Genomic DNA, 144179 nt, shown 5'->3' on the forward strand with positions numbered 1-144179 from the left:
ATCCCACAATATAGAGCAGCCTCAGTGAGGTACATGCCTTGTCCACTAGATGGCGCGATGATACAACAGTTTTTATCTACAAGCTCCTTTTCATGATATAGAGCAGCCCCAGTGCAGTACATGCCTTGTCCACTAGATGGCGCGATGATACAACAGTTTTTATCTACAAGCTCCATCCCACGATATAGAGCAGCTCCAGTGCAGTACATGCCTTGTCCACTAGATGGCGCGATGATAAAACAGTTTTTATCTACAAGCTCCATCCCACGATATAGAGCAGCCCCAGTGCAGTACATGCCTTGTCCACTAGATGACGCGATGATACAACAGTTTTTATCTACAAGCTCCATCCCACGATATAGAGCAGCCCCAGTGCAGTACATGCCTTGTCCACTAGATGGCGCGATGATACAACAGTTCTAATCTACAAACTCCATCCCACGATATAGAGCAGCCCCAGTGAGGTACATGCCTTGTCCACAAGATGGCGCGATGATACAACAGTTTTTATCTACAAGCTCCATCCCACAATATAGAGCAGCCTCAGTGAGGTACATGCCTTGTCCACTAGATGGCGCGATGATACAACAGTTTTTATCTACAAGCTCCATCCCATGATATAGAGCAGCCCCAGTGCAGTACATGCCTTGTCCACTAGATGGCGCGATGATACAACAGTTTTTATCTACAAGCTCCATCCCACGATATAGAGCAGCTCCAGTGCAGTACATGCCTTGTCCACTAGATGGCGCGATGATACAACAGTTTTTATCTACAAGCTCCATCCCACGATATAGAGCAGCCCCAGTGCAGTACATGCCTTGTCCACTAGATGACGCGATGATACAATAGTTTTTATCTACAAGCTCCATCCCACGATATAGAGCAGCCCCAGTGCAGTACATGCCTTGTCCACTAGATGGCGCGATGATACAACAGTTCTACCCTACAAACTCCATCCCACGATATAGAGCAGCCCCAGTGAGGTACATGCCTTGTCCACTAGATGGCGCGATGATACAACAGTTTTTATCTACAAGCTCCATCCCACGATATAGCGCAGCCCCAGTGAGGTACATGCCTTGTCCACTAGATGGCACGATGATACAACAGTTTTTATCTACAAGCTCCATTCCACGATATAGAGCAGCCCCAGTGAGGTACATGCCTTGTCCACTAGATGGCGCGATGATACAACAGTTTTTATCTACAAGCTCCATCCCATGATATAGAGCAGCCCCAGTGCAGTACATGCCTTGTCCACTAGATGGCGCGATGATACAACAGTTTTTATCTACAAGCTCCATCCCACGATATAGAGCAGCTCCAGTGCAGTACATGCCTTGTCCACTAGATGGCGCGATGATACAACAGTTTATATCTACAAGCTCAATCCCACGATATAGAGCAGCGCCAGTGCAGTACATGCCTTGTCCACTAGATGGCGCGATGATACAACAGTTCTACTCTACAAACTCCATCCCACGATATAGAGCAGCTCCAGTGCAGTACATGCCTTGTCCACTAGATGGCGCGATGATACAACAGTTTATATCTACAAGCTCAATCCCACGATATAGAGCAGCGCCAGTGCAGTACATGCCTTGTCCACTAGATGGCGCGATGATACAACAGTTCTACTCTACAAACTCCATCCCACGATATAGAGCAGCCCCAGTGCAGTACATGCCTTGTCCACTAGATGGCGCGATGATACAACAGTTTTTATCTACAAGCTCCATCCCACGATATAGAGCAGCCCCAGTGAGGTACATGCCTTGTCCACTAGATGGCGCGATGATACAACAGTTTTTATCTACAAGCTCCATCCCATGATATAGAGCAGCCCCAGTGCAGTACATGCCTTGTCCACTAGATGGCGCGATGATACAACAGTTTTTATCTACAAGCTCCATCCCACAATATAGAGCAGCCGTAGACATGCCTTGTCCACTAGTTGGCGCGACGATACAACAGTTTTTATCTACAAGCTCCATCCCACGATATAGAGCAGCTCCAGTGCAGTACATGTCTTGTCCACTAGATGGCGCGATGATACAAGTTTTTATCTACAAGCTCCATCCCACGATATAGAGCAGCCCCAGTGCAGTACATGCCTTCTCCACTAGATGGCGGGATGATACAACAGTTTTTATCTACAAGCTCCATCCCACGATATAGAGCAGCCCCAGTGCAGTACATGCCTTGTCCACTAGATGACGCGATGATACAACAGTTTTTATCTACAAGCTCCATCCCACGATATAGAGCAGCCCCAGTGCAGTACATGCCTTGTCCACTAGATGGCGCGATGATACAACAGTTCTAATCTACAAACCCCATCCCACGATATAGAGCAGCCCCAGTGCAGTACAAGCCTTATCCACTAGATGGCGCGATGATACAACAGTTTATATCTACAAGCTCCATCCCACGATATAGAGCAGCCCCAGCGCAGTACATGCCTTGTCCACTAGATGACGCGATGATACAACAGTTTTTATCTACAAGCTCCATCCCACGCTATAGGGCAGCCGTAGTACATGCCTTGTCCACTAGTTGGCGCGATGATACAACAGTTTTTATCTACAAGCTCCATCCCACGATATAGAGCAGGCCCAGTGCAGTACATGCCTTGTCCACTAGATGGCGGGATGATACAACAGTTTTTATCTACAAGCTCCATCCCACGATATAGAGCAGCCGTAGTACATGCCTTGTCCACTAGTTGGCGCGATGATACAACAGTTTTTATCTACAAGCTCCATCCCACGATATAGAGCAGCTCCAGTGCAGTACATGCCTTGTCCACTAGATGGCGCGATGATACAACAGTTTTTATCTACAAGCTCCATCCCACGATATAGAGCAGCTCCAGTGCAGTACATGCCTTGTCCGCTAGATGGCGCGATGATACAACAGTTTTTATCTACAAGCTCCATCCCACGATATAGAGCAGCCCCAGTGAGGTACATGCCTTGTCCACTAGATGGCGCGATGATACAACAGTTTTTATCTACAAGCTCCATCCCATGATATAGAGCAGCCCCAGTGCAGTACATGCCTTGTCCACTAGATGGCGCGATGATACAACAGTTTTTATCTACAAGCTCCATCCCACAATATAGAGAAGCCGTAGACATGCCTTGTCCACTAGTTGGCGCGACGATACAACAGTTTTTATCTACAAGCTCCATCCCACGATATAGAGCAGCTCCAGTGCAGTACATGTCTTGTCCACTAGATGGCGCGATGATACAAGTTTTTATCTACAAGCTCCATCCCACGATATAGAGCAGCCCCAGTGCAGTACATGCCTTCTCCACTAGATGGCGGGATGATACAACAGTTTTTATCTACAAGCTCCATCCCACGATATAGAGCAGCCCCAGTGCAGTACATGCCTTGTCCACTAGATGACGCGATGATACAACAGTTTTTATCTACAAGCTCCATCCCACGATATAGAGCAGCCCCAGTGCAGTACATGCCTTGTCCACTAGATGGCGCGATGATACAACAGTTCTAATCTACAAACCCCATCCCACGATATAGAGCAGCCCCAGTGCAGTACAAGCCTTATCCACTAGATGGCGCGATGATACAACAGTTTATATCTACAAGCTCCATCCCACGATATAGAGCAGCCCCAGCGCAGTACATGCCTTGTCCACTAGATGACGCGATGATACAACAGTTTTTATCTACAAGCTCCATCCCACGCTATAGGGCAGCCGTAGTACATGCCTTGTCCACTAGTTGGCGCGATGATACAACAGTTTTTATCTACAAGCTCCATCCCACGATATAGAGCAGGCCCAGTGCAGTACATGCCTTGTCCACTAGATGGCGGGATGATACAACAGTTTTTATCTACAAGCTCCATCCCACGATATAGAGCAGCCGTAGTACATGCCTTGTCCACTAGTTGGCGCGATGATACAACAGTTTTTATCTACAAGCTCCATCCCACGATATAGAGCAGCTCCAGTGCAGTACATGCCTTGTCCACTAGATGGCGCGATGATACAACAGTTTTTATCTACAAGCTCCATCCCACGATATAGAGCAGCTCCAGTGCAGTACATGCCTTGTCCGCTAGATGGCGCGATGATACAACAGTTTTTATCTACAAGCTCCATCCCAGGCTATAGAGCAGCCCCAGTGCAGTACATGCCTTGTCCACTAGATGGCGCGATGATACAACAGTTTTTATCTACAAGCTCCATCCTACGATATAGAGCAGCTCCAGTGCAGTACATGCCTTGTCCACTAGATGGCGCGATGATATATTGACTTGTGAAACTGGCAAATATCTGGATCATGATTCAGTGTGGAGCAAAGCGGTCCATTCTGCTGTTCTGTTTACAATTATAGATGTAGCAGAGCTGAATTTGTCCTTGAAATGTTTCTCTCCTGCTTATAAGGGTATGTTCACACGCAGTGTTTTCAGACTTAATTCGGGCCGTTTACGCCTCTAATTATGTCTGAAAAAACGGCACCATTACGTCTCCAAACATCTGCCCACTGCTTACGGTGTTCTGTTCCCACGAGGCGTAATTTTACGCGTCGTTTCAAAATACGGTGCGTAAAAAGATGCCGCGTAAAAAGAAGTGCATGTCATTTCTTGGGACGTTTTTGGAGCCCTTTTTCATTGATTCCATTGAAAAACAGCTCCAATAACGTCCGTAAAATACGCAGCGAAAAACGCGAGTTGCTACAAAAACGTCTGAAAATCAGGAGCTGTTTTCGCTTGAAATAACTTGATAGGTTTACTACATGCAGTCCTAGATCTCATAGTGACATCATTATGAGTTATTCTAAGCTCTGCTACATCCAATTCAACTCTGTTACATCTGCTATAAAATGCCATTTTGCCTGGTGTGAAGTTTCATGGTCGGACTCCACAGTGACTTGGGGTCACCTGCAAGTCGCGATAAAATTACAGCATTAACGCAACTCACATTCAGGCACAATATTTATACATAACAGTGGCGCCATTATACTGTGCCTTGCGGGCGAACCCGCAGTTGCCGCGGCGCCCTAGACTTGTGTTAATAATTAAATGCAATTTTTGCCTGATTTCTCTTATTTCTTGGCTGCGTTCACATCTGCGTCAGGGCTCCCTGGACGGAGCCCCAACTGACATAAACGGCAAACAGAGGTTTGCGTTTCCATCACAATTTATTTCAATGGTGACGAATCCGGTGCCAATGGTTTCCGTTTGTCTCCGTTGGGGAAGGGTCCGTCGTTTTGACAGAATCAATCAAAACGACGGAACCCTCGCACAACGGAGACAAACGGAAACCTTTAGCAAAGTTTCCGTCACCATTGAGAGCAATGGTGATGCGAACGGAAACTGAGATTTCCCTTTGCCTTTCCGTTCAGGGGTTAACCCGACGGAAAGCTCAGACAGAACCCCTCAACAGAAAGACAACGCTGATGTGAGCACAGCCTCAGGCTAGATTCACACGAGCGTTGCGAATCTCGGGCGTGAAAAACTGCAGTTTTTCACGTTCGAGGTGCATCCGTACTGTTCGCTGTGGGTCGCGTTATCACCCATCCCCCATAGACTAGAGTCTATGGAGGGAGACACGTGAAGCACAAAAATATAGGACATGTCCTATTTCCTCACGGACCCTTCACGCGGACGTATAACACGTTAGTGTGAATAAGGCCGCTGGCCTGATTCCCACGAACGTGTCCGTTTTGCGCACGTAAAAAACGCAGTGTTTTTCTTGCGTTGCAGTTCCGTGTGGCATCCGTGTCCGTGCATTTTCATGCCCCTTACCACTGTGTCGCACTCTGATTGGCTGTGATTCGTCGCTCATGACGCGCCGCACTTCTGAAACACGTGATTGCGTCTGGTGACGTGCTGACTTGTTTCCGCCCCCGGCGTCTCCGCTTCTGGAGGCCGGCCATTGCAACCATTAAATAAACAGTGATTCAATTATTTAATTTGTTGGGCATCTTCATCACCTGGACGTGGTTAGCGCTTATATAAATGTAGAGAGTATTCATTCAGCGCCACCCCCAGGCGAAGGCATTTAGAGCCGAAACGCGCGTTGGGGTGGACGCTCCGCGTTGCAGTTACTTTGGCCACGTTACGTCTCCTTGTATCTGCTCAACATTAGACTTATCTTTGTACTTTTGTATGCGCTGATTATTTATACTATTCGGCGCTTGTATACGATTCATCATGTGCAGATCTGAGCAGTAATGGCGTCTCATCATATCGTAATCCCGTCAGTCAGCGCGTCGTCCGTCTTCCTCTCGGTCGGTGGATTCTTTTGAATATTTTTGTAACTAAGATTTTATTGGTCATTTCAATAAAGATTTCTTCACTTTTCTATATCTTTGTTTTCTGCACAGAACAGGTTGATACCTGGAAACAATCATCAAGCTGAAGTTGACAGATCTGTCATTTTTTAGTACCTTGAGTGTGTCCTGCGGTGAATAAGCTCTGGGACTGTGGGGACCATTCAGGGAACGTTCACATGTACCGGTCGAGGAGCCGCAGTGTGAAAAAAAAATGCCATAAACAGAATAAAAACAGAGCTAAGATAAGATAAGGCACCAGCTGATAACCTGCTTGCTGATGGTTTCCAGCTAGCAACAGGATATCAAAATGTGTTTTTTATTGGAATCTTAAAGGATCTGAATATTTTGTATAATAGTAACAATGTTGGATTTTGGTTTGGGGCATATACGTGGAGCAGATGGCACAGGGCGCATGGTATGAGGCATTATGCACACGGTTGTATTACGGATGCGTGTTACGGGCTCATTCAGTAACTTTTCTTGACACCGATTTTACAGAGGCACAAGGAAGTTTTTTCTCACGGATTGTGTGTGAATATAATCGGATGTTGTATTACTGATGTCTTCTCTAATAAGGGGGCACACGGGGCACATGGGGCACTATACAGCAGAGCGCTCTTCGGTATGTACGAATCCTAAGTGTTTATGGTGAATTTATTCTTTCTGGTGGATAATTTGTTTTCTGTATTATGTAAATTTTTGATGGATAATATTTTTAAAAAAACTTGGAACACCAAAACATTTTTTAGGGGAATTTCATTAAAATTTTGTTTTATTACATTTTTTATTATTTTTCTATATTTTTGATTCAAAATAGAAAAAGGCTTCGGAACATTTTAAAATGTAAGAACGTCTTTTAACCCTTTAGCTGACTCTTCCCTGCGTCCGCCTCATCTCGGTATAGACCTTTATGTTTCGGGAATTCTCGGCTCGCACGTTTCTGTAACATTTCACGCATTTGTTTCCTCTTCTTTGCTACAATGAAATAAATCGTGCGGCCGAACTGAAGGTCAAATTATTATCAGGTAGAGAATGTAAAATTATCAACACGTAGCCACGAATTTCCTGCAAAAGTTGACACACTGTTAGGCCAGATTCACACGAGCGTGTGCGTTTTGCACGCGCAAAAAATGCTGCGTTTTGTGCGAGCAACATTTCAGTGCGTCATCAGCATATGGTGCGTGGCTGCGTGATTTTCGCTTAGCCGGCATCATTACGACACTCTGTTTTTATGGTACGACACAGTAAAGGAGGAGGGGATTTTAGGTTTCCCTTCACTTCTTTAACAGCTGTAGCGCGAATCACGCGCGTCACCCGGAAGTGCTTCCGTGTGCCGTGCGCGATTTGCACGCACCCATTGACTTCAATAGGTGTGTGCTGCGCGAAACACGGGCAAGAATAGGACATGTCGTGAGTTTTGAAAATCACTGACAGTCTGAACGGCCCCATAGACTAACATAGGTCCGTGCGACGCGCGTAATTTCCACGTGCGTAGAACGGACGTAATACACGTTCATGTAAATAAGGCCTTATGGGGGCATCTGTGGATGATACTGTTATAGGGATATCTGTGGTTCATACAGTTATGGAGACATCTGTGGATAAGGCCTTATTTACACTAACGCGTTTCACGTCCTTGATCGCTCAAGTATAGGACATCTCGTGAGTTTTACGCAGCGGACACACGCTGCGTGAAAATCACGGAATGTCTGAACGGCCCCATTGACTTACATAGGCCCAAGAGACGCGCGTGATTTTCATGCGCGTATCACGGATGTTAAATACGCTCGTGTAAATAAGGCCTTATACTGTTATGGGGACACCTGTGGTTGACACAATGTTATGGGGACATTGTTGCCTGACATAAGTGTGTCAGCCGTAGACGTCCTCCTAACAGTATAATCCACAGACATCCCTATAACAGGGTGTGATGAAGCTGCATTCACAATGCTACTTGTTGTCTTTTTGAAAGTCAGGCCTCATGCAGACGACCGTCATTTTTATCCGCAATTACGGATCCATTCATTCCTATGGCCCACAGACACCTTCCTGTATATTTTCGGCAAGGTGTCCAGGCCGTAGAAATGACCCGCAAAAAATAGGCAATGTCCTATCTTTTGAATTTACGGAACCTGGTCCTATACTTTATAATGGGAGCACAGCCCACAAATGCGGGCGACAGTCGGTGCCTGTAATCAGGGGGCCTCAGCAAGCCTATGGAAAGAAGGGGGGCTCCTTACAACGTATCGGAGCCTCTATAATGTGCTGAGTTTACAGCACCCCGCAGCGAGCTTTATAAAGTCACTAAACACACAGGGACCGTAGGGGGATCTGACGGGCTGCGATCAGTCGATCAGAGCTCATATTATTCTATTCATGGGGTTAACCAGTAAATTACTCGGCTTTTCTGTAAGCAGAATCACAGCTGAGAAAATATCATTTATGTGCCTTCTTTGCAGCACTTTTTACGCTTTACTTCTCCCACCTGTGCAGCTTGTGAAGGCTTTGTCGATCATCTGAATTTAGAGGGAGTCCCTTAAAGTGCACTCACGCGTTTCGGTTGAGTCGTGGCCTAAATGAGTTTTTTTGCACAAAAAAAGTTAAAAGCCAGTCTTTTTCCAAGGAAAACCATCAGAATTATGAATGCAGCTCCGGATGTGACTGTAGTACAAGACTGGTTTTAACTTTAAATCAGTACAAGGTAAGTAAACCATTGGTACTGGTAGATACTATATTGACCAAGCACTCTCAAAATTTGCGTCTCTGCTGTACTGCATTCTGAGAGAAGTATTTTTCCTACATCAGCTGGTGTAAAATATCACAAGTAGAGCATGCTCTGTAAAGACCTGAGACACTGCAACGTGGGAGCTCACAGGAACTCAGCAGAATTCTGAATGCAGCTTTGGATGTGACTGGAGCATAACACAATCAAGCTAAATTTTATTCATAGAATTCCAGTTGAGTTGTCAGTTCCAATGCACAGGACGGGAAGCTGCACCTTTCAAGTAGCCCGAGATGCACTCCAGGATATAGCGTTACCACGGAGCTATTAATGGAAGGATCACGGAATCTGAGGGAAGGAGGGAAACATTGCTGAAGGTGTAAATAACGAGAGCGAACAGCGAGTGCAATCCATTACTGAAATGTTTATTAAGATCGAACTGTTGAACAACGTATCGAAATACACTGTATACAGAGGTGGAGGATGGGAAGACACCCCCCCCCCCCCCCCCAATTATTTTTTCTTTAGTATTCTTATTTTTAAATTAAACCAGATCATACAAACAGAACAAAAAAAAAACAGAACATGGATTCAATAATAATACAGCAAAAAAAATAAAAAAATCATGCAAATGATCAAAAACAGGAAAAACAATATAATATTACAAGCTCCACAGTGTAATAACAAATCAAAAACAATAATAAAACCACAAAACCAAATCAATCGGCGATCGGTCGCTCGTGACGTCACTCGCGCTTAATCCCTTTTTCCCTCTTTAAAAACAGACGACTTCATGTGTTTAACACACGATTATAAAGATTCGCTAAACTCAGCAAGAGCTACGATAGTGCGCAACTTAATAAGTTGATAAAAAGTAGTTGTTTATACGGGCAGTTCACTATAGAACCAGAATCATCGCTTTTTTTCTTCATTATGAGATGCCTAAAGTGCAGCTTTCCAGGCATTAAAAAAAAAAAAAATTGCGTGTCGTTTCAGTGTTTCGTTACATCGGAAGTCGCGCTATGTAACTAAAAATGTAAATCATTTCGCATATATTTCTAGATATAGATACAATTAATACATACCAAAATATTTAACTCTTGAATTTCTCTGTACATGTATTATAGGTAGGTCATGGGGGGGGGGGGGGGGGGGTCCTAAAACTTTTAGAAAATAAAAACAAAAAAAAAAAAGTTAAAAAATAGCGGCTTTCTTCAGAAACTGCGCCACAGCTGTCCATAGGTTGTGTCTGGTATGGCAGCTCAGATTCATTGAAGTGAATGGGTCTATGCTGTAATACCACACAAAACCTGTGGACAGGTGTGGCGCTGTTTTTTAAAGAAAGCAGCCATGTTTTTTTTAATCCTGGACAATTCCTTTACATTTAGATGTTTCTGAGCTCTGGTAACAGCAGGACTACAAGTTCCAGTGACTAGCAGGATACTTGTGGTTCTAAAGCTGCCAGATGGCCACGTGTTGCATCCGCCACATGGCGACCACGTAGCAGATAGATGAATTCTGTGGAAGGACACTTATCAAAACTAAAGTTACGCAAGTGCCAGTGGCAACCAATCAGATCTCAGCCCTGGTTATGGGCATCTGCTCCACTTTTCATCTTGGTTAGTTTTGACAAGGACCCCTTGTATATTTTGGACCAGAAGACTGAATGAGACAAGTGTAGATGGCCGACTTATTTGGGGCTACTAAATGCACATTTTTGAAGCAAAAAAAAAAAGTTCAGACGGCCGTAACGCGGCCATGTTTTAGCTTCCGTATTATAGTTACCGGACCCGGATCCCCCACGGTTCAAATCAACCGAACTTAGATCACCATAGAATACTTTGGTGATCTAGGTTTGGTTAACTTGAAGCTCGGGGGTGGTCCAGGTCTTGTGGCTGTAAGAAAGACGCTGAATGCGGCATCTGAATGAGACCTTATAGTAATAACAGATTAGATAGATAGATAGATAGATATGAGATAGATAGATAGATAGATAGATATGAGATAGATAGATAGATAGATAGATAGATAGACAGAGATAGAGATACAGGCAGCTTCGGAGAAGAGCGGATACGTAACTGACCTACATAACAATATACGGGGCCGGGCAATGACGCATTAGGGAGGCACATAATGAATGTAAAATAAGAGCTACAGACACAGCAGGAAAGTATAGGGATAAGTATATATATATATATAGAGGGAGGTCTACAGGGTGCAGTGAAGAGGGCCTGGTCCGTTATAACACTACACATATTAAGGCTTATGTCGGACCGTTATGTACAAAGTCCAAATGAGATCCTTCCCCAGGACACGTAGCAGCAGCACCCGAGCTCTGGTGGGGCCCAAAGGTCCTCGGCCACGTAAGACACCAGTATTATAAATGGCACATGGTCAGCGGGGGGTGTGGTACAGATTTCGCATTGTGGTCCAGGAGCTTTAGGTTACGTCTCTGGACTCCCCTTTACTTAGGAGGCGTCTACATTGAGTGATTACATCACTCTATAGGGTCATATACTACATATAGCATCATAGACCATTGTGCCTCAATGTATTCTCTTATACGGCATCCAGAATCCAATAGGGGGGCCCAGTTGCGACGGAGACATCTGCTCTCTATAGCTCGGTCACTAATTGCAGTATACCGGACCACCCTCATGTCACTTCTTAAAGGGGGCAAAATACTTCTGTCGGCCTCTAGATGATGAATACGAATATAAAGCAAAGCACGTGATCACTATGATAGGAAAGGTATGAGAGTCATAATGTGCAATTCAAGGGTTAAAGATAGTCCTTGGGGGTTCTCCTAGTCAGCTTAACACGCCCAACAGGGAGCCATGTCAACGTTAGCGCCGTCCCCTAGATAAAAAAAAAAAAGCACCCCCCCCCCCCCCCCCGTTGGATAGGAGAAGGTGCAGCAGAAGGAGCATTTATATGGAAAACCAGGTGTATCGTGATATCCACATATCTGGCGCCAGGCTAGGACCACCATGATCTTTGCATCAGAGGACCCCTGAGAAGAGAAGTGTAGGGGGGGGGGGGGTAGATACATTTTAGATGTGTGCAGCTGGGAGGGACGGGATTCATAAGGTAGTAAAGCTTCCAATACATCCATGGATTGGGGTGTCTCGAGGGTCTAATCTCAAGAAAAGTCAATAAGGCGTGAGCAATTGAGAAGTCGACACCTCTACAGAAAACACAAATAAGAATGTTTTTGAATTGTGAGAAAAAAGTTTAAATTTCAATTGTTTTGTTAAAAAAACAAAACATGTGGCTTGTTGGAACTATAAGACCCAGCGTCTGAGGCTGGCAGGCCACGCTGGGGCACACAGGGGCATTACGGTTGTAATAAAAAAATCCAAGTTTGGTGGTCTGCTAGGACTGGTGCCAAGCAGAAGATCTATTCCTTGGATCTATTGCCGCCATATATTTACACAAGCGGGTGCTCACAAGAAGTCATGATTTCTGTGTATGGAGCCGGTTTTTTACTTCAAAAGATCTCTGGATTGGCATCGGTACCAGCTATAGTTCTAGTAGTTTCAGGTCCAAGGTTAAGTATGAAGTGCAAATAAACTTTTCCAACTTTATATTGCAGTATATAAGGGCACTAAAGAGAATGTTCTTTGGGATATGGGGTCATGAAATGGTCGCCATGCCTTCTACAAATCTTACAAAAGAAGGCGTCAAGAATATTATATTATTTCTGTGTGGTGCACAGTCCAAAAAAATACTGCAAATCAGGAGCTGACAACTATTACAACTATTACTACAACTCCCATGATCCCTGGTAAGCATTAAACATGATTGGTGATTTTTAAGAAGAATCAGTCATATAAGACCCTATCACGCTGTACTGCCATTGTATTGAGCTACATCTGACGCCTAGCACTATACTTTGTTTGATATTTGACAGATGAGAAACGGCGGGAGGAATGGGTGTAGCTTAGGATGAAAGGGGATGAAGTTTTAGAAGCTGATTATATAGGTCTTCTCCTGATGCTTACTTAATGTACAAAGAGACAAATGCTTTAGATAATTGGGTCACATCAGGTGCCGAAAGACGCGCCTCATCGCCGGTAGAAGCTAGTGCTCTTGTATCATAGGAGGACAGACTTCTATATGGAGAAGCTTCGCTCACATGTGGCTTGTGCAGTGTATAGGTTGTAAATGGCTGACTTTCTATATCAGGCGCCAAAAGATCATGGGATTAAAGTTCCTGATCGGCACCAGTATCACAAGTGGGAGCTGGTGATTCTGCATCACAGAATGACAGACTTCTATATAGAGTTTTTCTCGCGCTACGCATGCATAGTGTACACATGATGCAAATAGTTGGTCTTTTCCATAGTAGGTGCCAAAAGACCAAAGGTTAAACCTCCAGATCGGCGCCAACACCAATAGAAGTTGCTTATGTGCTCACATCACTGAGAACACGCTCCCATATGGAGAAATTTGGCTCACATAATACTGGCACAATGAAGATTAGGCCTTTCTATACCAGGCGCCAAAAGATTAAACCTCCAGATCAGCGCCAATAACGGCAACAGGAACTGATGCTCCTATAGACTTCTATATAATGAGATATTTGTGTAGGGACCGAGTGATGTAAGAGGTGCAACGTCTGCATATCTGGTACAAAAAGATCCAGAGAGTGAATCGCTAAATCGGCACCGGCGCAGTCAAGGGAAACTTGTCCCCCCCCTGCTATACAAGGAGAAGTCTATTTCCTGTGAAAATATTGTCACATGCTTGATAATTGCAATACTAGTTTATGTTCTAATAATGTATGCCGCCACAGAGTGCAATTATAACAGGACCGGCAAAAGGTGCCAGCGGGAACGGAAGCACTGGATAAAGCAAAAATAAACGGGGTGTAGAAGTAAGCTCCGTTGGTAAATACCCATTATGTAGATGCCAGCTAAACGCCATTCCCTAAAAGTAATTAAAATCAACAATACAATCACTATATTAATAAATAACACTAGAACTTCACCTTGTATCAACCATTAATACTTCATCACCAAACTGTAGGCACTAGCGAAAGACTTAAAGGACAACTCCAGTCATTCCAAAATGTTACACGGACGATCCCCTGCAAGAGACCAAACTTTATAGAGTGTGAAAATTATAGATTTGAATTGGGCGGAGTTTAGCTGGATATTATACCTACCAACTGATGGGAAAGAACATAAGGGGGTGGAGCCTGACACATTTCCTGGTTTGGGAAAATGTTTGTTACGGAGATAACCACAAGCTGCTACAATGTAGAAACCACACTGTAAGTGGGAACACAAAGCCTTTTTACGATGTTTTGGGGAGGAACACCTATCAATTTTTGAATGGAGTTTTGAATGGAGTTGCCATTGACCAGTCGCAATACTCTATGGTGGACCTGAGGTTGTGTTCATGATCACGGCAGGTTCCAAATTTGAGAGCTCCACCTTAGAGTATTATGGAGTTCCTGATTGTCCACAGGAAATTTCGGTGGCGTGCTGGCACTAGTAGAACTTTCCTGTGTACAGTAGTTAAGATCTAAAGCGGCCATACACAGTCCAATCATTCACGATCAGTGGGGTCCAAGGAAGCCAGATGTCTGGCCAACCCTCATATCCGTTGAATTATCTACAAATAACTTTTGATGGACAATTTAATTGTTTAACAAGGTGCTCAATGGATTTCCATGCACGAATATTCCAATCTATGGAAATGCTACAAAGATCTAAAGAGGTCCGGCCATTGACCAAATGCTAGAACCCACCTAGGCCGAATTTTCTTACCGATGCGTTTTGCCATGGGGACCCTATGTTACGGTCTATGCTGGGCGGTCTGAAGTGCCCCCGCTTGCAGAATACACTAAGGGGGAGCTGCAAGAAGAGGTGATCGTAGGGTCTACCAAGGTCTCCGATCCCAATGATACCGCGTGTATGGACAGAAGGGCTTTAGGGACAATTCCTATGAGCTCCATTAATAGGAACATTGGACGTCCCGATCACAGCTTTGTAGCAGCTTATTCTATGATTGTGTGTAACTGCAGGAAGGGTCAGTAGTCTTGATGATCATTGTCTGATCGTCATGAAAATCAGCAGCGAAAACTTCAAGTGTCATCGACCTTCATTAGGACCAACATGACAGTATAGGATTTGGTCAGATTCCTGATGGCTCCTGGGACAAAATTTCAAGTAATGTAAAGTTTTTGAATTTTTTTTAGTATTGCCGTAAATAAACGCCGGATCGGACTAGTGCCGGCATCAAATCACTAGTTTCAGCATAGTAAGATAATACATTATTACACTCTGCATATAGATTCTTATTGCATTGCCAGGGGTTTACTTGATTCTATACATCCCTTTAAGGCCAAGGTTCACCTTCCACACCATTTTCCAGCTAAACTACTCTGTGCAATCGCTTTGCTTTACCTTGAAAATCATGTCTTATACTCCATTCACATCCAGAGCTGCATTTACAATTTTGTTGACTGTCCTTTCCCAGCAGCCCCCTCTCCTGAGGGTATGCTCTGCACTGCGTGATTGACTCAGCAAGATGGAAAATCAGAGGTGTGTCTGTCTACACCGTGTTGACAGATTCCAAACGGCAACTAGCAGAATTGTTGGATGCTGCTCTGGAAGTGACTGGAGTATAACAAAAACTTTAACCAAAGATCAGTAAAGTATTTGCAAAGAATTTTTTTTTTCCCTTCATTATTTCTAATTGTAAACTGCAAACTAATGAAAGGTGAATTTATCCTTTAAGTACAGTAAAATTCCTTTAATCCAGCATTTCCCATTCTGTTTTTCTCAGAACCACCTGATTTGCAATCTCACGAAACCAGAAAATGGAAGACTGAGAGGAAATAACCAATGGCAATATTAGAAAAAAAGAATTATTTTCATGTTCATCTATTCTCATCCGATAATCCGGAATGTTTTGATATCCGGCACAGGGCAGGACCTGGATTAAGGGTATTGTACTGTACAGCTATTTTTTCATCTGCATGATAACAATGTTTACATTCTCAAAAAAGAGACGTTGTTAAGGCAAAGAATTATTTTCACATGCCAATAATCTACTCTATACATATTATAAAGCATGCAATCCAATACAAAGAGGATTCAGACTAATGATCAATTATCACAAAGTGCAAAGAATAAAAGGGAAAAATAAAAATCCGGTGCTTGGAGCTGAACGTCCCCCATGCAAGTGCCCAAAAAATCCAAGATTCTGTGCACAACAACTACATCAATTCTGGCTTACACAGACCACACTGACATTGTGCAGAATTTCTCTCTAGCTCCATACACCAGGGATTAGCGGACATTTTTTGGGGTTTTGACATTATTCCCGCCATTGCAGCCAATTAAAGGAAACCTCCAGTCATCACATTGCGTTATTCCGATCACGTCCCCTGTAGGAAATCAATTATTTTTATCATTTTCTTTATAGTTATATCCCATGATGCATCATTTCCTACTGCCGTCTTTACATATCTTCCATATTAGATGGTGATTAGCTGAATGGGGTTAGAAAATTAATAGAAGGGGGTGGAGTCTGACACCTATTTTCTGGCGTGAGAAAATAGTTGTCATGGAGATATCAGCCACTGGTTGCTACTATGTAGAGACCATACTGTAACAATCATAACTGGGAGCACAACGCCTGGGCAATGTGGTTGACTGGAGATTTCATTTACATCCAGACCCTCTGAGGCACTTCCTGGTAAACATCCAGGAGTCACTGGTTCCTGATAAGCGACAATCCCCACCAGAGTGGAGGGCGTGTTAATCTGGCCGTATTTGCGGTCTGTGCGCCCATTTTTTCAGCACCTGCTCCCGTATTTTCTTTAAAATTTCCCCTTTTGCTCAGATCCCATATGGTTATTAATATAAATATGGAATGCGGAGCGCCTATATGCCTGTAAATACGTACTAAGGCCGTGGTTCACGCCGGACATTTCTACGCCATTTTGCTTATGCTTAAATCTTAGATGCCACATTTTGTTTGTTTTTTCTTACCACTTATGTTTGGCCATAAAAAACAATTCTGGCGTTTTTTTTTTCTGTTGCTTTAAGGAACCTAAATTAACTCCAGCACCAAAATGTGCGAACGATAGTGAATCTTTTTTATTTGTCTTTCATACATTATTTGTCGCCTGAACCCGGTCTAAACTGTGCCGACCTCAACCCCAGAAGCCGAAATGTGAACACGTGCCGCCAGTGTGACGTGCCGCCAGTGTGACGTGTCGCCAGTGTGACGCCAGTGTTACGTGCCGCCAGTGTGACCTGCCGCCAGTGTGACGTGACGCCAGTGTGACCTGCCGCCAGTGTGACCTGCCGCCAATGTGACGTGACGCCAGTGTGACGTGCCGCCAGTGTGACGTGCCGCCAGTGTGACGTGCCGCCAGTGTGACGTGCCGCCAGTGTGACGCCAGTGTGACGTGCCGCCAGTGTGACGTGTCGCCAGTGTGACGTGCCGCCAGTGTGACGTCCCGCTAGTGTGACGCCAGTGTGACGTGCCGCCAGTGTGACGTGTCGCCAGTGTGACGTGCCGCCAGTGTGACGTCCCGCTAGTGTGCCGCCAGTGTGACGTGCCGCCAGTGTGACGTGCCGCCAGTGTGACGTGCCGCCAGTGTGACGTGACACCAGTGTATTGTGACATTGCATATATATATATATATATATATATACACGAGAGTGTGAATGAGTTCCTTAAATAACCTGTAATATGCAAACAACGCTTAAAAAAACAGACGCAATCAACTCACAAAACAAGAAATTTCAGCTTCAATCTTAAAAAAAATTAAATGGCGGTAAGAAAAAAAAAAACTAACAATAACCACTTTGGATATAAAGCAGATTTCTTCTCTGGTGCAATATAGCGATATAATATATTATAGTCCTTTATTTTTCCAACCTGCTCTCAGCAGGACATGTGATTGAAAATAGGGGTAGTATTGCTTTAAATCTAGAACACCTGACGTCAAGTGAAAAGGAATGGCATATTTTTTTTTTAAAAATGGAGGTCAAGTCAAACCGCATACGCATTCTTACAGCGTCCCGCAAACGGACGGAATTGTCAGGCAATTTTAAAACCAAACTATTTGTACATTCCAAAGCAAAATATATAGAATTAAGAGAGGGGAAAAAAAGAAACGCAATCTAGTAAAAAATATATGTATCCGCTTATTCACTTGGTGGCAAAGACAGGTGTCCGGACGCTGAGTACAGGCTGCAATTGTTTACAGAGTCTCTTAGGTAAAAGTGCATCTGCTGCCCGCACGCAATGGAGACGGAATATATATACATCCATCTTACAATTTCGATTTTCTGTGCCCGTGCCCCAGAACACTTCCAACTTGTTTATCCTGAGCCACCTGATTCATGAATATAATGCCAGAACTGCAGTGAAGACTGACACATGCAGAAGGAGAGAGGAAGCAATGTAGATCTTTAGATCATTCAGGGTCGGGGAAAAGCTGGGTGGCCACCTCTTTAGGGTCATGCAGCTAATTTCTTATATTAGTGGTTGTCACTGTAGCAGAACAAGATAACTAACAAAAAAGAAATGTATATAAAATGTAACATTTTGGGGGGAAAAGCCCTTTAGATTTTGTGTCGCAAAGCAAAATAGTTGCCTCTATCTCCTGCCGATATGACTGGCGCACGGCGAATCCGCCGCGTGTCGCTAACAGATGCACTTTAATGGCTGCGTTCGTATATCAGCATGATTTTAACAAGAGAAAATCTATAGAAAAAGACTTCATTATTGGTCTATATTCCCAAAGTGTCCTAAAAACCCCAAACCTAAGTACAGGTTTCTTAAGCCGATATAACATACGTTTTGCTTCAAGAGAAAACATGCAGAAAAAACGGAATTTTCGTTGGTAAATTCAAAGAATTTTTAACAAATTTTCTTTTTGTTTGTTTTCCCCTTGTGATTAGATTGGACATGACCTCGGCCTTCATTTTTTTTCTCCCCGTAAGACAAGGATCCTTACGCCTGACTTGCAGCGCGCATGAAGCTATGGGTCATGGGTTAAGCGCAGTCTAGACCTCCATCCGCTATTTTGTCGCGGGTCTGAACGGTCTGGAATGTGTTGGGATTTTTATTTTATTTTTTATAGGGCACCTGCTCAAACGGCTGATTCACTTTCTACTTCTGGAGGAACTGCTGCCTGCCCTTTGGGGGAGAGCTTCAACACCAGAGGCTTCTCGGGGTTCACTCCGTTAGTGATGGCGCCGCCTGGGGCTACCTGTTTGGGTTCCTCCTTGGTCTCTTCTGAGGCTTCGGGGTATATTACTAAGAATGCAGCGGTGAGAAATCCTAGGAAGGAGCCTATGGAAGCCACCAGAGGTATTACTCGAACGGAGCTCACAACGTCAACCACCGCACCAAGAGCGGAGGCCACCAGGATCTGCGAGATGTAAACCTGGCAAGATAAGATGGCGCAGTCTATGCCGAAGCCTCTCTTGGAGTTCCCGGGACTGTGATGAATATACTGCATGGAAAAGGAATAAAGACATTTTTAGCAAAAAATTAGGAAGCCATTCGATTAGAAACATCAGACAGAACGTAACGGTGTTGTCAAGTTTTGAAAATTGGATTTAGAGAATAGGAAATCCTACAGTTCTCTAATATACATGATATAAAATTCTGCTCACGTACATTTCTTGTACCCGTGTGGAAGCCCCTGTCTAAAAAAATAAAAATAAAACATTCTTCTGCCTGTTTCCTCTGCGTGTGAAAGGCAGCCGTGTTATACATCATTGAGAGAGGCAGCCATGTTATACATCATTGAGAGAGGCAGCCATTGTAAAGGATCTGCCAGGCACAGCTTCAGGGTTAACTCCCAGAACTAATCAGTCAGCACCTGAGAATACATCCCTGAGACTGACTCTGGCTTCCACCACTCAGGCTGGCAGGCTTAGGAGTGGGAGAGCCTATCGTAACCTGGCCAGACTCAGCTAGCTCCCGCCCTCGGTCTATTTAAGCCTGCACTTCCTGTCCCTCGGTGCTTGTGATTCTTTCCTTGTGGTTTCCTGGCCCAGCTACAGCTCCTGCTATTTTTGATCCTGCTCCATACAGACCCTGGCTTACCGACTACTCTTCTGCTTTTATGTAATGGCAGGGGGTAGGGAGACGGACAAGTGAGCCCTAATCTACCCGCCACTCTGTCCCTGCCTACTTGCAACGACCCGCCCTAGGCGACGGGGTACAACTAGGCGGCGGTCCCTGCGCTCAGTAAGTGCACGACAAACACGACAAACATACAAAGGAACACAAGCAAGGAAAAGGGGCCGTTGCCCACGGCAACACCGCGAGCAACCAGAGTGGTGAACGAGCCGAGTCAAGCCAGGAGTGTGCGAGGTACAAAACGAAAAGCAGAAGAGTAGTCGGTAAGCCAGGGTCTGTATGGAGCAGGATCAAAATAGCAGGAGCTGAAGCTGGGCCAGGAAACCACAAGGAAAGAATCACAAGCACCGAGGGACAGGAAGTGCAGGCTTAAATAGACCGAGGGCGGGAGCTAGCTGAGTCTGGCCAGGTTACGATAGGCTCTCCCACTCCTAAGCCTGCCAGCCTGAATGGTGGAAGCCAGAGTCAGTCTCAGGGATGTATTCTCAGGTGCTGACTGATTAGTTCTGGGAGTTAACCCCGAAGCTGTGCCTGGCAGATCCTTTACAGCCATGTTATACATCATTGAGAGAGGCAGCCATGTTATAAATCATTGAGAGAGGCAGCCATGTTATACATCATTGAGAGAGGCAGCCATGTTATACATCATTGAGAGACAGGCAGCCATGTTATACGTCATCAAGAGACAGACAGCCATGTTATACATCGTTGAGAGAGGCAGCCATGTTATACATCGTTGAGAGGCAGCCATGTTATACGTCATCAAGAGACAGACAGCTATATTATACATCACCTAGAGATAGGCAGCCATGTTATACGTCACCTAGAGACAGGCAGCCATATTATACATCACCTAGAGACAGGCAGCCATGTTATACGTCACCTAGAGACAGGCAGCCATATTATACATCACTTAGAGACAGGCAACAATGTTATACATCACCTAGAGACAGGCAGCCATGTTATACGTCACCTAGAGACAGGCAGCCATGTTATACGTCACCTAGAGACAGGCAGCCATGTTATACGTCACCTAGAGACAAGCAGCCATGTTATACATCACCTAGAGACAGGTAGCCATATTATACATCACCTAGAGACAGGCAGCCATATTATACATCACCTAGAGACAGGCAACCATGTTATACGTCACCTAGAGACAGGCAGCCATATTATACATCACCTAGAGACAGGCAGCCATGTTATACGTCACCTAGAGACAGGCAGCCATGTTATACGTCACCTAGAGACAGGCAGCCATATTATACATCACCTAGAGACAGGCATTCATGTTATAAATCACCTAGAGACACAAAGCCATGTTATACGGTATGTCACCTACAGACAGACAATTATGCTATAGCCCATGGTCTATATATCACCTAAACACAGGCAGCCAGGTTAAAAAAAATCACCTACTGTAGAGACAGTTTGCCATATACGTAACCTAAAAACAGGCAGCTATGTTATACATCACCTAGAGATAGGCCCCCAAACACATCACCTAGTAACCGGCAGCCATGTTATACGTCACCTAGAGACAGGCAGCCATATTATACATCACCTAGAGACAGGCAACCATGTTATACATCACCTAGAGACAAGCAGCCATGTTATACGTCACCTAGAGACAGGTAGCCATATTATACATCACTTAGAGACAGGCAACCATGTTATACATCACCTAGAGACAGGCAGCCATGTTATACGTCACCTAGAGACAGGCAGCCATATTATACATCACTTAGAGACAGGCAACCATGTTATACATCACCTAGAGACAGGCAGCCATGTTATACGTCACCTAGAGACAGGCAGCCATGTTATACGTCACCTAGAGACAGGCAGCCATATTATACATCACCTAGAGACAGGCAACCATGTTATACGTCACCTAGAGACAGGCAGCCATATTATACATCACCTAGAGACAGGCAGCCATGTTATACGTCACCTAGAGACAGGCAGCCATGTTATACGTCACCTAGAGACAGGCAGCCATATTATACATCACCTAGAGACAGGCATTCATGTTATAAATCACCTAGAGACACAAAGCCATGTTATACGGTATGTCACCTACAGACAGACAATTATGCTATAGCCCATGGTCTATATATCACCTAAACACAGGCAGCCAGGTTAAAAAAAAATCACCTACTGTAGAGACAGTTTGCCATATACGTAACCTAAAAACAGGCAGCTATGTTATACATCACCTAGAGATAGGCCCCCATACACATCACCTAGTAACCGGCAGCCATGTTATACGTCACCTAGAGACAGGTAGCCATATTATACATCACTTAGAGACAGGCAACCATGTTATACATCACCTAGAGACAGGCAGCCATGTTATACGTCACCTAGAGACAGGCAGCCATATTATACATCACTTAGAGACAGGCAACCATGTTATACATCACCTAGAGACAGGCAGCCATGTTATACGTCACCTAGAGACAGGCAGCCATATTATACATCACTTAGAGACAGGCAACCATATTATACATCACCTAGAGACAGGCAGCCATGTTATACATCACCTAGAGACAGGCAGCCATATTATACATCACCTAGAGACAGGCAGCCATATTATACATCACCTAGAGACAGGCAACCATGTTATACGTCACCTAGAGACAGGCAGCCATGTTATACGTCACCTAGAGACAGGCAGCCATGTTATACGTCACCTAGAGACAGGCAGCCATATTATACATCACCTAGAGACAGGCAACCATGTTATACGTCACCTAGAGACAGGCAGCCATATTATACATCACCTAGAGACAGGCAACCATGTTATACATCACCTAGAGACAGGCAGCCATGTTATACGTCACCTAGAGACAGGCAGCCATGTTATACGTCACCTAGAGACAGGCAGCCATATTATACATCACCTAGAGACAGGCAGCCATATTATACATCACCTAGAGACAGGCAACCATGTTATACATCACCTAGAGACAGGCAGCCATGTTATACATCACCTAGAGACAGGCAGCCATATTATACATCACCTAGAGACAGGCATTCATGTTATAAATCACCTAGAGACACAAAGCCATGTTATACGGTATGTCACCTACAGACAGACAATTATGCTATAGCCCATGGTCTATATATCACCTAAACACAGGCAGCCAGGTTAAAAAAAATCACCTACTGTAGAGACAGTTTGCCATATACGTAACCTAAAAACAGGCAGCTATGTTATACATCACCTAGAGATAGGCCCCCATACACATCACCTAGTAACCGGCAGCCATGTTATACCTCACTTAAAAACAGGCAGCAATGTTATATATCACGTAGAGACAGTCAACCATAGCATATGTCACCTAAAGATAGGGAGCCATGTTATACACCACCTAGACAGGCAGCCATGTTATACGTCACCTAAAGTTATGGCAGCCATGCTATACATCCCAAAGAGACAGGCAACCAAGGTATACAGTGTTAATAATCATTATTCCTTCATTAGTCACATTCAATTAGGACATGGATGTCATGTAACCCTCTTCCTTACTGAATGCTATGGGTCACATGATGTGTGTGTGTGGGGGGGGGGGGTGACATTATGTGTGTGAGGGGGTCACATGATGTGTGTGGAGCGGTCACATGATGTATGTGTGGAGCGGTCACATGATGTATGTGTGTGGAGTGGTCACATGATGTATGTGTGGAGCGGTCACATGATGTATGTGTGGAGCGGTCACATGATGTATGTGTGTGGGGTGGTCACATGATGTATGTGTGGAGCGGTCACATGATGTGTGTGTGCGGGGGTCACATGATGTGTGAGCGGAGGACAATGACACATGACTATTCAGTTAGACCATGGATGAATTACACAGAACTAATCTGTAGGCTAGAGCATTACCATTCTAATGTGCAGAGACGGGGGATGCTACCCTGCTATAAGAAAGGTATAAGAGCAGAATTGTAAATACATGTATATTAGAAAACGGGATGATTTCCTATTCTATACACAAAAAAAATTGGACAACTTCTTTAATGCGCAGTCCTCTCACCTCTTTCATCTCGTGATATTGTCCTAGCAGGGCGTACGGACAGTAGGAGATGCTCATAGAGACGATTCCCATGGTGCTAATCATAATCATTGAGACATAGACGTTGGGGAAGATGAACATCACTGTGGTGCCGATGGAGAAGCCCAGGGTCCCCAGGATGTAGATGATTTTGATGCTTAGGTCGTAATTGTCCAGATACTTCTGTAGCAAAGCTGCATGACACAATGGACACCTGATTATTTATACATTCACAGCAATCCCTAATCCAATCTGACCCATGGTCCCTCTACTCCATAGGTGGCCATGGACTCAACACGCTGAAGAACATTCCAGTCGCAACTCAATATTATAATATTCATTTTGCCACCGCAGTCAAAAAGTTCATCGGTAGCCGTGCTTTTTATTGGTCGTATCGAACCAATTATCGCCATGTTCAATCAGGACTACGTGGCTGCATGCACGTGTCCAAGGACTGCCAAAGACTGACAGGAATAGGTCTTAAATGTCAGACAGATGCGGGTCTCACCTCTGGGACCGGCACCTATCTCTAGAACAGGGCCCCCTAAACACCCGTTCAACTGCTCTGTGTTGCGGCTGACGCGTGAATTACGGAAACCGAATGGTAGTTACGGAATCGGCATAGCTCAGGTTCCGCAATTTATGGTCGGAAATCACACGCTTCAGCCACAACACAGAGGTAGAACAGGATTTAGGGGGCCCCGTTCTAGACATAGGTGCGGGACCCAGAGGTGGATCGTGAGGATATGTCATATATGTCTCTGATGGGAAAACCCCTTTAAAGTACTAAAGCCCCCACCACTGCCACCACTTTAGTGTGGTTTGCCGGCTGGTTAAGTGAAGTTGCTTAGCAACCACGCGTCTTCCTGTAAGGGTGACCACCGGATGAGCCCATACAGCGCACGCTACTGAAGTGGTCACAGAATGTTGTGGCTGCCAAACTATTTTTCAGACTTGTTTTCGGCACCTCCTACTCAGGTAATGGGAAGCAAAGTCAGATAAAAAGAAGGGGCAAGAAAAGGAAAGATTGCGAGACGGAAATGGGGGTGACAAATGTTATAAATCACCGGCATGTTGGGGATTATGAGAGCGGATGATTTCCAGCAGACTTTGCTGCTCCCTCATGATGTCATGTGTGGTCTGATACTCTCCGCTCCGGGAACACATGGATGACCACGTGCGGTCACTGGATCACAGGAGCCGCATCTCCTCAGAAACCCTATACATGTGCCAATGTGAGGAGGACGAGACCAGTAACATCTGCCGGAGCTTATCCCTCTCCCAGCGGGATACATGATTTAATTGCTGCTCTCTGCCTGACCGCTAACACCAGAGCCAGGCCGACCCCGCAGCCGATCACTTACCACTGCGCGCAGTCCTAACTAGCAGCAGCAGCAGGACTTGTATTACAGTGAACAGATCTATATAGATTAGCAGCAGTACCCAGTAAATATACATCCTGGCGCCATATACCGGTGTGTGGCAAAGCTGGGTGACAATCAATATGTATGCCATGAGGGTTATCCCACTTTCCTGTGTTCCTGAAAAGTTTACTATACAGCAATAGGTCAGCAAAGATATATCACTACATAACTAGACAGATTTGCCATTCAGCTGACTGTCAAGGTCGATGATAGTAGTAATGGCAGTCATAATGGAGGTCACCCAGCTTTTCCAGAAGCAGATATAACAAGATGACAGAAGAAAAATGTCTCAAGGACTTTTATAGATATCGGGGATTTTGTAATGGTAAATCGACAAAGCCTTTACCTGAGCAGACTGCAGCAGTCGCAGCGTATATGACCAGGCCCCAGCAGCCCATCTGCACCCCGGCATTGTACTGATGTAGTTCTGTGGAATTTGAGGGTGCCTAAAAAATAATAAAAATGAACAACGGTGAGTTTACAGAGCTCAGAGAATTTTTGTAAACGAAGACAGGGGGAACACAATGTACACAGTGACTCCACCAGCAGAATAGTGAGTGCAGCTCTGGAGTATAATACAGGATGTAACTCAGGATCAGTACAAGATAAGTAATGTAATGTATGTACACACTGACTCCACCAGCAGAATAGTGAGTGCAGCTCTGGAGTATAATACAGGATGTAACTCAGGATCAGTACAAGATAAGTAATGTAATGTATGTACACACTGACTCCACCAGCAGAATAGTGAGTGCAGCTCTGGAGTATAATACAGGATGTAACTCAGGATCAGTACAGGATAAGTAATGTAATGTATGTACACAGTGACTCCACCAGCAGAATAGCGAGTAGCAGCTCTGGAGTATAATACAGGATGTAACTCAGGATCAGTACAGGATAAGTAATGTAATGTATGTACACAGTGACTCCACCAACAGAATAGTGAGTGCAGCTCTGGAGTATAATACACTCAGGATCAGTACAGGATAAGTAATGTAATGTATGTACACAGTGACTCCACCAGCAGAATAGTGAGTACAGCTCTGGAGTATAATACAGGATGTAACTCAGGATCAGTACAGGATAAGTAATGTAATGTATGTACACAGTGACTCCACCAGCAGAATAGTGAGTGCAGCTCTGGAGTATAATACAGGATGTAACTCAGGATAAGTAATGTATGTACACAGATACTCCAGAGCTGCACTCACTATTCTGCTGGTGGAGTCACTGTGTACATACATTACTTATCCTGTACTGATCCTGAGTTACATCCTGTATTATACTCCAGAGCTGCACTCACTATTCTGCTGGTGGAGTCACTGTGTACATACATTACTTATCCTGTACTTATCCTGAGTTACATCCTGTATTATACTCCAGAGCTGCACTCACTATTCTGCTGGTGGAGTCAAATACAGGATGTAACTCAGGATCAGTAATGTAATGTATGTACACAGTGAATCCAACCCAAATTTCTCTTGACACTACATAATCTAGTGCAGCTTGTGGAAAGAGTTTCCTGGGGTCCAGTTTCTAGCAGTCGTAGTCACTTCCCTCACGCCACACAGGAGTGAATGGGAAAGAAAGGGAGATGTGCACGGAAATAGCATCAGTGCTGAAAATAACTCATCTATAACTCTGACTTTTTACAAATATGTTTACCTAAATTCTCTGCCATTACATTTTTGCTGATATTGTACAATATTGTATTATGATTTATACTCTATTCACATCCTTCGCAAAAGTAAACAGTCTGCTTGTTGGATTGGTCTACAATTGGCATGAGACCTAACATCTTGGCTCTAAGTGTGGAACTGCCTGGTGAGCAATGCTGTGCTCCCCTTCCCCTCCCCTCCCCCAGTAGTCAAAGTAGGTACCCCTAAATTTCCTAGTTGTTATAGCAGCCCACTAAACCACACTTCCCTAATAGTCACACCAACCCCCCTCCTTGCCCAGTAATCACAGCAGCAACCCCAATTCCCCAGTAGCCCTCCCTCCTTCTCCAGTAGTCACAGCAGAGCCCCTTCTTGCCCAGTTGTCACAACAGCCCCCTACTAGTCACAGTATCCCCATCCTTACGCCCACTTCTGTAGTAGTCACAACCACCCAGTCCACTTCCTCACTAGACACAGGATCCCCCCTCCTACTCCTGTAGTCACAGCAGCTCCCCTCCTTGCCCAGTTGTCACAGCAGCCCCCTACTAGTCACAGCAGCCCATATACTTCGCTAGTAGTCACAGCCACCTCCACTTGCTCCCTAGTTAGAGGATCCCCCCTCCTTGTCCAGTAGTCCCCCTCCTTGTCCAGCTGTCACAGTAGCTCCCCACGAGTCACAGGATCCCATCTAGTTCCCCAGTAGTCACAGTAGCCCTACCTACTTCCCTAGTAATCCCTTCCACCCCCCGCCATAAAAAGGGAAACATATACAGAGCAGTGAAATATCAGGCCTTATCATGATGTACCTTAGGATCACCTTCGAAGATGACCTGACCCATGAAGTCCGTGTAGAAGACTGCTTCGGCAATAATGGAAAACCAGGTCAGTAAGTGGCACAAACAAAGACGTAATAACTCTTTGGGCATCTTCAGCATGGAAAGCCAGAGCAGCCTGACCGTCGTCTCCGTCTCTCCTTCCTCGCTTTCAGTATCGCCGCTGGAGTTGGTGGCACCGCTCTGGTTTCGGTGCCTTTGCCCCTGGCGCTGCCTCTTCTGCATGTCATAGATGTCATTCATGCTGCGGGACGACTTGATCAGCAAGATGGCGTTGGCTCTCCTGTAACGATATCGGTGGGACCCGACTTTGCCATAATAGGAGAAGGTGTAAGAGGGCTGGCGATAGAACATGTGCCTGCGCCGGCGCATGGAGTTGGCGGTACAGGACTGCTTCATTCCTATCCTGGCGTGTCCGTTCATGTTCTCCTTCTGTAGTAGATCGCCGCCATTGGGAACTTTTGCTTCATTAATGTGATTATCAAGCAGCATCTCCTCTTCCCTCTCGTTCTCCCTGAGGAAGGCAGACAGGCGATTAAATTTGGACTTGAGAAGTTCCTGGCTGGTGCTGCGAGGCGTGTTTGGGTAGGAACAGTCTTGAAAAATAGAGGGCTCGATATAACGTAGAAACTCGGATTCGTAATCTAGCGTGGCGTCGGGCATGTGTAAGACAGAATCACTTTTGCTCCTTACGATATCCACTTCAAGAAAGTCAAGATTGAGATCGTTCTCGGACTGGACATCGTCCGGAAACGTCGTGTAGGAACCCTCTTCGTTGATGACATTCAACCGGGACATGGGTGCGAGGGTGCTGTTCAGCTTCACGCTTGACAGGGTATCGGCTTCGTCATCCAGGCGGTCTTGCTGAGGGCTGTACGATTCTTCTTCAATACTGAAGAGGTGAAGGCCGACAGACACGGTGAAAATGATGGCGGCGAAGAAGAAGAGGACTTGCTGCTGAGACTTAAACAGAGATCCGAGGAAAGTCTGAGTCCAGTCGAGACCACCGAGCATGTAACCGATAGCTCCGCCGAGGCCTGCGGAGAGAGATGGAAATTAGAAGAAAAAAAAACGAAAAACAAAAAATACTTAAAGGTAAATGGGTCAGATCACCGGAACAAAGTGGCAGTGGTGATAAAAAAGCATCATGCGACTTTGTCTCGTCACAGCCTGCGCGCTGTACCCCTTTATATTCAATGACCAATCATGCGGCCCCCGGGAAAAAAATCTATTCGGACATTGATGTTATATCCTAGCGATACACTGAGACAACCCCTTTAAGAGCACAGAAAGTACAAAGACAGATTTGGGGGCAGGTTTACAAATAATTAAAGGGGGTCTTCTTGACTTTAAAGGGGTTTTCCAGTCCTTCGTAGTTGATGGCCTATCCACAGGACGTGGCCAGCCAAACATTTCTCTTGCTGCGGCTACTACAGGGGAAACATTTTTATTTCTATTTTTTTCCCGTTTTTTTTTTTTCCATCTCTGCTCCATTAGGACACAACTATGATCAGTGACTCCAGCTTAGCTGCATTGTCTATTGGAGTCTGAGGTAGTCTGAAATCAGAGCAGCTTATTGCTGTATCCATCGCCAATGCTTTACAAGGAGACAAGGCGCAAGGCTGCAGAAGTGGAAAAAGTTCTATTTTGTTTTTACAAATGATGTGGTTCCCTGGATGATGAGTAGATGGTGTGATGGGTGGATAACGTATACGGCTGTATATATATATATATATATATATCTTCTAGGCAGAGCATTTGAGATGCAAATCGGGTCTTTTCACACAGCCGGATCGCCGCAGACCTTCCATATAAACAGAAGCGTCTGCCAATAGGAAATGAGCGAGAACACAACGCGAAGCAAAGGATTATCCAAATGTGATTTACGTGAGCGGATCCCGCAGATCCCGCAGAGGAAAGTTTTCGGCTTCTTAAGACTAAAGAACATTTTATTCTCTGACGGGAACATCACATAAAAATGATGAAGATGATGAGGATGAGCATAATAAATGCGGTTTCTTCTGAATGCCCTTCCCCCACTCACTCCCAAATAAGAGGGCGTAAAAAAACCTGGTAAAATAGGGTGTACATTAACCCCTTCCCGCCGCAGACATTTTTCAGATTACATTTTTTTCCTCCCCACCTTCCAAAAGCCATAACTTTTTTATTTTTCCGTCTATATAGTCCTATCAGGGCTTGATTTTTGAGGGACGAGTTGTAGTTGTCGTAGCTCCATTTATTTATATAATGTACTAGGAAACGGAAAAAAAAATATATTTGTTGAGTAGAAAATGAAAAAATCAGCGATTCCTCCATTGTTTTTTGCACTTTGTTTTTACGGAATTCACCGTGCAATTAAAACATGTTAACTTTATTCTGCGGGTCAATACGATTACGGCGATACCAAATATATATAGTTTTCTCTATATTTTACTATTTTTTAAAAAATTTAAAAAAAAATTTTGTTTAAAAATAATTATTGTTCTGTTTCACCACATTCTGACTTTATTTTTCCGCGGATTATGCGGTGTGAGGGCTCATTTTTCTACGTCCTGTAGTTTTTATTGGTATGATTTTTTTTGCTACATACAATTTTTTTTTACAAAATTTTAGAGCCAAGTTGACCAAAAAACTGAGATTTGGGCGTTTTAAATGTTTTATTTTTCACGGTGTTCAACTTGCGCGTTAAATAACGCTACATTGTAATAGTTCAGATTTTTACGGACGCAGCGATATCAATTTTGTTTACTCCTTTTATTTTTTACATTACTTTAGAGGAAAAAATGGGATAAAGTTTTTTTTTTTTTTTACTTTTAATATTTATTTATTTCTTTTACACAGTTTATTTCCCCCCCTAGGGGACTTGAACCAGCGATCGTTGGATCGCTGGTACAATACACTGCAATACTAACGTACTCTAGTGCATTGTCATTTCTACAGGCTTCTGTTAAGCCGTGCCGGAAGCAGGCAGAAAGAAGGCAGTCCTGGGGGACTTAATTAGGCCCCTGGGCTGCCATGACAACCATCGTCACCCCATGATCTCGCTGCGGGGGCGGCGATGAGATGTCGGAGGGGGCCGCCCCCCTCTTTTCAATGCCTCAGATGCTGCGGTCATGATTGACTGCAGCATTTGACGGGCTAAATAGCCAGGAACAGCGCGATCGCACAGCTGACACCCACTGAGTATACATACCCCACCCCCCCCCCGCACCAGGACCACCACAACTAGTATCTTTTAAAAAAAAACGGCCCAAATCGCCTCCCATTTATTTCAATGGGAGGCGGAGGCGGTTTTTTCCCACGAGCGGAAAAATAAGCTCGCGGTAAAAAGAAGCAACATGCCCTTTCTTCGGGCGATTCCGTCTCTGACCTCTTATTGACATCAATGGGTGGCAAAGAAAGCGTTTTAGGGGCCCTGCAGATGAGGGGCCCGACTCCACAGTTAAAGGAGCCTCAGAAGTGAGGAGAAACTAGTGATGGAGGACGAGCGCGTGAGAGGGAGTAAGTCGATACTGGAACGCAGAGTGTTCAAAGTCCAAGGATGAGAGGAAAAGGTACACGGGACAAAGGGAAGACCATACGAACATTTCCTGAACTCACTAGCAGAAGGGGGCCCCAATTTAGCCACTGTAGCAAACCCTCAGCTGTGTGAGCAGGACTAAGTCAGGAGAGACTTTGTGTGTGAATGTTTAAAAAAAAAAGAAAAATGAATATTTCCATTCCCTGACAGCAAGCAGAGATCTTGAAGATGGTGAGGAATTGAAACAGTGTACTAGAAAACGGCAGAACTTTAAAGAATCAACAGGACAGAGGAATCTGAAATGATGATTATGATCGGCAGCGCTCGTACCAGCTGAGAAGGCGTGAATGTTAAGCGCCATGTCCTGCTCTTCATTGTCCGCCACGTCTAGCAGGTAGGCGCGGATCGGCCCCTCGGTCGCGTCGGCACAGAAGTCTAAGACCACGACACCCAGCACTGTGAGAACGATCCCAATGGTCTGATTCTCCGGGACGTCTCCGATGGCAAGACCTAGGAAGAGTAATAAATGTTTATATAGATCACCGAGAATACCCACAATGCAACGCTCCACTGTAACATATCAGGAAATGACCAATCACATGCACAGGACAGAGGTTCATGGAGGACCCGGGGTTCAAATCCAACCATCTCTAGCATCTAACACCAGTATCTATAACTCTCGCCCACTGTGTGTCAGTCTTCACTGTTATTTTCGCATTCTATTCATGAATCAGACAGTTCAGGCTGACACTACATTGATTATTATTTTACATAAATAAATATTGTTCTTATGTCCGTGATCAGTGCGCGTGGGCTGCATTACACGTGGTTATTTGTTTGCTGGGAAGGAGTCATTTATTCCCATCGCGGGCTGGGCGCAGGTCTCAGAAAAGAACAGAGAACGTGAAAGGAGATAATATTTGTAATAATACTGGAAACAGGAAACTTTGTAAGATATGCAATAAAGGAAAACGGCTCACAACAGGAAACATCTCCCTGTGAACAGGTTCCTAGAGGTTTCTCATGCCAAGTGCTGGCAGCGTTTCCCCCCCGCGCTCCGTCATACGGCGCTCCTCATATATTCTGTGGATTGTTTATTGAATCACACAATACGCTGAGAGAGCAAACAAAAACACCTACAGTTTGTACAGATGTACTCCAATGTGACTGCCAAGTTCTGTGCAGACTCCAGTCACACCCAGAGCTGCAAGGAGAATTCTATTGCCTATCATTTGGAATCTCTAAACCTTTACGGATCGGCCAAGACCCCATAGCACACGACACACTGCTGTATTGCATTTTTGGCAATGTATATTTTTTACATTTTCTACACAGTGGATCCCACAATGCACCAGAGCAGAATCTGCTGTGCAGACCACTATATAAGGCCCCATGAACACGGCCATGCCCGTAATCATGGCCTGTGATTGCGGGCATGGCCGGCCCCCGACGGCGCGCTCAGCCACCCACATTTACGGGTTGTGCTCCCATACAAGGTATCTTATGCGGGACAGCTCTACGGCCCGGACACCTTCCCATAAATATATGGGATGACATCCGAGGTCAATAGAAGTAAATGGGTCCAATTACGGTCCACAATTACGGACAATATTTATGGTCGTGTGCATGGGGCCTTAGCTGTGGCCAATTTCCTACAGCCTGAGAGCCAACCCGAAAATAATACAATTGTTGTTGCAGCTCTGGATGTGAATGGAGTATAAGACCAGATCATTATAGGAAAAATGTTACTATGCATCCTATGTAAACTGTGAAATTATTTTCAAAAGCGGAACCTAAATCTACCTAACCGGAACGCGAGGGATGACTGCAGTTTACGCTAATATTCCTATCGCCCGTGACACCCTCACAGCAGTCCAGAAAGCTGAGATCTCAGGAGCTGTTTGATGGGGTTCTCATACAATAGTCTGCAGTCACTTCAGTGATCTCAATCATGTCACAGGTAGCACATAAAAAACAGCTCCACAGTGAACCCGACAAACAGCTCCCAAGAGCTCAGCTTCCAAATTTCTGAAACATTACACACAGATGCCAGGACTTTTCATCAGAGGGATCGATGCCTCGTCCGTTTCTACCTTGGAGATCTCTGATCTAATGCCGACGACCCTCGCATAGACTTCAATGAGACAGGTCAGCACTATGTTTACACCGGGGGGTGGGGGTCATCCCACCGTGGATGGGCTGCTTACCGATTACAGAGCCGTTGAGAAAAAGTGCAACTCCCAGCAGAACTCCGACACAAAGGCCGAGGATAAAGGGCCGCCGGCGGCCCCATCGAAGCGTGCAGCGGTCACTGGCCGAGCCAATGAGAGGAGTAAATATCAAACCAAGGATGGGGCTCAGGAACCACGTCAGACTGTAGTACTGTTCAGGAAGACCTGGGAATGACAATAACAAAAACAGGAATAAGAAAACATAAGAAAAACAAAAATAAACTATAGTTGAAACATTTTTTTTAGACGTAAACGCATCAAAAATATTATATTCACTATTGTAACTAAAACGAAAAAAGTTTCATACATTTTTATATGGTTTCCAAGCAGATTTTATATTCTTGTATATAGGTGGCAGTATTATAGTAGTTATATTCTTGTATATAGGGGGCAGTATTATAGTAGTTATATTCTTGTATATAGGAGCAGTATTATAGTAGTTATATTCTTGTATATAGGTGGCAGTATTATAGTAGTTATATTCTTGTATATAGGGGGCAGTATTATAGTAGTTATATTCTTGTATATAGGGGGCAGTATTATAGTAGTTATATTCTTGTATATAGGGGCAGTATTATAGTAGATATATTCTTGTATATAGGGGCAGTATTATAGTAGTTATATTCTTGTATATAGGTGGCAGTATTATAGTAGTTATATTCTTGTATATAGGGGGCAGTATTATAGTAGTTATATTCTTGTATATAGGGGGCAGTATTATAGTAGTTATATTCTTGTATATAGGAGCAGTATTATAGTAGTTATAGTCTTGTATATAGGGGGCAGTATTATAGTAGTTATATTCTTGTATATAGGGGCAGTATTATAGTAGTTATAGTCTTGTATATAGGGTGTAGTATTATAGTAGTTATATTCTTGTATATAGGGGCAGTATTATAGTAGTTATAGTCTTGTATATAGGGGGCAGTATTATAGTAGTTATATTCTTGTATATAGGGGCAGTATTATAGTAGTTATATTCTTGTATATAGGGGCAGTATTATAGTAGTTATATTCTTGTATATAGGGGCAGTATTATAGTAGTTATATTCTTGTATATAGGAGGCAGTATTATAGTAGGTATATTCTTGTATATAGGGGGCAGTATTATAGTAGTTATATTCTTGTATATAGGGGCAGTATTATAGTAGTTATATTCTTGTATATAGGGGGCAGTATTATAGTTATATTCTTGTATATAGGGGGCAGTATTATAGTAGTTATATTCTTGTATATAGGGGGTAGTATTATAGTAGTTATATTCTTGTATATAGGAGCAGTATTATAGTAGTTATATTCTTGTATATAGGAGGCAGTATTATAGTAGTTATATTCTTGTATATAGGGGGCAGTATTATAGTAGTTATATTCTTGTATATAGGGGGCAGTATTATAGTAGTTATATTCTTGTATATAGGGGGCAGTATTATAGTAGTTATATTCTTGTATATAGGGGGCAGTATTATAGTAGTTATATTCTTGTATATAGGGGGCAGTATTATAGTAGTTATATTCTTGTATATAGGGGGCAGTATTATAGTAGTTATATTCTTGTACATAGGGGCAGTATTATAAGAGTTATATTCTTGCATGTAGGGGCAGTATTATAGTAGTTATATTCTTGTATATAGGGGGCAGTATTATAGTAGTTATATTCTTGTATATAGAGGGCAGTATTATAGTAGTTATACTCTTGTATATAGGAGCAGTATTATAGTAGTTCTATTCCTCTATGTAGGGGCAGTATTATATTAGTTATATTCTTGTATATAGGGCGTAGTATTATAGTACTTATATTCTTGTATATAGAGGGTAGTATTATAGTAGTTATATTCTTGTATACAGGGGGAAGTATTATAGTAGTTATATTCCTGTAAGTTACGGGCAGTATTATACTAGTTATATTCTTGTATATTGGAGCAGTATTATATTCTTGTATATAGGGGGCAGTATTATAGTAATTATATTCTTGTATATAGGGGGCACTATTATAGCAGTTATATTCTTGTATATAGGGGGCAGTATTATAGTAGTTATATTCTTGTATATAGGAGCAGTATTATAGTAGTTATATTCTTGTATATAGGGGGCAGTATTATAGTAGTTATATTCTTGTATATAGGAGGCAGTATTATAGTGGATATATTTTTGTATATAGGAGCAGTATTATAGTAGTTATATTTTTGTATATAGGAGCAGTATTATAGTAGTTATATTCTTGTATATAGGGGGCAGTATTATAGAAGTTATATTCTTGTATATAGGGGGCAGTATTATAGTAGTTATATTCTTGTATATAGGAGCAGTATTATAGTAGTTATATTCTTGTATATAGGGGGCAGTATTATAGTAGTTCTATTCTTGTATATAGGGGGCAGTATTATAGTAGTTCTATTCTTGCATATAGGGGCAGTATTATAGTAGTTATATTCTTGTATATAGGGGGGACTATTATAGCAGTTATATTCTTGTATATAGGGGGCAGTATTATAGTAGTTATATTCTTGTATATAGGGGGCACTATTATAGCAGTTAAATTCTTGTATATAGGGGGCACTATTATAGCAGTTATATTCTTGTATATAGGGGCAGTATTATAGTAGTTATATTCTTGTATATAGGGGGCAGTATTATAGTAGTTATATTCTTGTATATAGGGGCAGTATTATAGTAGTTCTATTCTTGTATATAGGGTGTAGTATTATAGTAGTTATATTCTTGTATATAGGGGGCAGTATTATAGTGGTTATATTCTTGTATATAGGGAGCAGTATTATAGTAGTTATATTCTTGTATATAGGAGGCAGTATTATAGTAGTTATATTCTTGTATATAGGGGCAGTATTATAGTAGTTATATTCTTGTATATAGGGGCAGTATTATAGTAGTTCTATTCTTGTATATAGGGTGTAGTATTATAGTAGTTATATTCTTGTATATAGGGGGCAGTATTATAGTGGTTATATTCTTGTATATAGGGAGCAGTATTATAGTAGTTATATTCTTGTATATAGGAGGCAGTATTATAGTAGTTATATTCTTGTATATAGGGGCAGTATTATAGTAGTTATATTCTTGTATATAGGGCGCAGTATTATAGTAGTTATATTCTTGTATATAGGGGGCAGTATTATAGTAGTTATATTCTTGTATATAGGGGGCAGTATTATAGTAGTTATATTCTTGTATATAGAGGCAGTATTATAGTAGTTATATTCTTGTATATAGGGGCAGTATTATAGTAGTTATATTCTTGTATATAGGAGCAGTATTATAGTAGTTATATTCTTGTATATAGGGGGCAGTATTATAGTAGTTCTATTCTTGTATATAGGGTGTAGTATTATAGTAGTTATATTCTTGTATATAGGGGGCAGTATTATAGTAGTTATATTCTTGTATATAGGGAGCAGTATTATTGTAGTTATATTCTTGTATATAGGAGGCAGTATTTTAGTAGTTATATTCTTGTATATAGGGGCAGTATTATAGTAGTTATATTCTTGTATATAGGGCGCAGTATTATAGTAGTTATATTCTTGTATATAGGGGGCACTATTATAGTAGTTATATTCTTGTATATAAAGGGCAGTATTATAGTAGTTATATTCTTGTATATAGGCGGCAGTATTATAGTAGTTATATTCTTGTATATAGGGAGCAGTATTATAGTAGTTATATTCTTGTATATAGGGGGCAGTATTATAGTGATTCTATGCTGCAGATACTGCACCGGTGATGTTATTAACAGCTGTGACAAGAATAAAGAATTCTGTTCAAAATGTCCCCTCTAAAAATATTCCGAGAACAGTAAAAAAAAAAAAAAAATCTCTGTGTGCGGGATTATTATTTAATGGAATGCTGCCGTGTTGTCAGGCCAGGGAAGCCATTTCTCCCCTGTGTCACACATGGTGACATCCACACGTGGCAGGCGATCATATAGAAGGCAGTGACAGTGATCTCCCTGCGGGAGGCCATTCACTGGATAAGCCGGCCGTGTATTCACATGGACAATGCACTAAACCTGTCGTCAATGTGCAAAGCTCCACATCCTACGCTGGAATGAAGCCTCTGATTGTGTGCGGCTTCCAGGAAATTCTAGATAAACAGCGGCTGGATCATCTTTGATTTATTGAGCCTTAAAAAGGATGCGGATAAAAAGCCCTGTCCATTGTTAATGGTGTGAATGAGCACGGGCAGCGATAGATGAATGAGCCCGGAGAATGTACTGATCAGCTGCGGCGTGACACTCGCTCTTTATCCCAATACTTATTAGCGATGGCTGCTGGTGGTGTCACCCCATCGCTATGTAGGATGTCATCACATTGTGTAAATTCTGATGACCTCTCCTGGGAGGTATTTCAAGGTGAGGATCGTGTGGATTACGCGGCCCGGAAAACAGTAAAGTCTTAAAATAAATATTTGCTTTATCCGTCACCTGATTGTGGAACGCGTGTGGTATCTAAACACTTTCCAACGTATCATACGCCAACATTGTAAGGCCCCATGCACGCGACCGTAAAAAAAACTCTGTAATTGCCCACCGCAATACGGCCGTGTGCATGAGGCCTTATAGTCTATCATCTATGAGCCTAGCATAGAGGCAACTTATTGGTATGTTTTTTTTTCTGTTGCACAGATCCAAATTCCCTACTTACCTTCACATAGCCATAAAGTTAGATAATACAATTCTGGATGCCGGCAGCCTCCACTAGGGGGTGCTCAATGCATACTGATTTATACAGCTCCCATAGAAATATAAAAATAAGCTCCATAGCGCCTGCTAGTGGTGGCTGCAGGAAGCAAGAATTTTTATAATTTAAAGAAAACCGGTCACCGCTGCCGGACTTGTCTATTTTAGTAAATACTGAATTCCGCATCAAATAACAATTCTGGAGAATCTTTTCTTATAATTCTGCATTGTGCCGTTCCTCTGTTATTCCTCCTAGAATATTATGAATAAATGGACAACTGGGTGTTACCATTTCCCTTATGAAAGGGGCGTGTCCCTACATAGTCTCACTCTGTCAGCACAGATTGGATATTATCAGTCTGTGTAGGGACACACCCCCAACTGGTAAAACCTAGCTGTCAATTTATTCATACATTTCTAGGAGGAATAACAGAGGAACGGCACAACGTAGCGTTCTAAGACAAGATGTTCCAGAATTGTTATTTCATGGGGACTACAAATAATTCCTAAAACGTATGTCAGGAGAGATAACCGGCCCTCTTCAAGTGTATTGTTGTGTGATCAACCATCGGTGACTGTTTTAACCCCTACAAAAATATATTGAGAAATTAATCAGGACAGAATTCTGGATGTATTTAAATAAATTAAACGTATAGGATTTCCACAGAGAATTCCAGAAAAAAATAAGAAGAAAAGACCTGATAAAAAAAAATATCAAGGATTCCAATTATACAGGACTTGATGGCCCATCTCTTTTCCGTTTTACATCCTAGTCATGTCGAACTAGTGGAAATTTTGTGGCGTACAACTAGAATTTGACCATTTATAAACTTTTTTGCGGTGAACCAAGATCTGATAAACTGCTAGGTTTTTGTTTCCAAGCGTAGTCCATAAACAAGCTCCACCCACTTGTGGGTGTTACTTAAAGTACTTGTCCACCTTCCAGCAACCGCTGATCAATATAATGTTCAGAATATATTTAATAACAAGGGACAACTCTTATTTAGGATTCTAGATGTCTTTAACCTCATCAGACAACACATAAATAGCTTGTAGTCTGTAACCATGGAGACACATAGGTCCCTGCATGGGAAGTGTAGACATGAAACGGTAGATTTGTAATCAAGGCTTTTTGCAAAGTTGTTTTATTTTAGATGTATTGGAGCCATATTAAAAAAAATGGTTGAAAAGGTCGACTTAATGTGACTCTTGCTCCAAATTTAAATTGGTCTTTAATAAAAAAAATAATTTAAAAAAATGTATAAATGTCTGTTATTTATTATAAATGCAAAGTCAACAACATGGAAATGACTGAAACGCGTCTTTGTCTTCTAGTTCCTCTCGGCCGCAGTCTGACATTTGTAAGATTTTTAGCTCGGAGGCAAGAAGACAATGAACTCCGCGGACAATGTGGAGCTTGAAAAGCAGAAGTGAGACATTCAATATTTGCAATTCTTGGTAACGGCGCGGTGTCATAAGACGCGGTCACATGACGGGCTGAGGGTATGGGTCGCAGAACTTCTGCTCTGCAAGTTACATTTCATGAATATAGATCTTGATTTTAAAGGGAAGAATAACTGGACCGACCGCTTTACAGAAGGTTATCAAGACGATGACCTTAGATTGGGTTTAATAGTCACGGGCAAAATGCGTTTTTTTGCCGCGAACTACAATTTTCAACATTTTACAAGGAGAACTACAAAACATCACAAAAGTCGTATGACGACGTCTGGTATTCCCTCAAATGGGGCGAAGCTGCAATACCAGACACAGCCTTTAGACTGAAGTGGCGCTGTTTCTAGACAAGGCGGCCTTTTTTTTTTTTGCATAATCTCACATAAATAAGGGTTGTTAGATTAAAATGTAAATATAATCCCCCCAATCATCCTTTTATGTCAACTCTAGTCATCCGTTTCTTAGATATATCGGTTACCAGGAAAGCTGGGTGGCCGCTAATATGGCTATTATTACAGCTCCACCACACGTGGTCATCCAGCTTTCCCAGACCCCAGATTGGCATCTCTGAGTAACATCTCCCGCTCCAATATTGCTGAACAATTATGCAGATTTCACACTCAGGGGCTAACGCCATATTGGTTGTCACCCAGCTTTCCCAGAAGCGGATAGAAACACCCGTCCAGGACTGAAGGGTTTCTATTCACTGCGGATTTAGTGAGCAATGCTCCGTATAATAACCAGGGGGTGTTCTCCTTTAACCAGAACAAACAACATTGTATCAAGTATTAAAATTAGAATTCCTGTAGCAAGTTGTTTCCACTCTCGGAGACGTCTGGTTGAACGCTGTGTGTGAAGACTTTTTTTTTTTCACCTTGTAAGCCAAGTCTGGTCTCCGCTAATAGTCCAGCACCTTCCACGGAGACCGGAACCAGAGCGGAACAGGAACAAACAAAGTGAGCCGCGACGTTGCAGATCTTGTTGACAACATTCCCAAGGAAGCGCCATTATTCCCGGACTTATCAGACTCCACTGGAAACAAATCCAGTGACCCGGTCCCTGGCACCGCTGATCCTGTTTACCTGGTCTGTAGTCACACGGACCCCCTCCCCCACAGTCAATGACCATCGCTAGGAGTCTCGGCGGCTGCCACTGAGACTCGGCTGGACTGGCAATTCCCAGCCGGCTCCAAACAAACAGGACACCGCTCGTAGTAAATAATTCCTTTTTATTTTGTTTTTATTTTTTCCCTTCGGTGTAAAATCGCCTAACAATAGTGAGAGCAGCTGAAGTCGTGTTTCACAGGAAGTGCAGACTGTGTATGAGGGTTACGTGAGGTCACGAGGTGCTCGCGGCCAGGACGTTCTGCCACCAATCACACTATTCCTGCAAGATCAGATTAGGGGATAGTGATGAGAATAGCGGAGGAGTCAGTCTAAAGGCCATAACACAGGGGGCAATAATCCATAATCGTTCCTAAACATTCGCCCGTGTAAACATGTCAAAAGATCGAACGTTAAACGATCGTTCCCGATCAGTGCCCCGTGTAAACATGTCAAAAGCTTGAACGATGAACGATCGTTTCTAAACATTACCCCCGTGTGAACGTCAAACGATCGAATGATAAAAGATCGTTCCCGATCAGTGCCCCGTGTAAACATGTCGAACGATGAACGATTTATCACATTTCCGCTTATGAACAGGCGATGTGTGCAGAGAATAATGGAAACTGTATCCAATGGCGGAAAACGAATGATCGGCAAAACAATAATTGCAACATATAAACAGAAGAAACCTAGCAGCGATCGACTTGCCACACTGTCTATTGCTGCTCGTTATGGCAATTTATCTGACCCTTAGGCTGGCCATACACATTGAATAGCTGTCGGCAATACTATAGTTTGGCTAACAGTGATTCCTCCCAATGCTCCCGATCACGCGCACGCTCGGCACTGCCGAGCATGCATGCACCCTAATTAGGGAGTAAGCCACCGTCTGAGCGCTCTGGCGGCAGTTTATCTCCTCGTGTATATAAGGTACCCCCTGAGGAAGCTGAAATAGCGAAACGCGCGTTGGCGTTTTACTTCATTTGTGTGGATTACGGACTCACTCTCATTTCCATGGGTAAGACTTGATACACGGGCTCTTCCTGGTGTTTCCAGGTTGACATTATGTTACACCACAGGTCGTTCTCAGGGTATTTTCCCCTGTAGTAGGCACAGTACCGTGGGTAGAGTTCCCTCTCTAAGTGTTATTCAACATTTTGTCTTGTATTTTTAGACAAAGTACTGTGACATTGTATAGTTATAGACAGCAGATCCTTTTGATACACAGTGGTTTATAAACCAATTAAATTAGTGGTTTGTGTGTTGTCTTGTAGTCTACTATATACACGTCTTTTTGCCATGGTGTAACATCGATATCATACCTTTGGTTGTACGTAATTTTGGAGTAATCCACATACAAATTCCTTTTTAGAACCTCGCTCTGTTTTTAGTATTTTGTGTGTTTATATACTTGTATGCAATAAAATGTATACCTTTTATACGATATGTAGCATTGTGACTCTTAGTTCTCATTTTTTGCTATGATATATTGGAGTCCGCTATTTTGAGTTGACATTTCGGAGGTGCTTTAAACAATTTGTTGGTCGCACCTAACCAGTTATTTTTCCTGTGAGACATCTATTGATAAAGGTTTGGGCATGTTGAAATCCAACTGCCCAATTCTTCTCTCCACCGAAATCTGCCGTCGGGCTAGAGTAGGGAGGTCCCTCAAAAACATTAGATGGTTGGCTGGTCCCTCCGTAATTGGCGGGTTCGGCCAACACTCCAAAGTGTATGGGCACTTTTACTATATTAGGCAATAGATATACAGCAATTCAGCGATGCCCTTTTGTAGCCGAAATCACTCCCTTTATGGATGACAGGAAAATAAAACAGACTGGCGACCAACTGGAATCAGTTTAGGAAGTGCGGAGGCCGTATGCACTCCATGTTGTATGGTGCGCTGTACAGCGTCGTATTACAGGGATATTCTGCCTTAGAAGAAATGCTTCAGAAGAAAGTAGGGCCATAATACATCAGATGTGTATAGAATCTGAGAAAAAAACGCTATATGCTTCTATATGAAACCAGAGACAGATGGCGCTGCATTAGGGTCCTATAGCAGTCTACGGGTGAAGCATTACAGCTCCATGCTACTCAGTGATAGTGTACATGGCCGTTACACAGCCGCATCTAAAAAGGAGTTCTCCGCTTTGGACAATCCCTATTGTTAGAAGGGTCTCTTGACAATAACATGATCACAAAGTGCCCCGTCTGCTGTAACCCCAGTGATCAGATGTGATCTGTGGCGAAACCTGGCAGTAAGTGTTCAGTTTCCCTGCAGCGCCACCACAGGAGATATTAAGCATTACACATTATCCATTCATAATGCGTTGTCTGTGTAATACAGGACAGGTTCTCCAGAGGGAGAGACACTCTATATAAGGCTGGGTTCACACAACCTATTTTCAGACGTAAACGAGGCGTATTATGCCTCGTTTTACGTCTGAAAATACGGCTCCAATACGTCGCCAAACATCTGCCCATTCATTTGAATGGGTTTGCCGACGTACTGTGCCGACAACCTGTCATTTACGCGTCGCTGTCAAACGACGATGCGTAAAAAAGACGGCTCGTCAAAAGAAGTGCAGGACACTTCTTTGAAACGTAATTTGAGCCGTTTTTCATTGAATTCAATGAAGAACAGCTCAAGATTACGGGCGTCAATGACGCCTCGCAAAATGCAAGGAGGAGCATTTACGTCTGAAACGATGGAGCTGTTTTCTCCTGAAAACAGTCTGTAATTTCTGACGTAAAAGCCAGTTATCGTGTGCACATACCCTAACCGCTCTACACTCTGACCAAGAGATGAGGACCATGGAAAGAGGACCCCACTCGATTAACTCACAATTCCCTAATAGGGTGTATGGAAATGGGTTTTCTAAACTAGACGATCCATTTAAGTGTCCATATTACGGTCACAACACCCAGACCCCTCTGCATTTCTGCTGAACAGAAGAACTAGAGCTTTATGGTGATCTAAGTTTAGTTCCGTAGAACCGCGAGGGGTCCGGGTGTTGCGGCCATAACATGAACTAAAATGCAGCCTTAACACGGGAGTGCGAAAATTAGACTTCTGTTAACAGTCACTTTACTTAAAAGGGGTTTTCCAGCTTATGACAACCGATGACCTATCCACCGGACAAGTCATCAGTACATGATCTGCAGGGGTCCAACACCCGGGCCCCGCACACATCAGCTGCTCCGGTGCCTCCGTGCACCGGACGTACAAGCCGGAAGCAGTTAGCTCCAGCCATGGAACAGCGGCCGAGCTGCAGTACTGCATTCAAGTGAATAGGAGCAGAGCTGCAGTTCTGCAGCACGGCCGCTATGCTATGTACGGAGCCAACTGCTTCCGGGCTCCGTCCATAGCATTATGTGCCACAACATCCGGTGCTCGCAGGCCACCGGAGCGGCTTATCGGTGCAAGGGCCGGGTGTCGGACCCGCACGGATGACATACTGATGACCTATCCGGTGGATAGGTCATCAGTTGTCAGAAGTTGGAAAACTAAAAAGAACGTTGGTAACATACATTATGTTAACATGATTTAGTGGCCCCATCATCATAGACGGGTGGGGCCCTCAGTGTGTATACGAGTTTGTACACTCCTGATCTAGATTTACTTTCTCTGGCTGACAATAAATCCTTTCAGCACTTGTCGTTCTATGACGGGAGCGAGGCCAGGAACGGCCGCATTTCCCAATATAAGGCCTCATGCACACGGCCGTGCCCATAATCACGGCCCGCGATTGCGGGCACGACAGGCCGCATTTTTGTGCCGTGCTCCCATACAAAAGTATGACATGCTCCATAATTCACGGCACGGACACCCTTCCGTAGCGATACGGAAAGGTGTCCACGGCCAATAGAACCGGGTGGGTCCGTAATTGTCGTGTATGTAGGGGGCCTAAGATTGAGTCTGTGACCTTGAGAAAAAGTAACCTGGTTCCTGCTGGGAAATAACGGGTGGCCCCTGGTGTAGAAAACAAGGACAATGCGGAGCTTCACATCAGAATGGAGCTCAGCCTCTAAATGTCCAGTATCTCAGGAGGTGGCAACCAAAGTAATAAACAGAGTGTGAGGACTACAGCGCCCCGGAAGATGATGAGAACTGGGGTTATTTACTAGAGAAAAAAAAACGGCAGCGGGACGACCTAATAACTCTTTACTACAAGAGCTACTATGGAACCTCTACTGTAAGAGCAGTCACACTATGGAACCTCTACTGTAAGAGCAGTCACACTATGGAACCTCTACTGTAAGAGCAGTCGCGCTATGGAACCTCTACTGTAAGAGAAGTCACGCTATGGAACCTCTACTGTAAGAGAAGTCACGCTATGGAACCTCTACTGTAAGAGAAGTCACGCTATGGAACCTCCACTGTAAGAGCAGTCACGCTATGGAACCTCCACTGTAAGAGCAGTCACGCTATGGAACGCTACTGTAAGAGCAGTCACACTATGGAACCTCTACTGTAAGACCAGTCACACTATGGAACCTCTACTGTAAGAGAAGTCACGCTATGGAACCTCCACTGTAAGAGCAGTCACGCTATGGAACCTCTACTGTAAGAGAAGTCACGCTATGGAACCTCTACTGTAAGAGAAGTCACGCTATGGAACCTCTACTGTAAGAGAAGTCACGCTATGGAACCTCTACTGTAAGAGAAGTCACGCTATGGAACCTCTACTGTAAGAGAAGTCACGCTATGGAACCTCCACTGTAAGAGCAGTCAAACTATGGAACCTCCACTGTAAGAGCAGTCACGCTATGGAACCTCTACTGTAAGAGAAGTCACGCTATGGAACCTCTACTGTAAGAGAAGTCACGCTATGGAACCTCTACTGTAAGAGAAGTCACGCTATGGAACCTCTACTGTAAGAGAAGTCACGCTATGGAACCTCTACTGTAAGAGCAGTCACGCTATGGAACCTCTACTGTAAGAGCAGTCACGCTATGGAACGCTACTGTAAGAGCAGTCACACTATGGAACCTCTATTGTAAGAGCAGTCACACTATGGAACCTCTACTGTAAGAGAAGTCACGCTATGGAACCTCCACTGTAAGAGCAGTCAAACTATGGAACCTCTACTGTAAGAGCAGTCACGCTATGGAACCTCTACTGTAAGAGAAGTCACACTATGGAACCTCTACTGTAAGAGAAGTCACGCTATGGAACCTCTACTGTAAGAGAAGTCACGCTATGGAACCTCCACTGTAAGAGCAGTCAAACTATGGAACCTCTACTGTAAGAGCAGTCACGCTATGGAACCTCCACTGTAAGAGCAGTCACGCTATGGAACGCTACTGTAAGAGCAGTCACACTATGGAACCTCTACTGTAAGAGCAGTCACGCTATGGAACCTCCACTGTAAGAGCAGTCAAACTATGGAACCTCTACTGTAAGAGAAGTCACACTATGGAACCTCCACTGTAAGAGCAGTCACACTATGGAACCTCTACTGTAAGAGCAGTCACGCTATGGAACCTCTACTGTAAGAGCAGTCAAACTATGGAACCTCTACTGTAAGAGAAGTCACACTATGGAACCTCCACTGTAAGAGCAGTCACGCTATGGAACCTCTACTGTAAGAGAAGTCACGCTATGGAACCTCCACTGTAAGAGCAGTCACGCTATGGAACCTCTACTGTAAGAGAAGTCACGCTATGGAACCTCCACTGTAAGAGCAGTCACGCTATAGAACCTCTACTGTAAGAGCAGTCACGCTATGGAACCTCTACTGTAAGACCAGTCACACTATGGAACCTCTACTGTAAGAGAAGTCACACTATGGAACCTCTACTGTAAGAGAAGTCACGCTATGGAACCTCCACTGTAAGAGCAGTCACACTATGGAACCTCTACTGTAAGAGCAGTCACACTATGGAACCTCTACTGTAAGAGCAGTCACGCTATGGAACCTCTACTGTAAGAGCAGTCACGCTATGGAACGCTACTGTAAGAGCAGTCACACTATGGAACCTCTACTGTAAGAGCAGTCACACTATGGAACCTCTACTGTAAGAGCAGTCACACTATGGAACCTCTACTGTAAGAGCAGTCACACTATGGAACCTCTACTGTAAGACCAGTCACACTATGGAACCTCTACTGTAAGAGCATTCACACTATGGAACCTCTACTGTAAGAGCAGTCACACTATGGAACCTCTACTGTAAGAGCATTCACACTATGGAACCTCTACTGTAAGAGCAGTCACACTATGGAACCTCTACTGTAAGAGAAGTCACACTATGGAACCTCTACTGTAAGAGCAGTCACACTATGGAACCTCTACTGTAAGAGCAGTCACGCTATGGAACCTCTACTGTAAGAGCAGTCACACTATCGGAACTCTACTGTAAGAGCAGTCACACTATGGAGCCTTTTCTGTAAGAGCAGTCACACTATGGAACCTCCACTGTAAGAGCAGTCACACTATGGACCTCTACTGTAAGAGCAGTCACACTATGGAGCCTCTACTGTAAGAGCAGTCACACTATGGAACTCTACTGTAAGAGCAGTCACACTATGGAGCCTTCTCTGTAAGAGCAGTCACACTATGGAACCTCCACTGTAAGAGCAGTCACGCTATGGAACCTCTACTGTAAGAGAAGTCACACTATGGAACCTCTACTGTAAGAGAAGTCACACTATGGAACCTCCACTGTAAGAGCAGTCAAACTATGGAACCTCTACTGTAAGAGCAGTCACGCTATGGAACCTCTACTGTAAGAGCAGTCACACTATGGAACCTCTACTGTAAGACCAGTCACACTATGGAACCTCTACTGTAAGAGAAGTCACACTATGGAACCTCTACTGTAAGAGAAGTCACGCTATGGAACCTCCACTGTAAGAGCAGTCAAACTATCGAACCTCTACTGTAAGAGCAGTCACACTATGGAACTCTACTGTAAGAGCAGTCACACTATGGAACTCTACTGTAAGAGCAGTCACACTATGGAACTCTACTGTAAGAGCAGTCACACTATGGAGCCTTCTCTGTAAGAGCAGTTACACTATGGAACCTCTACTGTAAGAGCAGTCACACTATGGAACCCTCTACTGTAAGAGCAGTCACACTATGGAACCTCTACTGTAAGAGCAGTCACGCTATCGAACCTCTACTGTAAGAGTAGTCACACTATGGAACCTCCACTGTAAGAGCAGTCACACTATGGAACCTCCACTGTAAGAGCAGTCACACTATCGAACCTCTACTGTAAGAGCGGTCACACTATGGAACCTCTACTGTAAGAGCGGTCACACTATGGAACCTCTACTGTAAGAGCAGTCACGCTATGGAACCTCTACTGTAAGATCAGTCACGCTATGGAACCTCTACTGTAAGAGCAGTCACACTATCGAACCTCTACTGTAAGAGAAGTCACACTATGGAACCTCTACTGTAAGAGCAGTCACACTATGGAACTCTCTACTGTAAGAGCAGTCACACTATGGAACCTCTACTGTAACATCAGTCACAATATGGAACCCTCTACTGTAAGAGCAGTCACACTATGGAGCCTCTACTGTAAGAGCAGTCACACTATGGAGCCTCTACTGTAAGAGCAGTCACACTATGGAACCTCTACTGTAACATCAGTCACACTATGGAACCTCTACTGTAAGAGCAGTCACACTATCGAACCTCTACTGTAAGAGCAGTCACACTATGGAGCCTCTACTGTAAGAGCAGTCACACTATGGATCTCTCTACTGTAAGAACAGCCACACTATGGAGCCTTCTCTGTAAGAGCAGTCACACTATGGAACTCTCTACTGTAAGAGCAGACACACTATGGAACCTCTACTGTAAGAGCAGTCACACTATGGAGCCTCTACTGTAAGAGCAGTCACACTATGGAACCTCTACTGTAACATCAGTCACACTATGGAACCTCTACTGTAAGAGCAGTCACACTATGGAGCCTCTACTGTAAGAGCAGTCACACTATGGATCTCTCTACTGTAAGAACAGCCACACTATGGAATCTCCACTGTAAGAGCAGTCACACTATGGAACTCTCTAATGTGATTTTTCTGCTGTCGAACGCGGCATCTAAAGTGGTTAAAAGGCCAGAATAGGCGTTCTCTCCGTTCCCAGGCCTCGGAGTGAGGTGTCAGCTGCTAAGCCAGTGAGCCCGCTCCCTACTCCCTCCTGCTACATCATAGTGCGGGTTAAATCCGATGAAAGCGAATTTGAAACGTGGCAAAAAAAATCTGCTCATCGGTAATGGCGGCACATAGTCAGCCTGCGTATAATGAGTCATCATTGAAAGAATATTCTCCTCCGTAGATATCAGCCCCTGACATCGATGGATCGCCCCGTCTTGTATACTGCGGTTGCGGCTACTGGACGGGGTCAATACTCCCCGGCAAGGTCTTAAGGATATTGCTCTAGAAGCTTTCAGCCAATCAGGCGGCGACGTTCTGCTGGATAATGACGCAGGTTCCATAGAGGTGTCCGGAGGAGGGCGGCAATAAATAAAACGTGCGGATAGTGTATGCAGGTCACATCTTCAGAGGACGGCAGAACGTACAACCTTTCCTCAGATCTTCACACAGCTCCTACCTATGGACAGCGTCCAGAGAATTAACTCCGAGCTACACAGCGGGCAATTTCCAGCATAGCAACTACAATAACAAAATCGCTTGTGAGGTGGGGGCGGGGGGGACCCACGACTGCGCTCTGGTCTGGAACATTGTGTCATCTCCTGGGCTCAATCGAAAGGAGGCGATAGGGCAGTGGGCATTTCTGTACAATTCCTAACTTCTCCAACTTTCTAATATATCTTTTATTACAATTCCACACCATTTAAAAAAAAAAAAAAAAAAAAAATATGTATATGTATCTGCTTGCTGTCAGTGAATGGGAACATTTTTCTTTATATTCAAAGATGAAAACCTGTACAGGCCTCAAACTTCTCAGTTGAGCGTTTGCTACAATTGTATCCAGTCTAGACAACCCTCTGAGCTGTAGCCTCCAGGCTGATACATTTTACCTGCCCTGATACATAGTAACAAACCCTCAGGACATAAAAGAGGGGTTATCCATGCTGGGGGCTGTTTTTCATACGGATGACCTATCCACATGATAGGTCATCAGTATATGATCATGGGGGTCCGTCACCCGGACTCCACACCGATCAGCTGTCTCTGGGCACCAGATGTAATGCAGTGGTCGGTGCCAGAAGCAGAGGCTCGGGTCACATTATAGCGGCCGTGCTGCAGCTGCTCCTATTCAAGTGAACTGCAGTGATCCAGCACGGCTGCTATACAGTGACCCGAGCCTTCTGCTTCCAGCACCGACCACTGCATTACATCTGGTGGCCGGAGGCAGCTGATCTGGGTGTCAGACCCCCACCGATCATATACTGATGGCCTATCCTGTGGCAAGGTCATCAGTAAAACAACCCATTTAGGGCCTGTTCACATCAGCGTCGCTTTCTGTTGAGCTGTTCCGTCTGAGGTTTCCGTCGGGGGGAACCCCTCACCGGAAACCTTAGCTTCCGTTTAAATCACCATTGATCTCAATGGTGACGGAAAATTTGCTAATGTTTTACGTTGGTCACCTTTGTGAAAGGGTTCCGTTGTTTTGACGGAATCAATACCGCAGTCGACTGATATGGACAGAACCCCTCAACGGACAGCGACGCGGATGTGAACACAGCCATAAGCAGATCTCCAAGACCAGATACAATTTCCTCTCATCAGTCATCCGATCCCCTTGATACAGGTTTTTGCTCAGGTTTTTTTTAGCCAAACACAGGAGTGGATACAAAAGAGCGGCGATGCATCAGTCTTTGCTATGTACCTTTCCTTCCTTTTGTATCCACTTCTGGCTTAAAAAAACTGAGCAAACACTGCAGCAAAACGGTGTGTGAACCTGGCCTAAAGTAATGGTCAACTCTTACCATATACCCTATCAAATACAAATAGATGGCACAGGGGGGGCTGATATCTGTTATCAGACTCTCCCCAGCGTTGCCCTAAGAGGTTCAGCAGCACAATGCAGGTGTGAACAGCACCTAAGTCCACACGTTGCGTTAACACTGCAGAATTTCCGTGTTATACAGTAACAAGCAGACGGAGGAGAGTTCTACACATTTCATCCACATGCCGAGAACGTTTTTCTGCCTGGAAAAAGAGAAGTTAAAATCCGCAATCACTCACTAATGTAGCAGATGTTGCGGTGTATTACCCGTGAACCGGCAATTCCACACAATCCGACCTATGAGCACTGGTGTATTCCGATGTGGTGGTTGAGGCGTAGTTGAAACCACAAAAAAACCTACACGTCTCTACCACGAATTGCTGTGGTTGTCAATGCGCTTGCGGTTTTTACGGGCGACACATTTCTGAAAACCACAAGCGCATCGAATAACGGAGTCAACAAAAAAATAAAAATCTTCGAAATGCTGAGGAATTGAAAGAAATTATATTAGAATGTTGCAGAATTTATTAAACAAGGAAACGTTATTTACATAAAATTGGAAAAATAAATAAATACAATCGGGGCGGGACAGCAAATCTAGGTGAAGCGGTAGTGAACGGGCTGTGGTTCTCGTCCCCCCTCCAGCAGCTGATCCCAGCCCCCGCCATGTGGCTCACGTTGCGTCCGCACTTTTGAGATCTGATACGTGTGTTGCGAGCGATCGTTAGTGAAACGCGATCCTTGTTTTGCACATTTATAGAGCGGCTGCTGCCAGTCACCGGAGGCCCCAGTCCAGCACCGACACCCATAATAACATGAATCATTGGCTGCCACCAGGGAGGGCGATCCAGCCCACAATGTCAAGCATCACCTTATTTAAAGAGAAATTCCACCGAAAAGCAAAAGGACTTGGAAATGTCAGTCCCGTAATAGTCAACTGCGCCGTCTCTCCTTAGAGGTTTCTATCCGCACCGAGGTCAAATTCTGTTTTTTTGCAGCAATTTTATGAAAATCTCTGCAAAAAAAAAAATGCGATTGTCACCACGATGTGAATAGGGCCTTAGACCTCATGCACGCGGTCGTTTTTATTTGTAATTACGGATCTGGAATTACGGATAAAAATATTGACCATTCATTTCTATGGGACACGGATGCCTTCCACGGCTAAGTGTTCGGGCCGTCCAAATGACCACTAAAAAAAAACAGGACATGTTCTATTTTTTGCTTTTACGGACCGTGCTCCTGTACTTTATAATGTGAGCACGGCCCACAAGTGATTGTCCACGGCCCGTCCGTGCAGTATTTACGGCCCTGCGGTGCGTGGTTTTCGTACATGTCAATTCCTGCTACGGAATGCGGACTGGATTGCTGCGTTTTTCAGGAGACGTCACCATCTCTCAGCATGGAGAAAAACACAGCAAAATCCGCACCATTTTCTGCAGCAATTCCGTTATGTGTGGACAAGCCCTTACTCAGGCTCTTCAGCTGTCAGTGTGTGTCAGTCTTCACTGTATTTGCTGGCATTTTACTCATGAATCAAGATGCCTTGCCCTAACGCATAACGCACCGGTGCTCATACTCTGTATCAGCTTGGAGTCCGGGCTGTTTAGCTCACAAAAAAATTATCTAGACTGGATACAATTGTATCTACTCCTCAGCTGAGAGCAGGACTAGGAATATAGGTTTTCAACCTCAATGTAAACAAAAGTGTTCTCATTCACTGGCAGCAAACAGAGTTCTGGAAAAGGGTGAGGAATTGAAACACAAGGTAGATTAGAAAGTTGTAGAACTTTTCATTTAGGCTTCGTTCACATCTGCGTCAGGGTCCCGTTCTGAGGTTCCGTCGGAGCTTCCCGTCAGAATAGGGCCCTGTCTGAAACAAACAAACAGAAACCATAAGTTTTCCGTTTGCATCACCATGGATTTCAATGGTAACGGATCCGGTGCCAATGGTTTCCGTTTATCTCAGTTGTGAAAGTGTTCAATCGTTTTGACGGAATCAATACCGTAGTCGACTACTCAAAACGACAGAACCCCTCGCACAACTGAGACAAACGGAAACCATTGGCACCGGATCGGTCACCATTGAAATCAATGGTCAGGGTCCCGTTCTGACGGGAAGCTCAGACGGAACGTCAGGATGAGGCCCGGACACAGATGTGAACAAAGCCTTATACAGTGATCAAGCTTTATTTACAGAAACCCCTTTACACTAAGTAAATACCCCTTTAAAGAGGGTCTGTCACTAGTTTAGTAATGTCCAATCTCCTAGATAATCTAATAGGCGCAGTCACACCGATAATAGTGACAATTGTCTCCTAAAAAGTTTATTTTATAAGTTCTGAGCTTTTTTTCTAAATATGTAAATGAGGCTATACTAGCCAAGTGGGCGTCACCACCAGCGATTCTCCGGAGGTGGAGCCTCCTGACAGCCTCTGACGCTGTCCTATCAGCACAAAGCTGCTTCACACAGTGTGAGAGACTGAGGCTGGAGGGAAGGGGGATCAATTCAAACAGTCATATCTTGGGCTGTGGACCACCTAGAACAACGGTTCAGGGGGCATATGAAAGAGGAGATTCTAATCTTTTATATGACACCAGGATCGCAGTTCTAGCTCACAACCAGAGCGATCACCAGTTCAATACACATTTGGGATCGGAAGCTGTATACTATATGATCACACTGTATTGCTGGGCAGGGAAGGGGAAGAAGCTGTAAGCTGATTGGACAGCGTCATACAGAAAACATTGCACCGCCCAGAGAGAAAAGAAAGAGTCACCTCCCATTTGGCAAGTATAGCAAATTACCATATTTAGAAAAATGCTCATAACTTTGCAAATAATCGTTTTTTTAAAACAAATCCCACTATAGTTATCAGCATCGCAGCGCCTATTAGATTAGATAGGAGATGGGGAATTATTAAACCAGTGACTGATCCTCTTTACGGCCACCCCCTCCCCCATGGAGAACGGCTGTGCGCTTTGGAAATGCAGACACACAAAGCACCTGCACCTGTGAGGTTATGCCCGTGGGTGCCATTAAAAACAAGAAAATTATGATCATCTGGCACATAAAAAAAAGCAATCATACAAAGTACACGGCAAGGTCAGTAAAATCCACCGCAGCAATTTACATCTGGCTCCTCCACCGGAGAGGAATTAACATGTAAGCTATACCTATACTAAACATGGGCACAGGATCGGGTGGTCTCCTGCCTGGCGGGGCCCCTCCTTCACTTGTAAACATCAAGCAATTAAATTGAGAGATGGTTCATTACAGGAACATCCGAGGTGGAGTTATTACCGGTCTCCTGCCCTTCTGGAATTAAAAGTGGTCTGTCCATTTTATGTAACTTCCTAACAGACATTGCATTTCAATTTCTCTCCAATTTCAATATATGTGCTTGCAGTCAGTGAATGGAAATATTCTTGTAAGCGGACAGCCACTATAGACCTCATACTTCTCATAGCTGAGGGTTTGCAACAATTGTATCCAGTGTAGACAATAATCTGTGTGAACAGCCTGCACTGATACATTGTAGCAAACTATCAGTACTGAATTGAGATTTACTCTGCTGCAAAGATGGTCTAGAATTTACAAGTATTGTCTGCAGTTTTTCAGCCTCTGCTTTAGGTCAGTGAATGGAAACATCTAGTTTACAGCCATAGATCTCGAAGATGGTTAGGAACTGGAAATTTATTAGAAAGTTGTGGATTTTCCCAGTTTTATGTCATATAATTAAACAGAACAAATCAAGCTTTTCTTACATAAACCTGAAAAATCCAGATTTAAGGGGGAAACACATGTCTTGGCACCCAAGCAGTTAATGTAACGTGACCGTTTATCAGTAGCTGCCTGGCTGTGTACGCCAACCGTGACCTATATACTTGACAGAACGGTCATATCTGCTACCGATTTAGATCTGGGCGTAGAAAAGGTGCCGAGATGTTTTAGCTACAAGTCGACCCAGTTACATGAGCTGCCGGCGTCGCAGAGGGAGGGATGCTGCGGATACAAAAACAGAATACCAGACATAATAACGAGGCCGCGACGGCGGAGACCACGAGCAGAGACATCGCTGCAGGTCAGAAGCCTATAAATGACCCCAAAACCTAAACTCCAGATCACAGGTGCCCAAATCATCCTCAACGGTCCGACTGATGGATATGCTATCCAGGTTATATGGGGCAGCTGGGTAACAACCAATATGGTCCCATTTCAGCTTCCAAAAGGCACTGTCATCCAGCTTTCCCAGAGTCCTGAATGGCAAATTAGTTTAGTTACGTAATCAAGATAACTGGACAATAAGATTAGTAGAGCAGGCCATAGCCCGCAGACTTCCGAACACAGATCCTGCGGACTTAGAAGGGATAATGTAATGTATACGAGAACTGCCAGAATGCTGGAGGGGGGGGGGGAAGGGACAAAAAAAAGAAAATAAAATTAGAAAAAAGAAAGAAAAAGAAAAAGAAAAAAAAAAAAAATCGGGCAGGTCTTGCATTCAGAGTTTGTGCCTTCACCAACTCCAGACCGTACCATAGAGAGCTCTACCGAAATAGCACGGTATCGGGAGGGGGGGCATTGGCTGAGCAATCGTGCAAAGAGCTACGATGGTCTTAAAAATTGTACCCCTCGTTCTGTTGTGTTTAGAATTTCAATAGGTCCAAAATTCTGTAGAGATTTATTATGAAATAAATCTGCAAAGTCCTTGCTCTAATCCTTTACAACGAGTTAAATGACAAAAATCTGTCTGCAGCTTCCACTAGGGGGAGCCTAGGAGTTTACTGAAGACAGATTTATTATTGCGTTCACTGACCGCTGTATATATCGGTTTATAGTGAGCTCCCTCTAGTGGTGGCTGCAGGCAGTTATGTGAGACTATTCACACGACAGGGTCCGAGTGTCAGCCGACAAAAAAAGGCTGTTTTACATCCGTTCCAGGTTGTGTTTCCATTTTTAACGGATGATTTTAAATCAGTTTTTTCCCCGTCCGTTTTAAAAACAGATGAATTTAATGCCACCCCCTCGCAGATCGTGCCAGATCGTCGCCAATTCTCAGGATAAGGCCTCATTCAGACGGCTGGAACGTGGTCACATTTTATAGTCTGCATTATGGCCACAAGACCCTGATCCTGGCAATTAAAGTGAACCAAACTGATCACTATAGGGGTCTATGGTGATCTAATCTAAAAATCAAGAGAACTGCACGGGAAGGGGGGGGGGGGAGAATCTAAATCCTGCAACTGTAATACGGGGGCTAAACTGCGGCTGCATTACGTCGATCCAAGGGAGACCTTAGAATGCTGAAAGGACCTATACAGACCCACCACCATCACGGACCCCACCACCAGAATATAGAGTACTTCGCTACTAACCCACTGTGACTATTGTGGTCAGATGCTGGTTAGCAGCGTCTTCTGGATGATTTTTAAATGCTGCATAAAAGAGCAGATCGGCTATATTGTAGTTAGACGGGCTTCTCTTTGCTTTGGACAATCCCTACACGTTAAAGCTGTTCCTTGACAATTAACAAATCATTAAAAAAAAGTCTCCTCCTGCTGGGACCCCCCAGTGATCAGCTGTGATTTGTGGGTAAACCTGGCAGTAAGTGTTCAGTTTCCCTGCAGCACCACCACAGGGGAGGTTAAGCATTACACAATGTCCATTCATATCAATGTGTTGTCTGTGTAATACAGGACAGGACCTCCAGAGAAAAAGACGCTCTATGTGACCTCTCCACTCTGGACAAGAGATGAGGCTCCTGAACATGGGACCCCCCCTCTATTAACCCAGAATTATCTAATATGGTGTATGACAAAAAGGATGTAGATTAACATCCGTAAAAAAATCCTGACTATTGAAGATCACAGAAAAGCACTTTTTAATAATCAACTACCGGGAACCTAGGTGTGACGCAGAGCCTCACCCGGATGAGGGCCCGGTGCTGGGTGGAACACCGTGGCATTGCCAACTTATTATTATGTATTATTGTGTTACCAATTCACACACCCCCTTCTTTTTCAGGGCTTCTAACAGAAATGTGCTTTTGTTGAAAGGATCTCCAGGCACCTGATAAGAGAATATGTTACAGTGGAAAATTCCACGGCTCGGAGGAGATATCATGACTCATTGTTTTCTGGACTGCACAAATCTGCCGTTGCAACACTGAACGTGTCAGATCATAAACAGGCGTTACAAGGCGGTCATTGACCAGTATCTAATCACCGGTGACTGTTGCAATCAGTGGGCACAAGTCATAAGGAAAGAAGGGGGGGGGGGGGTAAAGACTGGAAACAAAAGATGTCCATCATTGTGCAAGATAAGATCAAAGGGGAACTCCACCTACAGTCCCCAACAGGTATCACATAGACGTGTCAGCAGATCGTTGGGGTTCAGTCAGGATTGAGCTGCTATAATGAAGGGGGGACAGTTAAATTTTCCTACATTAAATGACAGTACGTGGTGTAAAGATCAGGCTTCCCTTTATGAAAAACGCCAGAACAAGCAGAAAACAGTAGGAGATTTCAGCTCTGAAATCCGTAAAACTGACTAAAGCGTAGAGTACAAGAGAAGTAATGTATACACACAGTGACCACCAGCTCCGGATCAGTACAGGATAAGTAATGTATGTACACAGTGACTCCACCAGCAGAATAGTGAGTGCAGCTCTGGAGTATAATACAGCATGTAACTCAGGATCAGTACAGGATAAGTAATGTAATGTATGTACACAGTGACTCCACCAGCAGAATAGTGAGAGCAGCTCTGGAGTATAATACAGGATGTAACAGGATCAGTACAGGATAAGTAATGTAATGTATGTACACAGTGACTCCACCAGCAGAATAGTGAGTGCAGCTCTGGAGTATAATACAGGATATAACTCAGGATCAGTACAGGATAAGTAATGTAATGTATGTACACAGTGACTCCACCAGCAGAATAGTGAGTGCAGCTCTGGAGTATAATACAGGATGTAACAGGATCAGTACAGGATAAGTAATGTAATGTATGTACACAGTGACTCCACCAGCAGAATAGTGAGTGCAGCTCTGGAGTATAATACAGGATATAACTCAGGATCAGTCATGTAATGTATGTACACAGTAACTGGGAATTCTGGTTTTCCGTTAACATAGGCTGGAGGAATTTTCCCTCCTTTGAATGTTACATCATGTCCTCTTCTCCATTCACAGTGTAAGCTGCAGGATAAGGGACAGATACCTCTTGTAAGTCAAGTAGCGCTTACACCCTTTGCCCCAACCATGTTCCCTGGCAGAGGTCACCTTGTGCACAGGTCCGCTAACACATTACTATTTCGATTATCTTACTAAGGTTTCACTTTGGACACAGTCCAATCCTTCCATGAGTAAGTGGACGGAAATGTTACTAATTTTGTATGGAAACTGTGCCAATCTACCCGGCCCCATGCAACCCATGAACTTATGAATACAGCTCTGAATGTGAATGGAGGAGACGACATTAAGTAATCTCAATTCACAAATATATGTTATACTATTACTGCCCATTTTCTTCTGGGCACTGCTCACTAAACACAAGCGGGCACCTTGCCCCTTATCCCCCCTAATATCCTACAAGCCAAATTCTGATCATGGCATCAGCTGCAGAAATAAAAGGCGGGGGCTGCAGCGACCGGTACACACACAACCCCCGCACAAAGAACCGAGCGCTATAAAGGGCGGCGGCAGCGGCAGCACCGGGGGCATCACATTTACTTCTCAGATGCCAGTATACAGAGTATCGGGCCCCCCGTGAGAGTCCATTCGACCGGACGGATTTTCCACAACAGATAATGAAGGCAACTTATTAACGTAGAAAACATGAGCGCTGCCAGGAGGAAATATGGCGTAATAGAAGGATTACCTATTGCAGCAGCGGGAATTGCTTTTTGGCCTTGACAGAGCAGATAACCCAGGTTATTGACAGTGATAAAATGAATTAGTGATAGTTGGTGTTGGCACCAAAGACCGAGGGGGAGGGGTGCCAACGGCGACCTGTGGGCAGAGGAAAGAGCCATCTCTAGAACTGGAGCATTTCCCCTTTAAAAAAAAACAAACGGTATATAAAATTCTCCAGTCATCGCCTTACAAAGTATTTTAATATTATATTCAGCCGATTCCTCACAGATGTTTGGTGTCAACCATTATTGGCCACCATTGCAGTGCCTAAAGGGCTGTAACCCAGCTTTCTACAGACCCTGAGTTTTCCCTCTCTCCTACCTGCATCAGTGTCAGTCTTTACTGTAGTTTTGGCATTCTATCAATGAACAGGGCGGCTTGGGGATACACGGGGCACCTCAGGGGTGCCATTCAGGGTAACAACTACTTAGCTACGTAATTAAAGAGCTGTTCCAGAGTAGCCCCACAGATGGAAAAATCTGTTCCTCATCCCACCGTTTATACCAAACGTTTTAGTGTGATCTCCCGTATCTGGGCAGGACCCATAGCACCGCTCATCCTGAGCTCCCGGGTTCTTGAATGGAGTGCTAGAGCTGAAGCGGTATCTAATATCGGAGGCCTGTATTATAAAGCGGAAACTGCATTGACCATTCTGCTGGTTGATAGTGGAAACTGTCAGCATGCATGTCGTCAGATACCCTCCGAATAGCTTCGCTGAGCTCCTGCAATGCAGGGGGGGGGGGGGGTAGTTGGTTTTACCTACATTCAGATGAAGCTGCGGAGCCTGGTGTAAATACGACACTTCCAAGAATGCAAATCACTAGAAAAGACACTGAACTGTCCACTTAAATCTCACACCAAACAGCGCGGACGTGACCCCCGACACCAACTGTCACATATTTAGTGCATGAAATGCCTCCATGTATATCCCCTACAGACTGAAGATTACAATACTACCCGTGGGACATGAGCGCTCGCTGCCGGGGTTAATATTTACTCAGCATTCCAGGCACTGGCACGTAACCTCGGAGCCCTGAGACATCAACATTTCAACCAGTCTATCCTCAAGATCATCTCTGACCATTCTGTAAGATTAACCCTCGACTATGAAGTCCTGAATCCTCTGCACAGTGCAAGACTGAGGGTTAACAGATTTGTCCTGGGATGGAAAAACATGGCTGCCCCCACCCCAAAAAAAAATAAAGCGCCACACTTATTCACAGGCTGTGTGTGGTATTGCAGCTCCACTCATAACACAGACCAGACAACACATGGCCTTTTTTTTCTAATCCTGGACAACCCCTTTAATTCCCAGCAGCTCCACCACAGGTGAAATTAAGCATTACACAGTCCCCCATTAAATCAATGGACTGTCTGTAGTGCACTGACGTTCCGGGTCGTCCAGAGAAAGAAGCTCCTCGCAGTCGCTCTCCATTAGAGAATCCCCTCTGTTACCTCAGAACTCCCTAAAAGTTTTGTTGACGATTTGTTTTGTAGACCAGACGTCCCCCTTAATAAAAGTTTATACATTGCACAATAAAAAGTCCTGCAACTTTGTTCCCACTCAAACTGGAAACCTGATAATGTGCTGCTGATGGGCCCGTTACAGTGTATCAGTCTAGTCAATGTGACGCTACACAAAATCCCTAGTCCTGCTCTCCAGGTTAATACTCTTTACACACAATATTACATTGTAATGTACCCAAGAGTTGCTTGAACAAGACTAGGTCAGGGCAGCTTTTCAGCCCCTAAAAGTAAACAAGAGTATTTCCATTCACTGACAGCAAGCAATATTATGAGGAACTGAAACAGTATATTGAAAAATTGTAGAACTTTTTATCGTACGACTACATTTTCTTTACAAAAGACTGGACGACCCCTTTAAAAGAAAGGAAGGGAGATTTCTTCTTTATAAGCGTTATTGGTGGGAGTCTGACCCCCCCCCTCCCCCAGGTGCCCCACTGATCAGCAGAATGAAGGGGTCACTTGTTCCAGACAGTAGTGCATCTGTCCATCCGGTACAACAATAAAGCGGCCGCTGCGTCATAAAAAGGTTATACCAATATCTTGTGAATAGCTGGAAATATTAATTTCACATAGTCTATAAAAGCGCTATTACATGCGGATTAAAGATCATTCATTTACTGGGATACCCCTTTAACCCTGTTGATGCAGCAAATTTCACACTTCGAATAATTTAAAAAAAAAAAAAAAGTAAAAAAAAAATTCTATCACACCCCATAATTTACTTTCAGAAAATATACGGCTAACACATTGTAAGAATGCCCCCCCCCCCCCCAACCCCACCCAGCACTTCACACAGCGTTAGGTTTTAAAGCAAAATTGCATGACGGCGCCCAGGAGTGTAAAAACGCATAAAAATCCATGTTTGTTGCTTTAAACCTGACCTGAGTAGAGCCCGAGATGCCCAACAACTCCTAACAAAAATTCAAGGATGTGCGGAGCCCAAATACATCACGAAGGCCGAATTCAGAGGAACGTAGAGTAAATCTGTGTGACAGCCGTTAAAACAACGGCCGTCACACGGACGCATGTATCTCAATGGGGCCGTTCACACGGCCGTTATTTCAACGGAGCGTGTGAAGGGTCCGTGGAAAAATAGGACGTCCTATTTTGTACCGTTTTCACGGATCCCTTTATAGACTCAAGTCTCGGACATGAAAAAACATCAAGTTTTTCACGTCGAAAATTCCCCCACGTTCGTATGAATCTGGCCTTATACCTAGGTCTACATGTATATTTCTTCACAAATTGCCAGAACTGAAGTAGAAAAAGAAAAAAAGACCCCCTAAATATGACAATCAGGCAACACATATCCTCTTTTATCGGTAAAAAAACCAAACAATTCCTGTATCCTCCCTGGGGTCACTGGAGGCTGTGCATGGGAGGGATGATAGTAACAGGCTGTGATCTTTCCTTCTGCTCTCACTTGCAGCTTCCCCTCCCACCTCCTCCCTACACAGACACAGAACCAAGAAGTTAAATTTTCATCCTGCTCCCCGACTTCGAACGAGTTCTGTGCTCCGAATGTTTCACCTAGAGCTTTGAGCCTGGTATCATTTGAAAGCTTAGATTCAGGGCTTTTATCCGATAAGCCTTATATTCTAGTCATGACAAGCATTTAAAATCACAACGTATAAAATAAAATCTAGACAAACACTTACCGATCTGCAACAGGACCGGCGTCACCAGGGCGGTCTCCATAGCGTAGCAAAATTCTCTACCAAACATCACAGCGCCATGCATCACCCAGAGGCGGACCGGGATGCGGTCAATAGAGCCTTCGCTAATGGTCTCATCCCGACTCTCGTTCTCCTTGGGCTCGTCTTTCTCGAGCTTGGTCAAGGAGAGGTCCTGAACTTGCATAGATTCCGAGTCAGCATTCTGAGGGGCCATCTTCATCACCACAAAAATATATATATTTTTAGAGACTCTATATAAATATGAATACTATATATATCTGCAAAGATAAATAAAGACTTCTTTTTTGTTCAGCTTTTCACACGTTCCTCGTGCAATTAATACTTTATACTCCGCTGTGTAGACGTCTCCGCAGCTTCGTGAGGGTGCGCAAGAGAGAACGGTATTTGGTACTAATTCAATCATATGGCTTAATGGTTTACTGTGAATTAGAGTTAAAAATCCATAATTGCCATTCAGTTAATACCAGTTTCATAATTTCTATAGAAGAAGTGGTAAAGTTGTTGGTCTTGCGGTTGCAGGCTGGGAAGGCGACACACATAGGTGATGCACTGTTAATCCCCATCGAGTGGCTGAGTAATCTAAAAAAAAAAAAAAAAAACAGACGCATGGTGTTAGAGACCAAAATGGTAAGAGATCGTTGTACCGCCGAGACGCCCCGGGCCACTGGCGAGAGATAGATGGAACTAATAAACATCCTATGATCGTGGGGGGAAAAAAAAAAATAAAAAGTACAAAAACAACTTTACAATCTGTGATAATGAGAAGAGAAACATTCTTTGACGGGAAGCTGGTGGGTAAACTATGAAAAGACGGCCTTTGTAAGCGCAATTAGTTCATCCCATGCACATACTTCTAAACTATGTAAAAAACAACATAATATACTGTAAATTTTCAATTTTTTGGACTAAAGCCGGCCACACATGGGATAGGAGTGTGGTGAACGCTCATTCAGCTGACCGCCATCTCTCCAGACTCAAAAACATGGTAAATACGTGACTTATCCAGGGGAATAAAGGATCAGACATGTAAAAATCCAGCGTGGCCGATCCCGCTCCCCCTTCAACTGCCACCAGGGGGCAGTTAGGAGGCCCAATCATTTGAGGGTTCAGATGAGCTTCAACTCGGCCTCTATACACAACTGCATTGTGGTATCCATTTATAACAAACGCCACGACATAGGGCCAGATCGTTTAATGGATATCACCGAAGGACCCCAATGACTTAATACTGGGTCCATCAGGTTCGGGTCATGGTGTCCATCGTTTTGATGAGGGGGGTATATGGTACGGCACGCATCTTTCCAACAACTCTTACGTAATATGCGACGTATCCTCTGAGGTATATTATGTTAAAGACATCTCCTGACATTGAGAACGCCTAACAAGGCCGTGGCAAATGGAAAGCGAGCAAGGAGCCCACCTAGGTCACGACATTAACCGAAGCATGAGAGAACAACAAGTTATAAAACTCTATTTCAATGATAAAAGATACCTCGAAGCTTCCCTCCTCTCCGCCCACTCGTATCTCGTACCTATTCCGATCATGACCAATCTCCCATTCAACCGGTCATTAGAAGCCGTACTCAAAATGCAAAAAGTTGGCCAAGGAGAATCCAGTCGGTTATGGTGGCGGCAAGGAGACAAAATGCTTCTACGTGACCCGCAAAAAACAACTACCGGTAGTCCCTCCTTAATGACCAATACGCAACGTCAACACATTCATGAACTACCAAGAAGTAGGACTGTTAATGAAAACCTGCCATAAGACACCCGATCGATGGTCTTCGGACTGAACGTTTAATTAAAGACGATGGCCGAAACTAACACCTAACTTCTAATGGCATCAACAAAGAATTGATATTTTTGGCGGTTTATTGGAGGACTACTAATCTAAAGTGGATAATGTACTTTTCAAAAAGTTCCTTTGAAAAACGGCTTTGGTAACCAAGGGTCGAACTCAAGCCTATGGCTTTAATATTCTTGGGGAGTGCTGGCTAAAAGACAAGCAGCCATTCCCTCAACGTTTATGGTTGGCCTCATCCCCAAAAAAAAGTGACAAATACCAAAAAGTTGCATTTCATACCGTAGGACAAATAGTGCACAAATCCTTAGTACACAATTCCAGGATGTGGCATTCGGGTTTTTTGGTTATGATGAAACACAAGGATGCCACCCTATGACCCTGACATATAGGTGGAAAATGAATAGGACCAAAGTATTATAGGAGAAGTCCGTTCATTTTCAGGCTATCCCCTTCTCCAATGTTGGTTTTACCTTAAATAAAGATCTTACTCTCCACAGATAACACAAAGTTGGCAAAGGATGGGGGTACCTATCAGGGATGAAAGTGCAAACAAGTGCCAAGATCGTGGTGGTCAGAGTGGTGTCATGACCTTGCACCCAATAACGGGCACCCATTTTTTATTCTCTATCCATGAATAGGCCATCGTTATATAAAGCAACACTTGTCATATAACCATGGTCTTTTCAACACATTGGCGCAACGCACGTTGTGGAGCATGAAGTGGCAGCGTTACCTCAGTTCCCAGAGCTCTGACGTATAGAGCAGAAATCTCTCAAAATAGAATCCAATGCCTATTATCTACCGGGACTTTAAGCACGATCCTAAAAAAAATAAAAAATCATAGAGACTTCAATAGCTCCGAGTTACTGACTCACTGCTGACTACATTCTACACGCCTTGTTCTTTCCCAAATCCGTACGCTCAGGAAGCATAGAATTATTGTATCCGTTTTTGTAGGAAGGGCGAGAAAGTCAAGTCTGGTATAAGAGAGGAGCCGGCGGTGACAGACGGAATCAGTACAAAAAAAAACAATTCACATTCCGGCAGAGAGTGCACATGCTAATCTACAATAATGGCGAAATTAACTCATGTGGAGATCGTTGCGAAACCTCAGCTTTGTGAAGAAAAAAAAACAGCATTTCTGAATCTACCAGTCAAAGAACATTCTAGACAGATAAGAAGCTATATTTAGCTACCATCAAATTTATACTCCATCTCTGGATCCATATTGTCTAGAGAGAACAGTGTAAGGCTGGATTCACACGACCATGTTACGTACGTAATGGACGGAACGTATTTCGGCCGGAAGTCCCGGACCGAACACAGTGCAGGGAGCCGGGCTCCTAGCATCATCGTTATGTACGATGCTAGGAGTCCCTGCCTCGCCGTGGAACTTCTGTCCCGTACTGTAATCATGTTTCAGTACGGGACAGTTATCCTGCAGCGAGGCAGGGACTCCTAGCATCGTACATAACTATGATGCTAGGAGCCCGGCTCCCTGCACTGTGTTCGGTCCGGGACTTCCGGCCGAAATACGTTCCGTCCATTACGGTCGTAACATTGTCGTGTGAATCCAGCCTTATAGTAGATGCGGATATAGGGGCATTATTAGAGTAGTTATATTCTTGTATATAGGGGGCATTATTAGAGTAGTTATATTCTTGTATATAGGGGCAGTATTAGAGTAGTTATATTCTTGTATATAGGAGCAGTATTATAGTAGTTATGTTCTTGTATATAGGAGCTGTATTATAGTAGTTATATTCTTGTATATAGGGGCAGTATTATAGTAGTTATATTCTTGTATATAGGGGGCAGTATTATAGTAGTTATATTCTTGTATATAGGAGCAGTATTATAGTAGTTATATTCTTGTATATAGGAGCAGTATTATAGTAGTTATATTCTTGTATATTGGGGCAGTATTATAGTCGTTATATTCTTGTATATAGGAGCAGTATTATAGTAGTTATATTCTTGTATATAAGAGCAGTATTATAGTAGTTATATTCTTGTATATAGGGAGCAGTATTATAGTAGATATATTCTTGTACATAGGAGCAGTATTATAGTAGTTATATTCTTGTACATAGGAGCAGTAGTATAGTAGTTATATTCTTGTATGTAGGGGCAGTATTATAGTAGTTATATTCTTGTATATAGGGGCAGTATTATAGTAGTTATATTCTTGTATATAGGGAGCAGTATTATAGTAGTTATATTCTTGTATATAGGAGCAGTATTATAGTAGTTATATTCTTGTATATAGGAGCAGTATTATAGTAGTTATATTCTTGTATATAGGGGCAGTATTATAGTCATTATATTCTTGTATATAGGAGCAGTATTGTAGTAGTTTTATTCTTGTATATAGGGGCAGTATTATAGTAGTTATATTCTTGTATATAGGGGCAGTATTATAGTAGTTATATTCTTGTATATAGGGGGCAGTAATATAGTAGTTATATTCTTGTATATAGGGAGCAGTATTATAGTAGTTATATTCTTGTATATAGGGGGCAGTATTATAGTAGTTATATTCTTGTATATAGGAGGCAGTATTATAGTAGTTATATTCTTGTATATAGGGAGCAGAATTATAGTAGTTATAATCTTGTATATAGGGGCAGTATTACATTAGTTATATTCTTGTATATAGGGGCAGTATTATAGTAGTTATATTCTTGTATATAGGGGCAGTATTATAGTAGTTATATTCTCGTATATAGGAGGCAGTATTATAGTAGTTATATTCTTGTATATAGGGAGCAGAATTATAGTAGTTATAATCTTGTATATAGGGGCAGTATTACATTAGTTATATTCTTGTATATAGGGGCAGTATTATAGTAGTTATATTCTTGTATATAGGGAGCAGTATTATAGTAGTTATATTCTTGTATATAGGAGCAGTATTATAGTAGTTATATTCTTGTATATAGGGGGCAGTATTATAGTAGTTATATTCTTGTATATAGGGTGCAGTATTATAGTAGTTATATTCTTGTACGTAGGGGGCAGTATTATAGTAGTTATATTCTTGTACGTAGGGGACAGTATTATAGTAGTTATATTCTTGTACGTAGGGGACAGTATTATAGTAGTTATATTCTTGTATATAGTAGAGCAGTATTATAGTAGTTATATTCTTGTACATAGGGGCAGTATTATAGCAGTTATATTCTTGTATATAGGGGTAGTATTATAGTAGTTATATTCTTGTATATAGGGGCAGTATTATAGTAGTTATATTCTTGTATATAGGAGCAGTATTATAGTAGTTATATTCTTGTATATAGGGGGGCAGTATTAGTTAGTTATATATAGGAGGCAGTATTATAGTAGTTATATTCTTGTATATAGGGTCAGTATTATAGTAGTTATATTCTTGTATATAGGGGGGGCAGTATTATAGTAGTTATATTCTTGTATATAGGGGAAGTATTATAGTAGCTATATTCTTGTATGTAGGGAGCAGTATTATAGTAGTTATATTCTTGTATGTAGGGGGGGCAGTATTATAGTAGTTATATTCTTGTATATAGGGGAAGTATTATAGTAGTTATATTCTTGTATGTAGGGAGCAGTATTATAGTAGTTATATTCTTGTATGTAGGGGGGGCAGTATTATAGTAGTTATATTCTTGTATATAGGGGCAGTATTATAGTAGTTATATTCTTGTATATAGGGGGCAGTATTATAGTAGTTATATTCTTGTATGTAGGGAGCAGTATTATAGTAGTTATATTCTTGTATATAGGGGCAGTATTATAGTAGTTATATTCTTGTTTGTAGGGAGCAGTATTATAGTAGTTATATTCTTGTATATAGGGGAAGTATTATAGTAGCTATATTCTTGTATGTAGGGAGCAGTATTATAGTAGTTATATTCTTGTATGTAGGGGGGGCAGTATTATAGTAGTTATATTCTTGTATATAGGGGAAGTATTATAGTAGTTATATTCTTGTATGTAGGGAGCAGTATTATAGTAGTTATATTCTTGTATGTAGGGGGGGCAGTATTATAGTAGTTATATTCTTGTATATAGGGGCAGTATTATAGTAGTTATATTCTTGTATATAGGGGGCAGTATTATAGTAGTTATATTCTTGTATGTAGGGAGCAGTATTATAGTAGTTATATTCTTGTATATAGGGGCAGTATTATAGTAGTTATATTCTTGTATGTAGGGAGCAGTATTATAGTAGTTATATTCTTGTATATAGGGGCAGTATTATAGTAGTTATATTCTTGTATGTAGGGAGCAGTATTATAGTAGTTATATTCTTGTATATAGGGGCAGTATTATAGTAGTTATACACAGCCACGTTTGTGGTTAGATACACTGGCTTATACATAGTTAATTACACAGCAGGAGAACGTTCCTCTCCAGGTAAAGATAATATGAAATATGTTCTGCCCTGAGGCATGATGAGATGGACAATATAATTATTCTTATTTCGCGAAAACCGATATTTAGATACTCTTTACCACATCACTTAGAAAGGTTAAATGCATTAATGGTGACATGAGCTTCACTTTAAAATCCCATGGAAACCATTTCTATGCGGCCATGTCCTGGAAGAGTTCCCCTTTACAGCGAGTATCGGTCTTGCAGCCCCAGGAGGTATTTGCATGTGTGCCAAACCATGATCGGCTGTCCCTAAAGCTCGAACTGCACCAATAAAATACATAAAAATAAAAAATGAAATTCACAGAATTATAATAAGACGGAGTGCGGAGGACACCGGGGTCATCTATAAAACATGAACAATGTTTTCAGCCGCTTCTCCGGGAGACTTCATGACTGTGAAAGGTCAGAGGAAGATTAGGATGTTACCGTCATAACACATGAAACCAGAGAATCAACAACTTCCTCGATTGTCCTGTTTATTAATATGAGCATCACAGCTGCCAATCCACGTGACCGCCCGCCGCATCCCCGCAGAAAATCACAGATCTACAGATCTCATACAGACGACAGGCAACCTGGAAACGGGGGTCAACTTCAAAATGTGACCACCTTGAAGATAAAAGAGCATCAATGTCATTGGTTTGTACGGACCATGAATTACATTGTATGCTCTAGTCACCTCTAGATCTGCACTCACAATTCCATAGGCCCGGGGGTTGAGAGAATGCTCTGCTGCTTAGCATTTTGGAAGATGTAGGGTTTACACCAGAGTGTAGTATGAAATCCCAGCAAAGCTGCTAGGAGTTTGTGTGCCATAAAAAAATAAGAATAGAGAATTCAGCAATGAATCAACTGAGATAAACAGTCTGGACTCCAGGCGGATACATTTGACCTGCACTGATACATTGTAACAAACTCTCAGGACAGGAGATCGATTTGTGCTAATGCGTTTAGCTCCCAGAGGATTATCTAGACTAGATACAACTGTAGCAAACCCTCAGCTGTGTGAAGTAGTATTAGGTCTCAGGGGCATAACTATAAGATGCAGAAAGTTGGGTTCGCAATTCGGTACCGTGGAACCTCACTAGGCTCAAAGTGTCGCCGTGCCCATAGGAGACCAGTACTATGCATTATGCATGATGCGGGGGCCGGTACAAAATTTTGTTCTGGACCCAGGAGCTTCAAATTACGCTTGTTAGGTCAGATTGATGTAAACAAGAATGCCCTTATTCACCGACAGAAAGCAGAGATCTTGAACACGGTTAACAATGCAAACACAAACTATAGTAGAAAATTTCAGAAATTCTCAGTATACAAAGATGCATTTATATTAAACTGGAGAACTCCCTTAAAGTTTAAAAAAAAAAAAAATAATAATCTACTCTCGTGCTGCACTTGGTCAGCCACAAAAGGGTTAAAACTGCTCTGGTGGTGACTGGAGTAGATCTGCACAGCCGAAATCTGCATTAAATGATGGCTGCAGAAAGATCGTCAGCCGAGCAGATAATAGCGGCGCTGGATGTAAAGCGGAGAGCTCTGGCACAATGTGTTCGAGTCAGGCGGAGCGCTCCCACGTAATTGCAGCTTTACGATGTGTTCCTGGCATTGAGGCGCGTGCATTATACTCTGAGCCGCCCGTTACCGTGTTCTACACACATCTGTGTATTGCGCACTACGGCGTCTGTTCTATCTGCACAGGTGCGGTCCGGATAACGTGGCCATGTTCACACACTGCGGATATTTGGTCTGGATTTCCAGTTTATCTTCCAATTGAGTAAAGACGATTTTGTTTCATTCACCGATTTAAACGTGGAAAATGGCAGCGGCAATGAAAACCACAAACGATAGTTTGCGGCCATCGATGAGTTTCAGCGACACTGTTCGTAAAACGGCTTTTATGGGAAACCCAGTGTGTTTTATCCTCACCTGCTGGGGGTGGGCGTTGTCTCACGACCGGCCGTTATGGCAAATCCATAGGACAATAAGGTCTGGTACACGCCGATCCAACCTCTGGGACCCGCACCAATCTCCCGAACGGGGGTAACGAGAACCCCGTCCCACCAGGTCAGGAGGCCGCCGCATCTAGGTGGAGAATCAGTGCTGTGTATGGATTCTCTGCCTGGATACGGCGACCAGCGGCCTCATGAAGCCGGATGGGAGTCACGGGACCCCTGTTCGGGAGATCGGTGCGGGTCCCAGAGGTCGGACCAGCATCTATCAGACATTTCTGGCTAGGCGGTCACTGTCTTTTGTGAGACAACCCCCAGGAGTCCACGTGTCACCGATCCTTAATCGCCACAGACCCAACATGACACCACGAACAGTGTCCCAGCAAAAACAGGAGGATCCTAAGGGTATGTTCAGATGCGGCAGAATTTTACGTGCAGAGCTTTTATTTTTTTTATATAGGATTTAACCCTTCGGGCTCATTCAGACGAGCGTATAGGTCCGTATGACGGCTGTTGAAACAATGGGGCCGTTCACACGATGTTGTTTCAACGGAAAGAGCGTGAAGGATCCGTGAACAAAAAAAGGATATATCCAATTTTTTTGGCGCTTCACGCATCCCTCCATAGACTGCAGTTTTTCACGTCAGAGGTTGGCTATGTTCGTCTGAATGTAGCCGTAGGATTGCTGTACTCGGATTGGAACCCGTATAGAAAAGCCGCAGCATCTGAACATGCCCTTAGAAGAAAATCTGCACCAGTAATTGCCATAATTTGGTGCATCTGAGCAATACGGGGGTCAATCGCACCAGAAATCCCCGCTCCTGGGGGTTGATCGACACGTACTCCTTATATTAGTGACGTCCTCTTATGGCAGAACTTGTAAATTCATTAATGACATATCAGGTCTGCGGCTTCGTGCAACTACATAAACATCCCACAAACTTGGCGCTTGTCCCGAGGCTTCGGTTACGTGTCGGGATTTGAATATTTCAATAATAAAACCTGCATTTAACGCCCTATTAAGGTGAATTTAACGCCAGTGTAAACATGACGGGGATCCATTTAACCCCTGCTGTGCTCTGTGTAAGTAGATAACGGGGGGACAATATAGGGAAGGCGGTGACCAGTCAGGTCTCCCCAAGCGCAGTATGTAAAATATGAGTAAGGGGGTAACATCTGCCCTGGACACATCCCAGGAACTAAACTAAAAAAGGACAAGAAAAAACACAGCTGTTAGTCGAACGAGTGTTTGTTCAGATCAGCCAACCATACATTAGGGTTGTCCTGAATTAGAAGAACATGGCTACTTTTTTCCCCAAAAACAGCGCCACACCATGTTGCACAGGTTGTTTGTGGTATTGCAGCTACGCTCCATTTACTCCAATGGAGCTAAACTGCAATACCAGAACCTGTGGAGAGGCGTGGCGCTGTTTTTGGAAAAAAATAAGCCATGATTTTGTAATCCTGGACAACCCCTTTAATATGCCTGAGCTTCAAGACTGCCAACTTATCACCGACCCCCAGACACATTTTTAGAGGGATGAAGCAGATTTCCATTAGTCTAAAACAACCAGTACGGACTGTTTTACAGTTCTACAAAACAGATCCACAAAAAAAAAAAAAAAAAGTTACCTAATAAATATTTTAAACATTTAAACATTTTACTGAATGCCATTGGAAACAGTCAGTAAGCTTGTCATCAGAACCCACTCTTTTAGTTTAGCCGATATCCTTTAACGCAGAGGACAGTTTTACCTACATCAGATAACTGTACAGTGCCTGGTGTAAAGACCACACTACAGAGATCTTCACATAAACTAAACAAGAAGGGAGATTTCAGCTCTGAAGCCTGCAGAACAGTGAGTGCAGCTCTGGAGTATAATACAGGATGTAACTCGGGATCAGTACAGGATAAGTAATGTATGTATACCGTGACTCCACCAGCAGAATAGTGAGTGCAGCTCTGGAGTATAATACAGGATATAACTCGGGATCAGTACAGGATAAGTAATGTAATGTATGTATACAGTGACTCCACCAGCAGAATAGTGAGTGCAGGTCTGGAGTATAATACAGGATATAACTCAGGATCAGTACAGGATAAGTAATGTAATGTATGTACACAGTGACTCCACCAGCAGAATAGTGAGTGCAGCTCAGGAGTATAATACAGGATATAACTCAGGATCAGTACAGGATAAGTAATGTAATGTATGTACACAGTGACTCCACCAGCAGAATAGTGAGTGCAGCTCTGGAGTATAATACAGGATGTAACTCCGTATCAGTACAGGATAAGTAATGTAATGTATGTACACAGTGACTCCACCAGCAGAATAGTGAGTGCAGCTCTGGAGTATAATACAGGATGTAACTCCGGATCAGTACAGGATAAGTAATGTAATGTATGTACACAGTGACTCCACCAGCAGAATAGCGAGTGCAGCTCTGGAGTATAATACAGGATATAACTCAGGATCAGTACAGGATAAGTAATGTAATGTATGTACACAGTGACTCCACCAGCAGAATAGTGAGTGCAGCTCTGGAGTATAATACAGGATGTAACTCCGAATCAGTACAGGATAAGTAATGTATGTACACAGTGACTCCACCAGCAGAATAGTGAGTGCAGCTCTGGAGTATAATACAGGATGTAACTCAGGATCAGTACAGGATAAGTAATGTAATATATGTACACAGTGACTCCACTTTTTAATTAAAAACTAAGTATAAAATGGTAAGGGGAGGATCCTTATAATCTGAAACCATTTTGTAGAACATGGTCCTACAAAATACACACGAGACCAGACTCCAAACAGTGAATCGCAGCAAAATTATTTTGATCATAAAAAAGGTCAAAATGTATAAACTGATTTTTGGTCAGCAAAAAAATATATACAAAGTATACCCGACCTTCAATTCATGAACCCTAAGGGCTACTGCGCGATTCTGTTGGGTTCTCGAGCATCGATGCAACATTTCCCTGCAACTTCAAGACTCCGTATTCAATATTTTTTGGCTCCAAAGTAAAAAACACAATGACCCCAGGACAACATGGAACCTGGAAAGATTCTGGGCTCCCACCAATGGCAGCATTGGCTTCAATGGACCCTAAATGACACCAGGGGCCACATGTCTGAATGTGTAACTCACGATAAAACTGAAAAAACAGGTCGGACCCTTTTTTATATTTATGAAAAAATTGCGACATTCTGCTCGGTCTAACATCAAAGTTGACAGTCCGGAGAGAGTAGACCGTGCCGTCACTTCCATGAGACATTTTTATAGTGTGCCCAGTGTTTTATGGCACAAAGACAGACAATAAAAACCACCGCTTTATGATGCAAGATCCATTATATAGCCGGAAAACATGCAGTAAAAAAAACGGAACATACAAGACACGCAACACCGCTTGCACCCGCTGGCATTTACATTAAGGGAGGAGACGTCCGGCTTACCCATGCCATCGTTCTACTGCACCTCCATGTGTCCAGAGACAGGTGTGGGGCCAAATACCGGCTACCTATTAGTGCCACCTTTTATAATGGCAATTTTACCAATCCTTGTGCCGGTCCCGGCCCCGCATTGTTATATCTTGTCTATGCTCCTACTGTATTCACGAAACAATGCTGCAAAGGTTAAGTGCTCGCCCTTGAATGACATTGGCCGCTCCTGGCATTTCACTAGAATGGAGGGCAGTTATCAGCGAGCGCTCGTCAAGTTACTTGACATTTCAGTTCATTAAGGAACTCTATTCAGCATCGAGACGACGTTGAAATCCCATGGTCGGGTTCTCCACTGAACACAGGAAAAGCCATCTTTGTAACGGTAAAGCGTGGGCGGCAGGCGGGTAGATTACATATCCTCCAAAAGGCCAAATATGGGGGGGGTTTGCTATATGCAGACATACGATATATACAGACGCTTCCTTAAAAGGAAACCACCAGACAATTCTGAACATTCAGATCTCCTAAATCAGGAGTGGGGGGGGGGGGGGTCCAGCCCGCGGGCCGTGTAAGGCCCACAAATGAATTTGGTCTGGCCCTGCCGGGACGCAGCGACCTCACTCAGACCACCACCGCGTCATTCACTACTTGGCTCTGCCGAACCGGTACGGGGTCCATCCACTTTTTACAATCTCAAGACGCCGCAACAGAAGAATTTTAGGCTAAAGGTGGCCATACAGATTAGATAAAAGGCGTCCGAACTCGCAAATTTTGGCAGGATCGGCAGACTATTTAAAGGTGAATGGGGTGCTCTGGATTCCCTCAAGAGCACGACTTCAACACATGCTCGATTCAACACGGCCCCGCAGAAGAGAAGTCTGGCAGCAGCGCACTCCACTGAAAACACGCACCCTCGGATAAGTCAAGCATGTGTGTACGGTGGAGTTGGGTGGGATAGTGGTCAGACGAACAAGCGTTCAGGCAACAGCAAACCTTATAACACCTTTAAAAAATAAATATCCAACAAAAAAGATGGGGCCCATATACGGATTATCCAGTTCCGACATCCTTGGAAACGGTGCTGGTTGGTCCCGATACGAAGGCCCCATGCGCACGACCGTAAAAACCGTCTGTAATTGAAGGACCCATTCACTTCTATGGACCACGGACACCTTACCGTATATTTGCAGGAAGGTGTCCCAGCTGTAGCTGAAAATGATGGAACAGGTCCGTTCTTTTGCTTTTTATGGGCTGTGTTCACATACTTTGTATGGGAGAATGGGCTTAAAACGTGAGTGGTTGTCCATGGCCGCCAGCCGTGCCCGTAATCGCGGGCCGTGATTACAGGCACGGCCGTGTGCATGAGGCCTTAGACTTCTCCAGGATCAGCTGATAAAACGAGGAAAGCGGCGGATGAGCCCTAAAGGGGAGGAGAAAGGAATCATTGTATAGCATCCATCTAAGTAAGGCAAGGATATGCTGGGCCCTCCAGAGCAAGGGCCACACTTTGTAAAAGCTCTGGATGTAAATGGAGGCCTCCCCTCTACCAAGGGTCGGGACACACGTAGAGGCCGCGATGCAGCTGAAAACCGTAACAAACTGTTCTACCGCAAATGGGTCGTGATTTTTAAAATGATTGTCATGGCCACGCGAGTTCTGCAGGTACGGAAAAGATAGCCCTTCAAAGTTCGATAAGTGGGATCTGACCCTGGGGGCCCCTAACAAGGAGACTAGAGGGGCCAATACAAGACGCGGCTGTGTCAGGTGACCGTGAAAGGGCCGCGGTACCGTGATCAGACCGCCACCGACGTCGTATCTCAAGGTCAGACCCTCAGCGCTCAGTAGTGGCAGTATATTGGGTATAGATTATATACAGCGCTGCTCTCGTATATACATATATACCCACCACAGACTCCAATTATTAGCAGGACACAAATGTAGAACAATTCTTAATCTCCTCAAACCATTAATCAGGCAAAAGTTTCAGCTAAAGCTTCTTAGTTCCTGGACTTAATTGCGAGCTGTAAGTACCTGGAGGTCTGAACACGGCCGGAATGACAGAACTTCTTATGTTATGGGTCATGGCTATAGAACTAATAAATGTCAGGCATTACGACTCGTGGGGGGAGGGGGAGCCATAATCTGTGTGGCCTGCAATGTTCTTGGCTTCACGCAGCACAATTTAGACCATGATAAAGACGGATGTAGCAGAGCTGCTTTTGTCATTTAACTCATTGGGAATGGGGATGTAATGACTCAAGGTTATCTTGATGCTGAAGGTCATTTGGAATAGCTCACGGCAGTATCTTATACTCAGCTCTGCTACATTGCTTTGATATTGCAAGATTTCCATTTATTTCTTTACACTTTCCTGATCACTGCAGGTGATTGCAGCCATGCCCAAAAGGGACAGATATTTCCTGCACACAGCAGAGACAGAAGTGTCTGCCGAATGAGATTCTGCATGACAAAATCCTCTCCTCACATCTACGTAGCGGCTTCCGTTACTAACAAACCGCCAGCGCCTGACGGACCCCAATCATATAAGATTAATATTGCTAAAGTTATAAAAAAATAAAAAAAAGTCTGTGTACTGACTTCCTGCTGAGTTTGTGCTTATACTAAACAAGCAAAGCTACGGTGTAAAGAATGGGGGACAAAAACTGCAGCCCGAGCCTCTCACGAGACAGCAGGTGGAATTCAGGCTACCTCAGACCATGCAACAAAACTGGAGTCACGATCATAAGAGGTTGTGACTTTTTAACCCCTTCCCGCTGCAGCCATCTTCGCTTTTCTCTTCCTCGCCTCCCAAGAGCCATAACTTTATTTTTCAGTCGACATAGCTGTAGGAGGGTTTTATTTAATTTTTTTTAAGGTAATAGTTGCAGTTTTTAATGACTCCATTATTTTTCATTCCATTGGGGTTTTTTGCTTTTTTACAAAATAAAAAAAAAATAAAAAAATAGAATACGGCGATACAAAACGGGGACCTGGAACTTTTTTTTTTTCTTTCGATGGAGCGGAGTGAGGGTTTACATTTTTGCAGGGTGAGCTGTAATTTTTATTGGTTCACATATCGCAGTGTATTGTTCTATTAGCTGAAACATGGCAGACCTGCGAGCCTCTATCTGGCCCCTGGCTTCCATGACAACCCCACAGCACTCCCGTGATCGCATCTGAGTGATTTAACGTCCGGAATTGGAGTTTTCCCAAACGCTGCTGTTAAAGTGGTGTCAGATGTAATATATCGCCGACACCCATGGGGTATTACGGGTGCGGGTTCAGCTTGTTATCCCGCTCCATACCCTCTCCCAACTAGAACGTACAGAACGTCAAACGTTGGGAAGGGGTTAAGACTACAACCGCGGTCACTGAGCTCATCCTACAGACGCATTTGGAGGGTGAGGGCAGGGAAAATGTATATGAATTCCCAGCAGCCTCGACGAGTTTTTATCCCAATCCCTTGTGGAGAGATACATTAGGGAATTGCGATTTATGCGGATGCAGAATATATAAATGCACTAAAAAAATCCACTATAGAGTATATACATATATACTAACCTCTAATCAACCCATTGTCCTCATTCTTCAATCCTTTACATCAGCAAATTCAATCACTTAAAGGGAAACTCCAGTGTAAAATGGAAAAACTGGACGGTGGTTGTATCTGCTCCTTCCCTGCACAGTATACAGGATTTCTTTTCCTCGTACACAGTTACGACATGGATTCTACATTGTAGCAGCTGGTGGCGGTTTTCTCAGCATGTGTGTCAGGCTCCACCCCCTTATAACACTTTCGCTACACTGTATCAGTTAGAGGTGGAGTCAACAATGTAACAATTGTCATGACTGGAGTTACTTTATTCTTACAGACCAATCATCAGCATTAAGCTTTGGTTTATGATTATGGGGTCAACTTGCAGCTGATCCACAAACTGCATCAGATCAAATCGACCGGGGTCATTGTGAAAGAATCCTTTAAGAAAACAAAAATTGAATATATCAAAGAAGCACATGGGAATTCAGAAGCCTTCGGCTGCGCTGGTCAAAGGAAAGTCGGCCACCCTAGGCAATGAGCGGCTTGTGTGAAACCTTTATTCCATTCAACACCGAGACAACGGAGATATTTTACTATAACCCTAAAGCCAACGGGAGAGATATTTTACATCTTTTACTGGAATGTAAGGGAGTGTCGGAAGGAGGAGAAAACCCACAACATGCCCACATTCAACGCCACAAAGGGAGAGATAGATGGTGCCAGCAGGCGTCTGACTAGCTTGTAAAAAGTCTACAGTAAGGTTCCCCCCGGACCTATGGGTGATGCTTCCCTGCTGTTATGTAGGAAGAAACAGGAGAACTCAGGGGAACCCCCGAGCAAGAACGGGAAGGACAAACTCCATGCAGATGTTGCACCTGGTTAGATTCGAGCTCAGGGCCACCGAAACTCCAGGCTGCCAAATGGCCTGCAAACTTATAGCCAAATCTTTATTTGTAACCCAACTAGCCAATAATTGGTCACTGGCCCTATAGACCACGGTGAATGGGATCATGGCAGAGGAAGACCCTGAAAGCACCAGGACTCCTGAGACCACGGCCACTGGTCCGACCCTCGAGCGTCAATTCTGTATTCCACCTACTACTATGAAAAAATTGGGACAGAGTGACCCTTAAGCTAATAATTAAAAGGTAAAGTAAAAAGAAGATGGTCTGTCGGCATGTAGGATTTCATATAGCTCCTTATTAACACGAACGTATATTACGACCGTGATACGCACGTGAAAATCACGCGCGTCGCACGGACCTATGTTAGGCAATGGGGCCGTTCAGACTGTCAGTGATTTTCACGCAGCGTGTGAGCGCTGCGTAAATCTCACGACATGTCCCATACTTGCCCGCAGCACACACCCATTGAAGTCAATGGGTGCGTGCAAATCGCGCACGGCACACGAAAGCACTTCTGGGTGACGCGCGTGATTCGCACTAGTTGTTAAAGAAGTGATGGGAAACATGAAAGCCCCTCCTTTACGGTTTTGTAACATAAAAACAGTGTCATAAGGATACCGGCTGCGCGAAAATCACGCAGCCGCGCATCATATACAGATGCCACACTAAACTTTTGCGTGCGCAAAATGCAGCGTTTTTGCACATGAAAAACGGACACGTTCGTGTGAATAAGGCCTTAAATAGTAGAAACCCTGCAGAGAAGACCGGGATTCGCTTCCTACTGATTTCTTCCACTTCGTCTGGTGAACGACTGAGGGGGCGGAGATTAGCCAAGAGGCGGGGCTCAATCATTGTGATCTATTGATCTACTGCAGATAGAGGCGGTACATGGATGATCTCCTGGGTTACAGAAGATTTCCTTAAATATTTCTCAGACTTCATGGCAATACGAGACAGAATAGGACTAAAGGAAAAGTAAAGACGAAGGGAGGAATTGCTGGGATTTTTTTATTTTTTTTTATTGGTTTTTGTATTTTTAGATTTAGTGCTCCTTTACATTATACCCATGTCTCAAGACTGGCAGTGCACTCCCCATCTCAGACAGGCAGGCCCCATAGAAGGAAGGACTATGACCACGACCGGGCACCACACTTACGTTTTCTAGTCGTGGTCGCATGGGTAGACCCAAGTGCAACAGCTAAGGCTCTATTCACATCACGTTTGAACATGTTTAGCATAAACACCCGCAAGGAAAAGTTCCCAGTGTATACACCAAAAGGTATCCATAGGGCTCCATTCACTTTTGGGCTCCGGCGGGCTGGTATACCTTTTTTACTGTATAGAAAAGCCGTCTACTGCGCTTTTCTATGCAGAGGCTTTCTGTAAAAAAAAAAATCATAAAAAGTATTCAGTGCACTATACATTTACTTAACATGGGGGCCTATGGGCGACATTCTAGTATATGCCTATAAAGTGGCGTACGTCACAGCATTTGGTCAGAGGTATACGCTGGGCAATATTCCCGATGTAAATGGCTGAAACAAGATGTGAACAGAGAAGTGAAAAAAAAAAAAAGTGAGCAGCATGTAGACGAGGATAAGAGATTCACTTATTTCTACAGCACAAAAATAGAGCTAAAAAAGGGAAAAATATTTCAAAAATGCTTTTTAGGCAAGAAAAAAAAAAATGCTGCAGAAACTTAAGACACAGAAGAGAAAAAAGACTGGTGAGCGGAGGTAAGAAGTCACGTCCAGGCCAAGCTAGAATTCTTATTCATCTACGGGAAGATACGCAAAGCGCAGGAACCCGGACATCTTCTCATTGCCGAGAAGACAATCCTGGTGGGGTCAGTCCGGACAGTGGTTCACCAGAACAGAATATCGGGGACACCATGAAGGGATTCTAGGACTCTACTGCAATCCAAAAACAGATGTAGAGGTCATACACAACAGTGGTGGGGATCCGTGAGTTGGCAACACAGTCCTTTTAAATGCACCTCAATCTTATGGGTCAAATTTGCGTTGCGCAGGATCCCGTATGTCGACCCATAGAACACATTACAGAAAAACAATGGGGCAGAAATCTATTAGCTGCTAAAAATTTAGGCCGGCGTCCAAAAAATGCTGTTTATTCCCCTTTAATAAGGGGGCTAGTAACAACAAAAACTGAATAGGTAAAGAATTTCAGAAGTTCTATAGACAGGCAGGTCCTTTAGTGTACATAAAAAAAATGTGAAAACCATTATTTAATATCTTACTTCTATGCGGAGATATGAGCTCTTGAATTTACAGGCCGAAAGCCTGAGGCTGCACTACTGAAATACAGGAGGACACATCCTTATTGATTTCTGACAGATGTAGGATTGTTGCCTTGAGCAATGGAAGTTATGGGTGCAAATGGATATAGATGGCGATTTGGATCCACAAAAGCTCAGAATCAGAAGTGAACAGAAATACGAACCCCTCAGTAGTGCAGCCTCAGGTCTTATGTCTGTAATTTTTTTTTACTAGCTTACATCTATGATCTTTCATCCTTTTTAATTTCCTTCTTTTGTCACTGGAAATCTCAGACACAACATTCGGAGCTAAACTCCATTTCGGGGGTCTTTGGCGATTCTCGTCAGTTTATTGAAACGCCGCTGCGCTCCGTACATTGTATATGAGATTTCCACTTCAGTAGTTCATGCGTGAGAAGAGTGTGTTCTCCTAATGCACTCTCCATAGATTATTCATGCAGCGAATACATTTTACTCAGTGCAGTCTCACCAAGCGTCGCCAATAACTGGTACATCACCAACTGTACGCAGCGCGGTGCAAGAAATCTGGAGGTCATATTCATTGTCCTGCTACTCTGGCATAGCAACATCTGCTTGGAGCACAAGGGGCAGGTTATTTAGTGTTCTGCGAATAGAAAAGCAGGCCCGGCCTTAGGGGTGTGTAAAGCACGGAAATATGGGGGGGGGGGGGGGCAACGAGATTGGAAACTGGTCAGGATCTTGCACCACACTTGGCATATAAACGGGCCGCAAAATAAGCGGTCAATTGAAATAGCATACACAGCGAGTACTGTAGCTCTGCACCAGCATCATGCACTACATATCCCAGCATGCCCTTAACTAAATTCTGGTCATATGTAATAGGTAATGGACAGGTTTTTGCTCTCCAAGTGGCTTTATAGGACCAAGTGGTGTCCATGTAATCCAAAAATAGAGCTTCAGGTCTCTCCTCAGGGGAGAGTTCTGTTATGCTCATGGGCGGATACCTTTTGGTGGATTGGCTACTTTTTTGTCCATGTGCTGTGGCGGTGTCATCACCATGAGGCAATCACTGCACGGATTCGTACACGCCCATTTGCTTAATTTTTTTTAGAGCCTGTAATAGCTGTCCCAATATACGGATGTTTATCTCCATGAAAGAACCTCAGGGGTTGTCCCATTGAGAAAACCCAATATACCCTATGGACTATGTGGACATCATAGGAGTGGGGGGGGGGGGGTCCCTGCTCAGGACACCTCTATAAGCCAGAGCAGAAAACCGCTGCCGAGTGCCCCTTCTAACAGAGTACTCCGTGTGACCACGTATTACGTAGACGGACACTCATTTGTATAGTCACCTCAGCTGAAAATGAAATAACCGCGAGGGTAGAGGGCCTGCCTGGGGCTGTCGGAGCCACAGCAATTTCTGACCACCAGCGGATCCTTAATTTAAAAAAAAGGGGGTTATAAATAGGTTAATCATAACCGCAATGATAGTTACAGAGAATCGCAATAATTTGAACGTGGAAAAAAAACATCACTCCCATCATTGCAGATAGTGCATTTTGTTGTATTTAAATAATGAGCGGGAGCTCATGCATGTGGGATATAGAGCTGGCAATTATGCAGTGAGGGGAAGATTCTGCACAGTGTGTACTTACAGCTCGTTATTTCAGTGGACTCATTAGTCAGGTAGAAGAGCCTGCAGCGCGGGGTTAATAGATCACTCATGAAGGGGAGGAAGCGCCAGGGGGATTTACTTCCTATGGGCATTAACCACTTCTCAGCTGGGTTTTGGAGTGCAGAGTGTGATTTAGCAGTGTGTGCGAGGGAAGGGGTGGCACGACATGTTACATGGGACTGCAGGTAAACCTACAATATTACCCGAGCTAATAATTATCACAGCGCGTGGAGTGCGGTTACAGCATTATCTGAGAGATAAAACCCTATCTGTTGTCTTACATAGGACTGCAAGTATAACCTACTCCATTACCTGTACTCACAGGTACACGATGTATGATCTATAGTTTTACATAGGACTGCAGGTAAACCTACTACAGAATCCGTAGAATGTAAAACTACCGATCATACATCGTGAACCTGTGAGTACAGATCATCCAGGAGGTTAACCGGCAGTCCTCACAGGTTCATGACGCATTATCTGTAGTTTTACATAGGACTGCAAGTAAATCTACTGCATTATGTGTACTCAGAGACTGCTCGAGCAACACTGTCACAAGGAGTTAACCTATCAATTCAGCTCTGCTACATCTGCATAAGGAGGAAGGTCGTTTTCAAGGAACCACAGGTCCAGTTAGAGAGAACATCTGTCTGATAAACCTCATGTATGAGCCGCACATCAGACCTTACCCGATCCACCGTCCGGAAGCAGGCCGCTTTTATTGACAGTCCCTGACACCTCAGCGCAGCAGCATCCGACCGCAGCAGCCGAGACGTCCTAGTGGTCCAGCAGTCCGGCCCCAGGTCCTGATCAGAACCTCCGTTGGTTTGCAGACAGCAGACACACTAGCTCATTGGCGGAGGATGCTGGTTAGAGGGAGGGTCTGGAGTAGCTGAGAGGTTGCATTGCCCTCCTACCTCTGCTACACAGGACACGCCATGTGAAACACAAGAGACGCTCTACAATGACGAAGACCGAGATCAACAAACATACAATGAACAGAGGCCGCAGCCGATCATGGCCTGTGGCACTCTGAGAGGAAGACGTTCACGAATATGTACAAGGAGGACCAGCGAGAAGCAGGGCGCGTTTACGGATCAGCCAGATTAACCCCTCAAGGGAGAGTAGCAGCTTATTACATTCATAACCGGTCATAGCCAGCAAATCAAATGAGAAGATTCATCAATAACGTTCTGTAAAACATGGGCGTAAATATAGGGGTTGCAGAGGTTGCGGTCACACTCAGGCCCTGAAGCCAAAGGATCTCCCACACGACGGTGTGCGCCGCCCGAGTCCCATCCGTGATCACTGGAAAGATAGGACTTGTGCTTTCTTTTCATGGATCGGAGGGTCGGCTCTGAAGTGAATGGGTCCGTGAAAACTTTCACTGTTCTGTGCCAGAGCCCTTAGGGGGCCCAAATGGTCTTTATCCAATATCAGGAGACCACTACTATAAATGACGCATGATTGTTAGGGGACCCAAAAGCTTGAAGTTATTTCTCTGTCTGTAGACCAGCTATTTTATTGTATATAGGGGGCAGTATTATAGTAGTTATATTCCTGTATATAGGGGCAGTATTATAGTAGTTATATTCTTGTATATAGGGGGCAGTATTATAGTAGTTATATTCTTGTATATAGGGGCAGTATTATAGTAGTTATATTCTTGTATATAGGAGCAGTATTATAGTAGTTATATTCTTGTATATAGGGGGCAGTATTATAGTAGTTATATTCTTGTATATAGGGGGCAGTATTATAGTAGTTATATTCTTGTATATAGGGGGCAGTATTATAGTAGTTATATTCTTGTATATAGGAGGCAGTATTATAGTAGTTATATTCTTGTATATAGGGGGCAGTATTATAGTAGATATATTCTTCTATATAAGGGGCAGTATTATAGTAGTTATATTCTTGTATATAGGGGGCAGTATTATAGTAGTTATATTCTTGTATATAGGGAGCAGTATTATAGTAGTTATATTCTTGTATATAGGAGCAGTATTATAGTAGTTATATTCTTGTATATAGGGGGCAGAATTATAGTAGTTCTATAAAACCGCTCCTATATACAAGAATATAACTACTATAATACTGCTCCTATATACAAGAATATAACTACTATAAAACCGCTCCTATATACAAGAATATTAGTTAGATTCTTGTATATAGGGAGCAGTATTATAACACACACACACACACACACACACACACACACACACACACACACACACTATAGGGAACATGATGTCAGGGGATTCAACAGAGTCCCGGAGCAGAGCCTATAGGATATTCTAGCTTCAACTCAACAATAAGTTTGCTTAAATGTTTTGGGCAATTTTTTCACTTTTCCTTTGAGGGAGATTATTGTAACGTGCTGGTCTAAGGATGGTCGTCTCGGAAGGTAAAGATGCTCCTTGCATAGATCCAGCTGGTAGAAAGTCTTTAGGGAAATGCTCCCTGGGAATGATTATGCAAAATAGCTCTTCTCCAGAAGGAAGAAAAAAAAAACAAAAAAAAAAAAAAACACACTAGTGTCACCAATTGGGGACTACCCTTGAAAAAGCAATAACGGACCCCTTAAAAAGGGGTTTTCCCAGTTAGTGTAGAGGAGAGTGTAGATAGTGACAACATAAAGACGGCCTCTACTTACTATTTCAGAAGTGCCCCATTTCTCCGCTTTCGATATCAGGTTTCCTTCAGTTTCCAGTGATGTGCTGTATATCAATCCCATGGGGTGGGAGCGGATTGTCCTAACCCCGTATACGGCACGTCACTAGTGACATATCGATTTGGGGGCATGTATTTGCACAACGGGGCAACACGCATGGAAGAAGGCAGAAGTAAACAAAAATACCCCCATAGCCATGTCAACAAATATTGTGTAACGGAAACACGAGTCACGGTAAGCAAAGCAAAAATTTTTCTTAATCGGAATGTCATCAAGTTGCCTACAGTTAGGAAAAAATTCTGGTTTTTTTTTGGGGGGGGGGGGCACAAAAGTCTGTAAATATGGCATCTCACACAGCAAACCAGAGCCCTACTGTATACTATAGAGGTACAACTAGCTCTGTGTATAGATTGGCTGTCTTTGGTTTGGCTGAAAACCCGAGTCATGATTCAAGGCTCGTTCAAGTGGTTTTCCAAGATTCCCCCCCCCCCCCCCCGCCTATGCCATATCTACAGACTTTTGGAAGTTACGGATTTTCCTTGCGGTAGGGAGTTTGTACAGCAATGCTCCCTGGGAACATGTATGCAAAGTAGCTCTCCTATAGGCGGCACTAGAGAGTTTTCTTCCCTCTGGAGAAGAGCTAGTTGAATTACTTAGGATATGTAGTTCAGCAGAAGTTGGACGTGCAACTATGTGCAGGACAGATGGAAGGTTTGCTCAAGAAGTCTGATCTGCCTTTTTAGGACATGTTGAGCTTTCGAAGGGGGATCTCAAGCTCGAAAACCCATTGGTTTTAAGCCAAACCCTCCTATTATATTGTGGTTCCTGCACCAAGTCCAGCCGATCGCAGAATCAACCACCAGCGAGACCTTCCATGTTTGACTTGTGGTAGATGGGCCGGCAATATAGGAAAGGCTCAGTCCAAACAACCCCGGGCGAGACCTTTAAATGAAACCTGTTGCAGCAGATGCAAAGTGACCCAACGTGTCCATAAAGACAACCCTCAATATATGGATCCGATGGGTTTTGTGGCCCGTTAAATACTACAAGGATGACTTCCAGGAGAGAATCGGCATCCAGAAAGGAGACTAAACAGCTGCATGCGCCTTCCCCAAGGGAGCGAGAGGACGTTCTGTGCCGGGTCTTCTGCTTCGAGTAGACAATATGACAGCGCAGTAATTACGTTTTGTCTAATAAAGCAGAAACGAGACACAGGAGGTCGTGCATAAAACAGATTCATGTAACCGTCCCGGCCGCAACGTGCACGTTTGTCTTAATCTCTACTCTGCTAAACAGCGGAACTGAAATGTGGTCACAGTTTGGGTTACGCGATAACAATTGTGACCCAAAATATACAAGTGGTTTCAGCCAAAAGCAGTTATAAAAAAAAATAACTAAATAGACTGGGACAAAGGAGAAAAATGCTTATACATAACGTTGGTCTCCAATCCAAATTTTTGCATGTTTTTTTTTTGATCGGAACGGTTATTCCATATTTGCTAAATCTCCCAAAGTGCCCAAGAGATCTTTTTCCCGAAAAGCCGGTTAATCGCCCAGGTGCCCCACATACAGCGTCAAGATGTTCCCTGCAGCGGCAACCGGGAGAGGAGGGCAGCGCAGAAACCGGGAGGAGGGCAGCGCAGAAACAGGGAGAGGCGCGAGCATCTGCATCGCTGAGGTCTGTACAGGGGTAATGTAGGGCCTGTATACAGGGGGGTTTCTGGCCTGGGGTCAGTATACAGGAGGTTCTGTCACCTATATCTTTATTTAGGGGGTCTGATGTGTGGTCTGTAATCATTTTGGAGTCTGCGAAAGGTTGGGGGGGGGGGGGGGTGTCCTATATAAATGGGCGGTGCATACGGAAAAATAAATTTTTGTTTCTCTAATGTCCCTATCCAAAGGTTGGTAAGCATGGATCATTCCGAATGAGATAGTGATAACTAAATTGACCATGAAAATTTTGTAGCAGGCCAAATGGTATTTAAAAAAAAAAAAAAAAAAAAAAAACGTTTCCATCAGTCATAACTGATGATTCTGGTATCACAGACGTAACCGCCATGGACAACTTTAAGCAGGTTGTACAAGATCAGAAGAACACGGCCGTTTTCTTGCGGAGACAGCGCTACAACTGTCCATGGGAGGTGCCTAGTAAATAAGAGTTGTAATACCGCACACAACCTGCGGACAGGTGTGGCGCTGCTTTTGGAAGAAATCAGCCGTATTTTTACTAATCCCGTACAACCACTTTAAGCATTTTCTGACATCTCAATTAAACCTTCAGATTCCCTCCCGTTGCCAGGATAAAAGGGGCTCTGGCATTCTGGTGACAGACAGAGCACGTGATCTTCATTCGGAGAATTCAGAATCTCTAATCCAGGCTGACAGGAGTCGGACAAGTCTATGGAAACCTAATGCCCCATCAACTTCACAAAAATCTACAAGGGGTTGAAGGTCTTCTGCCAAATCCACTCTCACGTGAAGGCACAATATGAACGAAGCGCGAAGGAATAAGCTGCACGCGAGCTCCTGGCGTCAGCACCAGCTTCATATAGTGCGAAGTGCGTCCTGTCCAGGCGCCATACAGGATATTGCATTAATCACTACATTTTATTTCCAGCCCATTATTTACCGTGTCAGGCCTCATTACAGACAAAGCTTTGCTGGTTCTCCGGCCAGGTGAGATGTTCTGCATACAAGAGACGATGGACAAGAGCAGCAGATGTAAAAAGCTAAAATAAAAGTATAAAAAACACACAAAGCTGGCACATTGCCCAAACCACAGAAGAGGCCAGGAAAGGTTTCCTACAAGGGCACGGACATTTGTATCTTTTCATGGGGTTTAGATCTAAGGAACCGAAGTGAAGGCGGATTCCTACAGAGAATTTCTATGCGAAGCCCAAGACGCCATCAGATCAATCATGTTTTTATGGCCCCGCGTATAACGGATCTAGTTCTAGGAACTTCATCTGAAGTTACGGCCAAAAATTTACTTTACTGTCAAGCAACAGGCAAGAGCCGTCCATAGGATTGAACCGAATATCACAAAATTAAAAACTCAAATGGTGGCAACCAAAGGCTTGCGTTAAAGGTTGTTCACTTTTTTTTTTTCTTCTTTAATTGTCCTAAAGCATCCAAAATAAAAGATGAGCTGTAGAAACAAAACGGTAGGAACTCGCTTCAAATGCAGACCTATGTGTCTCCATGGTAACAGACAACAAACTGTGTGTAGTCGGATCCTTCAGTCAGTCTCTATCTGTCCACTACTTCTTGCCAACCTACCAGATAAGAGTTAGCATGAAGAGATCAAATGGAAGGCAGTATTACCGTAGGATCACACTACACAGGGCTGGTTTTCCATCCATTTCAATAGAAACATATCGACCTGCATAGGAGCTGCAGAAACAAACTGGTAGGAATTTTATTTATTTTTTTCAACCAAGCCCTTACTTCATGTTTTGTTTTTTTTTTTACTGGCCCAATAAAATGAAAAGACAAAACCAGAATTTGACTGCAAAAGGTGGACATCGCCTTGTGCTAGAATAGAGGATGATCAGTAGATCGGTGATCAGGGTCTGATCGCTGGGGGCTTAGCAGCTAGAACTCTGACCCATTGAGAGCGGCGATGCCAGACCCCACGATCCTCCTCAATGTTCCCCCGCAGTAAGGAGCCGTGGTTGAACATGCGCCCTGCCGCTCCATTCAATGTCCATGGAACGGACGGAAACAGCCGAGCGCTACACTCCTGATCGTGGGGGTCTTAGCGATCAGACACTTATCTCCTCTCCTGTGGATAGGTTAAAATTTATTCTGGTACAACTGTTTTATGGAGGGGGTCAACCAGTGTTACACCTTCTCGATGAGGCACAGCAGATGCCACTACAGCCCCTCATGGCCATCCCGCAGTAAAAACATTCAACAATTTGGTCTACGAGGCCCTGTTCTTTCTATGTAAGACCCTTGTCTAATAGACCCCAGTAAACTGGATCACGGACTGAAGGACTGTTGACAAGAGGACAGCGACCTCTCTCTAGATACGAAGTGGCCCGATCCCGCTCATTTAGAATGTTCTTTTATTCTTCCCACTCCTCTTAGTAGCCAAATACCAACACCCGGATCCAAAACCAACATGTGTGAAAAGAAGTCTTTACAAGAATAATCCAAACAATTAATCTGTTGACAAAAACAACTCTTGAATGAAAAGTTCCGAAGCGGAGCGCACAATGCGGCTATTACCAGCGATAAAGCCTCCGCTTACCGGGGAACAATGGAGGGCTTTCACACAGGCATGGAGGTCGCTGCGGGAAAGTCCTGCTCTAGCATTTTTAAGATATTTCTGCAGATAAATATTAGTTTGGCGTAAGCCCGGTCAGGAAGCAGAGGTTGCTGGAACTGCTAATTTAGCATTGTGGGAATTGGGTAAAAACCCTCAATGTTTGAAACTGGTGGTTTTATGGAAAAAGCAAGAATTTAAAGTGAAGCGCTACAAAAAAATAATGCAATGTACTGTAAATATGAAAGATGCCGGTCCACTTGGGAGTCAGATAAGCCCCCTGCATCATAGTGCATGCTGGGACATCTAGTGTGCGGAACGACAGCTCTGGAGACTGGAGCAAATCCAACTGCCCAGCCACCCCCGTGCCGATTACACTGCCCATCGCTCACGGTGGACTCATCCTTCTCAGGGTATGTTCACACACACCAATTACGGACGTAATTCGGGCGTTTTTGCCCCGAATTACGTCCGAAAAATGCGGCTTGAAAGCGTTGACAAACATCTGCCCATTGAAAGCAATGGGCAGACGTTTGTCTGTTCACACGAGGCGTATATTTACGCGTCGCTGTAAAATGACGGCGCGTAAATAGACGCCCGCGTCAAAGAAGTGACCTGTCACTTCTTGGGGTGTAATAGGAGCCGTTATTCATTGACTCCAATGAAAAGCAGCGCCAATTACGTCCGTAATGGACGCGGCGTTCAAGCGCCTGCACATGCCGTTACGGCTGAAATTACGGGGATGTTTTCTCCTGAAAACATCCCCGTAATTTCATCCGTTACGGACGCGGTCGTGTGAACATACCCTCAGGCTATGTTCACACGCTTAGCAAAAACATCTGAAAACATAGAGTTTTCATGGAAAACAGCTCCTGATTTTCAGCCGTGTTTTAAGCAAACGCGTTTTTTTGCAACATTTTTTATGGCCGTTTTTGGAGCGGTTTTTCTATAGTCAATGAAAAACTACTCCAAAAGCGGCCATGCACTTTTTCGTGGGTGTTTTTTTTATGCGGCCGTTTTCAAAACGCTGTTTCGCACATTTAAATCAATGCGCAGATGTTTGGGGGCTTTCCGCTTTCGATTTTTCGTCCCGGTTTTTTGAAAAACGGACTAAAATAAGCCGTGTGAACATACCCTTACAAGCGAGGAACCCTTGGACTTTTCGAAAGTTGATTCCCTTCTGTTCTGTTAACATTAAACTCATCCCACTCAATGGCCTCACAAAAGGGGCAGATCGAGTCCAAGCAGAGAGCGATCCTACGACCGTGCGGATCAGACTAAGACACAAGGGGCCTGAAGTGAACCCTTTCCGACTCCTTAGATTCGCCCTTCAGTAGACATTCGGCAGATAGAAATGCGCCAGTGATTTCACTTTGATAATAAACTAATCTAATGGGAAACTTTCCTGGTGACACATTCCCTTTAAAAGGCTGTATTCCGGTGTAAGAAAATAAAGTTTTATTGTTTGTATAATGAAAAGTTCTAAAAATGGTTAATATATTTTCTGCATCAATGCCTCAGTTTTCAAGACCTCTGCTTGCTGCCATTCAATAGGTACATTCATGGTTTACTCCCTGGGCACAGAGATCTGTTCTGGTCCCGTGACGGACACACAGACGCTCGGCTACTGAGGCTCGGTTCACAACTTGGTCAAAAATGAGCTGTGTGTTGTGAACCACAACAAAACCGGCACTGTTTTGGCGCGGTTCACAGTACAAAGCGCATTTTGACCGCGACATGTGAACCGAGCCTCAGACGACTGAGGTCTGATAACTGTACTGTAACAAGCCCTGCACCTGTGTGATCACCACAGGACCAGGCCTCCACGTGTTATACATTTTTTGGCAGGATCCCATTGGATGGAATAGCGCATTCGAAGCTTACCTGCGTAAACAAGCCCAATGGAGGCCAGAAGGACACTCTTGGTCTCGGGCTAATGTAGCCCTATGGACACGTTTAGAATGCACGTCGGGAGTTTTCCTGCCATACACGCTAAATATAGTGAAAAACCATGATGTGAATGGGGCAAAAAAAAAATACAGATTCCTATTGAGTGACAGCAAGCAGAGATCTTGAAAGCCGTGAGAAATGGATACAGGGTGTAGATGGGAAAATGTATCCCGTCTAACGAAAAGTTTTACAATTTGGTATTGTAACAGACATCTGACCTGTCTAGTCTAGGAAATTCTTGTACATGAAACAATTCTAGAACATATTTTCTCAGAAGTTGGCATTGTGCCGTTCCTCTGTTATTCCTCCTGGAAATGTATTCATAAATTAACAACTGGGTTTGACCATTTTTTGTCAAAAGGGCGTGTCCATACACCGTTTCACTGTCAGCACTGATTGGACATGGTCAGTCTGTGTAGTGACACACCCCTCAACTGGTAACACCTACTGTCAATTTATTCATACATTTCTAGAAGGAATAAACAGAGGAACGGCACAACGTACAGGTCTAAGAAAAGATGCTCCAGAATTGTTATTTAATGGGGAATACATTACTAACAGACGTCAGGAAAGGTGACAGATCCTATTAAATCTTATGCAGAATTAGGAGTCCCACCAAAGCCCCCAAATAATCCCTCTGCCTACAAAGCACTGCTGAATGAAGGACCAGAGCTGGAAAATGGCTGCACTTGGTGCGGTCACTGGAGATGATTTTCCGCACTTTGCGATGCTGCCGTGTCGATATCTAGCGGGAGGTCACGTCGTGCGTTGTATGAGGTCATCGGGTTCCATTTGTAATAAATTGCAGGTAATTGAATCTTCCTCTCCGGCAGACAGAAGCTCTTAGTCGCTCTTATGGGTGTGACTGCTAAAAGCTTCCCAAGAACGAGAGCGGCTGTGGAGACAAGACCGCGACTATATTCCTTGCATATCGGATGGTTAAATTTAGAAGGCGGCACACGGAGTTCACTTGTGGCCAAAACCTTCCTCAAGGGTCACGACAGATTCTGTGGAGCTTTACTGACTTACACAAGCAGATAATCTGATGACGGGAAAAGTCAGAGTTATCCCTGCCGGAAACAAGCTGCGCCTCTAGATCCCCGATCACTCCAGCAATTCCTCAGCTGCGCCTCCAGATCCCCGATCACTCCAGCAATTCCTCAGCTGCGCCTCTAGATCCCCGATCACTCCAGCAATTCCTCAGCTGCGCCTCTAGATCCCCGATCACTCCAGCAATTCCTCAGCTGCGCCTCTAGATCCCCGATCACTCCAGCAATTCCTCAGCTGCGCCTCCAAATCCCCGATCACTCCAGCAACTCCTCAGCTGCGCCTCCAGATCCCCGATCACTCCAGCAATTCCTCAGCTGCGCCTCTAGATCCCCGATCACTCCAGCAACTCCTCAGCTGCGCCTCCAGATCCCCGATCACTCCAGCAATTCCTCAGCTGCGCCTCTAGATCCCCGATCACTCCAGCAATTCCTCAGCTGCGCCTCTAGATCCCCGATCACTCCAGCAACTCCTCAGCTGCGCCTCCAGATCCCCGATCACTCCAGCAATTCCTCAGCTGCGTCTCCAGATCCCCGATCACTCCAGCAATACCTCAGCTGCGTCTCCAGATCCCCGATCACTCCAGCAATACCTCAGCTGCGCCTCCAGATCCCCGATCACTCCAGCAATACCTCAGCTGCGTCTCCAGATCCCCGATCACTCCAGCAATTCCTCAGCTGCGGAGGGCACATGCCAGCCAAGATGCCAGGATGTGAGATCGGGGAGGATGGCAAGAGGATGTGTGACGTGCAGCAACAGGTCACTTATAATAGCGCTAACCCAAGGCCATACACTGGATCTTATCCTGGTGCTGGTTTGGACTACAACCCCCACTAATATAAGGCTATTCTTGGAGCGATGGGCACCATGATGCTCAGGCTCCCATGGAGTAGGGCAATGTACAGGGTAAAGGAGTTTCTCCCACCGAAAGCATTGCTGGCATACGGATTATATTGGGCTCCGCAATGCCTAGAACGAGTAGCGGGGCAGCCTCTATACCAGTCAGCATACCCCTCTCTGCCATCCAATAGATAGATTATGTGCTGGGCAGAGGCGCCAAAGGGAATAATATGAAGTTATTAACAAAATTAGAGAAACTAAAGAATCACCAATGGTGACGCTTCGGATTAACACCCTGGAGATCACCTTGAGATGTTTGACCCTGAAGTCACATTTTGGGTGCAGCTGGTTGCAAGCGATTGCACTCGGTTATCAGCCGCGGTGCGTTAGGATAAGATCTGGATGGTCACGGCCGCCTGATTCGGCTTCATGTCTGCAGGTTATATGACCAGGCTCCGCTCCTCGAGGGATCACACAATGGTAGACTACGCCTTTCTTCTCCATAGTGTATAGAAATAATTCACTGTCCGTATACCAACACTGGTCACACTCCCTGAGCACTGCAGTATCAGGGGGCACCGTTTACCTCTTTAGGCAGGTTCTCCGCTTTGGACAAACATAAATATCAATGGTGACGGAAACGGAAGCTGTGGTTTCAGTTTCACTTTCCGTTGCGGGGTTCACCGGACAGAAACCTCAGACGGAACCCCGGAACGGAAAGCCAACGCTCATGTGAACAGGCCCTAAGGCCTAAGTGTTCAGTTTCCATGCAGCGCCACCACAGGAGAAAGGAAGCATTACACAGTGTCCATTTATATTCATGCAATCCATGGATATCCAGGTCCTCTACCACGAGACATACTCTGTAACCCCTCCCCACTCTGGCTAATAAATGAGGGTCCTACATAGGGGGCACCTCTAACTCAGAGGTCCCTAATAGGGCACTTGAAAGTAGTTTTTCTAAAATCAGACGGCTCCTTTTATGTCAAATATAATGAAATCGTGAGAACTGCTGCAACTTTCAAATAGAATTAGTATTTTAGATTCCTCACCATTTACTATATCTCTGCATGCGGTCAGTGAATAGTACTATTCTTGTTTATTTCTAGGAGGTGGGAAAATCTAGCACAGACCTTCTCAGCTGAGGTTTTGCTACAATTGTATAGAGTGTAGACATCTTCTGTGAGCTAAACAGTCTGGACTCCAGACCCACGCACACAACCGTATTTTCATCTTTACGTAAATACGGTCTATAAATACGGTCCGTATTGCATCCATATTTGATCCGTATATACGGATCCATAAAAAAGGAGGGAGGCTGCAAGTGTCACCAACACGATGCAGAGCAATGCGTCCATAAATACAGACGCTTTACGGATGCACCTCCATAGCTGTCCGTATTTACAGAAGGGCCCATAGGCTTCTATGGGGAGTCTATGCCGTAATTACGGACAAGAATAGGACGGGTTTTATCATTTTTTCAGCACGGACGTAAAAATACAGGAAAGGCGTCCGTGGTCATTAGAAACGAATGGGTCCGTAATTACTGATGAAACATACGGTCGTGGGCACGGGGCCTAATACATTTTAGGCTTCGTGCACCTCTGCGTCGGGGCTCCGTTCACGGGTTCTTTCCGTCAGGGGAATGAATGGAATCCAAACGGAAACCATAGCTTTTCGTTTGCATCACCATTGATCTCACTGGTGACTGATCCGTTGCAAATGGTTTCTGTTTGTCACCGTTGTGTAAGGGTTACGTTGTTTTGATAGAATGAATAGCGCAGCCAATTACGGTACTGATTCCGTCAGAACCCTTACACAACGGTGACAAGCGGAAACCATTTGCATCGGATCCGTCACCATTGAAACAAATGGTGATGCAAACGGGAACCTGGGTTTTCAGTTTGGATTCCGTTAATGGGTTCTCCTGACAAAGCTCCGAAGCTTCCCACGAACGGAGCCCCGACGCAGATGTGAACGAAGCCTTACCTGCACGGATCCATTGTGACAATCAGGACAGGAGAAAGATTTGGGCTACTGATCGATTTAACGCACGTTAATGTGACCAATTAATGACTGAAAAACTTAAATTATTGGCACAGCAATTCCAATTTGTAAAATGTTTTCCGATTGTAACCGCATATGATTCAGTCCTTAGGTCACAGGTGAACACACACACACACACACATATATATATATTTCCTGCAGGGGCTTAAGATCTAAACATTATGTTCGGCTTCATGATGCGGTGATGGAGACAAATAAATCTTTAAAATTTGAAACAAAAATCCCTGACCGGGCTCGAGGTCCCAAGATGGGAGACAGCCAGCGGCTCGCAATACAACCGGTGACGAGACCCAAGAATCAACCAGAGCAAACAAGGGATGACGGCCAGCTCTTGTGGTTTACACTTGTATTACAATACTGGACGGAGTCGGGTTTCTGCAATTATTCCAGATCTCTCCTGGTTCACTACTCATTTCAGAGGCATTCGAAGATTTGTTGAAAAAAAGCTCAACCTAAAAACCCAGCTTTCCAATAATCCCTAAATCCAAACTCTCCCCATGATCTTCCCCTCTGACATTACCCTACACGTGTGAGAAAGATCTAAATTACAACTCCAGAGAACGCCTGCTTACAGTCTATGTGACCACGCTCATTGTGACATCATCCAATCATAGACTGATCTGCTACATAGACTGACATCATCCAATCATAGACTGATCTGCTACATAGACTGTGACATCATCCAATCATAGACTGATCTGCTACATAGACTGACATCATCCAATCATAGACTGATCTGCTACATAGACTGTGACATCATCCAATCATAGACTGATCTGCTACATAGACTGACAGTCTTATCTTATTGTACTCCTTGTGACATTAAATCAGACAGCTCTGCTACTTAGACTGACCTGACTGTACTCATGACATCACCATCCAATCATAGACTGACTTGTTAGACTGTGACCTCACTGTATTTGTGGTGACATCAAATACTGTCTGACCTCGCACCACTCATTGTGATATCACCATCCAATCATAGACTGATCTGCTACATAGACTGACCTGACTGTACTCATTGGGATATCACCATCCAATCATAGACTGATCTGCTACATAGACTGACCTGACTGTACTCATTGGGATATCACCATCCAATCAGTGTCCTGCTACATAGACCGACCTCACAGCCACATTATAATGACCAGATGATCTGTCCCCCCTCAGGATCAGACCCGGGCTTCTAGAACAGGTTTGTAAAACATGCCGCATGTGAGTCGGCTGCCGAGGTGCATTATGGGTAATATAGATATTACATGACACTGTAGGGTGTTTTCTGACAGAAGGCTCAGAGATAGGAGCATGAAGACGGAGACGTGGTGTAGGGAAGGCAATAGGGAGCCTGGCTATGCAGGTGGTTTCCTACAGGCCATAAAAAAACACCAAAAAAAACAAAAAAAACAAACTTTCAATGCAGCTTTGAAAGTGAATAGAGCACGGGACAAGAAACTGAACATGAAAACAAGTGACGTAAAGCCAAGTTAGAATTCCAAATTGTAATGATGTGCAAGAGAGGGAGTAAACATCTGCAGCCCTTCCAGGAGTCCCCCTAGATTCCCCTTTAAATTAAATCTATGGCACACAGCGCCACTCTGACCTATGGGCGGTGTCTGGTATCGCAACTTCCCCTATTCACGTGAACAGGGCGGAACTAGATAATCCCTTTAAATAAAATACAGTTAGTCAATGTCATTGGTAGGGCCCCATGCACACAACCGTAGTGGTCATCCGTAATTACAAGTGAAATTGCGGACCCATTCGTTTCTATAGGCCACGGACCTTTCCGTATATTTACAGAAGTGTAGAAATGATCCGCAAAATATAGAACATGCCCTATTCTTGTTCGTAATTGCGGCACAAACCCATCCATAGAAGCCTATGGGCGCTTTCGTAATTGCGGACGGCTACGGATGTGGATCCGTATCTGCAGTCATTAAAAAAACCCTTACGGTCGCGTGCATGAGGCCTAAGGCCCAGTGCACACGACCGTCATTTTTATCTGCAATTATGGATCCGTAGTTGCGGATAAAAACACGGATGTATTCATTTCTATGGCCCACGGACACCTTGCTGTATATTTACGGGAAGGTGTCCAGGCAGTAGAAGTGACCCGCAAAATATAGGACGTGTCCTATTTTTTTATTTTTGCGGACCGTGCTCCTATACTTTATAATAGGAGCACGGCCCGTAAACGCGGGGGGACAGTTCGCGGCCGTCCGTGCCTGTAATCACGGACTGGGCGCCGGCGGCGTGCAGGGGGCCTAAGCACTTTTATATCCTTTTGATTCCAAGCGCTGCTGCGCTCCCCTATCTGGGCAGAACATTGGCAGTGTTTATCCTGAGCGCCATAATTCATGAACAGAATGTCAGAAATAGTGAAGACTGACACTTATCCATGCAGGAGAAGGGGCGCAGTGATAACCACAGATCATTTACCATTCAGGGTTTCTGTAGAGTGCTGTAACGGCTGCATTGAGTGGTGGGCGAGCGGATCAGATGAAAGCAGCAGATCTGCGTTTATTTTGCAATCATTCAGTAAAGTTGTGATTGTAGATGAGATTAGAGAGTCGGTGTCTATGTAATAACATACAGAGCATTCATGAATTCTGCAGAGCGTCGCCAGTGCCCGATCCAGCGATCACATCTGCACTGCAGCACCGCAGCGTACACAGCACAACAGCTGCAGACACGACTAAGTGATGCAATCAAGGAGACGACACTATGGGGGAACTACAGAGCAGTGCCCCCAGAACGAAGTCGTCCTCTTCTTGGTCATAGGTTTGTGGGAAAGCTGGGTGACAATCAATATGACCACCATAAGGGTATGTTCACACAGGGGTTGTAAGTCACCTGAATTGCAAATCAGCCTCGGTAGGTGATTATACAGGAGTAGCGGGAAGTATTGCTACATAACAAGGTAGACATGCCATTCAGGGCTCTAAGAAAGCTGGGTGACCGCCCGTGGGAGCTATAGTGCTAGTTAAACAATTCGTGTCATTTATTAGTTATTCCCGTTCTGTAAAAGTTCGGGGACAACCAATATAGCAGCCATTAGTCACACAGCTTTCCAAGACTCCTGAATGGCAAATCTGCCTATTTATACTGCGATCTAGTAATGAAGGGATGGATCTGTTCACAACCATTGTTTATGGGACTTTTAAAGCTGAGGATAAGCAATGAGGCTGCCATTACAACACACACACACTGTCAGCCAGCTCTCCCAATCCCCTGAATGTCAAATTATACTAATAATGCAGCAATAACACCCCCCCCCCCCCCCCCCCCGCTTTTATTTCCCTACATAGCGAGGCAGATCTGCCATTCCGGAGTATGAGAAAGCTGGGTGAAAACTCTTAAAGCTGTAATGGCTGTCATAGTTGTGGTCACCCAGCTTTCCTAGAATGATGGATTTAAGAGCGGACACCTTATGAGGTGAAGGGTGGCACAGAGACGTCCGCGGGTGACACTACAGGTAAGCGGTCGCGGGCATACAACGCGGCACATTCACCAGTCAGGTATGAGTTCATTCTTAAAATGACACGGGACAGACGCACGTGCGCGCCCAAGAATGTGCTGACGAAGCGTCCAGCAAGCCCAAACACGACCAAGTAACCAGCACCCTGCCGGGGCGACGCCGGGATTATAGACACTGCCCTATTGTGTCCCGCTAACACCCCCCCAGCATGGAGGATAATGTAACCCCCCCCCCCCCCCCGACACGTCACAGGCCATAGAGAAACAAAGGGATCCAAGATGATTAGTAATAGGGGTAGAAGTCCCAACCGGGCCAGGACCCCAGACCACCTGGTCACAGATGACAGTCCTATAAATGGAGTGCAACAACGGGAGGGGACCCGGTCCAGATATGGTCTCAGGACCCCCCAAGCTCCTCTTCTCCTGCCCACCCAAAGCGTCCTGGGCTACAGTGCTGGTGTAAATCAGCACCTGGAGGGGTCCTCAATATGGATTCTTGGAGCCCCCTCCCATAACTCCCTTGGAGGAAGGCATTCATATCAAGAAACAGATCGTACCTGCCCCTTTAAATCATTCAGAATTACTTCTGTAACTTTTTCAAATACCAGTGTTTGATTCACCAGTTTCAAGATCTCTGCTTGCTGTAAATAGAACTCTTCTTATAAACATTCAAAAGCCGTTCTAACCAAGTCCTGCACACACAGCTGACGGGCTCGGTACAATGTATCGGTGTAGGTAAGGCCTCATGCACATGACCGTAGTTTTCTGTCCCATTCATTTATATGGCCCTACGCGCACGATGGTCATGTTTACGGATCTGTGCGGGGGCCGGAAGCCCGGGCCGCAGAAACTCAGGATGTGTCATTTTACTGTCCGTATTTGCAGATCACGTGACCTCCTCAGGGGGTTGGGAACCAATTACAGCCTTTTTTTTTTTTTTTGCGGATCCGTGAATTCTGATGGATGACACACGGATGCAATACTGAAGGTTTTTTTGCTGACAAATGGATCGCAACGGATCCGTGGATTTGCGGACTGCAAAAGGACTACGGTTGTATGCATTAGTCCTGAGAGAGATCATGGAGTCCAGGACATGGGAGAGATTTGTATAACTGCTGCCTCTAGACAGGAGCTCCTCCAAGAAACCAACAGGCTATGATTTGAGGATTTCCCAGAGAGAACCGGTTACGGATATAGTGAAACAAATCTGTGCAATATAAGGGCATATTCACACGCCGCAGATTTCTGCAGAAATGTCTTTGCAAAAATCCCTTCCCCTGCTGTCGAAACAACCCCATTCACATGTATGGAACTGCACGCAGGTGAATATACCCTCACTGCATGACCAGTCTGGGAAGGGGGCATAGACTGATCCATTGCACCAAAATGCAGCAGTGATCAGGACAAGGTTTTAGCCTGTGAACAGTAAATATTCTCATTCAATAACAGCAAGCAAAGATCTTAAAAATGTTGAAGAACTGAAAAAAAAAAAAAAAAAAAAGTCTATTAGAAAGTGGCCGAACTTTCCATTCTACAATCAGTCGGCTTTATTTAGACTAGTAAACAGACACCGTGCTTGTCCCGTTACTGATTAACACCAGCGTCTGACACCGCGACCATTCCTCCAACCGCACGTTTCTGCATTAGACACCTTTTTATTATGTATAAAGTCAAAACAAAGTTTCAATGCCCCAAAATCATCGTAGCCAATCAAACTAAACCTACCCAAGAAAGCGACATCATGGAATGGACACCAGTGGTCTCCAACCTATGGCAACACTACAACTCCCAGCATTCCCTGATCACCTACTGCAATTTAGAAACAGCTGGTGTTGAGGGTTTCGTTTTAATGCAGGACCCACAAGACCACGGCTCTCATCTATAGGTAACGTAATGGGGTCTGAACACCCCCCTAATTAGTTCATCCTCCCATAGTAAGTCTAAGAGCTTCATAGAGCAGATAACCCCTTTGAAGGCCTCATAATGCAAAGTTCTGCAACTTTCTAATAGACTTTGCATTTAGATTCCTCACCACTTTCAAGATCTCTGCTTGCCGCCAGGGAATGAAAAATTATTGTTTACATACAGGAGGTTGAAAACCCATCCTGACCTACTGCTGCTCGCATGACTGCAGGATTTATTACACAACAGCTCTGATAGGGTTACGCCACAGATTTACACTGCATGTTTTACATGACAATTTGCCATGGACCACTGCGGAGGATTTTCCCCTTTGCGATGTATATGGTCAAATCTGCATCAATTCTGCATGTAACAGGTGGATTTTGAGGCAGATTCGCTGCAGGTCAAAGCCATGGCATAAAATGACACCACGTGTGAACGCAGCCATACACTGAAACAAGCTGTGCACCGATGCCGGTTGGGAGAGGATTATAAAGACAGTGACAGAAAGCAGAGATCTTGAAAATAGCAGATACAGACATTGCAGAGCTGAAATGGTTATTAAAATAGATAAAAAATAATAAACAATGCTAAAGGGCTTGAACTGGGATGAGGTGCAGCTTCCTATAATACACGGCCTACATTCTGCCTCAGCGTGGGGACTGCAGAGCTTGCACTTTACACGTGTGCTCCTGTGTATGCGGAAGAGCCCATATCCACGTGATGTAAGGAACGACGCGACATCCTGTAGGTCCCGGTACGCAGCCTCATTGCCTCCTACGCATTCAAGTTTGGACGGTCGAACTCGCCAGGAGACGCCATTTTTGGTCTGTCGTAACCCGACATCCGAGGAATCTTGTGCAGATGCCAATAACTCAGGACCGTGGCACTAGACCTCCTGGCACTCGGGGCTTTGGCAGCGCTCCTGTAGCAGGTCATGCTGGGACTTGTAGCTGCGGAGGCTCAGCCCTGCACTAGATCGGAAAAACATGAGACCTAAACACGTCCACCGCTCTTCCCGGCAGGGTCGCCCGTTCACTTACAGGTTTGGATTCGTGGTGGACGAGTGACGCGTATACTACACCGGTAACGACCACATTACAGCACCTGTGGGGGGGGGGGGGGATAAACAGCTTTCTGAACTGCCAATTAAGGCTTCGCTCACATCTGCGTCAGGACTCGTGGACTTTTCCGTCAGGTGAACCCATGAACTGAATCCAAACGGAAACCAATGGTGACTGATCCGATGCAAAAGGTTTGCGTTTGTCAGTTGTTTAGGGATTCTGTCGTTTTGACGGAATACCGTAGACGACTGCGCTATTCATTCTGTCAAAACTACGGAACCCTTACACAACGGGGACAAATGGAAACCATTTTCACAGGATCCGCCACAATTGAAATCAATGGTGATGCAAACGGAAACCTAGGGTTTCCATTTGTTTCAGATTGGGTTCCCGTGACGGAAAGCTACGACGAAACCCATGAACCGAGTTCCAGCTCAGGTGTGAACGAAGCCTAATAGCGGGGGGGGGTCCTCTGTTCAGGATCCTCATCTCTTGGTGGAGAGCGGTTACATAGAGCGTCTCTCTGGAAGAACTGCCCTGTCCTGTATTACACAGACAATACCTTGATATGAATGGACACTGTCTAATGCTTCATTTCTCCTGTGGTGGCGCTGCAGGCAAATTAAACACTTCCAGTCAGGTTCCCCCACAGATTACAGCTGATCGCTGGAGGTCTCAGCAGGGGGACACTGACACTGATCAGCTTATTGTTAAGAGACCCTTCTAAGTAGAGATTGTCCAAAGCGGAGAACCCCTTTAAATGACTGAACACGCATAGAAACCATCATGGAGAACCACTTACGCGTTTCAGCTGCAATAGCCCCTAGTCTGCAGTTTGCATGTTACCCATTTCCCTGTTCCTCTTTTGTTGGTGCAGATGAAGGGTTATACGACACTGTAATAACCGGATTCTGCACTTTTTTTTCTTTTTGAGGACGGGGTTGTTTAGCACTGCGGCTACAGTGTCCTCAGCCCCTTCCTCCATATTGCTGAAATCCTTCTCATCTGTGGGGACTAGCTTGTGAGAAAGGGAACTGCGCTGCGTGTAGTCATGTGCTGGCCGGCCGTGATGACTAAATCCGATGACTCCTTCACTTTTTTTTTGCTAAAAAGCAGCATTACAAAGCAATCCAAGTATTAACCGCTGCCGTGCCAAAACAGAAGGACCAAAATACGGCCAGGATACCAGTATAAGGGAAGAGACCCCACAAGTGTACAGACTCCGAGTAAAACTATCCAAGAATGTTCCGTACTGTCCAGTAAGTTACCATCTATGCCGCTCAAACTGTACGGTATTGGTCAGAGGTTTTAGGTCCTGAATTTTCTGGCGCGTTTGTCATGGAAACCGCCCCCCAAAAAAATAGCCAAAAAGGCCTCCCATTGATTTCAATGGGAGGCAGAGGAGTTTCCCGCGAGCGGACAAAACCCTCGAGGGAAAAAGCGTCATGCCCTTTGTCTCTGACCTCCCGTTGACAGCAATAGGAGGCAGAGAAAGCGGTTTTCGTGGCGTTTTTTTGTCTGTGGCGCTCCACGGCAGCAGCTGAAAAAACGGAGTAAAGCGAGTGCAGGCCGTCCTGACAGAATCGGAGGCAGATTTTTCTGCCTGCAAAAAAAAAAACGTGAACAGGACCTTTGTATCAGAAAGGTTTGATGTGAAGACTTACAAAGCCGCAAACACCATCGCAGGACAAAACAGAATATAAAAGGTTCTTTAAAAAAAAATAAAAAAAAAAAATTATTGGGAGTTTATACAGCACGGACATCGCGCAGAGAACATAGCCACTCACCCCAGAAACGTATAATCCAAACATCAGGTGCACTAGTCCTAAAGTGATGTCTGCGGACCACGCAGGGTCACAAGAATAAGGGGAGTGGGGGCCCCATAGATAAATGTTAAAGTAAAGCCCCTTCCTGGTCTGTGTCCTGGATTGCCCTCCGATACCCTTGTAACGGAGGGGCTATACACAGTATTACACTTGAACCAGCTAAAAATACTGGGGTGTTGGTGAATGTAGATATGCCCCCTCCTCCCCCCCCCCGCCAAGAGGAAAAGAAAAAATAAATAAAATGCACGAAATTTATAAAAACTTGGTACATTTCGAATTTTAGCCTGAAATGCCCTTTAATAAGCAATACGTTTCTGATCTGTGGGGGGGGGGGAATCCGACAGCCAGGACCCCCACAGATCCAAAGATTGAAGGGGCCACAGAGCTGCTTTAGGCTGTGGCCCCTTCAAAGTTTTTACCATCTCCGGCTGTGCAGGTAATAGCTGCATTCACTTGAATGGCGCGGTGTAGGGATAACCTGCGAGGACGCCTCCATTTTTGGGATTGGTGGGGGTCTGATCAGAAGTTATTTTTATATCCTAGCGATAGGCCGTTACTTTGAGTTATGGGAATAACCCCTTCAGCGCACAAGTCTTGGTCCTGTTAAGGAGGAGACGTGAAGTAACACAAACTGCATGTGACTGCCAGAACAAACAATCCCAAAAAAAACAAATCAGCCCCCGTCCGCTCGTCTGGTGACCTACTTCTGCAGGGATTGTATTACACCACAATTGGAGAAGTAGGTAAAGCTCGCAGTATTCCTGGCCGCTATGATACGCCTCGTATAGGACACGAGCGCAGGGGCACGCAGGAAGGACAGCTCTCTTCTCTGGTGCCGGCTCCTGTTGGCACAGGGACAAGGTGCCAGCCGGGTGCAGACGTGACGAAATGTTAAAAAAATATATATGCAGAGCTTCTGCCTGATGGCGCTGGATTCTGGGAAGAAGTGTCGTCATCGTCAGACAAGAAATGACTAAGCAACGACCGGTGGAGAACACGCGGCCGGGACCAAGTACAAACCCTGCAGCGTCATCTACACCCGGCGCCGGCAGCCATATTGTAATGTAGCAGCGAAGAGAGAACGGACTCAAACTTTTTGTAACTGGGGATGGAATTGGTCCAGGGATAGAAGGGGGACGGGGGGGGGTTTCTAGTATTATGTAACCAGAGCTTGAATTCTATTATACTACGTAGATCACAACCTCACTATTTTCCATATCCCTGCTAGCTGTCAGTGAATGGGAACAATCTTGTTTACATTTACAGACAGAAACCCCCGTAGAGGCCTAAGCGTGTATCACATGGTGCAGTTTTGCTGCTCGGCCGAAAACACGCATGCATTTTTACCGCGATTTTCACGATTTCGGAAAATTGGGGTAAAGATGCATACATTTTTTCACTGCAGTTTTTGGCCGTGTGGCAAAAAAAAAAATAAAATTTAGCAAACCCACACCATGTGAATACACCCCAAGGCCCAGGCTACACCTAAACTTTTTGCAGCGCTATTGACAGATTTTAACTCTTGAGGGACAGCTACAGTCCTTATTACATGCATCTCAATGTACTCATTTGGTCGGCAGCTGTAGCTCAAGAGTTAAAATCAATTAGTAGCGATACAAAAAGTCTAGGTGGAGCCCAGGCCTAATGCTTCTCGCAGCTGAGGGTGTGTTACAATTTTATCTAGTGTAGACAAGCCTGAGATAAAAACAACCTGCACTCCAGACAGATAAATTTTACATGAACTGATAAAATTTTGTTTTGTTTGCTACAATGTATCCATTTGTTGCAAAAAAATATATAAAAAAAATCAATTTGGGATCGGTTTTCTTAGCACAGAAATAAGTAGGATCAGTCATGAAAGGCACGGCCGCCGTGGTCTTACTAGGTCTACCTAATGACAAACACTCCCATCATCCTCCTTACATACAGAGCCGTGGTATGAGCGGAAACATCCGGGCGCCCAGGGTGGCACCACATGTGATGGAGGATAAGGATCTCCACACCTACAGCAGATGCTAGAGGAGCCACCCTCCATATGTCCTGTCAGACATATAGCCCATCCCCCATCTGTACATAAACACAACCCCCGGCCTGTCACAGCTTCATTGCTGCACAGCGCTCATCATCCTGTATCTATAGGGGACACCGGGTATAGGAGACCTCCTTCTGCTCCTTGTAAGCGCACAATGTCCGTATCCCCGGTTTATTAGATTAAAGCTCCACTCCAGCCAAAGTCTAAACATTCAGCCGTGACTCCAACGAACCCCAATAAAGTCCAGGAAGCTGAGATATAGGAGCGGTTATCCCACTGTAAAGCGGTTTAGCTGTGCTGCTCGTGACATGGCCGGTAACGAGCGCCGATCAATGATCACATGCTGATCGCCGCTCATGGCTCTATTTATGTGATGCAATAGTACAGTTTGCATCTTGTCAGTAGCACATCTGCTGACAAACTTATTCTTTTGGGCCGAATCCCACCAGCATTTGTTCATTTGATGGTTGATCGCTGCCAGGAAACACGGGCCAGTGATCAGGAGCGATCGTTCAACAGTGTGGTCATTTGCCTGATCATCAGCCTGTGTAAAAGGGCCTATAATCTGCACCACAGCGTGACGATTCCCTACAGCTCCTCATATCTCAGCTTCCTGGACCCCTACGAGTAGGCCTGGGCAATTAAGAAAAAAAAAATCATTTAGCGCAATTAATAGTCATCTTGCGAATTTCGGTTTAATCAAATTATTTTCTCCTGGTTTAAACTGTATCTTCGGGACACAGATACAGTGAAGTATGGTAGAACAGGGGACCGTAGGGTCCCTGCTCTACCATTCACTATGCATCGTTTGACGTGCAGTAGTGACGTCATCATGCCTGACTGCGCTGAGCTGCAGAGACCAGAGGGATCGCCTCCACGCGTCATTGGAACGGGATTAGGCGAGTATGTAGATTACTTTTATCAGGCACTATTGGGGGCAGCTGTGGGGGCTTTATATTGCGTTGAAGTCAGCTATGGGGGCATTATAGTATATAGAGGCAGCTATGGTGGCATTATACTGTGCAGAGAGCTCTTGCGGCATCCATGTATGACACGGATCGCCATTCATCTGAACATCCGCCGTGTAATACTACAATTCCCCTGTAGAGAAAACCTATAGCTCCCCGAAACATGTGCAAGGGGACCTGGACCGGCAGCAATTGCAGCTCTCATAGTAAAGTCTATCCAGCTCAGACCATCACCCCACAGTGTCGATCCAGAGCAAAACATGCGTGGTCCCTGTAGGTAGCGTGGGCCGCCATTCGATGCGTAGACGTAAATTGAAATGCGATGGAACACGGAACAATCCGTTAGGTTGCAAAAATAACACTCCCCGGGCTTCTGTATGAAATCAGAGAAAAATGGGGAACAGAATGGGCCTATAGCAGGCAACAGGCAGATTACAACTCATGTACATACAGCAACAAGCGCGGTGCAAAAAAACTGGTGACCACCAATGCCACCCCCTTCCCCCCAGCGACCACCAATGCCACCCCTCCGGACATTCCCTGTTATACAGCTCAGTGCATTCCTATGAAGCGGGCTGAACAAATCTGACGAACTTAAAAATTGGATACCAGAGTGCGACTTTTTGTATTGCTTTCTTATTCCAGGAGGGCACTCTATGGCGGCAGGATTTACCTATGGGCTCGTGCATGGTACTCGCACTCTCCGGCTGCAGAATAACCTGTGTATCTGCCCTCTGAAGAGGCGTCTATTACTTCTCATACGGATACAGGACTTGGCGATGGAGCGCAGCGTCCGATGTGCTTAGTCACATTACGGTATGAGGCACGACTGGTTCCCAATGGATGACTGGGATATAGTCATTGCCTCATCTACACATTCTACAGCAAAGTCATTAAAGTGCTGAACTAGTAGAGGAGCGACGTCACCGGGACTTCCACACAGGAAGCATTCTGTGCCTTGGGCCTCCTGATACCCATAGTCCTGCTGTGCTTAGTCCACACTCCGAGCAAGGGTTACTACTAACCCCGATAGAGGGGCTGGATTCGGTTTGGCGAGACCTCCGCCTCTCCGCACTATGAGCAGCCAGCGCATTGCAGGGCCGTCCGTGGGTTCATCATAATCATCATCTTAACCCTTTATAGGCAGCAAATAAAGATCCATTGTAATAAACCCATTGTCGCCTTCAGCCCGTAAACCGCAGGACGGTGAATATTACACACGAGCGTTTCATGAGGGATTTAGCTTTCAAGGTCATCGGAAAAGCTCTGTACCTCATAGCAACTACGGCGAATACGACCGTCTGCTGCCGCTGCGGGAAACGGTGCCATAGGAACTAAAAAAACGGTACAGATGCGTCACAAAGGGTTAACACAGCCATCGCAGCCGGGAGGTATATACTTTGTAACCTTGAATTAGCAATAACACCATGAACGTTAGTGCAGTCACTGCTGCAAAGAGGAGGTGCGCCGTCACATACTCACCATGTAGATGTAAACAGGCGGCTGACCGCACCGAGCACGACAGGCAGGCTGACGCGGAAAACACAGCAAATGGCACCTGTCCACGTGCAGATGTAGCAGAGCCGAGTCATTCAACTCTTAGCACGGATATCTCACCGGGTACAGAATATGCAGTCCCATGAAAAAGCACCGATCTGACATGGGATCAGCACTGCAGGAAACGCGTGTGATGACTTACTCAGCTCTGCTGTATCGGAGATATATATGTTACTGTAGCAAAGTAGAATCCTATCAGAGTTGTTAAAGGAAAAACACTAATCGATGAGGATTCTGTAATAAGAATAGGAAAACTTATGACCGCTCCGCTTTATACAGTCCGTATCACGGGGTCCAGTTCAATTCCATAGGGCAGGTAAAAAAAAAAAAATATATATATATACACACACACACACACACATGTTCTGCGGTGTCCAGCCTCTTATATAAGACAACGAACAGGACCGCCCAGCAGATGAGGAGGGGGAAGGGAAAAAATAAAAACAACAACTAACCGTTTGCTAAGGAGAAGGAGCCACGAAGGTGCCCTGGTCACTGATGTTATAGGGTCACTCCTTACCCAAAAAGTGTCCAGCGTCATCCCCTCTTCACACCACGTTTATACGTTTACTGAAAAGTCCATAACGGATACGTGTAATGGGAGCCATAAAGGGCCATCAGTTTCCCATAGGCTCCGGTGCGGTATACTTTATTTTACGTGATTCCGGGGGATGGGATAGCCTGGTCTACCACACCATCTTTTGACCTCCGTTGTGCTAATGAAGTCCTATTAAAAGTTTTGGGTGCGCGGCCGGAGCTTTCCCAGCATACCCGCTAAATAAGCGGCCAATACGTGATGTGAACAGAGCCTTATTTGACTGGCCGGGAAGACGAGAGGGATCACAGGGCGACTTCTAAGCAAAACATTTCAGCGCATGTTATAGAATTATCCGCGGGTCAGAGGCAAATGAACGGCAGGTATTTTCCTAGGACATAAATACTCGGCCTCATTCCTCCGTCAGATTTACTTAAAGGGAAACTACACAATGACCGAGCCGGCTGTAAAGCACGGTGTTATCGTTTCGGGTAAAGCCACGGACGCCCCGACAATCCGCGGTGCAACGGAACCGGTGTGTCCAGTATTTGTTGCTTTGCTCCCATGATGGAGCAGAGCAACGGAAATACCGAACGCAGATGTGAACACAGAAACCGGCCGAGAATCTCACATTCAGGGACACAGCACCCGGCGCACTAACCAATAAAAACAATGTTTACCGCACCTTACGTTTTATGTCGGCATATACCCCGGAAAAAGCTCCTGACCTATACATTAAACAGCGGCATCCATCCCCTATAGACTGGAATGGTGTCCGTTTAACACGTACGTCATGATCGCATGAAGTTTTTTGTTTTTTTTCATAAACGAATACCATTACAGCCTACGGGTGAAGGATGCCGCGGTAACGCCTCCGTCCGCTATAATGGTGTCCCGTTAACATAGAAGTCGTGAAAAGATTGACTAGCGCAGGACGTATATGCTAAATAGATGCAATAAAATCACCCTGATTATAAAAACTTATACCACCTGGGATTCTTGTGGGATCCGTTGGATTAAATAGCGTAGTCTGATATTTCATATTAAAAAAAAAAAAAAGGAGTGGGGGTGTACTGACGAATACCGGCCCCATGGACACTTCCTAGAAGTAAACGCTAAACGTTTGGCCAAAAAGGACCTTGCACAAAGACTTACTACAAATCGCCCGAGAAGGTCCCACAATTAATGAGGATAGCCAATTAGCACAATATTCTTGGACCTTCAGTGACACCTTTGTGACGGCCGACCAAAAACGGTCCTAAAAAAAAAAAAATATGGGATCTTCACCATGGGTGGTCCTCTCCAAGAAGGTCAATATACATAGGTTAAAAGGGAACAGGGAGTCAGGGGTGGTCTTCTCAAAGAGGTCATCTTATGGAGGGGCTTCACTGAGTCCACCCAGGACAACACCTCTGCAGACTGTTCTCCCCATGGTCATGAGCGTTTTCTTCTGTGTTTTTCTGCCACCCTCCCAAACCATATTGGTCTTCTGCTATAGATCCCATAGTGGGCACCAGGTTGGACTGTGACCCTGCTGGGGACAGCGCCTGACGTGAAGCCCGAGTGTCAGCACCAGATAAAGAACGGACAGCGCCATAATTAATCAATCAGATTTAAGAGTCAGGAAGGTCCGAGCGAGCAGAGAAGATCTGACACCTGGGTAATATACAGAAGACAATTCTAAAATATAAACAACCCAAAAAACTTCAGGAACCAATGAGACGTTATCAGTGGCCTGACAGGAAGAACTTTCATAGACCTCAAAACAATTCAAAAAGTTGGGCACCAGTTGCAGATTTAAAGGTGTATTGACGTCCTGACTCCTGGGATCGGTCCAGCCCCGGTGTAATACGATTGTGTAACCGGCCAGAATAGGAAGACACGCAGGACGATAAGAGTTACACCGGGCTCTGCACTTATACAATAGAGCCGGGACTAATGACCCGCGGGGCCCCGATCTATGGCAAGGACTGTATTTATGTAATAAATGCCACAATCGTCAGGTTACTACAGGACTCCGGGTCATCTCAACCCAAAGTAGCTACCTGGGCGGGGGGTTACACGGCTGCAGATTATTCGACTGTAAGCTCTGCTGGCAAGTTTAGGAATATAACCATTGGCGTGTTCGAAACCTGCAGGTGTAAAAGTACTACAAGTCCCAGCCTGCTGAGAGTTGTCATTTTGGAGCACTGCTGCTCGGACATAATAGACCATTGCTACAAGACGTCCCAGCTCTAGTCAGTGCAGGTAAGGGGCACTGCATACCAGGTCAGCGACAGGTTAGAGGGCAAGCTCTGCAGACAAGTGCCAAACTACAGCCCAGCTGGAGGGAGCAAACAGACAGAAATAAGAGTGCTAGCCCTATTGCCAACTGCATTGAGGAAGTGTAACAGACTGTATACTCTGCAGGAACTCAAGTGGAGTGTTAGCTCTGCAGACAAGAAGAGTAGAGATGGCGAGCTTTGTCTCCTGAGTTTGTCTGCAGAGTACAAACTGCACACAGAATAAACTGCAAGCAGACCGGTATCAGGGCAAAGATTAGAGCGCAAGCTCGGCGGACAAGTAAAGGCAAGGATTAGAGCGCAAGCTCTGCAGACAAGTAGAAAGGCAGGGAATAGAGCGCAAGCTCGGCAGACAAGTAGAAAGGCAGGGAATAGAGCGCAAGCTCTGCAGACAAGTAGAAAGGCAGGGAATAGAGCGCAAGCTCTGCAGACAAGTAGAAAGGCAGGGAATAGAGCGCAAGCTCTGCAGACAAGCAAAAGGTAAGGATTAGAGCGCAAGCTCTGCAGACAAGTAGAAAGGCAGGGAATAGAGCGCAAGCTCTGCAGACAAGTAGAAAGGCAGGGAATAGAGCGCAAGCTCTGCAGACAAGTAAAAGGTAAGGATTAGAGTGCAAGCTCTGCAGATAGATGGTAAATACCCCACCACTCCATCAGTCATTAGACGGCAAGCTCTGCACCAATCAGAAGGACAGGTATTCATTGCTAGTTCTACAGACAAGCGCAATGGATGTAGATGACTTTCTGCCGCAAAATATGATATTCTGCCGTAAAATAAAAGTGCCAGCTCCGCAGACAAGGGGCACAGGACGGGTTAGATTGCAAGCTCTGAAACGGAGGAGGATGCGCTTGTCTCAGGGTCATGGAATGTACGGGAATAAATAAAAGGCTCCTACCTGGGGGCTCTGCTGCCAGGAAATGGTTGGATTAAAGGGGGTGTCCTCCACCTTATCTGGGGAGGGCAGGTCACACACACTGGGATCCCCAGTAATCAGGCCGCTCAGGCGCGGTGTCCCCGGTATATATAGCGAGAGGCAGGGCTCGGCCAGCTGACAAGTGTATATCCCGTGAAGGAGGAGCTGGACACCGGCCTCCTCTCCCCGACACCTCGTCCTTCCGTTGACGCAGTTCATTAATATGCAGAAGTCAACGGGGAGGGCGGGGCGGACGTAGAGCGGAGCTCAGATAGGCTGCCCGATGAGCTCTGTGGGCGTGGTTACAGCCAGTGCACACTGTTGATAATATGCAGCGGTCTATATAGAAGGGGCGGGGCTGAAGCAGAACTAAATGCTGATTGGCCTGGGTAGCGCTCGCCGGGCGGGGTTACAGCCGGTGCACTCGATGACGCAGTAACGGTTGTTGCTAGGACCTGAGCAGAGGGGATCCCGGAATAATGGCGCTGAGGGAGTGCGGAGTGCGGAGGGTGGAGGGTGGTCACACATCATAACATAATCTCTGAGAGAAAACATTCCCAGTCAGGACTGAATATCATGATTAACAATGATTGATGTCCGTGTAATCCTGAGGTGAATGTTCTGACGTAAAATAACGTTAATCGACGATTTTCCTGTGAGGGAAAAGAAGGCCGACGAAATTATAATTTTATATTGGTGATTAGCGATAAGTCACGTCTAAAATTCGCGCGACACCTTTAACCCCTTGAAGTCCAGACCACTTTTCGTTTTCACTCCCGGGCCTTCGAAGAGCCATAATTTTTTATTTTTCCGTCAGTGGAGCGGTGTGAGGGCTTATTTTCAGCGGTCGTTTTTATTGTTACCGTTTTTTGATACACGTGACTTTATGATCACTTTTTATGAATTTTTTTTTAGATCTAAGGTGACCAAAAAAAGTCTATTCTGGTGTTTTTTATTGTATTTTTTTACAACGTTCACCCTGAGGGTTAAATAACGATATATTGTAATAGTTCGGACACATTTACGGACGCGGCGATACCAATCATGTTTCTTTTTTACGTTACTTTAGAGGAAAAATGGTTTTTTATTTAGCTTTTAATGTTTTTATTTTTTGTAAACTATTAAAAACTATTTATTCCTTTTTTTAATTAGTTCCTATAGGGGACTTGAACCAGCGCTGGTTGGATCGCTAGTACAATACATTGCAATACTAACGTCCCGCAAAGTGTATTGTCATTTTTATTGGCTCCCATGAAGTCCTGCCTCTGGCCGTGTTTAACCCCTTAAAGAGTCTGTCACCACATTATAAGTGCCCTGTCTCCTACATAAGGAGATCGGCGCTGTAATGTAGGTGACAGTAATGCTTTTTTATTTAGAAAAACAATCTATTTTTACCACGTTCTGAGCGATTTTTTACTTTATGCTAATTAGTTTCTTAATGCCCAAGTGGGCGTGTTTTTACTTTAGACCAAGTGGGCGTTGTACAGAGGAGTGTATGACGCTGACCAATCAGCCTCATGCACTCCTCTCCATTCATTTCCTCAGCGCATAGTGACACTGCGTTATTCACTCTCTGCTGTCTTATACTGACACATTAACGTTACTGAAGTGTTTAGACCGTGAATAGACATTCCTTCCAGCCAGGACGGGATGTCTATTCACAATCCCGACACTTCACTAACGTTTCTGTGGTACTTACAGCAGAGCAAGCGTGATCTCCCTGTAACCTGTCATTTACAGCGAGATCTCGCGAGATTACGCTTGCTCTGCTGTAAGTACCACAGAAACGTTACAGAAGTGTCAGGATTGTGAATAGACCTCCCGTCCTGGCTGGAAGGAACGTCTATTCACTGTCTAAACACTTCAGTATCGTTAATGTGTTAGTATAAGACAGCACATAGTGATCTAGCAGGATCCCTATGCGCTGACTAAATGAATGGAGACAAGTGCATGATGCTGATTGGTCACTGATTGGTCAGCGTCATACACTCCTCTGTACAACGCCCACTTGGTCTAAAGTAAAACACGCCCACTTGGGCATTAAGAAACTAATTAGAATAAAGCTAAAATCGCTCCTAACGTGGTTAAAATAGATAGGTTTTCTAAATAAAAAGCACTGCTGTCACCTACATTACAGCGCCCATCTCCTTATGTCGGAGACAGGACACTTATAATGTGGTGACAGAGTCTCTTTAATGACCAAGCATTTTTGCGCGTTAATGACCAAGGATTATTTTTTGTTTTTTCACAGTCGAATTCTAAGAGTCGAAACTTTTTTTTAAATTTAGTCGACGTAGCCGTATAAGACCTCATGCATACGAACGTAAAAACGCCTGTAATTACAGGCCCATAGACTTCTATTGGCCACGGGTACCTGCCCGTTTGCTTAAGGGAAGGTGCCCGGGCCGTTGAAAAAATATGGAACGTCCTATTTCAGGCCGTAATTACGGGACGTGCAGGCCCATAGAAGTCTATGGGGCTCGCGTAATTACGGGTGGCTACGTGTGTGCACCCGTAATTACGGGAGCGTTGCTAGGCGACGTCGGGGGATAGTCACTGTCCAGGGTGCTGAAAGAGTTAACTTATTGGCAGTAACTCAGCACCCGGGACAGTGACTACCGCTGGAGTTAATAGGATTAAAAGTTAACTTACTCAGAACTCCCTGCTTCTTCCTCCAGTCCGGCCTCCGGGGATGATGTTTCATCCCATGTGACCGCTGCAGCCAATCACAGGCTGCAGCGGTCACACGGACTGCCACGTCATCCAGGGAGGTCGGACTGGATGTCAAAAGAGGGACGCGTCACCAAGACAACGGCCGGGTATGTATGAACTTCTTTTACTTTCAATCGCTGCGGAAAATCTGCCCAAAAGGGCTGCCCCTTCTCTCTATCCAGCACTGATAGAGAGAAGGGGCTGCCGATTAGTGCAGAGAAAACGGGTCCGTAAATACTGGTGGAATACGGGTCGAATACGTGTGACAAAGGACCCGTATTTACACCAGTATTTACGGGAGGAAAAAGATACGTTCGTGTGCATGGGGCCTAAGGGCTTGTTTTTTGCGGGATGAGTTGTATTTTTCAATTTGCGCCATGTTTGGTGCATATAATATATTGATTAACTTTTATTAACTTTAATTTAGGAGAGAATTGAACATAAGCAGCTATTCCAGCATTGATTTTCGCGTTATAAATTTACGCCGTTTACTATGCGGCATAAATAACATGTCACCTTTATTCTGTGGGTCGGCACGATTACGGGGATACCAAATATGTAAAGGTTTTATACACTGGCGTAGCTATAGGGGTCGCAGCGGTCGCAATTGCGACCGGGCCCCGAAGCCAGGGGGGCCCACGGCCCCCCGCACCACATCAATAAAAAGTTACTATAGTAACTCGGGCCTCGGGCCCCTGTTACTATAGTAACATACTTTACTTACCTTCCTGGTTCCGGATCGCAGCGGAGGTCCTGACGTCAAGCGCTGTGCGCAGCGCATGATGTCACCACGCTATGCGCCGCGCACAGCATCGAGACGACAGAACTCCCGCCGCGGCCGAAGAGGAAGGTAAGATTAGCCCTGACTGGCGGGGTCCGACTCCCGGGACCCGCCAATCAGCTGTTTTGAAGGGGCCGCAGCACTCGTACTAGAGCTGCTCCCCTTCATTCCTGTCACTTCATTCCGGTGACACTGTGAATCGGTGTCGGCGATTCACAGTGTGAGCGAGTAGTGAAATGAAGGGGAAGCAGCTCTCGTACGAGTGCTGCGTCCCCTTCAAAACAGCTGATTTGCGGGTCCCGAGAGACACATCAGCTATTGATGGCCTATCCTGAGGATAGGCCATCAATGTTTAGGGACTGCACAACCCCTAAGCCTACGATGTAGCAGGCTTAGGGGGCCCATGAGACAGGATCACAGATTGTGTGATCCTGTCTGCTGGGCCCTGTATCTAAGCCAATCACATGGTAGGCTTAGATACATGGCCCATGCGTGATCCTGTCTGCTGGGCCCTGTATCTAAGCCAATCACATGGTAGGCTTAGATACATGGCCCATGCGTGATCCTGTCTGCTGGGCCCTGTATCTAAGCCAATCACATGGTAGGCTTAGATACATGGCCCATGCGTGATCCTGTCTGCTAGGCCCTGTATCTAAGCCAATCACATGGTAGGCTTAGATACATGGCCCATGTGTGATCCTGTCTGATGGGCCCTGTATATAAGCCTACCACACTGTAGGTTTAGATACAGGGCCCCAGCACACAGTAATTTTATACTGTATAAGATTACTGTCTGTTGGACCCTGTATCTAAGCCTACGTTGTGGTAGGCTTAGATACAGGGTCCCACAGACAGTATCACACATGGGCCCTGTATCTAAGCCTAACACACGTGTTACTAATCATTTTTTGTGTGTTTTCTTACAGGTTCGGTCGTTGGACTACGTCGGATGACAGGACTACTTCGATGACGGCTTTTTTTTTATTATCAATAAAATGGTTAATGAGGGCTGTGTGTTTTTTTTTTTTATTTCAATAAAATATTTTTTCTATGTCTTTGTGGTTTTTTTTAAACTATATTACTACTGCCTTAGTAATGGCCGCCGGCTGATTGACAGCATCCATTGCTAAGGCGGGGCTTAGTGTTAGCCGATGCAGAGGCGAACACTAACCCCCTTTATTACCCCGGGACCCACCGCCACCAGGGGTGCTGGGAAGAGCCGGGTACGATCCAGTACCTGACCATCTGTAGTGATGGTCGGCCACTGGGGTGGCCGCAGGCTGGTATTATCAGGAGGGCAAAGGCCAGATACAGTGGCCCTTCCCACCCTGGTGATGCTAGGCTGCTGCTGCTTTTATTGTATCTGGCTGGTTATGAAAAATGGGGGGGACCCCACGTCATTTAAAAAAAATAAAAATTAAAAATAATTGGAAAGAACGATGTCGGGTCCCCCCACCCCCCCCCAATTTTCATAACCAGCCAGATACAACACAGCAGCAGCAGGCAGCATTACAAGGGTGGGAAGGGCCACTGTTTTTAGCCTTCCCCAGCCTAATACCAGCCTGCGGCCACCCCGGTGCCTGCCCGTCACTACAGATGGACGGGTACTGGTTCGTACCCGGCTCTTCCCAGTATCCCTGGTGGCGGTGGGTACTGGGGTAATAATGGGGGTTAGTGTAGCCTCTGCACCGGCTAACATTAACGTCAACGTAAACTTTTTTTTTGTCCCACTAGGGGACCTCACTTTGCGATATTTTGACCGCAGATATAATGCTTTGGTATACTGAGGTATACCAAAGCATTATTGCCTGTCAGTGTAAAACTGACAGGCAATCTTTTAGACTATGGCATGTCCTAATAGGCTTTTCCTGAAGGCAGACGTGGGGGCCTCCATCGGCGCCCTGCGAGCTTGTTGTGGGAGTGCCAATGGGGTGACAAGGAGCTCCCTCCCTGCCTCTGTCAAGCGAATTAGATGCCACGGACGCCATTGAATCCAATGGATTAAACTGACGGAATCGAAGAGCGCTTCGATTCCAGCAGTTGCAGCAGGAGCCTGTCGTGTTCCTGCCGCTGATCTCGGTACAGTGGCAGTACCCATGAGATCAGAGTGACGGATATATCCGTCGCTATGCAAGGACTAGCTCCTGCTTGTGACGGATATATTTGTCGTTAAGGGGTTAATAGGAGCAGAAAGATGGCACACCGGGGGATCTTTAGTAGGCCACAGGCTGGCATAACAACCAACAGCACCCAACGATTGCGTCACTAGGTGGACCCCCCTCTTTCTAGCGGCTTAGATACCGCGGTTGCAATTGACTTCGGCATCTAAATGGCCAGGATCCTGGCCGCTGGTGAGAGGTGTCAGCTGTAATACACAGCTGATACCCTCAGCGTATGGAGTGTGCTCAGCCCGTGATCCCGCTCTATACTTCAACCCCCACACCATGATGTACAGTGTCTTCATGGTGCGTCAAGGGGTTATTACTACTGTATATAGCGTAAATGTTTTTCTTTGGCTATTCAGTCATTGTAGCGATATATTGAACCGTAGTGACAAGTCAGAGGACGTCTATTTAGAGGGCCTTATTTCTAAAAATGTACATGTTCCCTGTTCAGTCGACCGACCTTTAAAACAAACATTAGGTTGTGCAAGGAATCGCTTACTTTTGCCCCATGCACACGACCGTGGTTTCCATGAAACGGAAGGCTGACACAAGGAGAAGAGAACCTCCTCAATTTCTCCCTGGCACGAAGGTCTGGCTGTCTTCTAGGAATATCTGACTGAGGGTGGCGTCATGCAAATTTTCTCCCAGGTTCCTCGGACCATTCGAGATCCTGCAGCAGATCAACCCTGTCGCCTACAAGCTCCGGCTGCCTCCTGCCCTCAGGATTCCCAACTCCTTCCATGTCTCTCTTCTGAAACCGGTGATTCTGAACCGCTATTCCAAGACTCCCAGCCCTGCGGTTGCCTCCTGCGGCCCTTCGGACATCTTTGAGGTCAAGGAGATCTTGGACACCAAGAGAGTGAGAGGAAAAACTTTTTATTTGGCGGATTGGAGGGGGTTTGGCTCTGAAGAGTGGTCCTGGGAGCCAGAGGAGAATCTCAATGCCCCTGCTCTTCTGAAGAAGTTTCTCTCTCGCTCTGGCCCCAAGAAGAGGGGCGATACTGTAATGTCCGTGGCTGCGGGCCATCAGCTCCAACCTCCCCCTGACAGCCGCAGCCACGAGTCGGCAAGCGCTGGCCCCAGCCTCCTCAGGAGACGCCAGGACTCGCGCCCACTCACCTCAGCCGGATCCCGTAGGGTGCACGCGCATGCTCGTGCCCGCTCTTAAAGGGGCAGCATGCGCACCAGACTTTTGATGAACTTTGACCCGTGAGTACCCTGGACTATAAGAGGGGTCCAGGCCCCTACTTCTATGCCTGAGCGTTGTTGATGTTTCCTAAGTTTGTCTATGTGATGGCCTCCTAGTGTGTCCCAGTTCCTGTTCCTTGCATTCCATACCATCCTGGTTGAGCACTGTGCTGTGCCAAAGTCGTGTCGTGCTTTATCCACGTCTGACCTGCTTCACCTCGCCTGACGTCTACCTGCTGCCTAGTCCTAGTCGAGCCTGCCCTGCTGCTGACTGAGCTGCCACAGGTACCTATACGAACTATAGACAATTCACCTGCGCCCTGTTGGCCATCTGCCTTACCGCCAAGGAGGTACGGCCCAGTGGGTCCATAGACCCTTCGTGACAATGTATCAGACGTGTTCTAAATTTTCCTAGAGATTTTTTTGTTTGATAGGATTTTTCCCGAGTGTATGGTCTCTGTACTACAACTGAAAAAAAGCACCAGGAACAACAATTATCAAAAATCAACGACTACAATAAAATTTGTAACATTATTACAATGATTCAACATAACCTGTTAAGATCCTTTGAAAATTAATTTGTGGGGCACATTCTAAAAATTCTTGATGATGATCATTTACAGGACCAAGCGAAGACATAATCAAAACCAACTGAGAGCTTTTGAACATTTTACATTTGTATTTATAGGTCTTAGTTTTATATTTTTTGCAGTCATCGATTATTATTGTGTAGTCAGGATTTCTTGACATATTAAGCTGGCCGCAGATGTAGAGATTTTTCATCCTGTATAACGGCTCGCCATCCTGAAAGAGCACCGGTCACCAAAATTCTATTTTCTATTAAGTTTTTGCTCAAATACAATGATAATAAGTATAATCAGTTTGTCATAAGTTTACATTCACCTTAGCCACATTCATTAAAGTGTAACTAAACTTTCAACGTGTAACTAAACTTTCAACGTGTAACTAAACTTTCTACAAACTTCAGAAGTTTTGATTGGTGGGGGTCCGAGCACTGAGACCCCCACCAACCGATAAAACGAAGCGGCAGAAGCGTTCGTGTGAGAGCTCAGCCGCTTCGTTTCTGTTCGGCTTTTTCCGGAAATCAATGTAGCGGTGTACGAACTCAATAGAATGTCTATGAGCCCGTACTCCGATACATCGGCTTTCTGGTAAAAGCCGAACAGAAACTAAACCGCTGGGCGCTCACACGAGCACTTCTGCCGCTTCGTTTTATCGATTGGTGGGGGTCTCATTGCTCGGACCTCCACCAATCAAAACTTCTGGCATGTCACGATGACATGTCAGAAGTTTGTTGCACGTTTAGTTATCCTTTAAAACGAAATTTTTCACAATTCCTGACATTTCACTCTAGTACGTATTCCCTCTCTTAGGTCAGTTAGGATCACTACTATATTTCAAGAATGTGAAATGTCAGAATAATACTAGAGACAATGATTTATTTCAGCTTTTATTACTTGCCTCACATTTCCAGTGTCTCAGAAGTTTACATACACTAAATTGACTGGTCCAAAAAGCTTGTACAATTCCAGAAACCGATGTCATGGCTTTAGAAGCTTTTGAAAGGCTACTTGACATCAAGCCAGTTAATTGGAGGTACCTGTGGCAGTATTCTTAGCCCTACCTTCCAGGGTTACTTTCTTCTTTGCTTCACATCATGGGAAAATCAGAAAAAGAATTGTGGACCTCCACAAGTCTGGTACATCCAGACAGCAATTTCCAAATGCCTGAAGGTGGAAATTGCCGCGTCCAGCTGTTTAACCCCTGAATGGCCAGCCTATTTTAAACCTTAATGGCCAAGCTATTTTTTAAGTTTTTCCATCGTCGCATTCCAAGAGTTATAGCTTTTTTATTTTTGCGTCGACATAGCTGTATAAGGTCTTGTTTTTTGCGGGACATTTGTATTTTTTAATAGCACCATATTGGTGTACATATAATTTATTTATTAACTTTTATTAACTTTTTTGGGGGATAATGGGAAAAAACCCATACATTTAGCCACTCTTTTTTGCGTCTTAGATTTACGCCGTTTACTGTGTGGTATAAATAACATAATAACTTTATTCAGTGGGTCATTACGATTGTGGCGATAGCAAATTTATATAGATTTTGTATGTTTTACTACTTTTACTCAGTAAAAACACTTTTTTTTTTCAAAATTATTTGTTTTTGTGTCGCCATGTTTTAAGCCATAATGTTTTTATTTTTATGCTGATGCAGTTGTATGAGGGCTTGTTTTTTGTGGGACGACTTCTAGTTTTTATTGGTACCATTTTGGAGTACATGCGACTTTTTGATCACTTTTTATCAAATTATTTTGAAGGCAGGATGAACAGAAAACAGCAATTCTGGCAATCTTCTGATCGCTTTTATAATACACTGCAATACTACGCCCAACACCAGCTTTAGCCGGCGCAGGACCACCCCCCCCCCCCCCCCCGTGCCGGGCTTATGTCACAGCGCCGTGAAAAGGCGGCGCTGTGGCATAAGTACCCTTAACGGCCGGCGTGAAAAGGCGTATTGGCGGTCATTAAGGGGTTAAACGATAATACAAAAGTGTAAACACCATGCGACCACGTAGACGTCATACTGTTCAGGAAGGAGAAACGTCCTAGAGGTGAACGTACTTTGGTGTCAAAAATACAAAATATATCAATCGTAAAACGCAACCTATATCGACATGACCCGAAAGGTCGTTCATCAAGAAAGAAGCCACTGCTCCAAAACCACCATAAAAAAGCCAGGTTACAGTTTGCAACTGCACATGAGGACAAAGATCTTACTTTTTGCAGAAATGTCCTCTGGTCTGATGAAACAATAATAGAATTCTTTGACCAGAATGACCGTTGTTATGTACTGAAGAAAAAGAGGGGTGCTTGCAAGCCAAAGAACACCTTCCCAATCCGCAGGGGTAGCAGCATCATGTTCTGCAGGTGGGACTGGTGCACTTCACAAAAGGATGGTATAATGAGGACAAACCTTACTGAATTACTGTAAAGGATCTGCCAGGCACAATTTCTGTGTATACTCCCATAGGTAATCAGTCTGCACCTGAGTCTATGTCTCTGAGACTGACTCCATCTTCCACCACTCAGGATGGCAGGCTTAGGAGTGGGAGAGCCTATCGCAGCCAGGCCAGACGGAGCTAGCTCCCGCCCTCTGTCTATTTATACCTGCCTTTCCTGTTCCTTCTTTGCTTGTGATTCTTCTCGTGTGGTTTCCTGGCCCAGCTACAGCTTCTAACTATTTGATCCTGCTCCATACTGGCCCTGGCTTACTGACTACTCTCCTGCTCTGCGTTTGGTACCTCGTGCACTCCTGGTTTGACTCGGCTCGTTCACTACTCTTGTTGCTCACGGTGTTGCCGTGGGCAATTGCCCCTTTCCCTTTGCTTGTGTTCCCCTTGTCTGTTTGTCTCGTGCACTTACTGAGCGTAGGGACCGCCGCCCAGTTGTACCCCGTCGCCTAGGGCGGGTCGTTGCAAGTAGGCAGGGACAGAGTGGTGGGTAGATTAGGGCTCACTTGTCCGTTTCCCTACCCCCCGTCATTACAATTACACTGGATCTGTCAGAAGAAATGGGCCGAAATTCCAGCGACTTATTGTGAGAAGCTTGTGCAAGATTACCCAAAATATTTCACCCAAGTTAAACAATTTATTTCTACTAAATACTAACCACGTGTATGTACACGGAGCCACCGAGTATGTGATGAAAAAAATAAAATATTAAATAAATTGTCTCTGGTATTATTCGGACATTTTACATTCTTGAAATATAGTAGTGATCCTAACTAACCTAAGAGAGGGAATCTGTATGTCAAGAATTGTGAAAAAAAAAGTTTTAATTGGTCAACATCAGAGGCGGGGAAGCTAGCTTCACCCAGGTGGCTAAAAACAGCAAATTAGCACATAGAGAGCTAACCAAACAGTGGGCCATATCTCTGGAATAGGCAGGGGGGGAGGGGGGGTCCAGGAAAAATAAGAAAAACAGTCCTGGAATCAGGTCAGTTAACCAGTTCAACTTATATGACCTAGTGCATAAAAGCTGCGATCAGCCAACATGTTTACACGAGCAGGCGTTGAGGAATGAGTGTACGTACGATCGACCACCCGCTCATTGGCCCGTGTAAATGGGCCTTTAGATCTCATTTGATCTCTGTGAAAACAATTAAGAGCATCATGGACTAAATGGAGAACAAACTACTAGATCCTTCACCAAAGCAAGCCAAACCTTCAAGCATGACCAGTCTCAAGACTTTTCCGATTTGAAGAAGAACCCGATTTATTGGACTAGCCCGTGAAGATGAGGATGAACTGCAACAGGATGACTGAAGACAATCACAGGAATCATGAACATGTCATTGAGAAGCTCGAAGACCCAAGAAGAAAACAGGACTATGTGGAGAAACACTGGTCGTGGGGAGTCAAAATTGACTTGACAATGTATAATATTTATTGAAATATGAATGCAAATAATGGGACACAATCATGTAGGAAAAGTTATGATAATAGTGTGAGGGATAAGAGAACTGTGTTTGGAGAAAGTTGTGTAGGGCTGGTATGAGAAGCAGTTGTGCTTCGTGAGACTATTGTAAGGAGAAGTGGCAGCAGATGTGAGTGTCATTGTGTTAGTAATAACAGTATTAGACTTCAATGAGGTGGAATTAGTGTAACAGGATATAGCAGAACAGGAAATTATTATGACGAGAGAGTATTGTAAAGATAGTGGGGAAAGACTATATTGTGGGAAGAAAACTAGGGCAGTGGGTGTGGGGAGATATTGTTGGCACAAGTTGTATAATGTGAAAGGAAATGAGGGTGCGACATGATAATGTGTAGAATGTGGAAAGAAGTTGGGAAATATATTTATAGTATTTGGCAAAATTAGTGGAACAGGAATAATATGATGCACAATTAGTACGGTTAAGGCAAAGGAATAATGTGAGGAAAGTTCACCAAAACTTTAATGGGAGGATTGCAAGAGTAAGAAACCCAGTACTTCATTTTAAAAAAATTGTCTCTTATGCCAATAGACCCGTTGAGACTGCCCAATGCGGGGGATGGTATGTATATACCAGTAGTGGACTCCTTTAAGTATTTGGGGGTTAAGGTATCGGCAAAAGTGCTGGATTATTTACCTCTGAATGTTTTGCCAATGCTGACCATAATTAAGGCTAAAGTGGAAGCTTGGAATAGATTGCCTCTCTCGTCCTAGGGGAGGACAAACTTGATAAAAATTATACTTATGCCCCAAGTATTGTATGTAATTCATAATTCCCCAGTGTGGATTCCCAAACATTGGTTCAGGAGTTTACATAATTTCTTTAGAGACCTGGAAACAGGGCATGCCTAGAATAAAGTTAGAGAAACTACAACTGCCGAAGGATAAAGGAAGCCTAGCTTTACCCAATCATGGATCTTTTATCTGGCTTCACAGTGCCAACATTTTGTGGGATGGGATGATAGGGCAACATGGGGGGGGCTAGTGCGCAGATTCTTTCTTTATTTGGGGGGTGGAGGAAGTCTCTTGGAGGGATTAGAAACTCACACCTTTAAGAGCGGACATTGCACTTAATACAGTGTGGTGGCAAAGTAAATAGTTACTGGAAATGGGGGAATGTAGTAACTATACTCCAGCGTGGAGAAACCCATTTTTGTGGAAATTATACCAATTAGAAGGCATGCAAGGTTGGGAGCAGAAGGGAATACTTAATTTAAGTCAATTATACGAGGAGACAACCCTGAAATTTTTCCAGCAATTAAAGGACGAATTTCACTTGGAACAGGGCATGTTTTACCAATTTTTACAGATTCGGCACGCTCTACATTCCCAGAGTAATTTAGTCGATTTGACTATTCATGCCTTGGGAGTTTTTCGAACATGTTGCTAAAGCGCCTGCTATTAAGGGGTTGATTTCATTAGTATATAGGATTATGCTGTCTAGGCACTTAGGTGATCTTATGGAACCCGTAAACGCCAAATGGGAATTGGATTTAGGCCCCATACCCAAAGACCATTGGGAGGAAATCCTGGCATCACCAGGAATTCTGTCCTTGAATATAGCACAGAGAAGATCTCAAATCTTTTGTTTCATAGGGTGTACAGGACGCCATGGGTTCTAAAAATAATGGGAGTTAGGATGGATGCTATGTGTCTTAGGTGCCCGGTGGATAAAGCGGACATTTTTCATATGTTCTGGGCTTGTGGTGCTCTCAGGACTCTTTGGGAGGATGTGATGGAGCTGATATGGCAGGTCTATGAAATAAGGCTTCCGGATGATCCAAAGGTGCTCTTTATTGGGTATGTAGGGGATCTGGAAGGGGACCGGCAGGAAAGATTGGCCATAGCCAAGACTCCATATCAGGTCCGGAAAGGAATAGCAAAACATTGGTTGAATGCTGGCCCACCTTCCATGGGAGATATTCTTGGGACTGACAGTCATATCATTCTGATGGTGTATAATATGTACAGGAAAAGGGGAACTGTCAAGAAACTCGAAGGGCAATAGGCTAAATGGATTCATCACTCAGGATTGGCTTTGCTTGCCCTTCTCAGAATTCGAATGTTTGGGGAATTTCAGGGGGGAGGAAGCCATGTGATATGGGACAGGATAGCAGTACTGGGACGTGTCGTGTCCAATTGGAAAGATCCTTAGGAGGAGCACTTTTGGTCGGGGGACGGCCTTAATATAATTATTGATGTACTGGGACACGGGACAATGGTATAAAGAAACACAGGTGGCTGCTTATTCGATTGCATGGGGAATGCTATGTAAATTTTCTGGAACTGACTGAGACTAGGGGGTATAGGGCTGTATGGGGGGGGTTTGTTAAGGGAGCTTTGCTTCTTCTGTTTATGGAATACTTGTACACATGTATAATGTTATGTACGATGACATTGATTTGATATGCTGATTTTCCTGTATTATGTAACGTTAAGGGTATGTTCACACGCTAGCTGTCATTTACGTGTGAAAAGACAGACTGTTTTCAGGAGAAAACAGCTGCCTCGTTTCACACGTAAATGCTCCTCCTCGCATTTTGCGAGCCGTCTGAGACGCTCGTAAATCTTGAGCTGTGCTTCATTGAGTTCAATGAAGAACAGCTCAAATTACGTGGCAAAGAAGTGTCCTGCACTTCTTTGCCGAGGCAGTCCATTTACGCGTCGTCGTTTGACAGCTGTCAAACGACGACGGGTAAATGACAGGTCGTCTGCACAATACGTCGGCAAACCTATTCAAATGAATGGGCAGATGTTTGCCGACGTATTGTAGCCCTATTTTCAGGCGTAAAACGAGGCATAATACGCCTCGTTTACGTCTGAAAATAGGTCGTGTGAACCCAGCCTAATAAACTTGAATTGATAAAAAAAAAAAAAAAGAATCCCAGTACTGTTCTGATAGCTCTGGATCCATGTACTATTGGATATACCGAAAATTACTAAGGGGAAAATAAAGCAGGAGCTGGAGAACATCCACATTTTGGGTCCAGAGGCCAACACAGACAGTAATAGAGCCCCCCTTAACACAAACTCTAACAAACACGAATTTTGGCTTTTCCAGCGTGCCCCATAGATGGCGCAATACATACTGTTGATCATCACATATATGAATGTACATCTGTAGCCGTCCTTATCTTGACTCTGATAACTTGCTGCAGCGGGATAACTTATCTCATAAGCCATTGAAAAAGTCAAGTTTAAGTTTCTTGCCACTTTGTATTTAAAAAGTCAAGTTAAAAATTGCTACATAAAGACTTATGAACCATTTAGGTTCTATGGAAACTGAATGACAACCCCTTTGGACACTGTTATGGCTGATGAGTAGTTGTGACGCAAGATCTCTCTCACCTATAGGATATAAGGTGAAGACTGTCACTGAATTGGATACTTACATCACTCTATGGAGAAATGCTCTCGCTATGTCACAATCTTATGTTCGATTCCATCTGCTTTTGTTTGTGCTCCAGATTATGACATTGTGCTCAGGTTAGAAACTGTTTTAAATACATTCCTTTGAAGCAGAACATTATTGAATTGTCTCTCCTTAATCCCACGTGCATGTTCAGACTTGCAGATTTTTCTCATGAGTGTTTATGATGATCTATTATTGTACATCTGGGGAACAGCTAGCAGCGGCAGCACTGGCCGTCTCCATCATCTTCTGATATAACACTCCAGTTTGCCTTCTGGTTGCTCTCCTCTATATTGAATTGATGCTTGTAGCACCATAGTTATAGATAGTTACACCATTTTCTCTCAATCCTATAATGGCTCATACCTTTTGCTTTTCCTGTCATTTGATAGATGCCGGTTATGTAACGCATCCATCAAAGTGACTCATCTTCATGAAACAAAAAGAGTTGGTGGGCTCCTCCTAAAACATGAAATAGATATGCAGGTGCTAATCTGCCGTGAATAATGTATTACCAGTAACAAGAAAATGCAGATGCACGCCGCAGGCGCTAAGAGATATATGTACACATTTATTGTTTACTATGGATTTTTATTATTTTTATTGCATTACTGCTATAGTTATTATGTTAATAAATGTGAGGTTCTTAGCGCTCAGTTTGATCAAAATGTGCGAGCCCACCTGACACGACAAGTTATTCTGTTCTAATTAAAAACAACCCAGGACAGGTGGGTGGAGAGCACGACCAAAATGCAAGCAGTCACCGCCCCTCCAAAATAGGGATATAATGTTTAGTGTAGGGACTCCCTGATAGAGGTCGCCTTGTCCTGGCAGGTGGGCTCGCACAATTTGATCAAACTGAGCGCTAAGAACCTCACATCTATTGACAAAATAACTATAGCAGTAATGCAATAAAAATAATAAAAATGCATAATAAACAATAAGTGTGTACATATATCTCTTAGCGCCTGCGGTGTGCATCTGCATTTTCTTGTTACTGGTAATACATTATTCACGGCAGATTAGCACCTGCATATCTATTTCATGTTTTAGGAGGAGCCCACCAACTCTTTTTGTTTGTAGTATTTGCATGGGGGCGGTGACTGCTTCCATTTTGGTCGTGCTCTCCACCCACCTGTCCTGGGCTGTTTTTAATTAGAACAGAATATATTTGGTTTCTGCCTGGCCTGAGCTCACTGTGGGCTCAGCCCAAGAGAGAGAGGTAAGTCTCCAAAATAGGGATATAATGGTTAGTGTAGGGACCCCCTGATAGAGGTCGCCTTGTCGCGGCAGGAGCGCTAAGAACCTCACATTTATTAACATAATAACTATAGCAGTAATGCAATAAAAATAATAAAAATGCATAATAAACAATAAGTGTGTATGTATATATATATCTTAGCGCCTGCGGTGTGCATCTGCATTTTCATCTTCATGAAAGTGACACAAGATGGGTATGTTAAAAGCAGGTAAACAAAAAAAAGCCCATACTTACTCGTAGTCATGGCGGCGCGTTCCTCTGACTTCCTGCAGCCTGGCCTCCTGGAATGACGTTTCAGCCCGTGCGACTGCTGCAGCCTGTGATTGACTGCAGCAGTCACATGGGATGACACGTCATCCCTGGAGGCCGGGCTGGACGCAGAAGCGGAGAGATCAAGGTATTCACAGCTTTTCCGCTGCAAAAATCGCAACATCTGTTATTTGTTGCAGGTTTTACATCCCCATTGAATTCAATGGGGAAAACACACAACAGAAAACTAGCGATTCCGCAGCATAACTTGACATGCTGCGGATTAAAAACACGCACCACAAGTCAATATATGAAAGATTTTTTCGGTGGGATTTTATGCTGCGGATTTTCCGCAGTATTTACCAAACATGTGGACATACCTGAACATTGTAGGCTAGACTAGCCATAGTTTATTAGCACGCATTGTATTCTGTTTCTTTAGACTAGGTAAGGCTATGTTCACACGCTTAACAAAAAACATCTGGAAATACGGAGATGTTTTCAAAGGAAAACAGCTCCTGATTTTCAGAAGTTTTTTAAGCCACCCGCGATTTTTGCTGCTTTTTTCGCTGCCTTTTTACCGCCATTTTTGGAGCTGTTTTTCTATAGAGTCTATGAAAAACGACTCCAAAAACGGCTGAAGAGGTGACATTCTTTTTCGCAGCCGTTTTTTTACGCGCCTGATTTTCTAAACGGCCGCGTAAAAAAACGGCCCGTCGGAACAGAACCCCGTTTTTCCCATTGAAATCAATGGGCAGATGTTTTGAGGCGTTCTGCTTCCGATTTTTTGGGCGTTTACGGCCCGAAAAACGGCCGAAAATAGGCTGTGTGAACATACCCTCAGTCTTCTTATATATTTGTCTTTTTTTTTAATATATATATATACGTCTAAAATTCTGTGCTGCTTAAAATGAAATTCCGACCAAAACTAAAGTTTGCCATGTGTTCCATTAACCCCTTCCTGACATCCGCCGTGTATATATACGGCGCACGCCGGGTGTGGGAGTATGGAGCGGGCTTATCCTGTTATTTACAGCCGTCACTTCCGGGTAACGAGCGGGATCCCGCTTGTTTAACCCGTTAAATGCCACGGTCAATAGTGACTGCGGCATTTAAATGACTAAAAACAGGGGGGCGACCCCCTGTAACGTTCCAACGGCGCTCCTGCAGTGAGATAGGAGGGTGCCGTTAATTGGCATGGCAGCCTGGGGGCTTCATAGGAGACTGTCAGAATCCCGATATATTGCAATACATTAGTATTGCCGTATATACTGCAAGCGATCTAACGATCGCTGGTTAAAAAGTAAAAAACAGTCAAATAAAGTTTTTTTTTTTAATAAATACATTTTTTTTTAAATTAAAAGTAAAAAAAAAAAAACTTTTCCCATTTTCCCTCAAACACAATGTAAAAAAAAGAAAAAACGAATATAACTGGTATTTACGCGTCCGTAAAAGTCTGAGCTATTACAATATATAATTATTTAGCCCGCACGGTGAACACCGTAAAAAATGTAAAATATCAGAATTCCTATTTTTTGGTCACTTCTTCTCCCACAAAAAATTTAATAAATAATCAAAAAGTGTCACGTACCCCAAAATGGTACCAATATAAACTACAGCTCCCCCCGCAAAATTTAAGCCCTCACACCGCTAAATATACGGAAAAAAGTTATGGCTCTCAGAATGTGGCGACAAATCTCAAATTTGATTTTTAACAATCAGTTTTATCCTTGTAAAAGTAGTAAAACATAAAGAAACAATATAAATTTGGTATCGCTGTAATCGTATTGACCCCCTGAATAAAGTTAACATGCCGTTTTTACCACACGGTGAACGCCGTAAAAACAAAACTAGAAGCCTGTAAACATGACTATACACTGCAATACATTAGTATGATCGCTGGTTCAAGTCCCCTAGGGGGACTAATAAAATGTGTAAAATTGATATCAAGTTTTTAGTAGTGTAAAAAAAAATAAAAAAATATTTAAAAGTTAAAAAAAAACTTTTCCCATTTTTCCTCTAAAGTAATGTAAAAAATAAAAATGTAAACAAAATCGGTATCACTGCTTCCATAAAAGTCTGCACAATATAGCATTATTTAACCCACACGGTGAACGCCGTACAAAATAAAAAATTTAAAATGCCAAAATCAAATTTTTTTAGTCAACTTAGCTCTCACAAAAAAGTTTTTTATTTTATAGTAGTAAAATAAAAAAAAAACATATAAATTTGGTATCACCCTGATTGTATTGAGCCACAGAATAAAGTCAAGTTGTCATTTTTAACGCATGGTGAAAGTTGTAAAAACAAAACCCAAAAAACAATGGAGGAATCGCAGTTTTTTCCCATTTCAGCCCGCAAATAATTTTTTTCCTGTTTGCCAGTACATTATATAATACTTTAAATGGTAGCAAAAGAAACTACAACTCCTCCAGCAAAAAAAAAAAAAAGCTCTCAGATCCGCTCTTTTGACGGAAAAATAAAAAAGTTATGGCTCTTGGAAGGCGGGGAGTGAAAAACTAAAATTAAAAATCAAACAATGGCTCAGTCCCGAAGGGGTTAATATCCCCTACTTTTCTTTACACAGCCATACTATTAAATGATGAAATCTGGCTGCCTGCAGTCGCTAATAGGGGCGATTACTGAAGACGGATTAATTGCGGATTAATTGCTGATTTTAATAGATGAATAAATAAATGTGTAAGCACCCCTTGGTGGTGGCTGCAAGCTGCCAGAATTTAACCCCTTTGGCCACTTTTGACCTTCATGACAGAGCCTCATGTTTCAAATCTGACATGTTTCACTTTATGTGGTAATAACTCCGGAATGCTTGTACCTATCCAAGCGATTCTGAGATTGTTTTCTCGTGACACATTGGACTTTATGTTACTGGCAAAATTTGCTCGATACATTCAGTATTTAAATGTGAAAAACAATTAGCATTTTTCTAAATTTAAATGTATCTGCTTGTAAGACAGGCAGGGATACCACACAAAATAGTCGCTAATTAACATCCCCCCTATGTCTACTTTAGATTGACATCGTTTTTTGAACATTCTTTTATTTTTCTATGACGTCACAAGGCTTAGAACTTTATCAGCAATTTCTCACATTTTCAAGAAAATTTCAAAAGGCTATTTTTAAAGGGGCCAGTTCAGTTGTGAAGTGGCTTTTAGGGCCTTATATATTAGAAACCTCCAAAAAGTCACCCCATTTTAAAAACTTCACCCCTCAAAGTATTCAAAACAGCATTTAGAAAGTTTCTTAACCCTTTAGACGCTTCACAGGAATTAAACCAAAGTAGAGTTGAAATTTGCAAATTCCATTTTTTGTTGTTGCAGAAATTCATTTTTAATCACATTTTTTTGTAACACAGAAGGTTTTACCAGATAAATGCAACTCAATATTTATTGCCCAGATTCTGCAGTTTTAGGAAATATCCCACATGTGGCCGTAGCGTGTGGGCCTCAGAATCAAAGGAGCACATAGTGGATTTTGGGACCTCCTTTTTATTAGAATATATTTTAGGCACCATGTCGGGTTTGAAGGGCTCTTGCGGTGCCAAAACAGTAGAAATCCTGCAAAAGTGACCCCATTTGGGAAACTACACACCTTAAGGAAATTATCTAGGGGTATAGTGAGCATTTTGACCCTACCGTTTTTTTATAGAAATTATTGGAAATAGGCCGTGAAAATGGAAATCTACATTCTTTCAAAGAAAATGTAGGTTTAGCTATTTTTTTTCTCATTTCCACAAGGACTAAAGGAGAAAAAGCACTGCAAAATTTGTAAAGCAATTTCTCCCGAGTAAAACAGTAGCCCACATGTGGTAATAAACGGCTGTTTAGACACACGGCAGGGCTCATAAGGGAAAGAGCGCCATTTGGCTTTTGGAGCTCAAATTTAGCAGCAATGGTTTGTGGAGGCCATGTCACATTTGTAAAGCCCCTGAGGGGACAAAACTTGAAGAATCCATCTAGGGGTGTAGTGAGCATTTTTACCCACAGCTGTTTCATAGATTTTATTTGAATTGGACAGTGAAAATAAAAATTACATTTTTATTCCAATAAACGTAGTTTTAGCGCAAAATTTTTCATTTTCTAAAAAAAAAACAGAAAAATAACCCCAAAATTTGTTAAGCAATTTCTCCCGAGTATAGCAATACCCCATATGTTGGTATAAACTAATTTTTAGGCACACGGCAGGGCTCAGAAGGGAAGGAGCGCCATTTGGCTTTCGGAGTACAGATTTTGCTGGATTGGTTTCTGGTCGCTATGTAGCATTTGCAATACCCCTGTGGGACCAAAACTGTGGAAACCCCCCAAAAGTGACCCCCATTTTGGAAAGTACGCCCCTCAAGGTATTCACCTAGGGGTGTAGTGAGCATGTTAACCCTGCAGGTGTTTTGCATAAATTAGTGTGCCCTCGATATTGCAGAGTGAAAATGGGATTTTTCCATAGATATGCCAATATGTGGTGCCCAGCTTGTGCCACCATAACAAGACAGCGCTCTAATTATTATGCTGTGTTTCCCGGTTTTAGAATCACCCTACACCCTAATCTTTTGCCTGGACATTCGACAGGGCTCAGGAGTGAGAGAGTACCATGTGAAATTGAGGCCTAATTTGGCAATTTACACAGAATTGGTTCACAATTGCAGAGGCTCTGGATCTACCCCCCAGAAGTGACCCCATTTTAGAAACTGCACCCTTCAAGGCATTTATTAAGGGGTGTAGTGAGCATTTTCACCCCACAGGTCTTTTCCATAAATAAATGCGCTGCGTATGGTGCAAAGTAAAAATTAAAATTTTTCCCCAGAATTGCCAATTCAGTGGCAAGTATGTCGTGCCCAGCTTATGCCACTGTAGACACACACCCCAAAAATTGTTAAAAGGGTCCTCCCGGGTATGACAGTGCCATATATGTGGAAGTAAACCGCTGTTTGGGCACGCTGTAGGGCTCAGATGGGTGGGAGCGCAATTTGGCTTTTGAAGCGTAGATTTTGCTTGGTAGTAGTTTTGTTTGAGTATTACTGGTGTTTCCGTTTATAATGTGGGGGTACATGTAAGCTGGGCAGAGTACATCAGGGGCATAGTCAGGGGGTATAATAATGGGGTAAACAATAAAATAATACATAGATGTGTATTACGCTGTGAAGCAATCCTTTCTGCACAGGCCGGTGTCGCACTGATATATGGCATCCTTTCTTATCCCCCTTTTGGTCTACACTCCGCACCTTTGCAGTTTAGGGAATTTTTCTGGAAAGTGTTGTCCTGGTATAATATGGGCACTCCTCGCTTCCAGCGGATATGTTTGGGCTCCCCCTTCCCGGTTCCCTCATTTTAGGGCCCCCGATAAATCGCCTCTTGAAACAGACGAAATGTTCCCCACTGATCTGCACAACTGCATATTTTTATTTCCTGCCTTATTGGAGCCTTAACTAATTTAATTTTTTCATAGACGTAGTGGTATGAGGACGAGCTGTAGTTATTATTGGTACCATTTTGGGGTACATGCGACTTTTTGATCCCTTGTTATCCTATTTTTGAGAGGCAAGGTGACAAAAAAACAGCAATTCTGGCATATTTTTTTTAGTTTTTTTTTTATACAGCGTACATCATGTGTTATAAATTACATGTTAACTTTATTCTTTATTAAGGGCCTGTTCACATCACCGTTCATTTCCGTTCCGGGGTACCGTCGGAGGCTTCCGTCGGGTGAATGGTACAAAGTCGACTCCGCTATTGATTCTGTCGGAAAGCCGGAAACCTGCCGGAATAGTGACGAACGGAAACCATTAGCGATGTTTCCGTCACCATTGCTATCAATGGTGACTGAAACGGAAACTGTGCTTTCACTTTCACTTGCGGGGTTCACACGACGGAAACCTCCGAAGGAACCCCGGAACGGAAAGCGAACGGTGATGTGAACAGGCCCGTATTTAAATATTCGCTGTTTCTTGGTCACCTCATCTCCCACAAAAAAAATTACATAAAGAGCGATCAAAAACTCGCATGTCCCATGGAACCAATAAAAACGACAGCTCATCCCGCAAAAAATAAGTCCTCATACCTCATAAACCACAGAAAAGTGAAAAAAAGTTATGGTTCTCAGAAAATGGCGACACAAAATAAATGTTATTTTTAACTCTTAGTTTTTTCCTAGTAAAAATAGTAAAACATAAAAAAACAATTTACATTTAGTATCACCAAAATCGTATTAACCCACAGAATAAAATTAACATGTCGTTTTTTATTGCCTGATGAACGCCGTAAAAACAAAACCCAAAGAACAATCGAGGAATTGCTGTTTTTTTCCAATTCGACCTCACAATAATTTTTTTCCCGTTTTCTAGTGCATTATATTGTACAATAAATGGTGCCATTAAAAACGACAACTCGTCCCGTAAATATCAAGCCCTCATACGGCTTTATCGATGGAAAAATAAAAAAGTTATGGCTTTTGGAAAGTGGGGAGTGAAAAAACTAAAATGAAAATCTGAAAAATGGCTGCGGCGGGAAGGAGTTACAAGCCTTACCCCCTCAATGGTCAGAGCTGTCTATATCCTTGGATATGAGGGACATTTATCTTATGTATATGTCCAGCCTAATACGCCGATGGCGATGATTTAGTGAGTGCCATTGGTTTTCCCCTTAAAGGGAACCTGTCGCCAGCATTTCACTTATTGAACTCTCCTCACCCCTCGCTGGCCGCTGCTGTCGAAAGTTCATTGCCGTTATCCCCGCTCCTAAACTCCTCCTACCGTAAATAACAGTCAGCAAACATTTTGCACCTTTTATGGTAATAATCGGTCAATCTCGTTCGTTCCTCTTCTTATGCCCGCCCACCGCCAAAAACTGGCCCGCCCTGAATGCAGAAATCTCGTTTAAGCGCGCATACACCTGTCTGATGCCAGAATTGGGCGCCACTCTTTAAACCTGGACCAACATATGGCCAGGAAATCTGTTTGGCCAATCCCCCCTGATTAATCTTTTAGCCATGAAGAAACGTGTCGGGAGGATCAAAATAATTTAAAGAGGTTCCCCGATCCCCTTGTCTGAAAGGAGTTTGATGCACGTGACCTGACATCAGAAAGGGCACTGACCCCAAAGCTCTATCAGCATTTTTCCTTTGGCAAAGAGATAGGTGGGACAGAAGTCTATCTGATATAAGTGGATCCGGAACTATCTCTTTTTTTCCATAATACTACGGAGGACTGTTCTAAATTTCACCTTTATTGGTTTAATAGGTGAAATGCTGGTGACAGGTTCAGGTTAATTGTGGTCAGTGAGAACTGATTCAAGTAAATTGAGACTTGTAGTTAGTCAAAAAAACTAAAGCCTAAACCAAAGCCTGACATATAAATCCCAAATCTCTTCCAGAAACTTCAGGCCAGTTGGCTAGTTCACGCTACTACATTTCTGTCACCCATTTATTGCCTTTTAATCACATTTTTTATTTGTCTGTTAGAAAGATGTTTGCTTGTTCACAGTTTCCTTTCCTTCCGAACTTGGCCTAGTTCTCCTCTTCAAGATTCCCAGTAGGATGATAAGGAAACACTAAAAGTTTCCTTTCACTTAACTTAAAACGCAAACACAAGGGATTTTAAAATAAACACATGCTTCACTTCCTCCATCCTCTGAAGTGCGAAATCTTATGGAAATGCGCCGTTACGTTTTCTGCTCTGTCTCAAGCTCTCTACCTGTCAGACACCTGACTCCTCCAAACTCAAGATAACGTTCAATATTGGACGTGTATTCTTAGGCCTGGGGATCATTGGGATGAGACCAGGCAAAAAGATGTTCGACCTGCATCCTAAATCCATCCCCGAATATTATAGCACAATAGAATGTATGATTTTTTTTTAAAGGGGTTATCCGGGGAACAAAAATTGCATTGGAATAATATATTTATGTGAAAAGAAGTAACTTACTAATAGACTTTAACTTAAGATTCTGTACTAGATCATGCAGTTCTAACCTTGTGAATTGTTCCCAGAATTCCTGGAGCTTTTCTAATAATGATGACGCGCCGACACGGTCCTACGTGACTGAGGGCCTGTGCTGTACGTGTCGGCGTGTTATCAAGAACATGACCGCAAGGGACAGTCACATTGTTTATTGCTTGAGTTGCCGAGCAGAGCATAAGCTAGCGCTTTGCTCGTTACTCCAGCCTTGCTCCCGACGTCCATATTTGGTCAGTGAATTCAGGGGGTTTCCTATCGCTGGAGTTCCTGAGCAGAGCATCAGCTGATGCTCTGCCCAGGAACTCCAGCGATAGGAAACCCCTGAAGTCACTGACCATATATGGAGAGTGAGGTTGGGAGCAGGGCTGGAGTCCCCAGGCAGAGCATCAGCTGATCTCTGCTTGGGAACTCCAGTACTGCTGCTGAAGTTACTGTTCATATATGGACTGTGACGTTGGCAGAAGTGCTGGAATCCCAGGCAGAGCATCAGCTGAAGCTCTGCTCGGGAACTCCAGCTATATGAAATCCCTGAAGTGACTGACCATATATGGACAGTGACGACGGGAGCAGGGCTGGAGTCCCCAGGCAGAGCATCAGCTGATGCTCTGCCCGGGAACTCCAGCGATAGGAAACCCCAGAATTCACTGACCAAATATGGATGTCGGTAGCAGGGCTGGAGTCCCGAGCAAGGCATTCAAGTGCGATCCTGCTCGTTTAACCCGTTTAATGCTGTGGTCAATAGCAACCTAATGAAGGCCCCCAGGTCTGCCATCTTTGTGCTTCTATTAAGCCTGTCAGAAAGACAATATACTGCAATACATTAGTATTGCAGTATAAAGTGCAAGCAATCCAACAATCGCTGGTTCAAGTCCCCTAGGGGGACTAATAAAAAAAAGTAATAATTAGTAAAATAAAGTATTTTTTATGTACAAATAAAAAAAATAAGTAAATATAATTGGTATCGCTGCATCTGTAAAAGTCTGAACTATTACAATATATCATTATTTAACCCGCATGGTGAATGGCGTAAAAAAAAAAATGTAAATGCCAGAATCTCTATTTTTTGGTCACCTCATCTCCCACAAAAAATGGAATAAAAAGTGATTAAAACCTCACATGTACCCCAAAATGGTAGCATTAAAAACTACAGCTTAAAAAACAAAAAATAAGCCCTCATACCACTTAATAGTAGTAAAACATAAAAAAAACTATATATATTTGGTATCGCCGTAATTGTATTGACCCACAGAATAAAGTTAACATGTTTGTCCGTAAAAACGAAGAGCAAAAAACAGTGGAGGAATCGCAGTTTTTTTTCATTTTCTACCCCATAAATAATTTTTTCATGTTCCCTAGTTCATTATATGGCACATTAATCAAGCTCTCATAGGACTATATCGACAGAAAAATGAAAAAGTTATGGCTTTTGGCATTTGGGGAGGGAAAAATTTAAATCTGAAAATTGTTTACAATGGGAATGGGTTAATTAGGGGAGATGACCCAAGTCTCAGGAGATTTTGAGTGCTCTGTAAGATTTCCTGCTTCTGATATGGGAGACTGTGAGTGTGCAGCAGTCTACACAGGGGAGATCTCTACTGCTATCTTACTTCATGCTGGATGTTGCTATATTAGCAGCAATGTAAGATGTCCTGTGAATTATAGAGGGGAGGAGGCTAGGAGCTGAAGCAGCAACAGAGGTAAATCCTGTCACAGCTTTCTCCTCAGTGTGTGACTGGTTGGATCCAGGCCTACTCCTCTTTTTTCAGTGTAGCAGTTCCCTCTGCACTCCATGCGGCTTAGCCACAGACTGTCACACTTCCTGCATTCAGTCTCCTTGGAACCAGAGCCATCTAGTGGCAACAACACAAACGGCAATATAACTCAATATACCATCTTTCTACACGTAGGCACATAACCAGGGCCGTATGTGCCACTAGGCACTGGGGGTGTAGTGCCTAGGGCGTCCGGCAGGGGGGGCTGCAGGATCGTTTGTTTTTTTCTTAAAGGGGTTTTCCCATCAGAGACATTTATGACATATCCGCAGGATATGAAGTTAATGAAGTAAAAAAAAACACCAACAAAGAAAAACGAAATAAAACCCCACCGCACAACCCTCGTTAACCATTTTATTGAAAATAAAATCGCCGTCATCAAAGTAGTCCTAAAAACTGACATAGTCCAACGACCGAACCTGTAAAAAAAACACCAAAAAAACACAAGACATTAGTAACATTAATAAGTAAAAAAGCAAAACCATTATCATACTCACCTTCCTGGGTCTGTGACATGACCTGCCTAGGTAGAGTCGTGTGTTAACCTTAAACCATACTAACCCCCACCCCCATTTAGTAACGACACATGACACCGAGGTTGGATGTGAAATGGCCACAGCAGCCGTTTATTAATTTCACAGTTTTATAAAAACAATTTAAATCCGAAACATTCGGATAACTAGTTAGGAATCCACCAGAGAATTCCTCCTAATAATTCACATGACCCAACATGGGTCAGAATCATAAATAACCATTAAACGTTAACATTAACCCGAGCAGAGGAAGTCCTTGAAGCCCCTTCAGATGTTCCTTTCAAGAACACACCGAATTAGCCATCTGCAAACCACTAATTACCTCCAGCCGTAAACCAGCTCGGAAGCACCGTTCACCTCTGCAGATGGCTCCACCCACTAGAAGTCCACTTCAAGGGGATAACACCCGTTGAAGCCCTCAAGTGATATACCGACCACTAGAAGTCCACTTCAAAGGGATAACACCCGATGAAGCCTTCAAGTGACATACCTTCTACCAGAAGACCACTTCAAAGGGATAACACCCGATGAAGTCTTCAACCATGTACCTTTTTTGGGGGACGCATACCCCCGATGCGACCCCCCCACCATTTTGTACTGACTGGCCTCAAGGACTCCCCCCGCCAGCTGCCATGACAACAGAACCTACTCCGGAAAAAAGAAAAACATGTTAAATAAACACACAAAATAAAACACAACGCTCATATACGGACGTACAGAAGACCTAAGGAGTAACAAAACAAGGGTGGGAGGGTGGGAGCTTTGCTTCTTGTGTACTACTCCTCCCGCTGCTTCCGGCTCAATGCCGAGAAACAGCGGGAAGCGCAGTAACGGCCCCCCCCGTCCCCCCTAGCTCCTCCCCGTCCCTCCTTCAGCTTCTTCACCTTTCCCTCACCTCTTAACATTAACCCTTTCCCTACCAGGACGGTCATGTCGGCTTCCCTCAAGCCTGCAGCTGCGTCCAGCCTCTTCTTGACCTGCCTAGGTAGAGTCGTGTGTTAACCTTAAACCATACTAACCCCCACCCCCATTTAGTAACGACACATGACACCGAGGTTGGATGTGAAATGGCCACAGCAGCCGTTTATTAATTTCACAGTTTTATAAAAACAATTTAAATCCGAAACATTCGGATAACTAGTTAGGAATCCACCAGAGAATTCCTCCTAATAATTCACATGACCCAACATGGGTCAGAATCATAAATAACCATTAAACGTTAACATTAACCCGAGCAGAGGAAGTCCTTGAAGCCCCTTCAGATGTTCCTTTCAAGAACACACCGAATTAGCCATCTGCAAACCACTAATTACCTCCAGCCGTAAACCAGCTCGGAAGCACCGTTCACCTCTGCAGATGGCTCCACCCACTAGAAGTCCACTTCAAGGGGATAACACCCGTTGAAGCCCTCAAGTGATATACCGACCACTAGAAGTCCACTTCAAAGGGATAACACCCGATGAAGCCTTCAAGTGACATACCTTCTACCAGAAGACCACTTCAAAGGGATAACACCCGATGAAGTCTTCAACCATGTACCTTTTTTGGGGGACGCATACCCCCGATGCGACCCCCCCACCATTTTGTACTGACTGGCCTCAAGGACTCCCCCCGCCACCGCGAAACAGGCCTTGACCACCTTAAGCCTGTGAGTTCCTCCACACCACCACCGCCCTTTCTATGCCTTCTGCTATAGCCAAGCTCCAAATATCAATGCCAACCTCGGTCAGATGAACCCCGTCACTCCTCCAGAAATTCCCCAATCCTGACTCCAAATCCCTATGCCTCACGCAAATGCCCCCGTTCTTTGCCACAAAACGGGACACCGCCCGGTTAACTTTTATCCGAGCCTTATTGACTCTCTCCACCGATCTAGCTAACCGCCAATGCTTCCTTGGGACTATGTCCGACCACACTACCACCAACTTGGGATAAGATACCCACAAACACAACAAATCATGTTTGATATCCCGCACCAACTCACGAAAAGGGCGGACTCCTAAGTCATTCCCACCCACGTGCAACACTAAAACCTCCGGAACCCTATCAAGCCGCACATATGTCTGGAATTCCGCCAACACCCTGTTCCACGACATACCTCTAAACCCCAGCCAATGCACAACCGCATCCTGTCGCGGAATGCGCAACTGGCGACCATCCGGGCGGACGTCCGCCCTCAAAGCCCCCCAGTGCACGTACGAATGACCCATCAACCACACCAGACAAGGAGGCGAATCTGAAACGGAAAACACAGTTAGGCACCACCATATACATTTGCAAGCATAAACAACAAAATTACAACATATGGGGGCGGACATAGGACTTAAACCTTTTAGACTCCCAACGACCAATACGCCTCACCCCCTCGTCATCCAACCCCCAGCGCCCTGCTTCCGTTGCTGCGCCAATCCGGAAGGAATGAGATGAATATGAGCCTGCCGCAACCCCAACCGCCGTCAAACATTTTTTAAAAACAGCTCCAAACTGAAACCTGGACAAGAACGACCCGTCCACATGACATAACAAAGGCAAATCTGGAGACCCCCTGTTTTTTGTAAAACCACGCATGCACTCTACTGGGCACATGACCGACCCCGGGAGAGCGAACAAAACTATCAGTTTTCCCTTCCCTAATTGGTCAGTTTTTGATCTACGCAACCATACCTCCAACCGATCTGCAAAAAGGCTCACCTCCCCAGATCTCAGCCCCCCTGCCTGTTTAGTACTTGGCGACACCAACTCACCTATTCTAAATGCTCCGAAGAACGCCAACGAGAAAGCCAACCGAAACAAATCCATTTCATCTGAAGAACGACATACCGATGCCAATGAACCACCCAACAAGCCCAGCAAAGCAAACGACACCGGCCTTCTACTATCCGCCTCCACCCTACCTCTGCGCAACCCCTTCAAAGCCTGCGATACCAGAAATTCCTTCGATACATCCCGCAAGCCCCGCAACTTAAGCCCAAACGCCACCGCGGATATAAACCGGTTCACCTTCGCTACTGAAAACCCCGCCTCCCAGGCATCCCCTAACCAATACAAAAGTGCCACCAACCTGTCTCTATCCGTATTGACATCACCCAACTCTCTTACCCACTCCTCCCACTGCCTCCAACAAGCAGCATAAGCCCTCCACGTCGTGCCCGCCAAAGACCTTTGTAACAGCTGCTCTACGGGACCGATACCAGATCCCATAGATGATCCGGACACGCCAAACCAATACGTTCCGCTCCCGGAGCCAATTGCCGAAACCGGTCCCACTGCGAGCGAGAAAGAGCATCAGCAACACAATTCCGTACACCCGGGACATGCACCGCCACCACCCACGCGTTCAGCGACAAACACACCAACACTAAATGTCGCAACAATTGAACTACCGGAGGAGAGGACGCCGTGATGTTATTAATGGCAAGCACCACACCCATGTTGTCGCAGTAAAAACGGACCTTCTTATCCCTGAGCCTGTCCCCCCAAATGGTAGCCGCCACCACGATGGGAAACAGCTCGAGCAGGGCCAGATTCCGCGTCAATCCACTGGACACCCAGCTAGCCGGCCATTGACCTGCGCACCACGGACCTCCCCCGTAAGCTCCAAAGCCACCCGCCCCAGCCGCATCCGTGAAAATATTCAGATCACTCGTATCCTGCGCTGGGGCCATCCATAGCGAGCGACCATTGTACTGGCCCAAGAAGTCATCCCAAACCTGAAGATCAGCTCGGTGCTCCTCCTTGAGCCTCACAAAATGATGCGGCGCCCGCACTCCCGCCGTTGCCGCCGCCAACCTTCTACCAAACACCCTCCCCATCGGCATAATCCGGCAGGCGAAATTCAACTTCCCCAGCAGCGACTGAAGCTCCCTCAACGACATTTTCTTCCTTCTACAAGCCCGTCGCACCTCCAGCCTCAAAGCACCCAGCTTATCCGCCGGGAGCCGACACTCCATTGCCACCGAGTCAATTTCGATTCCCAAGAAACAAATCGTCGCTACCGGGCCCTCCGTTTTTTCCGGCGCCAAAGGGATCCCAAAATCCCTCGCCACCTTCTGCAGGGCATGAAGCAAGTTACCGCAAACCGGCGAACCCCCCGGGCCAACGCACAAAAAATCATCTAAGTAATGGATCAACGAATCGACCCCGGATACTCCCCTCGTTACCCACTCCACGAAGCTACTAAACGCCTCGAAGTATGCACAAGAAAGAGAACACCCCATCGGAAGGCACCGATCCACGTAAAAGGCCCCATTCCAAAAACAGCCCAACAGCCGTTGGCTTTCTGGATGCACCGGCAACAACCTGAACGCCGCCTCGATGTCGGTTTTTGCTAGCAGCGCCCCCGGACCCGCAGCCCGCACTAACCCCACCGCCTTATCGAATGAGGTATAAACTACGGAACACAACTCGTGATCAATCCCGTCGTTTACCGACGAACCTTTGGGATACGATAAATGTTGAATCAAACGAAACTTTCCGGGCTCGCGTTTAGGGACAATACCCAAAGGGGACACAACTAAATCTTTCACCGGCGACTCCACAAATGGCCCCGACATGCGCCCCAACGAAACTTCTTTTAACAACTTTTCCGACACGACTTCCGCATGCACGTAAGCCGATTTTAAATTTCTCCGCGTAACCGGAACCTCATAAGGAGGCGGAGGAATAACAAAACCAACACTAAACCCTTCATAAAGCAACTTAGCCGCCGCCCTATCCGGATACTCATTTAGATAAGGGGCCATCCTTTCCACCCTCACCGGCGACACCCCCTTGACCAGCCCCGTGCTGGTTCCCGGACCTCTTTTTACGCAGACATTTTGCCGCCCCGTGTGATGCACCATTACACTCGGAGCACACGTGCTTGAACTTGCACGTGGCCCCGAACTTACACTGGCCTTCATTGAATTGCCAGCAAAACCCCGCCTTTCCCCCGCCGCTTGGTCCACTCTGACTAGTCTGGCCTCCCTGGCCACCGCTCCCGGGAAAGGGCTGCCTAACCGGAACCGTAACCCGTAACCAGAGAGCAATATCCTTCTGGTCCCACCGAATCGCCGGCCGAACCGCCTTCCGCTGACGGAATTGCTCATCATATCGCAGCCACGCCTGACCCCCATACGCCCTATGAGCCTCCCCAATAGCATCAAAATAACAAAATAACGCCGAACAATTTTCCGGCGCCTTTTCCCCTATCACACTAGCCAATATGGCGAACGCCTGCGACCAATTAACGAACGTCTGCGGGATAAGCCTATACCGCCGCCGTTCCTCCTCGTCCTTTTTACTCTCATCCCGCTTGCTCTTATCCAAATTGAATTTAGCCAGCGGCAAGAGAGAAAAAATTTCAACATATTCATCTTTCCAGATCCGATCACGCACCTCCTGCTTTAAATGCGCCCCCAACGGACCCTCAAAACAAACATACACCTCCCCCCGAGCACGATCGTCCATGCGCACTCGATCGCCGTCCTTCTGTGCCTCAGTCTGCACCGACACCGCGACCGCCTCTCTAACCGCCACCACAGGACGCGCCTGCAACGATCCCACTTCCCTGGGGCCTTCCCAAACTACCGCAGGGGACACTTCCGTTACTACCGGCGCCGCGGCCCTATCCAGGCGCCCCACCAGCTCCCGTAAGCAACCCACTAAATCTGCCAAACCCGCTCCGTCGCGTCCGCCCGCGCCACTACCGGCCCCCGATGCTATGCTAGCAGCCCCCCCGCCGACACCCGACATAAAAATCGCTGGATAAGACAATAAAGGAGTTATACACTCACCGGGCTGCACAGGCGCTGTGTTCCCGTCAGCCGGACCATCCTGACCTCGACGATAGACGTCCAGTTCACCTTCCTCCAGTTCTTCTCTCGCCGACGACTGTCCCTCCCAACGACCTCTTCGGAAAGGGGATGAGGACGCGCTGACCGATGGGCCGGCAACCTGCCGCCCGACCGCCGGGACCCAGACTTCCGACCGGACCTGTTGCCTCGAC

General features: G+C 44.5%; 1 protein-coding gene across 3 annotated transcripts; it reads right to left on the minus strand.

Annotated features, from left to right (window-relative positions):
- Window positions 1–9447: 9447 nt before the first annotated feature.
- SLC45A4 (solute carrier family 45 member 4) lies at window positions 9448–111885 on the minus strand. 3 transcript variants are annotated; one of them, XM_075825685.1, is made up of 8 exons: window positions 111617–111885; window positions 62198–62815; window positions 33871–34059; window positions 31994–32173; window positions 28117–29180; window positions 25999–26098; window positions 24211–24422; window positions 9448–19535 (listed from the first exon to the last, which is right to left on the minus strand). In XM_075825685.1, the coding sequence occupies exons 2-8, from the start codon at window positions 62433–62435 to the stop codon at window positions 19170–19172; spliced, it is 2349 nt and encodes a 782-aa protein (XP_075681800.1). In that variant the 5' UTR covers window positions 62436–62815; window positions 111617–111885; the 3' UTR covers window positions 9448–19169. The 3 variants fall into 3 exon arrangements, with proteins under 3 accessions (XP_075681800.1, XP_075681802.1, XP_075681801.1); XM_075825687.1 differs by lacking the exon at window positions 111617–111885 and adding an exon at window positions 107832–107909; XM_075825686.1 differs by lacking the exon at window positions 111617–111885 and adding an exon at window positions 82922–83067.
- Between the last annotated feature and the right edge of the window lie 32294 nt (window positions 111886–144179).

Source organism: Rhinoderma darwinii, chromosome 5 (genome assembly GCF_050947455.1).
Source record: "Rhinoderma darwinii isolate aRhiDar2 chromosome 5, aRhiDar2.hap1, whole genome shotgun sequence".
NCBI classification, from domain to species: Eukaryota; Metazoa; Chordata; class Amphibia; order Anura; family Rhinodermatidae; genus Rhinoderma; species Rhinoderma darwinii.

What these genes read in the sequence shown, in the direction of transcription:
- SLC45A4 (XM_075825685.1), bottom strand. Translation starts at nt 62,435, where the DNA reads ATGAAGATGGCCCCTCAGAATGCTGACTCGGAATCTATGCAAGTTCAG. An exon ending in TCTCAACGGCTCTGTAATCG is followed by an intron (nt 32,174 to 33,870) that starts GTAAGCAGCCCA and finishes TACTCTTCCTAG; the next exon opens with GTCTTGCCATCGGAGACGTC. An exon ending in TCTTCGAAGGTGATCCTAAG is followed by an intron (nt 26,099 to 28,116) that starts GTACATCATGAT and finishes ATTATTTTTTAG; the next exon opens with GCACCCTCAAATTCCACAGA.